This window comes from Lathyrus oleraceus, chromosome 1, assembly GCF_024323335.1.
Source record: "Lathyrus oleraceus cultivar Zhongwan6 chromosome 1, CAAS_Psat_ZW6_1.0, whole genome shotgun sequence".
NCBI classification, from domain to species: Eukaryota; Viridiplantae; Streptophyta; class Magnoliopsida; order Fabales; family Fabaceae; genus Lathyrus; species Lathyrus oleraceus.
In genome coordinates, this window is record NC_066579.1 from 165,902 (window position 1) to 310,080 (window position 144,179).

General features: G+C 33.4%; 11 protein-coding genes across 25 annotated transcripts; 4 read left to right on the forward strand and 7 right to left on the reverse strand.

Moving 5' to 3' along the window:
• The first annotated feature begins 2,817 nt into the window (after positions 1-2,817).
• On the forward strand, positions 2,818-5,576 carry LOC127116564 (uncharacterized). 2 transcript variants are annotated; one of them, XM_051047419.1, is made up of 4 exons: positions 2,818-3,235; positions 3,317-3,668; positions 3,830-4,009; positions 5,372-5,576. In XM_051047419.1, exons 1-4 carry the CDS (start codon positions 2,924-2,926, stop codon positions 5,458-5,460), a joined length of 933 nt encoding a protein of 310 aa, XP_050903376.1. In that variant the 5' UTR covers positions 2,818-2,923; the 3' UTR covers positions 5,461-5,576. The 2 variants fall into 2 exon arrangements, with proteins under 2 accessions (XP_050903376.1, XP_050903886.1); XM_051047929.1 differs by lacking the exon at positions 5,372-5,576 and adding an exon at positions 4,096-4,773.
• A 4,767-nt stretch (positions 5,577-10,343) lies between these two features.
• On the reverse strand, positions 10,344-13,226 carry LOC127118413 (pentatricopeptide repeat-containing protein At1g59720, chloroplastic/mitochondrial). 6 transcript variants are annotated; one of them, XM_051052078.1, is made up of 3 exons: positions 11,920-13,226; positions 11,427-11,840; positions 10,344-11,141 (listed from the first exon to the last, which is right to left on the reverse strand). In XM_051052078.1, exons 1-2 carry the CDS (start codon positions 13,141-13,143, stop codon positions 11,823-11,825), a joined length of 1,242 nt encoding a protein of 413 aa, XP_050908035.1. In that variant the 5' UTR covers positions 13,144-13,226; the 3' UTR covers positions 10,344-11,141; positions 11,427-11,822. The 6 variants fall into 6 exon arrangements, with proteins under 6 accessions (XP_050908035.1, XP_050907560.1, XP_050906798.1 ...); XM_051051603.1 differs by having other exon boundaries at positions 11,632-13,204; XM_051050841.1 differs by having other exon boundaries at positions 10,344-11,525; positions 11,615-13,204.
• A 7,251-nt stretch (positions 13,227-20,477) lies between these two features.
• LOC127122118 (O-fucosyltransferase 9) lies at positions 20,478-33,593 on the forward strand. Of its 4 annotated transcripts, none has more exons than XM_051054101.1 (11): positions 20,478-21,025; positions 21,326-21,398; positions 21,684-21,751; positions 22,499-22,587; positions 23,507-23,704; positions 30,446-30,650; positions 31,360-31,527; positions 31,976-32,143; positions 32,250-32,440; positions 32,941-33,085; positions 33,321-33,593. In XM_051054101.1, the coding sequence occupies exons 1-11, from the start codon at positions 20,645-20,647 to the stop codon at positions 33,402-33,404; spliced, it is 1,770 nt and encodes a 589-aa protein (XP_050910058.1). In that variant the 5' UTR covers positions 20,478-20,644; the 3' UTR covers positions 33,405-33,593. The 4 variants fall into 4 exon arrangements, with proteins under 4 accessions (XP_050910058.1, XP_050909149.1, XP_050908694.1 ...); XM_051053192.1 differs by having other exon boundaries at positions 20,479-21,025; positions 32,941-33,064; positions 33,361-33,593; XM_051052737.1 differs by having other exon boundaries at positions 20,479-21,025; positions 32,941-33,593.
• Positions 33,594-33,855: 262 nt separating this feature from the next.
• On the reverse strand, positions 33,856-37,515 carry LOC127124951 (uncharacterized). The gene is made up of 5 exons (XM_051054240.1): positions 36,730-37,515; positions 36,086-36,547; positions 35,469-35,846; positions 35,311-35,378; positions 33,856-34,243 (listed from the first exon to the last, which is right to left on the reverse strand). Exons 1-5 carry the CDS (start codon positions 37,270-37,272, stop codon positions 34,033-34,035), a joined length of 1,662 nt encoding a protein of 553 aa, XP_050910197.1. The 5' UTR covers positions 37,273-37,515; the 3' UTR covers positions 33,856-34,032.
• Positions 37,516-45,216: 7,701 nt separating this feature from the next.
• LOC127126050 (putative methylesterase 12, chloroplastic) lies at positions 45,217-48,938 on the forward strand. The gene is made up of 5 exons (XM_051055260.1): positions 45,217-45,757; positions 46,995-47,234; positions 47,325-47,468; positions 47,930-48,064; positions 48,403-48,938. Exons 1-5 carry the CDS (start codon positions 45,500-45,502, stop codon positions 48,673-48,675), a joined length of 1,050 nt encoding a protein of 349 aa, XP_050911217.1. The 5' UTR covers positions 45,217-45,499; the 3' UTR covers positions 48,676-48,938.
• A 5,282-nt stretch (positions 48,939-54,220) lies between these two features.
• On the reverse strand, positions 54,221-56,515 carry LOC127128837 (putative B3 domain-containing protein Os03g0621600). The gene is made up of 5 exons (XM_051058452.1): positions 55,885-56,515; positions 55,571-55,816; positions 55,311-55,415; positions 54,773-55,231; positions 54,221-54,678 (listed from the first exon to the last, which is right to left on the reverse strand). The coding sequence occupies exons 1-5, from the start codon at positions 56,302-56,304 to the stop codon at positions 54,418-54,420; spliced, it is 1,491 nt and encodes a 496-aa protein (XP_050914409.1). The 5' UTR covers positions 56,305-56,515; the 3' UTR covers positions 54,221-54,417.
• Positions 56,516-58,140: 1,625 nt separating this feature from the next.
• Positions 58,141-59,673, reverse strand: LOC127130504 (B3 domain-containing transcription factor VRN1). Its single transcript, XM_051059730.1, has 3 exons — positions 59,491-59,673; positions 58,765-59,199; positions 58,141-58,681 (listed from the first exon to the last, which is right to left on the reverse strand). The coding sequence occupies exons 1-3, from the start codon at positions 59,593-59,595 to the stop codon at positions 58,418-58,420; spliced, it is 804 nt and encodes a 267-aa protein (XP_050915687.1). The 5' UTR covers positions 59,596-59,673; the 3' UTR covers positions 58,141-58,417.
• An 8,968-nt stretch (positions 59,674-68,641) lies between these two features.
• On the reverse strand, positions 68,642-70,199 carry LOC127129741 (B3 domain-containing transcription factor VRN1). The gene is made up of 3 exons (XM_051059085.1): positions 69,932-70,199; positions 69,252-69,674; positions 68,642-69,182 (listed from the first exon to the last, which is right to left on the reverse strand). The coding sequence occupies exons 1-3, from the start codon at positions 70,067-70,069 to the stop codon at positions 68,934-68,936; spliced, it is 810 nt and encodes a 269-aa protein (XP_050915042.1). The 5' UTR covers positions 70,070-70,199; the 3' UTR covers positions 68,642-68,933.
• A 4,376-nt stretch (positions 70,200-74,575) lies between these two features.
• On the reverse strand, positions 74,576-87,444 carry LOC127126910 (regulator of nonsense transcripts UPF3). Of its 3 annotated transcripts, none has more exons than XM_051057547.1 (14): positions 87,121-87,444; positions 86,887-86,993; positions 85,998-86,093; positions 85,784-85,882; positions 85,537-85,616; positions 83,881-83,979; positions 80,294-80,426; positions 77,281-77,381; positions 76,515-76,941; positions 76,196-76,288; positions 75,969-76,087; positions 75,844-75,892; positions 75,034-75,169; positions 74,576-74,923 (listed from the first exon to the last, which is right to left on the reverse strand). In XM_051057547.1, the coding sequence occupies exons 1-12, from the start codon at positions 87,264-87,266 to the stop codon at positions 75,854-75,856; spliced, it is 1,539 nt and encodes a 512-aa protein (XP_050913504.1). In that variant the 5' UTR covers positions 87,267-87,444; the 3' UTR covers positions 74,576-74,923; positions 75,034-75,169; positions 75,844-75,853. The 3 variants fall into 3 exon arrangements, with proteins under 3 accessions (XP_050913504.1, XP_050912257.1, XP_050912943.1); XM_051056300.1 differs by having other exon boundaries at positions 76,452-76,941; positions 87,121-87,442; XM_051056986.1 differs by having other exon boundaries at positions 76,196-76,285; positions 76,452-76,941; positions 87,121-87,441.
• Positions 87,445-102,867: 15,423 nt separating this feature from the next.
• Positions 102,868-103,644, forward strand: LOC127131288 (eukaryotic translation initiation factor 1A). The gene has a single exon (XM_051060440.1). It carries the CDS (start codon positions 103,002-103,004, stop codon positions 103,437-103,439), a length of 438 nt encoding a protein of 145 aa, XP_050916397.1. The 5' UTR covers positions 102,868-103,001; the 3' UTR covers positions 103,440-103,644.
• An 18,831-nt stretch (positions 103,645-122,475) lies between these two features.
• On the reverse strand, positions 122,476-127,134 carry LOC127132001 (agamous-like MADS-box protein AGL11). 4 transcript variants are annotated; one of them, XM_051061776.1, is made up of 9 exons: positions 126,978-127,134; positions 126,016-126,210; positions 123,789-123,870; positions 123,628-123,689; positions 123,364-123,463; positions 123,193-123,234; positions 123,073-123,114; positions 122,746-122,912; positions 122,476-122,665 (listed from the first exon to the last, which is right to left on the reverse strand). In XM_051061776.1, the coding sequence occupies exons 2-9, from the start codon at positions 126,195-126,197 to the stop codon at positions 122,662-122,664; spliced, it is 681 nt and encodes a 226-aa protein (XP_050917733.1). In that variant the 5' UTR covers positions 126,198-126,210; positions 126,978-127,134; the 3' UTR covers positions 122,476-122,661. The 4 variants fall into 4 exon arrangements, with proteins under 4 accessions (XP_050917733.1, XP_050917833.1, XP_050917137.1 ...); XM_051061876.1 differs by lacking the exon at positions 126,978-127,134 and adding an exon at positions 126,499-126,721; XM_051061180.1 differs by lacking the exon at positions 126,978-127,134 and adding an exon at positions 126,421-126,721.
• Positions 127,135-144,179: the final 17,045 nt, after the last annotated feature.

A 144,179-nucleotide genomic window follows, 5' to 3' on the forward strand; every position in this document is an offset into this window, starting at 1 on the left:
CTATTCTGTTGAGTCGTCCCTCTGCTCACACCACTGTGTTGAAGCATTGGGACATTAACCCAAGATCTTGTACTTTGTACAGTTGTGTCAGAGTCTTGAGCGTAGAAGGGTCCCTCCATTCTGGACCCACGCTCCTTTGTCTGAAGCTCTCCCTGGACAGGGATAAGAGCTGTGAAGTCTAATCTTCACTCACCTCTCATCAGCTTCACCTTAGCCCCTCAATGGCAAGGTTAAGAGCTAACTCTACCCTTGTACAGATGACTTGCCTTGGCAGTCCACCCTTGTTTGAGCCTCACTTGACTGGATATAGTGTGTGCTATGTGAAATGTTTGTTTTATTTTGATTGACGCTTGCATGCTTGTTTTTCCTGGTTAGGATTAGCTTGCTGTTGTGCAAGTAGATAGAAACCACAACATAGGGCAACGATGTATGATAACACTAGGCTCGAGTCCAGCTCCCTAGTAGTGTGTCTCTCCTTGGTTTCTGGCTAGAATTTCTTTCCCTTTCAGGGGAACTACGTCGCCCTGATCCTCGTTCCAGACGAGGTACGTAGGCAGGAGACCGTGCGAGGTCTCTCCGGGCACTTTTTTTTCTTTTTGTGAGTGTGCTTGACGGTTATAGGCTCGAGTTCCCGACTCCCTATTAACTTGTTTGGTTGTTGTGTGCTTGGAAGCTGATGTAAGTCCATCGAGTGGCATTCGGGTTCCAGTGTGCGTGTGTTCGGTTCGGATGCCGATGTAAGTCCAGTGATTGGCTTTCGGGCTCCACGTTTGCCTTCTTGTGTGTGTTTTGGTTCGGATGCTGATGTAAGTCCAGTGATTGGCATTCAGGCTCCCAGTTTGCCTGTGTTTGTGTTTGCTTGTTTGGCGTGCGTGAGCCGAACTACGACAACTCTGATTCTCGTTCCGGACGAGATACGTAGGCATAGGATGCGATGTCCTAGCGAGCCCTTCCTCTTAACCCCACCTGTGTTTCTTGTGTGTGTGATGTTCGTTTTAGCAACCTATTCTTTCTTTTAGAGCGTGGATCCCGTCGAGTACGACGGACGTGAGGGGTGCTAATACCTTCCCCTTGCGTAACCGACTCCCTTACCCTTTCTCTTTGGTCGCGAGACCATGCTTTTTCCAGGTTTCTCTGAGCGTTTCCTTTCCCTATTTTGGGATAAATAACGCGCAGTGGCGGCTCTGCTTGTTTTTGTTTTAGCCCGCTGGTTGTTTTTCGCGGATGCGACACCTTCCCCTTGGGCCTCAAGGTGTGCCTTCATTCTGATTTTCCAGAAATTGAAATATTCTCCGAAGAATAGTGGGGGCTTGTTGCTACTTCCACCATCTTTGAAAACCGGGTTTATGCTTGCGGAAGCCATGCTGGATCTCTAGGAACAAGTTACCTATAACTTGCTCTGATGCCAATTGTAACTTGAAAATGCGCCTAAGAGGGGGGGGGGTGAATTAGGTGGTTAAAAATTCTTTGAACTTGTTTCCGGTTTTTGGTTATTTTACGTTTAAGTGCGAAAATATAAATTGCGGAAAGTAAAAAGACACCGGAAATTATAGTGGTTCCCTTCACAATCCGAAGGTACATCCACTCCCGTTTCGACTCGAAAGAGATTTCACTATAGTTAGAATTATGGTACAGCCTACTCACACCAATGGTGATGCTTACTATCTAACCTATAGGTAAACAAGTGTATGAAGAAAAATCCTCTTCAACACAAACCCTTGTGTCCAACAATCCTGGATCACAAGTCAAAATAGAAATAAGTCTTTTTGATGATTTTAACAAAGTGTAGTATTATCAATCTTCTTTTGATTGATCTTCTCCTTAGATAAATAATTCACTCAATGAATAATATACAAGTGTTCAAAAATTTGGAATGAGATGAAAATTTGGTTATGAACACTTTTATGAAATATTGAAGGAAATATGAAAGAGTGATTATCTTAAGTTTGTATGAAAATTCTTAGAGGTGAAAATTCATTTTGAAAATTCAAGAATTTATATTGCCAAAACACCTTTTCAAAGAGGTATAAATTTCTCATAAAAAGTGATGAAAAGGTACAATTTTCTGGAAATAATTTTTCACTGAAACGAACAGTGTTAACCGGTTAACCAAATGGGTTAACCGGTTAACGCATATAACGTTAACAGAGGATTTCAAAAAACTGGGCCGTTAACCGGTTAACCCATATGGTTAACCGGTTAACACTGTTGAAATGCAGAAAAATACTTTAAGAAAAATGTGTATATTATTTCAACATGTTAACAAATGGTTATGTTAAAAATGCAAATGCAGATCATGATTGTTGAACACTTGTATACTAGTCTAAGAGTGAATTAGATATACCTTAGAAGTGAATCAACAATCTTGCAAACGGTTGACTTGAAAAAGAAGCTTGATCAAAATGTTTCTCATGCATATGTCTTGATAACTTTGATGCTTGAATTATCTTTGAAGCTCTCCTCTTTTTGCATTGATACATGTTGTCTTCATCAAAATACTTTTTGGATTGAAGCTTGCTTCTACACACACTAACGCATACACTTACATTTTACATACATGTGCACTGACGCATGCCCTTACATTTTAAATGTATGCGTCACTCCCACATTTTACATGCATACGTCATAAAGGGTTGACGTCTCCTCCTGAAACATTGTTAGTTCGGTAATAAATTGAAAACATTGTTATTTTGCTATATAATTTGAAAAAATTGATTATTTAAAAAAAAAAAATTAAAAATGTAAAATAATAAATAAGTTTAAAATAAAAATAAAATAGAGAAGAGAAATAAATAAATAAAAGTATTAACTATTTGTGTGAACCATAGATATGCAATTAAGTTAACATTTCAGAGGATAGAGATTGTTGTTGAAAATTGAAATTTGTCTCAAAAACAAGGATAACAAGAGTTGGATTTCTGCAATGATTACCGGTTCCATTGTTAGGGTTCCTCTTCTTCCCCCTTTATCATTTCCGAAAACCTTGTCGAAATTGAAATGCCGCAGCAAAAACTCAGATGATAACGATTTCAAAGACGCACTTTCCGGGATGATGGGCGACCAAGTTGAACAACTCTTGAGCAGACAAGAGAATAAGGGTTTGATGGATAATTTACAGAAAGCTTCACAGAGAGTCGAGATTGCCAAGACACAACTTGCTTTCATTCAAAAACAAGAACTTGCGCTCAAACAGTTCAAAGATTACACTCAACAGCTTGAAGGAAATGCTTCTCAGGTACTTTCTCTCATTCAATTCAATTCAATTAACCTAGATTGGTTGCAAAATAGTGATCAATAAAATTGTTTGAGTTGGAAGATTGCAGAAAGTCAGAGAGAAATTTCAGAGGCAAAAGCCATGCTTGAGGAAGCAGAACGCTCTCTGTTGCTAAATGTGGGAGATGCTGAAGAAGGAAGTGAAGAAATTTATCGGGACGAAGAAAGACGGGAGTCTGTTAAAGCAGCATCTATCTCGGCTCTCGTTGGCACTTTGTCCGGCCTCCCCATATGTTTCGTTCAGGCAACCGATACAACTCAGTTGCTTCTCTCTTTGGGAATCAATTTCATATGTTGTGCGTTGTTTGGAGTCACTTTTCGATATACTGTAAGGAGAAACTTGGATGATTTTCAGCTTAAGACTGGGGCTGCAGCAGCCTTTGGTGTTGTTAAAGGTAATCATTCAACTCGCCGTGATATAGTATTAAATAAGCTGAAATTTTACAAATAAGTCAATTTTGATCGAATTGCATGTTCTTTTCTTTTGTGGTTGAATGCTTTGTTGTAATGTCACAGTCTAAGTTAATGGTAATACTGAAATGAAATCATCATGCAGGTCTTGCAATCCTCAGTGCTGGACCATTTCTTGAACTCAACTTCGAAAGCTTATTATCGTATGCTTGGGACGGAACAATTTATGTGTCTGAGAATCTTATCATTTTTCTTTCTGCTGCTATTAGTCTAGATTATTGTTTAAAGACAAGACTTTTGAGCCCTTTTCCAATTGATAGAACAGGTTAGTGGCAATTCGAATTAACTTTCCAATTATTATAGCCGAAATGGACATTGATAAATTTGTTGCTTTGATTTCAAATTTTCTAGTTAGTGCCTTCATACACCAAAGAAATGATAAACATTGAAGACATTTCTCACCGCACAGAAAAGTTGCATGCCGTTCTATTTTTTTAAAAACAACTAACATGTTAAGATTAGAAGTGTTTGAAAAGGGAAAGGGATGTTATGTTGCCCGAGAACAATAGGTAATGCCTGAGCTGAACTTTCATGGGAGGGGAGGGTGAATATATTTTCATGGGATTTCAACAAGTAGAACTCTAGCATTAGCAAAGTATTTGGAGAGAATGGAAGAGAGGAGGAATGCTGTTTCCATACTTTTGACTTTGAGTTATATGCAACCTGAAAATAGTTGCAATAGCTTGATAGCAATTAGAATTGAATTGTCGCATGTCCTCAAATTACTTCATGCTGGAAATGGTTGTGAGTGGAATCGGTGTGAAGTTTTTCTTAGAACTGTTTCGTTGACAGTGGGAGAGTATCAGAGTAAGTTTGTGCTCTGATCTGTCGAAGCCTCTGTCAGGAGTACAGGGGAGCTAAATCATTGCTTAATGGACTCCTCTTCTTCTTTCTTCTTAAATGATAGTGTGATGTTATTTCCTTCATTTATTGCCCGCACTTTGTAAAATGCCCTATTTTGAATCCAATAATGTTGTTAGGGGCCACCATTTGAAGTAATTTCATAAATTATATTACTATTTTATGACATTTTTGGGGTTATGTACTTCCTCACTTATGGCTCTCTTCTGTGATGCTACTGGAATATGTCTAAATCGACTTATCCGATCTTGGATCAGTTATTGTGGAGCACTTCTTTGTGTGCTGCATGGATTCTACTAGTAGTTAATTAATAAACACAATAAGCATAACTTTAGCACAATAGTGGCTTCCATGTGCTGCTTAAAGAGATCAGCTTATGTTTTTCATGTTGAATTATGATCGGTGAAAATTTTGTTCCACCTTGTCCATATCTTTCGAAGAACATTGATGTCCTCAAAGTCAAACTACCTTTTCCTGTGAGTGTGCCTTGCAGCAAATTAATTCTGGCATCATTCACACTCCTAGTTGATTAGGGGGTGAAGATTTCAGTTCAAGGTTAAATTGTACACTTACAAAATGGAAGCTTGAGTCTGACTTTTATTCTGGCCAAGAATGTTGCTTGGCTAGGAAAGTCTAAATGGATACTGATATTGAAGTTGTTGAAGTTGAAGTCATGAATATTATTGTATCTTTTAAGGGACCTTTTCAATTTAGTATTTTTAAATTTTAATGGATGCACTAGGGTAGGTTTTGTTCTTCTGTGCAGTATGTTTGGATGCTCTTTGTGCACAAGCTTCTAAGGATGAATATATTGTTTTCAATTTAAGTTATCAACGGGTATATATGCATGTTTAGGCATTGTAATTTGTGATCTGACTGTTGGGAAAATGTATGCTTTACATTATTTTTGGAATCACAACTGTTATGTATAGTGACTTATTGAGGATAGTGAAATGATTCAAATTTCTCTCCATCGTGACCCTATTCTATTTCAATATGAGTAAATAATGTGTAATTTTTGTTAATTAGAATAGAGTCAACCTGCACAAGTCCAAATAAGGGAGAAACAGTCATAATGAAAATCATATGATGATTCTGTTTTATTTGCCATTACTTTGTTCTGGATAGCATATTTTCAGAAAACCATGCAGAAGCAGCCTTACCTTTTACAAAGCACAATGGAACAAAAATAAGAAAAGTTGTGAATGCTAATTGCTTCACTTGAGAGTTTAAACTATTTGTAGTATGAGATTTAAGCCTTGAGTGAAATGCACACCTAGAATGAGATAGTAATGTATAACAAACACCAAGTTATAAATATGACTCAAGATCTAAAGCTTATATACTGCTCTCTTTTAAAATAAGTGTATTTTCATACGGATTAAGAAAATGTAATTAATGATTTCACACAAATTAAAAAATATAATAAATAAAAAAGAGAATAGTAATTTTATCAAATTATCATTATCAATAGTTAGTGTATTTAAATTAACATTAATGTAAAGTGAGAAAATAATAAATTATAAGTATTTATTAGAAGACACAATTGAAAGATAAAAATTAAAATTACATTAGTCAAATATTTTGAGACAAATAATGTTTTAAACATAATATTATTATGGAAATACAGATATTAATATGCTTTGATAAATATCTTTGATAAATGGCCAAGTCTAACCATAGGATTTGACATATGCTTTTTATGTTGACAAGCATCGAGTATCTTGAAACTTTCTTCAAAATAAAGTTGAGTATTTTGAAACTTATGAACACTTTCCAACAAAGTTTTGATATATATGGTAAGAGGTTTGCTATCCCACAAGCATTTGAAGATTGAATCCTTAACCGGAAAATAAAGAAGCATTTGAAGATTGAATCCTTAGCCGGAAAATAAAGAGATTATGATAGGAGTGACAAAATAGACGTGGCATGTCAGACTGACCCGCACATCCGTTAAAAAAATCAGGTTGGATTGACGTTTTGTGTTCATCTATTCGTTCAGTCTGTCTCGCTTTAAGTATGTTCCGCCTTAAACCCGTTTAAAAAGGGGTGAGTTAAGCTCTCAAAATATTTATTTTAATTGGTTGGAGGTTAATATTTGAACTATAGTTTTGAAATTTTGGTTAATGGTTATATTTTAGGTGAAATTTCTTGATGGTTTAGTACTTTTACTTGCCATTTTGTGTTTTCTAATGATTGATTTGATGTTTTCTAATTAAAAAAAGACGGGCAACCCTGCCGCCCACCAATCTGTCACCATGGCGGGGCCGCTTAGATTTTTAAGTCCAATTTCACTTGGCGAGCTTATCAATCCCGCTCTTTTTTTGACAGGCTAAAGGCGGGACGAGGCGGGACTGACGATCTGTTTTGTCATCCCTAGTCTTGATTTTGTCACATAACTTTGTAAGTATCACATAATCAAAGATGTGAGAAGTCGAGTAAAACATGTGGCTGACACAAAGCAAGTCAAAGATGAAGATGAAAAAATTGTCAAACCTGGTGTGGTGGTGGAATATATAATGGATGCATGGAATTCTATAAAAATTCTTCCACAGAAGCATTATTTATCGAATTTGTTCACATTTTAAGAGTGTGTGTGCAATATATCCAGATTTGCTGAAATATGTTGAGGGCACGATTCTAGATCAGGTTAAAGAGAAGATTGTTTGTGCATGGACCGATCAGGTTCCACACTTTAGCAATATAACAACTAACAAAGTTGAATCGACACATGCTAGACTGAAGACATGGTTGGAAAACAGTAAAGGTGATTTTTATCGAGATTGGGACACCGCTAATCGATTTCTCCAAAACCAACATAATAAGATAGGAACATCTTTTGGTCGGAGCATCATTCTGTTAGAATACCGATTCAAAGACAACGTCCTTTATTCACAGTTGGTTGGCAACGTATCTCGGACGATATTGAATTTTATTTTTCACGAAGTCAAGTGAGTCGATAAAACAGATTCAAATAGCTCAAAATGTGGATGCACACTTGGGAAAGCATACAGTCTTTCATGTACCCGTTTAATTTCAACGAAGATGAAGCTCGAGAAATCAATATGCATGGATGAAGTTTGCAATCATTGGAAAAGACTCTGTTTTGATGATGATGGTATGATGAAGAATGATAAATCCAACATATTTATCATGATCGAGTGAGAAGTGATCCAAGAGAGATTCATGAAAATTGATGACATAATGAAATTGCACATCAAAGAGCAACTACAAAAGATTTCCTATCCAGAAACAACGAAGTTGAACCCACCGTCGAAATCGATTAAAACAAAGGGTGTCCCTAAAAAGGTTAAATCGACACAGTGATAACTCCACAAGACAGTCTCCTTCACATTTTGAACATGCTGACTCATATTTTCAAGGGTGCTCGAATTAGCAAACCATCTCCTCCACCGTTGTTACAAAAAATCACCCACATTGAAGAGATTTCGCTTTTTATGCACAAATACATTAAGAGGATTATAAATGTCGGAGGTGACGACAACTAAGGTTTTTGAGCTTTTTCGGGTTTGCTCGGTAAAAGAGAAGACGACTACCAACTTGTTTATCATCATCTTATACAATAGATGAAGACACATATGGAACCATACACAAAGCTGTATGGGAACAAAGCAAATTACAATGTAAGTCTCAATTCTCTAGTTCCTTGTCTTACGGGTCCGACTCCGTTTGAAAAATGGATGCGCTTCCCGAAAATTGAATACCTTATAACAAATGCTTATGATATGGTGTGTATTGCTTTAACACGATATAGTTTCTCAAAAACATTATTTTCACTAAGGAGTAAGTCACCTCAAAATCCATCTGAACGCATCATGTGTATTGGTTGGCTATAAAAAAATAAATTTTTGTTAAGGTATATTTGAAACCAGGATGTCCTATACCAAAGACATCACTGGAGTGGAATTCACATTTCACACAAGATGTTGAAACTTGGTCTGATCACTTTTTAGAAATGATGGATGAATTCACCAAGTTGAGCGACATTGAAAGAGAAGCAAATAAGGAAAGATCGAAGAATGAACCCCCGATAGATTTGGACAGTGACATATATTTTGATGCTTTTTAGTTGTAATCTAACAATGTAACACGTATTTTATATGAAACGCGCATTGCATAATGTTATAAAATTGAGTGGTATTTTTTGGACAAATTCTATGTTTGAAATTCTACTTTGCATAATATTTTGGTTATGTTTTGCATAACTTTTGGATGGTTTCAGAGATGCATATCCGGACACACATCCTAATTATTAAAAATAAACACATGTGATTATCTAGAGATGCATCGCTGAATTGACCCTTATTTTTTTGAAAAAAAAAGGACGGATCTGTATGTGTATCTCCAAAGTCTATCCTAATTATATGATAGGATTTGTAAGGTCCTTGTTGGTATACAATTTCTTTATATAGTATCACTAATTCCATTTTCTATATAAAAATCAGCATGAATCCCTATCTCCATCTTGCATTTGTGTATTTTAATGGCGCAAATCCCTCGCTTTAGTTTTGGATCTCCGAGGATATTTTTCTCGTTGATCTGAAATCCAAACTAAATATTCTCCTACAATATCCAAAAAATCTAAGAGTTGTTAAGCTCGAGTATCGTTCACCCTTGATTGGCAACAAAGGGAAGATACAGTTCATTAGAGTGATGATGATTTGAAGGTTATGTGGAGTACCTTTTTATCGTTACTCGAGGATCAATTGAAGTGGATGCGACGATTCAAAGATCAATCAAACATATTATAAGGATGTTACGACGTCGTGAACCACCTATTTTTATGACATGTAATGTTAAATTTATGTAATGTTTATCTATGTGATATTTATTTTGATGTTAATTTATGTTGGTTTTCCATTCTCCATTGTTGTTTCTGTCTATTCCTATTTTAAAGTAACAGAGTATATTTCGGAGATGCATTTTGAAAAACTCACATATTAATAAACCAAATACGGTTACAAAGATGTATCTCTAAATAAATCTTTTGGACATACGAGATGCATCTTCATATCAAATTTTAATAGAATAAAGATTTTTCAACAATTTCATCGGAAGTGTATGTAAAAAAATATGTCAGAATATGCATCTTTAAATACTAAGAATATTTGAAACTTCACATTGATGGATAAAACGTGAAAAAAAAATCCTAATAATATAATATTGTCAAATATGATTTTTACACCTATTCATATTAGCTTTATTAAAGGAAGATGGCTTCTAATCTATCCTTCCTAAGGGATACTTTTTAATAACTACTACTTTTCATTAAAAAAAATTGTTCAAAATCAAATGCAATATTAATTATAATTTTATCAATGATACTTCTAACTATATATTATTTAAAATAAATAAATAAAAGATTTAAACTTTTTTTACGTTAAAATTAAAGTAAATTAGACTATAAAAATACTTACAAATTAATCAGTAAAAAATTTCTCATTAATAAGCAAAATTAGACTATCAAAAGAAGATTTAAACATATGATTAATCCTTATAAATTTGACTGAGTTATAATTTTAGTCAAGTAAAAAAATATTTTTGGTTTTTACAAAATCAGATTGAACTAGTTTTAGTCTGTAGCATATCACAAAAATCTTGACTTTGCTAACAGAGGTACAAGTAGTACATATGACATGAGGAATTTGTCATGAGTTCTGAATCAGGTGTCATTCACCCTCATCTTTATTCATATTTTATAATAAAACAATAAAAAAAAACTAATTATAAAATGTCATATATTTATACTAGTATATGTCATTAAAATACATGTTATTTTCTTGAATTTTTTCTGTCTATTTTTTGAATAGACCAAACAGTCCAATAAGATCGACCTAATTCGAAGGCGTAATCAAACAATCTTGCTCATTCGCGAATAAGTGTGTTCTCGTTGGAGAGTCCCGCACTGAAGCAAGACACTGCTCCAACGCAACTGTTTCTATTAACTGATCCTGTCACAATTAACCTTTACAACTGTCATCGATAGTAGCTTTCAAATCAACTCGACCCACTATTCATCTCAACGCTATTCCTACACGTAACGCCTGATCATCCTTCCAGGCACTCCACAACATCATCGCATCGGTCTTCACCCTCACATTTGAAGAGCCTCCTTCGCCGAAAGTAGGAGTTCTAGTTCAGGTAACTTCTACATTTGTTGCATCTCACAAGATCCCGACTTCTCAACTGGCTTTGCAAGATACTTTTCAAGTCCCATCGTCATTCCAAGTGTTTCAACAAGAATTCCAAGCTCACACGTTGAAGCAACCTCCGCCACAATTGCAATCGTCAGAGCCAAATGTGTCTCAGAATCTCCGACTCCAAGCTGCACTCGAGATGCAAGGTGCAAATGAACTTGTTACCAACATCTATAATCTGGTCGTGGCTCAGCGCTAGGGGCACCCCAACACAGTTATCACGAAACCACTCCGGAGATTCCTACCTTGCGTCTTAGGAGCCCATTGCTGCAGGCTGGTATTTCATTCTTCCATGTAAATGAAGTTCAAGAAAGAATCCTGAATCAAAAAAACATAACAATCAATTTTCAAATATGTATGTACTTAGTATAGACTTCACTAAGTTTTACACTACTTTTAATTCTAATAAGTTCCAATATATCCAAATGATATCAAAAAGTTGATGCTTCATAATTTTAATAAGATTCTACTTATAAAGACTAAATGTATTGAGGCTGAAATATTCCTGTTCTAGATTTTGATCACATTCTATTTATTTTAGGTAATACTTGAAAGGAGAAAAAAGATAAATACAGTGAGTAGTAGCAGATATATTTTTCTTACTGTTTTCCGCTTAGTCAAAAATTGTTTCCTTGTATTTTTTCAAGTTGCATCATGAGGATACAGGTCTTGAATGAAACACAGTAGAGATGACATACAACTCTGAGTCAAAGAATATAATAAGATAAAGTAAAAGTATAGTAGTATAAGGATCCAGATACAGACAACAGTTCAAAAAATATTGCTGAAACCTGACAAGTTACCAGACCGGCCAAGTCAGTTGAAACCTTCAAACCAAGAAGCCGACAGCTGTTTAAGCATAAACGAAAACTTCTGGGTGGCGTTACAACAATCTTTCAACAGACTCTTTCTCCAACTTCATTCCAGGAATGCCAATAAAGCTATTACCAGGCTCTGTTTTCCGAACTCTCCTTTCATGCATTGATCTTCTCTGTTTGCTCATTTCATTCCATTGACCTGTGCTTGCATACATGTTAGCAAGAAGAACATAATCACTGCTATGGTCTGGTTCCAATTCCAATAGATGTCTTCTTACCTTCTCACCAAGTTCAACATTTCCATAATTTCGACATGCAGCTAACAATGTCCTCCATACAATAGCATTGCAGTCTACTGGCATGTTCTTTATCAAATCGTATGCTTCCATGACTAAACCAGCACGACCCAAAAGGTCCACCATGCACCCATAATGCTTTATTGTAGGTTGGATGGTGTAGTCTCGATTCATAATATCAAAATACCATCTTCCTTCATCAACCAATCCTCCGTGACTACAAGCACACAATACTCCCAAGAAAGTAACGTCATTCGGTCTCTCAACATTTTCTTGTAACATTCTTGTAAAAAGTGATAAAGCCTCTTCTCCATTACCATGGGAAGCAAAGCCGAGAATCATGATATTCCATGAAACTAAGTTCTTCCTTTTCATGTTGCTAAATGTCTCATAGGCTTCTTCCACAGCACCACACTTTGCATACATGTCGACAAGGGCATTAAAGACCGATATGCTTTCCCCAAAATTAATAATACTGTCTCGTATAAACAAATGAACCTTCCTCCCAAAATCAAGTGCTCCTATTGCACCACAAGCTGAAAGGGTCACTACCAAAGTTGCATCATCAGGTTGCAATTGCATACCACCGTGCCGCAGCATTCTCGTGAACAAATCAAGAGCTTCATTGTAATTTCCACAATACACATGACAGTCGATGATAGAATTCCATGCAACTAAATCCGGTTTACGCATTTCCTCGAACAAGTGGTGTGCAACTTGTATATCCTTCAACATACCATACATATGCATGAGAGAATTCCTAACATAAGTATGAGATTGAAGACCAAACTTAAAGACAGTAGAATGCAGTTGCTTCCCCAAGGTAAGTAATTGTAATCTAGCAATAATTTTAAGCAAGAAAGAAAAGGTAAAATTATCAGGAATGACATATTCTGTTGCAAGTTGCATTCTTTTGTAGAAATGAATAGCATTTAGAGGTTGGGTGGAATTACCAAAACCCCTAATGATGGTATTCCAGAGAAATGCATCTGGTTTATGAATAGTGTGGAATACAGAAAGTGCGTAATTGATATTGGATAGAGCAGAAAACATGATAATCTTTCCGGCGAGAATAAGGTTGTGATGAAAACCAGTTAGGATTATTCTAGCATGTATTTGTTTCAAATGGTTGGGAGTGGAACAATGCTTGAAAAGATTCATCAGACTTTGCTCAGCTTTCCAAAAGGCTGTGGATTTTGGACTCATAATTTCGATCTTTTTAAATATGTTTTTATCGCATCACCTATATACTATATATCAGATGATATAATGTCATAAGCTACCCTTTTTATTGATAAAATTTACACAATTCAATAATCAACTAAAGTGTCAATTAATCTCATTTTGAGTAAAATCACATTTAATTTTTTTTCTTTCTTTTTTAACATAATTAATGTGTGTCTAAAATCATATCAGTGAAGCGTTAAAATTTTGGTATTGAGTACATATAAAAGCTAAAGATGACATAATAAAATCGTATACAACGCAATTTATAGTTAAAATGTATACATCATATATGTCTACAAAGAATATATGTCTACAAAGAATGCACAACGAAGAAAATAAGGCTCTGGTACGGTCTTCAAGCCATCAGCTCATCCAAGTCTTTGATCTTGGCTTTCTCACAAATTTTTCACTTTAACCGGTAACCTGAAAAATAATAATATGATTGGAGTGCGATTACTAAATCGCTGTGAGTCCTCCTTCATATGGGTCCACTTGGCTCTACAGGATGTATGCTCATATACAGATCCACCATCAATCTGGGGTTTCCTTACTCACCGTTTCAAAAATGCGCAAGTATCACATGGTATCAAATTGAAAGTTTCTCGACTACCCAATCCCAAATCACTAACACAACATCGAATTGGAAGTCCCTTGACTACCCAATTACAAATATCACTAACACACAATAAAGTTAGCACAACCACATATGCATACTCGTACCTGAGTACGAGAGAATCTCGAAGTAGTGTACGCCTTCTACTAGGCCATGCAAGCACACCCTCAATGAGTAACCAAATGCCTAGCATTAAGTAACTTGCACGAGCCCACCGCACGATGAGTCAGATGAGTAACAAGGGATTTACGCCTAAGTGGTTACACAACCCCATATGTGATGAGTAAAAAAATGTCATTGCCTATGTGGCGACACGATCTCATCAATCATCAATACACGTGTGAGTTAACTACGGGTGGAAAAACGCCTACATGACTGCACAAGCCCACTGGGCGATAACGCTGATAAGTAACGAAGGATTTACGCCTACGTGGCTACACAACCCCCGTCAGTGGTGAGTGACGAAGTGTCATTGCATATGTGGCGACACGACCCCTCCATACCGATCCTTCCAGTGTGTATCCAAGTAAGTGTAAGCCATGTCGGGCCCCACAAGCATACCTCAGGTGAATCAACAAGTGAGTGTATGCCCCGTGGGGCCCCACGAGTACTCCAATCGATAGCTCAGGTGTGTTAACAACAAGCGATTTACCACCTAGAAATAAAAGGCACATTGCGTATTCTAGCATACCCAACCAAACATTTATGAACGTTCAAACAGAACGAACAGACAAAGGGTAAAGAAGTGGACGACACCATAGTCTCCACTAAGTCATAACACTTTCAGTTAGTTTTATAACACAAAATATTGCATAAGCCAACCATGTTAAGTGAGCAAAGATCATGCATCCAACAATTCATCTCATAAGGATATTATTCTAACATCAATGGATGATCCTATCACATGAAACATTATCACATTGACATGTAAGTATAACAACTCAACTTAGTGTATAAACATATAACCAACGCAGACTAATCACACTTCACCAATTGACATAAAAACATAATATTCATTGCTCATAATATAAATCATTTGAATATCTTCCCAACACAAAAGATGACACTCTATTTCAAGCTATAGAACGTAAGTTATGAAGAAAACATAAAACAACATTTTGAGAAAAATCATAAAATGATCAGAATCAAGTGTAAACTTTGATTCAAATTAATTCAGTTAGAATTGAAAAATATGAAAATGATCATAATCAAGTGTAAATTATGATTCAAATCAATTTTGTCAGAATTAAAAAATCAGAATCATCTATAAAGTTTGATTCGAATCAATTCAGTCAGAATTGGAAAATCAAAAAACGATCAAAATCAATCTAGCTTGTACAAATCTCTGAATCAAATCATTTCAACCAGAATCCAACAAAAAGGTTTTTGATTCGAATAAGAACTTCTCTTATTCGAATCAAACTTGAAATATTCCATATTTTCACATTTTCCCATAGTTTTCTCAACCTAATTTAAGGGGAAACATTTACCAATCATGTTCTAATAACATTAGCATGTTATAACAAGTTATAGATCAGACATGCATAAGCATTTCATGCATTTTTCAAGGAAATGTTTTCATAGCCATTTATCATATTCGTGGAGTTTTAAGAGCATATATTCCAGCCATAATGTGTTCTACAATCAATTCAGAGTTTACATGCAACAACATATCATGGATAAAGATCATATTTCCAACATGCATGTACAATCTACCACACATTAACCTAGAAGAAATTAGTGGCATGCTTACGAACATCTCACAACCCTTACCCAACATATAAATCCCAATACTTTCCCCAAGGTCATATCTAAGGAGTCACCTTGAATGGAGATTTTGGCCTTGAGAGGTGAAAAAGATCATGATGTTGATGATCAAACTAAACTTGCTATTGCTTTCCCTTCTTTAAGAATCTTTGAACCATTCCGATATGCAAGGATGTTGCTTCACAAGATCAAGCCAAGTTCTCTCTCTCTCTATATATATTTGATGTGAAGAGAAAAAATGGATAAGAATTGAGTTGGCATTCCATTTATAAAAGGGATGTGAGAAAAGACTAACATGTCCTTGGTGTAAGTTCCTCCACTAATCAAGCCACTGATTCAATTTATTTTCGAACTGCAAATGCTTAACATTAATCCTCATCAAAAAGAATATTAGTACCTTGGCAATTAAGTTTTGGGCATTACATTTTGTACCTGTTTGTTTTGGCTTTTTTTAAAAATGATTTTTATAATGTTACATATTTTAGTGTAAAAAAAAATTACAAAGAAACTTTTCATAAAAGTTTCAAATGAAAATTTTGTTTGAATAGTTATTCTTAAAAGGTTATTTTAAGTATTTCATCATTTTATCGAAACTTTTTTTGGATATCAATTTTTTAAAAAATCACTTAATTTTGAAACTATTTCAAATAGCTTTTCATAAAAATCATTTTTAAGATACAACTTTTTAAAAAAATTGTGATTTTGACTATGTTTTGATCTTCAATAATGTATACTTATGTTATAGAATGAACAATTCAATCTTTTAATTTATAAAAAACAAATTTAAAAAAACTTATAATGTTTTGAAAAACATTTTGGTAGAATCCATTTTCAAAAATATAAAGAAAAAATCCATTTTTTAAAGAAAAAACAAACTGGCCCTTTAACTTCAACTTTTTCACCTTTTATTTTATTTTTCTTATTTACATTTTAAACTTCACTTACTTTCTCACTTTTATTTTTTCTCTTTATTTTTTCTTTCCCTTTTTATTTTTCTAAACATAAAAAAAAATTGAATCAAGTAAAAATATTGAATTTTCAATACACAAACTTTAAGTAGAAAACATAATTGTTTTATAGTTATTAAAAAATAATTCATAATTATAAATTTGACAAATTATTTTACCAAATTGTTCAAACAATTGACGAGTTATTATCAATAAAATATCTATTATATTTTAATCAATAACTATTTTAATCTGAAAAACAAAAAATTTATTTTCAAATATCATTTTTTTTCTTTTTATATCTCACGATTTTTTTTGTATGGTTATTTAATATAATTGAGTTTATGTCATCGTTGCTCATTTTACAATTAAGTAATTCATTTCAAATTTACATGTATAACTAAATACATTTTATACTTATCAAATTGAATAATACTCAATAGATAGACAACTAATATTTCATCTCACATGTCAATGTCAAAACAATAGCTATTTTATTTTTAATCAATAATTATATTTATTTGAAAGATAACATATTTATTTTCAAATGTCAATTTTTTTCTCCATCTCACGGGTTCTTTTTATTAGATATTTTCGTATGTTTATTTAATACAATTGAGTTTATATGATCGTTCATTTTATAATTAAGTAACTCATTTCAAATTTAGATTTATAACTAAATACATTTTATACCGTATCAAATTGAATAATACTCTATTTTTTGTAAAGACAACCAACTTTACATTTCACGAATCACTATCAACACAATACATATTTTATTTTTAATCAATATTTATTTAGTTTATATGATCAATGCTCACTTTATAATTAAGTAATTAATTTCAAATTTACATGTTGTATTTATATATATTTTATACCTTATCATATTGGATAATACTTAATAGATTGTAAATAACCAATTTCATCTCACAAGTCAATATCAACGCAACACTTATTTAATACAATTAAATTTATACTATCATTGTTCATTTTAAAATTAAGTAACTAATTTCAATATATATATATATATATATATATATATATATATATATATATATATATATATATATATATATATATATATATATATATATATATATAATATATATATTTGTTTATATCGTACTAGTGTTGTTCAAAATTGTTTATGCAATTATCAGTAACCATTAATATTTAATTTAGAATTGACTTGCTATTTGAAAATGACTTGACGTAATAATACAATCTCAAAAAAAATACTATTATCTATCTTTTTCAACATTTCATCTTTATATTCATCATCATATTTCACTTTTTTTCTCTATTAAAATTTATCTATCTAAAAGTTTAGAAATTTAGAAATTTAGAAATTTATCTATTAAAAATATACTATAATTTAAAAATTTAGAAATTTAAAAGTTTAGAAATTTATCTATTAAAAATATATTATAATTTGAAATTGGAATTAACTAGAAGTTTAGAAATTTGAAAAAAAGTTAGAGGGAGAAGGGGGTGGAAAGAAAGTCTAGTAATAATAACAATCTAAATTTTTCATAAAAATGGAATGCAATAAGAAGCTAGGAAAATTAGAAAAAAATAATAAAATTAAAAGAGAAAAATCTAAATTTTTATTGAAGACAAATAAATAATGGAAAATTAGAGAATAAAAAAGAGAGTTAATGAGAGAGAAGAGAAAGATAGGAAAAAAACATATTTTACTGAAAAGTTTCGTGAAATTTCTGCACAAAATGTAAGGGGGAATTATTTTATAATTTGGTATCCTATGTTTAGAATAGGGTTTTCCTTGAACCCCTAATTTGGTATGAAATGTTATGTGAATTCCCCCCGAGATGATGATTCATAGACCTTAGGTCACAAATCTCTCTCTTATCACCTTGGGTTATATTGAATTGGACTTGCACTGTGTGAATTGGATAGAAAAATTGGTAAATTTTAGATCCTAAGTGTGAAAAATCGTACATTGAGAGAAACCCTTTTTTCGGGCTCTGCTACGACCCGTAATGGCTACTATGGAAGGGGCGTACCAGCTCTTTGGTTTTTATATGGAAGATGGTCATTCCCTGCTACGACCAAAGTGGCTACTACGGGAACCCGTAGTGGCCTTTTGATTTCAAACATCTTGTGTGATTTTGAGACCCTAACTTGAGTTTCGTAACTCATATTGAGACGCGATTAGAGACGTTGGAAAGCTAAGATATAGATCTTTTCTAGGGAAATAAATTCATGATGCATATATGTGTAAATGTTGTTGTGAATGAATAATCATGATATAAAGTTATGTGATGTCTTAGTACATAAGTTCGATGTTTGATGAGATAATTATATGATGTTTTAGGACGTAAGTACAAAGTTGTTTGATATTGTTATGTGAATAAAATGGTGTATGCTCTAAAACACAAGTCCAATGTTTGAGAAGATATAAATTATGAACGATGAAAGATTGTGTGAATAACCTTAGAGTGTAAGACCCGTGTTGATAAATAAGTATCTGTGAAACCCTAATGCGGAAATTGTGTTGAAGGTTTGATGAGAATCAATGTTTAATTATGTCGGAGGTTCGCTAAGAAACAATGTTGATTATGATATAGGTTCGATAAGAACCATTATTTATTATGTTATCGGTCCAATAGGATGCAACGTTCCACTATGTTATATGTTCGACAAGAACCAATGTTTTAAATTTGTTTTTGAGGTTCAGATGAAAATTGTATTGCATTTGTTTGATCATCATGCATCATATATGGATCAAAGTAGGTATTGTCTAGCAAGAGTGTGTAGTATGATTGTAGCTCACATGTACTCCTAAGAGTAGAGTTTAATGAAAGGTGTGATAATGAGTTTTTAACTCGCATGTACTTCTAGACAGTGCATGTCTACGAACATCTAGTAAAGTGTTGTAGTACGAGACATAGTTCATCTATCCTCTTAAACTATTAGGACTTAGGAAAATAAGCTATGAGACTACTGATGGTACCGCATGTATTGGGGTAGAGGACAAATACATCTCATAAGCATCCATTTATATGTTATATGTACACATATGAAATGTGAATTGATCTTACATGTGAGTCTTAAAATATTAATAGATAAATATCTATATACGTGAAAGTGAATCGATGTTATATATATATATATATATATATATATATATATGAAATATAGCTTGAGGTAATATGTTCATTGTAAAATGTTTAATGATGTCATATGTATATTGTGAAATATGAATCGGATCTTATATGTATATGGTGAATAGTGTGAATGCTTATTGTTAAATTTGATTTCAATTTTACAATTCCGCTGTTTAAGATGGTAGATGTTTGATGATAAATTGATAATCTTACTGGTTCAAAGAAAGATACTAGTCTACTAGACACTACATTCATCAACAATGGTTTGGGAGTAAATATTTTTATTGTAAGCCTACATGCATTAAATTCACGTGTTTGTAAAAAAATATAATAAATTTTTATGTTATTATGTTTCGAGAATTAATAAAAACGACCAATTTCCGTGTTTTTTCCATTCACAATTTCAAAGATTAAATCAAAAACCAAAACAGGAAACATCTTTAAGGCGTTATGACTTTTAGTTTTTAAAAACAATAAAATTGAAAACAGTTTCTAAAACGTTACAATTCAATACCTATAAAATAATCAATTAAATTGATTTAATGGAATAATTAAATTAAATATTATTTTATTAAATTATGTAGAATTATTAATATTTGAATAGAATCCATTTTATTTAATCTCTTAATAAAATACATAATTTATTTTGAAGGAAAATTGTATTATATAGAATTATAACGATCCATTAAATTATACCAATATTTTAAAACTAAAAACATAATTTAGTATTTCTATTAATTAACCGTGTAAAAATATATTTTTTTGATGATTGAAAATAGTTGATTTATGAAAGAGGAAGTAATTAGGAGAAAAAAGCAGTAACGATATATATAAATATAGAATTTCAACGCACGCTCTCACGGACTTACTTTGTCTTTGTTTTCCATTATCACATTCATTGATTCATTTCTTCACTTTATTTATTATTATTATTATAAATAAATAAATTGAAGCATTCGTTTGTTTCTGATCTGAGCTCTGAACCACAGATTGGTTGAATTGAATTGCATGCAAATGTGCAATGAATGAAAATCAAATTAAATTCAACTCTTTTCGATCTATCTAACCGTTTCTGGATCTCAATTCAAATGCATGGCTACACCCGCCTTGGGAGGCCCAAAACCGCCGGCGTCGCTCCCTCCTCCTCCTCCTCCTCCTCCTCCTGGTCCAAATTCGTATTCCTTCTCATGTCCGCCATTTTCAGAAGACGCGGCTTGCTTCTTTTTGCTCCTCTTTTGTATATTTCTGGAATGTTGTTGTATATGGGTTCTTTAAGCTTCGATGTTGTTCTTGTACACAAACACCCCCCTCGTCCTCATCCTGGCTCTCTTTATACAAGTCCTCAACTCTTTCATAATCTATGGCCTTTCATGGAAGCTGACAATGCTACTTCTTCTCCCAATATTGTAAGCTTTCTTTCAACTTAATTCAACTAGCGTTTATACATAAGCTGTTTCAATATAACCTATAACTTATTTTCATATACTTTCATGGAGAACTTGATAAAATTAGCTCAGAATAGCTTATCAACATAGTGTCAAGCTTTTATGTCTGTAGATAAGTTCAAATAAATGTATATATCTCGCTTCTCGGCTTTTCGAAGTGGGATTTAAACTCATTCGCTTGTGTTATGTTGATTCAATCATGCAAATATTTAGTGTTTTTGACTGAAACCGTGTGGTTGGTTCATTGATTGATTGATGCAGTTGATGAAAGCTTGGAGTTTGAATGAGGATAGACAATGGAAGCCTTGTGCGAATAAAACTCTTTCACAAATAGGTCTTTTTTCTTTTCTTCTCTTTACTCCTTTTCTGGAAACCATTTTCTCCAATTCTAAACATTTCCTTTACTTGTTTGGTTCTTGCGTTTTACCATTGCTTAGCTTTTCCTCCTTTCTAACTCTAGTTTCTTTCTTTGCTATTTTTAATTTCCCATTCAACTTCACCTATTTATAGATTAGGAATCTTCTGTTTCATTATTATTTTATCTCCTCTTTCCGTGTGTGTTTTCGTTGAAACAACTTGCTAACTTTTTCTTGTCCTTTCTCTTTTTCTTTATGCTTAGAGTTGCCCAAGTCAAACGGTTACCTTATAATTGAAGCAAATGGTGGACTGAATCAGCAACGCCTGTCGGTATGCCTATTCATCACACCAGAGATTTTATTTTTATTAATTATTTAGGATTGGGAATTTTACATAGTACCTAGGAATGCTGGTTCCATTTTATGCCTCCCATCCCATTTTTGGTAGTCGGAAAAAAAGATATTATCATAGCATTGTTCTTCTCTATTCTTCTGTTTCTGTTATCAACTTGTAAAAAAAATCAAATATAAATTAATTTTACCATTGCTATCTAAAATTTTCATCCATATACATTTATAAGATAGATACGGTTACCTTTCTCTTTGTTTTGTCTTAAGGGGCATTTATGTTTCTTCAGTTAAATTTAAGTTCCTAATGCAACCAAAGTTGACTGAAAATGACCATTTCATTCCATTCTCAATATACGGATCCACCATTCTGTTTATGTAACATGCCATTTAAGATTCGAGTCCCTTGTGAATGGGTGTAAGAAAGCTTGAAATCATGTTTGTGGGTAGGAGGAATTGAAATGCTGCTAATGGTGATTTTCTACAGAGATAATTTGTTTTTGAAAATGGATTTCCAATGAGTTATATTATATCTATTGTTTGCTTTATGAAGTTAATGAATAGTTTACTTCTGGTGTCTGTTCTTTGTGTCATTTTTTTCCAAATGAAGTATGGTGGTAAACTGCTGGGCATACATGTCTTATTTGATGAACATTGATGGTCTGGTTTGCTGTCCGCCTTAAATCATGTCCATATTGTTCTGGCACTTATTATACTACTTACTGCGCAGATATGTGATGCAGTTGCTGTGGCTGGATTACTAAATGCAACTCTTGTTATTCCAATATTCCATTTAAATAGTGTATGGAGAGATTCAAGGTATTTGCTTTTGTTATGCTTAGTTTTAATCTGCTTAATGGCTTATCAAATCTCATTGCTATAGCTCAAACTATTTGAGTTTCTTTTCAACCGTGTCATTCGCATGTGTTTGAATTTGAAAAATGAATTGGTTTTCAACATTCTACTTCCTCTAGGTCCACCATTCTTATGAGTCACGTGCAAGATATATCTGATAGGATCTCATGTTAAAAAGATTATACAGTTTGGGGACAGAAGATCACCTTGAATTTTTTGGAGTAAATTTTTGGAGCTGACTCCACTTGATGGAAACTAATAAGGTTGTTGCATTAAATCTTTGGAATCAACTTCAAATTTAAGGATTGTAGTGTATGAGTAGGATATAACTAATCAACTAATATAGAGCATACTTTAGCCGGGGAAAATAAGTGAGGCTAGGTACTATATAGAGCATACTTCTGTTTTTCTACTGTGACCGTTTTCTTAATTCTTATTTATCATCTCTGTTCTCTGGAATTGATCTCTTACAGAAAATTGATAAGTTTTCTAAATGAAAACAGATAGCTCTGCATACCTCATCAGTTTGAGTATTGGTCTTTTGCTTTTTTGACATATCTAGCCCTATTCACCTAGAACAGAAGGCCACTTAAGTATCCAGAACGTCAGAATCATCTTAAACTTACTCATGGATGCAAGATTCATAAGTAACAGTCACCAATGTTGAACTGAGAGTCCATTAACAATAGTTGCCACAGCATGGGCTTCTAGTACGTCATTCAAATGAACTACTTTTTTAAAGAATGATGTTCTCCATTATGTGCTTAACTGAGACATCTGATATGTAATCTTGTTAAGTTTTGTATATATCAAGCATAGAGCTCTTTAGGTTTGGTAGTCCTCTTGTTTAAGTTAGAAAGTTTACAAATTCTTCATCTTGCAGCCACTTCGGTGACATTTTCGACGAAAATTTCTTCATACAATCACTCGAGAAACATGTGCATGTGGTAAGAGAACTTCCAGTTGACATACTTGAACGGTTTGGCAATAACGTAAGTAACATTGTCAATCTCAGAGTAAAAGCCTGGTCCAGTCCATCTTACTATATTAAGAAGGTTCTTCCTCATCTTTTGGAAATGAGGTGCGCTCTTTTCTCTCTTCTTTTGTTTCCCCCTCACTGCTTGCTTCCAGTTCTTCTGGCCTGAAAGTAGTTTCAGCAGTATTTTTAAAGTTTATTCTCCTTTTAATGAAGTTCAATTAGCCTCAGTAGCAATTACAAATTGTCCAATTGCTGAAAATGTAAAATGGTATGCCAAATACATTTTATAATTAGTATGGAAGTAATTTAGTATCCACATTGAGTTATACGCGGAAACTTTTAACGAAGTTTCCGTGTATATAATCACTTCATTCACTTATACTACTGCACCTGAATACACGACACTTTGAATGAGATTAGTTATAGCTCATGGAACAAGGAGTCTTCAACCACTGGAGACAAATTTGACAACCAAGCTCTACCAATATTTTTTAACTTTTTATAATGTTTAATGTATTATTTAGTATATTTAATTTAATTGATTTGTATATTCTTGATATATTGATAAATTTATAGTATCTTATTCCAGCTCTTGATGGAAATTCTTATCTCAATCATCTCTTTCTCCCAAAAGTAAAAATTGTGATTCAAATTCTGACAAATTTGGAATTGAAATTTAGATTATGAACTACAATGCGAATTCTAAAAGTTGCCCTTAAAGTATGCATTAAAAAACAATTTGATTTGAATGGCATTAAAAAAAACTTAGCTTTTGGCAGAATGCAATGGTGTCAACTAATCCTGAGTGTCTAATTCTCTGTTTGGCGGGTAAAGTTTTTGTTATTGCTACAGTATCTTGTGCTAAAGACAGATAGACTATTGGGTTAGATTTTGCTGGTTGTGTTGAGTTAAAGTTGACATTGGCTCATTAAACAAAGCATCAGAATGTGAAAGTGGAAATGCCCTTGGATGTTTTATACCTCTTCCGGTCCCATATATAAGAAGAAAAATAAAAAATTATCAAGACCAAGGAGGCTCATTTATCGTTTAGTTTTGAAAACTTATTTCAAATATAACCTTGACATTTGTTGAGAATGTAATTCATAGTGTCGAAGTATGTTGTTGTCGAAACACCTATGTATCGAAGTGTCGGAAAGTTAGCCTCGACATAGATTTTTACTTAGACTCAATTTTGTAATGTTAGCAAATTAGGTATTTGGGATTTGCTTGAGGGGCAAGCAAGTTCAAAATCTATAAATAGGGAGTAACCCTTATTGATTGTAAAACACAACAGAAGTGCATCATAAAATCTCAGTTTGAGAGCAGAGAGTTACTCTGCAGAAATTTCTTCGTCCTTTTCCTTATTCGAAAACTCTAATCTCTCTTTCTTCCCTAATTCAATTTTGTTTCTTTTCATTACCATTGTGCACCGAAATCTTGCAACCAAGGTTGATTGATTCATTCGAGTGAAGAGTGAAGAACAAGAGGAGTAATCAATCAGAAAGATTGATTCTTGTTCATCAAGATTTGGTTCGGAATTCTTCATAGATTTTGGTGAATTTCTTGAAGGGAAATTGGTGAATTTCCAACAACATTAAATATTTTAACACCCACTCATGTGAAAAATGCATGCATTTTTTGTAAACATGGGAAGGGTATAAAAGTCATTTGAGCAATAAATAAATTCCACTTAAAGTTTGTAATTTTTTATTTATAATTGGCGGTAAAAAAACCTCCCAAAGTTTTCTTTTGTATGGAACCAGAGGTAAATTGAAAGCTTGTGTATGTGGTTTAAATCGGAAAATTTGAATGCATGAAGAGAAGAGAAGAGTCTAGTCGTAAATTTTTTGTTGGTTTCATGTCCTTTATCTTTTTTTCATGTCAAGTTAGTCCTTTATCTTTAAAAATGTCAACAATGCTGTACCAAACTTCACTTTTCATTCATACATGTGACCAAAAGTCTTGGCCATCCAAAAAGGTAAATTACTTCTTCAATTAATCCAAATTACATTTAAATCACATTAAAATGATTGTTACAATATCCAATCCATTTAAAATACCAAAATCAACATGATTTTTTTTCAAGCTTTTATCTATCGTTGTTGTCAACTCGGTTCTAATTCTGGTTGTGTCGTGAAACATTCTTTTATAGTATAGGAGTATCATTTTGTGATCATGCACTCAAATCTGTAGCAAAAGTGGACAGAGAATGAAGGTCTGTCCAGTGATTTAAACAAAGGAGATAAAGGACTACTCTTAGGAAGAATAATAATAATAATAATAATAATAATAATAATAATAATAATAATAATAATAATAATAATAATAATAATAATAATAATAATAATGGTTGGAAAATATATTATTTCCGATTTTATTATTGTCTTTAATATTATCTTTATTTTTCTTTATTCTCCATTAAGGAGAAAATCAATTGTAACAATTGTATCTTCACTATATAAACCAGCATAACGCTGACGAATAAAATATTACAACTTTTATCTCTTTTTTCCAATATGGTATCAAGAGCACTGGGTTAGGGATTACCGTAAAGCTTTTCTCAACCTATTGTTGTTGGGTTAGGGATTACCGCAAAACTTCCATCAACCTATTGTTGTTGGGTTAGGGCTTACCATAAAGCTTTCCTCAACATATTTTTGTTGGGTTAGGGGTTACTATAAAATTTTCCTCAACATATTTTTGTTCGACCCGATTCACATACCCGCTTAGCCTCTTATGACGAATAACAACAACAAGCGGTCTTCCTCATCACAGGCCTACACTAGATCCAACCATGGCGACCAACCACGATCTGAATCTGAAGGCTCAGTTCTGCCTACTAGGAACCTTGACGAGGGAAGAATGTCAAACAAAGTTCCTTGGTGTGATCACTGCAAACGTGAATGGCATACACGTGAAACTTGTTGGAAGCTCAAAGACAAACCTCCTAACTGGAAGAAGAAAAGTGGTTGTGCATTTCAGGCTAGTAATTCTGATCAAGCGCAGCAACCTCCTCCGTCTCAGTTTCCACTCACTACGGAACAACTAGGCAGACTGCACAAACTCCTCGAGTATCCAACCCCTTCTTGCTCTATAGTAACAAAAGGTAATTCTGCATTTCTTAGTGTCAGTTCCAGTCATACTTGGATAGTAGATTCAGGAGCATCCGATCACATGACAGGTGAATCTACTATGTTCTCTTCATATGGTCCATGTGCAAGTAATCAAAAAATAAAAATCGCAGATGGCTCTTTTTCAGTCATTGCAGGTAAAGGGTCAGTTGTGTTGTCTCCAATGTTAACTCTTAAAAATGTCCTTCATGTTCCAAATTTATCTTGTAATTTAATATCCGTCAGTAAATTAGCCCAAGATATAAATTGTAAAACTAATTTTTTCCGATCTCACTGTGTCTTTCAAGATTTGAACTCAGGGAAGATGATTGGCAGTGCTAAGGAGAGTGGAGGACTCTACTACCTTGACATTGGATCTGCATCACAACTACCTTCAAAAACAATAAGTTCCTGCTTTGAGTCTTTTTCTGTTTTGAATAATAAAGATGACAACATTATGGTATGACATTTAAGATTAAGTCATCCTAGTTTTCGTTACTTAAAACACTTGTTTCCTAAGATATTTCACAATAAGAACTTTTCTTCGTTTAAATGTGAAGCATGTGAATTTGCAAAGCATCATCGTTCCCAGTTTTCAATACAGTCTTATAAACCATCAAAACCTTTTTCTATTATACACAGTGATGTTTGGGACCCTAACCTTACAAGTACACTTTCTTTCAAAAAATGGTTTATCACATTTATAGATGACCATACAAGAGTATGTTGGGTGTACTTGTTAAAGGGGAAAACAGATGTTTGTCAGGCTGTAAAGAATTTTGTTTTAATGGTGCAGAACCAATTTCAAACAAATATTCAAGTCATTAGAAGTGATAATGGCAAAGAATATTTTAACACTATCTAGGTGATTTTTTTCTAAAAAATGGGATTGTACATCAAAGTTCATGTCCTAATACTCCTCAACAAAATGGAGTGGCCGAAAGGAAAAATAGACATTTACTAGAGGTTGCTAGAACTCTACTTTTTTCAAATAAAGTATCAAATTATTTATGGGGCGAATCGGTTTTAGCAGCTGCGTATTTAATTAACAGAATGCCCTCCAAAATTCTCAGTTTTCAAACTCCTATTAATGTCTTCAAAGAATGTTTTCCTAGTACTCGTGTTTTAACTGATTTGACTTTAAAAATCTTTGGTTGCACAGCCTTTGTTCATGAACATAAAAATGTTGGAAAATTTGAGCCACGTGCTATAAAATGTGTCTTTGTTGGATACTCCCCAACCCAAAAAGGATATAAATGTTTTGATCCAAAAAATAAGAAAATGTTTGTCACTATGGATGTTACATTCTTTGAAAATAAATCTTTTTTTGATGACACTCATCTTCAAGGGGGGGAGATAAACGAAGACTCGTTTCAAATTAAGGACACGAGTACACCCAACATACTCTTGTATGGTCATCTATAAATGTGATAAACCATTTTTTGAGAGAGTGTACTTGTACGGTTAGGGCCCCAAACATCATTGTGTATAATAGAAAAAGGTTTTGATGGTTTATAAGGCTGTATTGAAAACTGGGAACGATGATGCTTTGCAAATTCACATGCTTCACATTTAAACGAAGAAAAGTTCTTATTGTGAAATATCTTAGGAAACAAGTGTTTTAAGTAACGAAAACTAGGATGACCTAATCTTAAATGCCATACCATAATGTTGTCATCTTTATTATTCAAAACAGAAAAAGACTCAAAGCAGGAACTTATTGTTTTTGAAGGTAGTTGTGATGCAGATTCAATGTCAAGGTAGTAGAGTCCTCCACTCTCCTTAGCACTGCCAATCATCTTCCCTGAGTTCAAATCCTAAAAACAATGATAGTGATGATCTAATTGAAATGCCACAAAATAATGAGTCACTTCAACAAAACATATTTGAATTAGGAAACGGAACTTGGAAAGGGAAGGTTTTTGTGAAAAAGCACCATAAAGGAAAGGACAAGTCCACATCTCAACACTGGCAGGAATCTGAACTGGGGAATGATCAATTTCCTAACAAAAGAAAAGGTAAGTCTATCTCTGTTTCTGAGAGTCGTATTTTGTATCCTGATATAGATGATCCTGTTGCCATTAGAAAACCTGTCAGATCTTGCACTGAACATCCCATGTCCAATTTTATATCATATTCAAATTTGTCTTCATCTATGTCTGCCTTCACTTCAAAATTGTCTAGTATAGAAATTCCAAAAAATGTACAGGTTGCTCTAGAAATTCCAAAGTGGAGGGAAGCTGTACTTGAGGAGATGAAAGCTCTTGAAAAGAACAAAACTTGGAGTGTTACGTCACTACCAGATGGTAAGAAAACAGTTGGATGCAAATGAGTGTTTACTATAAAGTATAATTCAGATGGGTCAATTGAAAGGTACAAGGCCCGCTTGGTGGCTAAAGGCTTTACTCAGACCTATGGTATAGATTACTCAGAGACATTTGCTCCTGTTGCAAAAATGAACTATGTCAGAATTCTTTTGTCTCTTGCTGCTAACATGGACTGACCTTTGCATCAGTTAGATGTTAAGAATGCCTTTCTTAATGGCGATATAGAAGAAGAAGTATATATGGACATTCCTCCTGGCTTTGAAAACAAATTTGGCTCAAATGTGTGCAAACTAAATAAGTCTTTGTATGGTTTAAAGCAGTCTCGTAGAGCTTGGTTTGAAAAATTCACTCAGTCCATGAAGAAACAAGGATACATCCAAGGACAGGCTGACCACACCTTGTTCACAAAATTCTCTCACGATGGGAAAGTTGCTGTCCTGATTGTTTATGTTGATGATATTGTCCTTACTAGAGATGATACAGTGGAAATGGCAAGAGTAAAAGAGAAATTGGCAGTAGACTTTGAAATCAAGGACTTGGGATTCATGAGATATCTTCTAGGTATGGAGGTTGCTCGGTCAAAAAATGGTATTGTGGTTTCACAGCAGAAATACATTATAGACTTGTTGAAAGAAACAGGAATGAGTGGATGTCGTCCTGTAGATACCCCTATGGATCCTGACCAAAAGTTTGGCAAGGTGCCTACTTTTGAGTATTTGATAGACAAGTTGGGCATGATAAATATCTATGCACCAACTTGAGGGGATATTGGAAAATATATTATTTCCGGTTTTATTATTGTCTTTAATATTATCTTTATTTTTCTTTGTTCTCCATTAAAGAGAAAATCAATTGTAATAATTGTATCTTCACTATATAAACCAGCCTAAGACTGACGAATAAAATATTACAGCTTTTATCTCTTTTTTTCAATAATAATAATAATAATAATAATAATAATGAAAAACCCTAATTAGTCAATTATAGGAGGAATAATAGGGATAACCGGATAAGGATAATTAGGATTTATGTTAGCAGTTATTCTTGTCAGTTAGTTAGTTGTTTTGGCTGTTAGCTAGTGGTCTATATATAAGGCTACCCTTTCTATCTTAGAGGTATCTTTGAACATTTTAGCTTTGATTGGAACGTTTCTAGTGTTAGGGCAGTATCTTCCTCTATGTATGTTCTTTTTCTCAATATATAAAACTATTACGGACGAATAAACTCCCTTTCTACTTGTGTTCTTTCAACAGAACTCCAACAACTACACCGACACAAAATTATGATAAACGATCCTTGATGTAGTTTTACATTTTTATTAGTATTACTATTTTTCTCTTACAAGTATATCCTTGCCAATGTTTTGTTTTTGGCTTCTAAGAGGTCTTTGTTCATGCTTATTACAGGGCTGTTCGTATTGCACCTTTCTCCAACAGATTAGCTCCGTCAGTACCCTCAAAAATCCAAGGGCTAAGGTGCTTTGCCAACTATGAAGCTCTTAGATTTTCTGAACCTATTAGAACCCTTGCAGAAACCATGGTTGATCGGATGATTAAACATAGTTCCCAAAGTGGTGGGAAATATGTTTCAGTGCACCTTCGCTTTGAGGAGGTATTATAAAATATCTTTGAACTTATGTTGTACATTATTTATTATGCAGAATGGATATGCAAAATTCAAGATAATGTTAATTTTGCTTATGATAATATAGAGGTTTTACCTTTCTGTCTATACTTACTGGATAAATCATTTCATTTTAGCTTTAGTATAATTTATTGGAGATTGACTAGATGCCTGCTATATGATTATAACATACAAATACACAATTGATTGCTATGTATTGATGTCTTTTGCATAGACTATTCTCAATTTTTATTTTCTAGATATGTTTAGGTTCCATTGTTCTACATCAATTTATACACAGTAACTAGTTAGTTCTACAAGTTGGGCAAGCACTTTAATTTCAGAATTGGGCGGGAAGCCTTTTCTCTGCCAGTTTGCACTGAATTGAGCAACGCAGCAGTTTCTGTGTACCATGAATTCATACAACCAGTGTTATCTAACTGCGGCGACATGGCCGCTATGGCGGATATACATGGCGATTTTTGGGCTTTTCCGCCATAATCCGATTTTTGTAATTTTTAATGATTTTACGATATATCTAAAAAAATTTTTTGAAGTGTTTGATTATTTGATGGGAGTAGACTACAAGTCTAATATATGATATGAATATGCTATTTTCAATTTTCGTATGAGTTCTTTGTGTGTTCGGTTAGCTCTGCATCAATTATATATTATAATACTATTTCTGTATGTGAAGGATATGGTTGCATTTTCATGTTGTGTGTATGACGGTGGGGCAGAGGAGAAACGTGAAATGGATATTGCTCGGGAAAGGAGTTGGCGAGGTAAATTCCGAAGAAAGCATAGGATGATAAAGCCTGGTGTACATCGGGTGGAGGGTAGATGTCCTTTGACTCCATTAGAGGTATGCACTTAAAAAAATTCCTTCCCTTCTTGGGTTTCTTCTCTCCTTCGTATTTGCAAATAGAATCTGAATTAAATGTTCTGTTTTTCTTTTCAAAGAAGCTTATGCTATCTGCAACTGGGACAGTAGACATAACTTCAGTAGGACACAACTATTTGAATGGAAATTTGTTTCCCTACTTTTTGTTCCTTGTTAATTTAGCTTCCTAAAGATCCAATTTGAAATCTTATATAATGTATAGCAATCATAAATTTCAGCGATAGGGTTGCATAAATATCTTAATAAAAAATTGAGCTTGAGAAATATTCAAATGATAATTTAGAAGGATAATATATTCTTTAAAAAATGGCACAACTCTGATTCTACAGATGATAATTTAGAAGGATAATATATTCTTTAAAAAATGGCACAACTCTGATTCTACAGATCATTTTATTTGACGCTGCAGGTAGGAATAATGCTTAGAGGCATGGGATTTGATAATACCACTCTAGTGTACGTTGCTGCAGGAAAAATTTATAAAGAACAAAAGTACATGGCGCCACTTAAACAGATGTTTCCACGATTACTAACAAAATATACCTTGGCAACGCCAGAAGAGCTTGCTCAATTTAAGGTATTCGAGAAGTTATTTATGCATATTTAACACAAGAACAATCCATGTTATTCCGTAAGGGAATTCCAGGAGAAAGGAATTTGTGACACACGTGTTTATGATGCAGCGCCACTCATCTAGGTTGGCTGCTCTTGATTATACTATTTGCCTCCATAGTGAAGCATTTGTTACAACTCAGGGTGGAAATTTTCCTCACTTCTTGATGGGTCACAGGAGATATATGTATGGTGGGCATGCAAAGACAATTAAACCCGAAAAGAGAAAATTGGTTGTATTATTTGATAACTCTGATGTAAGGTACGGCTTTGACTATCTTTACTGGTTAGCGTTTATTTTTGAAGTTGTACCTTGCACCAGACATTAAAATATTCGTGTAGATGACGAAGAATGTGTGTGCTTGTGTGTGTGTGACATATATAACCATCCTACTAATTTTCGAAATTTTATGATTGATTTTTCTTCATGGTAGTTTCTATAGATGGGAAGAGATTAGGCGGACTTGTTCGGTCGTTATATTACAATACCTAAAGTCTTTGTTTTAGTGATGTTCTCCCTAATTATACATTCCTCTTTTCTCTTGATAAAATTGATTTTCCTTTAGAAAAAACATGGTATGGTTGCATTTGACGTATCTGATTTTTTTATCCTTCTTAGGCTGATTAGAACATCCGTTTATCATCTCATCATCACTAGTAAATGTATCCTTCAGAAATCTATTCCCCTGAACCCGGGAAGAAAAAGCTGTAAAACATAAAAGGGAGGGGGAGAAAATAACTAACTTTCTGATTTGTTTGCAGATGGGAAGTATTTAAGCAACAAATGAAAGACATGCTTAACCATAGTGATCAAAGGGGAACCGAAGTAAAAAAGACTGGTGAATCCCTATATACTTTTCCCATGCCAGATTGCATGTCTAAACAGGTAGAACCCAAATATGAAAATGCTAACACTGGGAAAAATATGATATTATAACTGTAAAACAGTTAATTGTCTTTAGGAAATCAAATTGTTCAATAGATGTAATTTATATATATATATCATTAAGTTTGAATTCAAAAAGGATAGTTTGATTCAAACTTGAAGAAAAGCCATATACTAAGGCTTCAATTTCTTCTTTATTTTCTGATTTGTTAGTAATAGTTAGTTAGGTGTGAAATTATAATTCTTTGTACATGAGATTGTTGTAACCCAAGATAGACTTCCACTTGATTATGAAGATTCAATTTTGGAGGAGTGGCAGCTGCTGATTAACCAACGATAAAAGAATAATAACAATTGGTTGATATTGTTGCTCAGATGATTCATTTTCCTCATGTCATGTGCAGAAATAGTTTAGAAATATTATTTTTGTGTTGTACAATAACTAGTCATTGTAGAAACCATTGGATGAGGCATTTTATTATTCATAATTTTGTATAAATAAAAAAGCTGAAATTGTTGTACCGTGTAATCTTTTTTATCATTTGGAGTATATTATTATTCTCAGTTTTTGTTGTTAACTCCAATAATACATTATAACTTTAGTGTAGCATGTGTTTTAGAAGTAAATGAAGAAATGTTGGAATTAAAAAATATAACAAAAAGACTTGATCTTGTAATAAATAATCAAAAACCCAACCCCAATGAGTACCTTGTTTGGGTCAAGGAGAAGAGAGGAACACCCTAATCAAGGACACATTAGTAGAAAGAGCAACTTTGTAACTCAACAAATATAATAAACCAAGTAGTCTAGTAGATTAGTAGCAACTACCAAAGGGTTTGAAAACCATAAATAACTACCAACTTTACATCAGTCAAAGTCCTAGTTCCAATCTTTTTACATGCAAAAAAAAACATTAACACATAAACTAATGACTATTAGTATTATCTTGATCCCAATCATTTCGTTATCAGCCACTACCAGACATAATTGACATTGCCCGTCTGAAATCCAAGGCTGTTCGGGGGAAAGGCTTTCCACCTGGTAGCCACAAGTCACCTTCATGAGGCAGCAGCACTTGTGGATGGCCCTGGTTATTTTTACCACCTGCAACAGCTTCCTCAGATAGAACTTGCTGTTTCTTGACAAATTCAAAAAACTCTGCAACTTGGCGTGCATATCTGCACCACAGACAACAACAAAAAAACAGTAGTGTATTTAGGAATCCTGGACTAGTAGTTTAGTATATTGTAGACAAAACATCACTCACCAATAGAATTCGAAAATAATAGCACAACAGCATCCAAGATAAAGGACCAATATAACACAATGACTTGGAAATCAATAATGAGAATAACTCGGGACATACAACATTGTAAAGAAACAATTACATGAATATACCATCGATGTCCATTAGCCTTGTGCTAATAGTAACTAAATTATTTGATATCATGACTACTGAACAAAATTCATGTGTACGCTTCACTCCAGTTTGCAAGTTTAACTTTATGGAACACATTGAACAGATAGACAAGTCATAAAGTTATGTTTTGATGAGAGAAAAAAAGTATTAGTGTAGTAATAGTTTTAACCTTAAATATTTACAAAGCACTGTAATACTTTCTATCATGCAAACAATCCGAGTCCATTACCAGTTTAGTATAATAATAAAAGTTTGGTGAGTGCGAAACAGACCACCAAAGCGAGCCGCTGTGGCAGGAGAGACTAAATTGAAACAAATAACTGTGTCGAAGTCCCATATTTTCACTAAAGGACACAAGTCCTATTCCTTGCAATCTAAATCTGATCCCACCAGGTTACACACTCCCAGAACCCGCACAGGCTAGCTGTGCAACAGTCTAGTTTCTTAAGTAGTCCTAGGAATAAAAACTGCATATGTTGGCATTACCAACTGAGAGATACAATGGATATTACAAAGACCAGTTGAAACAAGCCTTGGGAGAAACACACCATAAAAGCTAGCCCTTGTGGAAGGAGATCTCAAGTCCTTACATATAAACCCCACATTGAGTTTCCTTACTTAAGGTATGGGATTTAAGTTCCATACTTCACACTTGGAACCTACGACTCGACCAGTAAGAGCCCAGCTCAACAACAAACGTATAATAATAAGACTCCAATGACAACAAGAATCATATCTATCACGCAAACAAGCATCGGATGAAACATAAGTTGGGTCCATATTACAGAAATTTAAACAAATATGAGTAAGAGATAGTTATCTTACTCCCTCTTGGCTTCAATATCCTTGGTGAAATCAATATTGGGTTCACAGTCCAGAATCAATGCAGGAACCTGCTCGTAATTAAAGTGATTAAGCCAGACTATTACGAAATTAATAAAAAAAATCATAAAATCAGACATAGGAATTCCAAACTTGGCCACCTTCTGAATGCTGGAATGCATGTGGTCACCCTCTAGATAAAATACACGGTCTCTTATATCAGGGTGTAAGGAGTTGTCGACATGACGGGGCAGCTTATTGATAGATAACACTCCATGATTACCACTTTGGGAGGGGAATAACCAGCTCTCATGCTTTTCGTGGAGGTCGCGCAGATACTCTAGGCTGACTCCGCCTTCTTCTTCTCTCTTCCTTGATTTCATTCTTTGATGGCAAGTATCAGGACTTGCTCTGAGATAGATAAAACCATCAGGAATGAGGCCGGGCAAGGTAGACACAACAGGATCAAACCAAGAATCATAAATACTGATCTCCATCTCATTCATCCACTTGGCTTCATGAACTGCTCGTACAAAAACCTGTATTGACCAGTGGGATGATAAAACATTTAAGCCTTTAATAAACTCTCAAAACAAGACTCTTTTCATTGTAATCAAATCAAACGAAACAGGAAATGAAAAAGCTTCTCAGTTTTAAATCCATGAAATTCCATAATTTTCTAACTGAAAAGACATTCGAAGAAGGAAAAAAATTGTATCGACAAGAGAAAAGACAGCAAACAACACCCTCTCAAGATTGGAGGGATGAAAACACTGACCATCCTGTCACTGAAAACACTCCTCTCCATCAATCGAAGAGGCTTGATTCCAGCAGAAGACTCTCTCTCTTGCATCACCCTAGTAACAAAAACGTAGTTCTGAAAGGTGTATGCATACCTCTCTGGCTCAGCATAAAAAGCATCTAGGATATTGAAGTGGTCGGGTCCAATATCTTGCCACTTACCAATGGGTTCAGGAACCACCTCGACGAGATCCCTCAGTTCAATAGTTTCATTGGCTATTCTCTGAAGAAAAGTAGTCTTACCAACACTGATATTACCCTCGACACAGAACGTAAGTCGCTTCTTCTGCGAAGACTGCTTCCCAGAGGAATTATCATCAATTTCTTCATCAACACTCTTTTTAATGAAAGTAGTTATACTCTCAGCATGGTTCTTGTGGATAATTCCAACAGAACTCTGTAGATACTCCACCATCTGGTCACTAGATTTCCCAAAGAACTGCACCCAACAAAAACGGTCAAAAAGTTTGTCAATCTTATCCCCTTAATAACAGAAAATAAACTAGACATAACATTGACATTAGTGTAACATAGTAAACAGTAAAGAGAGGTAAATATTGAAAAACCCTAAAACAGAAGACAGTATAGTAAAGCAAGAGAGATAGAATAAAAAATAAAAACCTTATCTTTGTAGAGTTGTTTGAGCTGAGCAACACCTTGGATGCCTTTTTGAACTAGTTTTCTGAAATTTCTGGGACCCACACCGGGAATAGCCAACAAATCAGGATTTGACGATGGAGAAGAAGAAGAAGAAACCTTTTGCCTCCTATTTAGTCTGACGTCGGCGGTAGATGATGAAGAAGAAGAAGTTGTATCCTGGTGTTGTTGTTCAGAGGATGAATGATGTAGAGAGGAATTTGAATATAGAGAGCGGTTAAGAAGAAGCCATGGAAGGGTTTTGGTGGGGGTTAGGGTTAGAGTGGGAGAGAAAGATGTACGGAGATAGGAGTAACGAGGAGAAGAATGTTTGAGAAGGAGAGTGTTATTGTTGTTTGGGAATGAAATTCTAATGGATGACGGCGTTGTTGTTGCTGCTGCTGTAGACATTGTTGTTGGGAGATGGAGAAAGAGAGGGTTGGAGGAAGAAGAAGAAGAAGAAGAAGAAGAAGAAGATAGAATAGGGATTGGGAGTGAACAAGTTGGACGCTGAAGAAGTTTCTGCATTATTATTATTATTCGTTACTACTTGTTCTTCTTCTTCTAAGCGGAAGCATTTGTGGTTACTTGTTACTACAACAACGTTGTTCCGTTGGGTCTAAGAACAAGTATTCATTGTTGTTATCTTCAAAACCTTTGAAAGGGTTTTGTTCTCTCTCCTGGCTGCGCTCTTTTCAGTGGATATACTCAAACAGAGAAAACGTTTTTAAATTCGCAGCCTTTTCTTTTCTTCTCTTCACCCTACCATGTCAAAACTAAACTAGTAGTATTTATGTTAGGAATAATAAATAGAATCAAGTTTTATTCTAGAAAAAATTTAAAAAATTATTGTTAATTATTACTTCATCACAAATTATTAAATATAATTAATTGGCAAATATATCACACTTTTACTAAATTAAATTTATTAATAATATTAGATATTTTTTTATCAATAGAAAAAAAAAAGTAATCAACCGAATTTCTTTTAGAAATTGAGAAACAAAGGGTCATGATTGGAGACCCTATTAATTTTTATCCAATTATATATATATCATCCTCGTAAAAATGATTGTGAGATAGAAAATTGAAACTGATTCAATCTTATCATGACCTTGGGGCAATCTCTAAGAGTGATTAAAATGGGTTTATTAATTACATCACATTTATAACAAGAGGCATATATATTAACATGTGATAGAGTGACTCGTGTATAGTTGGTAGGTAATTCCACATGCATGATGATACAAATAAAATGATGAATATTTTCGAGTCACTTGAGTTTCTAAATCCAAAACCAAATCATTGTCTGAATATGAGGTGGATTGGACATCAAAGTTAATCAATAATAAGTTGCTTTGGTAGAATAAGTAATTGATATTGAGGGTTCCAAAATAACAATAGCATCTAAGTCGTCATTAGTAAAGACATCAGTCATCTCCATTTGTACGACCTAATGAAAATGGGTGGAGATGATGTCAAAAATCCAAGTACCATAACTTCAGACATTCATGATATGTAGGTGCATATCATGCCCATCAACCAAAGAAATTTTGTCACAAATTCTACCATTTATGAGTCATTTATCATACTAAATAGAAATGACTCATTTCTCTAATCTAGTGATTGAAACCCAAACTAAGAGTCTCAACTTCTTTAGCAATAGAACGACATGTGTACGATGCTCCGTGGTAATTATTCGCCTTTAGGATGCATACTACATGATTATATCTAGCTGATAATAATGGAAGCCCAGACTTATCAAAATTATGAAGAAACTCTTAAACATGTTTACCCAACATGGTAATATTAACAAGTTTAGCTCTCTTGATGTTAATATCAACTCTAGTAAAAGGTTGAGTTATGGTATCTCATTTAACTCGGTGACTAAATTTGCCTCCCCAAATGAATTGTCTTATATAAGAATCAATCTTATTACAAATGCCTTATGGAAGTCAAATTATGCATGATATAAACAGGCATATAACTAAGTACATACGTAGCAAGAGTCACCCTCTCATGCATACTAAGAAGCCTACATTTTCATCCACCTAAACGAGAATTAATTTTATCAAAGATAAAGGAGAAATTCACATTTGTGACCCTACCATATAGCGAATGCAATCCAAGATATTTACCAATATTAGAGGTATGTTCACTAATATAAATAATATATTTCATGACAAATTTTCACATCCCTACCAAAAACCGAGGTAAAAGGTCAAAGCGCGTCATGTTTTATATTATTTTTTAATAAATACAACATATTCCCTCGGTTTCTAATTGAAATCGAGAGAAAAAATATTCCAGGACATGTTTCGAATCCCAACATCAGCATTTTATGTTTTTATTTCCTTAAAATTGGTGTCTTTCTTTTTATTTTATTTTTAATTTTTAAATTAATGATATATTCTTTCGGTTATATTTAATAACCGAGGTGTCATACCCTAATTTTATCCCTAAGATTTCACCTATCATATCATTTTCATTTCAACCAAGATCACAAGCATGGTATTGAAGGAGAATAGCGATCCAAAACGCAACGGAAATTAAAAGTTTCTCCTTTAGTGATCCTTACGAATAGGCATGATCAGTGATAAAATCATTACCTCTTGTGGCAATTGAAACCTTTGATGCAGATCTAAGGAGTGATCACGAACGTTGAATGGTGACAACGTCTCTACTCAGTCCACACGAACGGATTCCTTCAGTCTCAATGCTAGATGTTACGAATGAAGGTTTTGAGTGTGCGTATGTGTGTGTGTGTGTGTGTGAGAGAGAGAGAGAGTGAGAGAGAGAGAGAGAGAGAGAGAGAAATGAAATTTCATCTAGTCAAATGCTTCTACACAAGGGTTTTATTTATAGAACCACTTGTGTGGGCTGTAATCTAAAAAGCCCACTTAAGTGTATGTGACCCATATCTTATGATATACCAAAATCACTTAAGTGCGTGGTACCTTACCATATTTCGTATTCTACTTAAGTGCACCGTACCTTACGATGTTCCTTATTTACTCTATCTCTCATCAATCCGTCCTTTTGTGTGTGACCCTGTAGGTTTTCGTGGCATTGACAATTATATTAAATCACGTATTTAACATAATAAATAGTGAGCGGTATCTAGCAACACATCACTGCTACCCAAGACACGAAAATGTCATGTGATTTGACAAATCCTTTTGTGATAATACTTATGTGTATAATTCCCTTTTTGCCCTTATGTATATATTGAACACAAGGCATATAACGTGTCATCCTTGTCCAGTTCAATATTGGGCCCTTAGACATTCATCATGTTACGCAGGATGGGCAAATTCCATCTAGGTCACTCATGTCCCTCAACATGCTTCGTTGAGTACCCATCAACTGTCTTTATGGTCATACATTTACGGACAATGTTTGATCAGCAATAAAGCACTCGACTCTACATCTAGGGTCCATAGTGGTTTCAGGTCGAAGGGTGGTATACACCACTATCACCATGAGAATAACTTATGACACTTTGCATAACATTATATATAGTATTCTCATAGCAGGCCAATCCAGTATAAATATTACTCCTAATATTCATACCTATGTTTAAGACTTGATAACTCCTTATCCATGATCCATGAGATGTGATCATCAGTCTATATACATAATAGTCTTAATGCTTTAATGTTATCCCACTTCACAATAAAGCTCGACTACGGATACTTTAAGAATAGTGTCCTTATGTTTAATGGGATCTCATGATTAAGTCACACTTGATACATTAAACGGACTAGCTATTCTAGGGACTTTATTAAATAAACATAATAAAGAAAAGCCTTTTATTATTAATAAATAATTCGATACAAGTACCAAAAATATTGGCCTTTAGGGCTTACACCAACAGGTATCCTCTTGACCTTCACTTCTTTTGCATTCTAACTTTGCTAACCTTATTCAAAATACAAAAATATGTATTGTTTCCTTTTTCTTATTGTAGAAGGTAGAGACCTGCAATCAAAAGATCAAGTTTGGTTTCTAAATTAGGGTTTTGACTCGCAAGGTCAAAGTTTGGTCAACAGGTGGTCCATAAAAGCTTTTACTTCAAAGTAATGACCTATAATCTTAGGTCACATTCATACCAAGCTTTATTCAACATCATTTGATCAAGAGAAGTTCAAGTTTGGTTCCTAATTTCAAAGTTGATTCAAGTATGGTTCATGTGTTTATTTCCATGTCATCTCCATCCAATTTTTAAGCAATTATCAAGATTATTCAATGGACAATCAAGTTTCCTTCATTTAGTATTCAAGTGTTCATCATTGGGCCTTCGGATGCAAGAAATGGCAAGAAATCACAAGTTGTTATATGTTTGGTTGACCTAAAATCAAGTATGGCATGTCATTTGGTCCAAACACCATAACTCTCTCATTTCCCAACATTTTTGGATTCTACTTTGAGTTAAATGTCACATTTGAACTCCTCTACAACTTTGCTTCAAGGGTAAAACATCAATTTTTCCTCTAAGTCCATCAATTTTGGAATTTGCCAATATGCCAATGTGTGCACAAAAGTAGGCCCAAGACCTGTCGACCTAATGCTTGACCTAGAATTTCAGGTCACGACCCCAACTTTCCATCCATGCCATTTTCAACTCAAGCATCCTTTTGATTTGATTCTTTTTGCATTTGATTCATCACCATGAAGAGATCACTTGATGCAAAGAATATCTCTAAATGCACGAGTGGATTTCATTTGGGCTAAACTCAAACATGGTGTCATGGACTCTGCTTCTTGCACAACTTTCAGGTCACGAATTTCATGCCATTTTCAAAACGGGACAACCTGCACTTGTGCAACCTTTTTGGCAAAGCAAAACGCATGTGAACAAGTGCAAAACAACTCGGTTTCATCATTAACTCACGCATTTCATGTTTCATTTCATACGCTTTTCAACTCACCAAAATTCAAACTCCATTCACACGAATTCAGATTTATTTCACATGTGTGAGCTCAACGACACTTTCCCTATAAATAGAGGAAGCATTTTCCTTCATTTTCAAGCTTTGATAGCCAAAGAAACCCTGAAAAGATCTTTTACATTCGAATCTTCGCCCAAAACCACTCATCGACACCTTCTGAAGCTGACTGAACCATTGACATGCTCTGAAGCTTCTTGAATGAAGCTCCCCATATCCACCATTGTTGACCTGTGAAAATTCAATAAAAAAGGTAGATACGAGTTATATTTCTGAGCAAACAAGTTACCAGTGTGTTCGTCGTGATTCAATGATTAAAAGCCCTAAACTCCCTTGAATTTATATTGTGTATTAATCATTTAATTTTACTTTGAAGAACTAGGGTTCTTCATGTTCTTTAGAAAATTTTCTTTGCTCAAGAATCAATCAATGACTCTGAAACAAAAAGACATGAACGATGATGGATGTTGATGCTTAAACGCGTGTTGTTTGAGCTTAAAACTCCAAGTTCATGAAGCTTGCAAAATAAACTCAAGGTTGAAGATGAAGCTAATCCACGCGTTTTTGTGTCAAACATTTAAACATGGGCAATCACAACCTGACACATGCCTTTTTTCAAATACTAGTCGTTGGCGCCTATTTTTTTTTATTTTTTTCCTTTGATTTTCTGATTTAATTTTTAATGATTTTTGTTTCATTTTGATCCAATTTTTTTTTTACAGAAAATCCATACAAATATTTTGCATCACATATATTTTTTGCATTATTTTATAAAATCATTTTTCATTTAATTGATATTTTCCTTTATTTTTAATTAATTTTCATTTTCCATTTTATTTTTGATCATTTAAAAAAAAATTGCATCCAACTTTTGAGGTCCTTTTATTTGTAATATTTTTGACTTCTCATAATTTTCTCAACCATTTCTTTTATGTTTTGGTGCTTGATTTGAATTTTCTCTTTATTTCCCATTAATAATCATTTTAATTTGCCTTTTAATTCACTTTTGTTTGATTTTTGGTTGACTTTTGTTTGACCTAAGTTGTTGATTTGGTTTATGAATGCTTTTATATTTCAAGTCATTCATAGATGGTCTCTTAGGTTGATTCAATCTTCTCTAATTCAATATGTTGATAGGTGATCATTTATCATATTTTTAACACTTTGAGTTAATGATGGGTCATCCCTAGGTTGTGCCATATGTTTGGGTCTCTCACCTTGTTTGATAGTGGATTCTAAGTCAAACACTTAAGTTTGCTTTCATTTGGAATTTTTCTTTCTTCTTTCTTCTTTGAGTTTCGAACGGTTGTCCTTCATGCCTTGAGAGTTTGATTTTATATCAACACTCTAACATGATTGACACATACACTGCTTGCCTCATGATCACTAACTTGTTGCATCTAATCTCATAACATTTACATTTTATGTCATTTGCATTCTTGCCCTATATTTTTTTTGTTGCTTTTTTTGCTTTCTTATTTCAAACGAACACAAACATTATAAAATGGATAAAATCCGAAAAAACTTTAATCTAATCTTATGGACTTTGTGTTAATATCCCTTGTTTGAGGAATATTTTGGACTGTGGACCTTAAGACTTAGTGATTTTTCCATTGTTTGCAGTACATCTGATACTTTGTGATTCATCTGAGACCTATTGAGCCCTCTGGACCATTTGATCTTCAATTCAAGACCTGAATGTTTCTTTTTGGCTTTGTGGTTTGGTTGTTCATCTGGATTTTTTGATATTCATCTATTTATGTGCTTTTATCTCGTGGTTCAATCCAAAGGGAAAGGAATGCTTATTTTGACAAATGTCAAATGCTTGCTCTATCTTATGGTTAATACACTTGCACATACAAAAGCTTTCTCTTATGCTACCTTACAATGAAACCTTTTATTTCATGTCATTTACTTTATGCTTTTGGATAGTCTCTTCCTTTCCTTCCCATTTCTTCAATTTTCAAAACTTCTCCCTATTTCAAAAACCTCTTGTTTTCAAACTTGACACCTTTTTTTAACAAACCTTGACTTTGTCAAGTCATCTAGAAAATCTTTTTCTCAATAAATGCTAAAACAATTAAGCATACTCAAACTCTTTTCTCAAACTTCTAAAAAATACAAACCAATCAAATTTCTCTTTTTGTGCCTTTGTGCACTTTCCTTTAAGAGCCATTTTTTTAAAGGATTGAATATTAGTCTATTCTTGTAGTGATGCTAACCACTATACTTTACAATATTTTGAGAAATTATTGACATTTTCCACTTGAATGTTGAGATGTGCTTGTGAGAAAGTCCAAGTAAAAGTTCTCCATATCAAGATGAAGCAAACGTTGAGACGTGATTGTGAGAAAGTCCAAGTAAGCCGAGTTTTCCACTCGAATACGACAAAATGTATTTTCAAATAAAAATCATGATTCATCATGATTTTCTTTTCATCCCCATCAGAAGAGATTCAAAGAACCATAAGAAACTCTATAAATCAGAAGATCACATACCCGTAAATTTTCATCGATTTCAATAACAAACTTAGGTATGCTCTTGCTTTCATTCTCTAATTGAATTCTTATACGAGTTTAAGAGATACAAGTTGATTGGTTATTGACTCATTGAGATTAGTTAAGTTATGTTCTTGATTTCTATATCGATAGAAATCATAATATTATGAACAAATCTATCAAACTAATTTTAGATTGTTTGAGCTATTTTGTGTGGGATCAATTATCGTATTGTATTTAAGCAACATGTAAGTAGTCTAAACCAATTTTGATCTAACGGTGATTTTAATAAACAATCTATACGTGACCCAATCAAGATTAATACTACATCCATCCCAAAATCCCAAAATAAGTGTGATAGTAGATACTTTCAGACATATTAAGTAATTTGCTAAGTGAAAGGCATAAAATAATAATTTTACTAAATTATCCTTATTAATAATTAGTGTATTTTAATTATTATTAATAAAGTATGAAATAAATAGTAAATTATGAATATTAATTAGATATTTAAATGAAAGATCAAATCCAACCATTTTTATAGACGTAACTTTTATTTTAAGACCAAGTATTATTTAATGATAAACAACACACTTGTTGTATTGTTTTGTGAAATAACTTACACAAAAATTTAAGCAACATAAATGCTACATTTATTTTCTCAAATAGTAAATATACTAAGCTCCAAAATTTAAAATCCACCTATAACATTAAACAACTTCCATTAAATATATATATATATATATATATATATATTTGAAAGTTGAATAGTTTAGAATAAATTGAAAAAAAAAAGATATTTAGAATTTCAAAGGAAAAAAAAAGAGAAGAAAAATAGAGTTAAAAATTGTGAGTTGTGACGTGTTTGTAAATTTTATTTGGCGTAATTAAAGAAATGAGTCTATCTTGTCTATAGTCTAACCTAGTAAAAGAAAAAAATTGCCCTTTAGAAAAAGTTGCCCCTCAATGCACGTTGAAAATCGCTTACACAAAATCCGCTTATTTTCAGGACACTATTACACTTATTCACTTTTTCGCTTCAAAATCTTATAATAATAAGATTAATTGAAAAAAAAATAAGTATTTAATAGAAAAAAGCTTTGAAATTATGAAATGATGAAGAAGTAGGAGAACTATGATACATCGTTGAAATTGAAATAAACAAACATTTAATATAATTTTGCATTTATTTATTTCCAACAACTCACTACTCCGAAACCTCCAAAACCAAACAAAAACACAATCAATTCTTCAACCGATTCATTCATTCATCTTCTTCCTTTTCTCACAACCAAGACAGAAAAATCAATGGGTAATCGTTTCATTTGTATGTCGAAAAAGGATTCCAAAGAGGTTGGATCAAGAAGCAAGAGAATCGCTAGATCACAGAGGAAGCTTGTTACCGAAGAAGAATTGCATCTTCAAGCATTATCCATGGCACTTCAACAGCATCAATTGTCTCAGAGGTTTGAAGGCTCTATGTCTAGGAGAATTGGTTCAACTAGCTCTAGAAGACGCAATTTACCCGATTCTGTTCAACTCAACAACAACAACAACAGCAAACAGGTTCTGTTCTGTTCTGCTCTTTTTCTACTTTTTGATTTCTAAAGTTTTGATTTTTGAATCATTTCGTAAGTTCTAGAAAGTGGGTTCTCATGATTTGTTTAAGATCTAACATGTGTCTGAAAAGTCTAGTTTAAAAACAAATCAAGGGTTACTTTTTATTTTTTTATAAGCTCAAAAAGGTAAAGCAGACCAATTCACTGTGTTTTTGAAATTAGTTTATGATTATTTGCATGTATTTTGTTCTCCTTTTTACAATACATACATACCCCACTTCCCTGACTTGTGAAAGAGGAACATGATCTGTGTTGACTCCACTAAATACTCATGTATTTTTACCCTACTTTTTACTAGTATTTTTCTTAGGCATTATAGGGAACATGTTTTTCTTATTTCTTTTTTTACTCAATCTATAGCCAAGTATCTAAGGGGACTTATTAGGGATGTTTCATGTTTGGACTCACATTTTGTTCAACTTGACTACTTTTCTTCAACTCAATCACCATCTATTCTTATACACTTGGATTGTTTCTCATTTTATCTAAATTAAGTGTAAATGGATTCACTTTTTGGAGATTTAAAGGGTGGTTTTGAATACTTTAAATTGATTACAGTATGTGTTAAAGACCACTCGGACAATATATGATATGAACATGTGCTTATATAGTTGGGCAATCCTCACCTACACCTACAAGCCGGTTTTGTAGGATTGAATTAGGCCCAGCCACATTTCTCAAAAGAATGTTTCGGGTCCATGATTAGAGCTGATGATAACTTATAGCTAGAAAATATAAATTTTGTCTTTGAACATGATTTTTAGTATCAAATTCATTCCTCAATTCACTTTCACGTGAACATATTCAAACATAAATTATTTTACGTTACACAACATTTTAATTAAAATCGATTTTACTAGATTATTTCATCTAAGTCAAATTTTGACACCGTAGAACCAAACACACGCTAACTTTTTCCTTCTTTGGAGGCTCTTTGAAATGTTGTTTGAGTTTATGCATCATTTTCTTGGTAGCTGGATGGATGCAAATGTTTGGTTGGACCTAGAATGAAAATGATTTGACTCTGACTGTTCAATACATATGCTCTTCACAATCTTGTTTTGAACAATAGATTTTGTTCACAAACTTTGCTAGCCACGGGTCAGAAATTATTGGGTAATACTACAGTACTGTTTTAATCTTTTTGATTGTGCATTATTAACCTGCTGCTATGTTCTGTCCAGGATCCAGAACTTCTGGTGAACATTAAAACAAAGAAGTTTGTATTAATCCATGGAGAAGGTTTTGGAGCGTGGTGTTGGTACAAGACTGTTGCGCTTTTAGAAGAAGTAGGATTGCAGCCTGTTGCCTTAGATCTTACAGGATCTGGAATTGATCTCACAGACAGCAACGATGTGACTACATTGGCAGAATATTCAAAACCTTTAACTGTTTATCTTGAAAACCTTCCCGAGGATGAAAAGGTTCGGACATGCGACGTGACTTTGAAATTAAAGCAGTTATTGTCCTGCATTCTGTTATGAATATATTTCATGAAAATTGAAATTTTGTAGGTTGTTCTTGTTGGTCATAGCATTGGCGGTGCTTGCATTTCTTATGCATTGGAACATTATCCACAAAAGATCTCAAAAGCGATTTTTCTCTGTGCTACAATGGTGACCGATGGTCAAAGACCGTTTGATGTTTTCGCTGATCAGGTATCTAGTACTTTCATTTACTTATTGGCTGTGCAACCTCAACTAATTGGGGTAATTTCTTCATCTATCATTACAAATTTACTGTCGCACGGCTCTTTCAGTTTCAATAACTCAGGATCTATGGTTATGACTTGATGTCTTAGCCTAACATTCCGGTGAATCTTTTATGTTCTAATATGCTGTTCGTGACTTTTCTTCCCTGGTAAAAAAATGAATTTTAACCACAAAAATATATGTCATCATAGCCAAAACAAAATGTCTTGTTTTATGTACGTATCAATGAAACATTAATGTCTCTTTTCCTACTATACCATTTGTTATTTGTTTCTCTCTATTTTCAAGTTAGTCACGATTTCTCTTTCTCATACAAAGTTAATTATTATTTCTTAATTCGTGTGCAATATTCTATAAAGTGACATATTTTGAGACGGGTGGAGTATAACAAATCATCTATACTGCAGCTAGGATCAGCTGAACAGTTTATGCAAGAATCAAAGTTTCTGATCCATGGTAATGGTAAAGAAAAGCCTCCAACAGGATTTATGTTTGAGAAAGAGCAGATGAAAGGCTTGTATTTTAATCAATCCCCATCAAAGGTATGTAGGACTTGAGTCTATTTCTAACTTTTTTCTTTCTAGATTTTTAGCTGCTTATGCTTGAGACCTGGTTATGCACAACAAGATCTCTAATTGTGTAGCAGTGTTGTAGATGGCGAAGAGCCAAAATCCCGCCATACAGCTACTTTGCGGCGCGGTTATAGCTGAAAAACCTGAAATATCAGTCGATATTTACCATGACTGAGATATAAATCAGTGGATACTATTTCTATTCTATATTATTAGTATTACCTTCATTTCCAGCCGAATTTTATGGATTCTAATTATACAAGTATCTGATGATCTGGTAAAATTTGAAATGCGGTGTTACATCACAGGACGTTGCTTTAGCCATGGTTTCGATGAGACAAAGTCCTATTGGTCCAATCATGGAGAAGCTGTGTTTATCTCCTAACAAATACGGTACTGCTCGCCGTTTTTACATTCAAACATTGGATGATCGCGCTCTTTCACCGGATGTCCAAGAGAAGCTTGTGGGGGAAAATCCACCAGAAGGAGTTTTCAAAATCAAAGGCAGTGATCACTGTCCATTCTTCTCCAGGCCACAATCTCTTCACAAGATTTTAGTGGAAATAGCTCAAATTCAGTAGTTTAATCATCATCAATACATGATTTGTTACTTTATCTATCTCACCAAGTTAAAGAATAGAGTTCATATGGCCCAATTGAAAGATGAATTTTATTATATTTTTTATAATCATGAAATATAATAGAGGAAGAACATGATTTTATTGGCATTGAGACAATGTAGAATTCAATTAGTGAAAGACTACTACTATAAACTTGTATTTTATTTTTGGTTCATATGTACAGTAAATAGTAATAGTAATATTAACTTTTGTTCTTTTGGTTTTGGCTTTTTGACAACCAATAATTATAATAACCTACAACATCCATTAATCCATTGAAATTTGTTGATTCATATTCCAAAAAAATGAGAATTTCTAACTGTCATCTAAGTTTGTAATAGAGTAGTTTACTAATATGCCCTTCATTTTATTTTTCTATTCTGTTTTGCTGAGCTGTCAGCTTTGTTAGTGGTGTGCTGTTAGCTTGTTATGCGCCTCACACCTTTCTGTTTTGGATTACATGGATATATATTGTAGCCTCTTGTATTACTGTTCATCACAATAATACAATGAGAGTTTCTTTTCATTCTCTCTCTTTACCTAATTCTATCATGGTATTCAGAGCTTAAATTTTTTTTTCCGATCCATGGAATCTTTATTCCCTTCCTCTCAGGTGAAACTTTCTCACCTAATTTCTGTTAAGCTTGACGACAAGAACTTCAAACAGTGGAAGCAGCAGATTGATGGCGTCGTCCGTGGTCATCGTCTTCAACGCTTTGTCACTGTTCCGGTGATTCCGTCACCGTCTCCCTCAGATCCTGCATCTCACAGTGCGTTTCTTGAGTGGGAACAGCAGGATGCTCTCATCTGCACCTGGCTTCTCTCTACTATCTCCGATGCTCTCCTTCCTAAGCTCGTTGACTGCAAGCATGCGTGGCAGGTGTGGACAGAAGTTCATCGCTACTTTGATGTTCTTCTCTCCACCAAGGCTCGTCAACTTCGTTCAGAACTCCGGCGTCTTACGAAGGGTTCACTAACGATTACTGAGCTTATGACGCGTTCTCGTGACATCAGCGAGTCGCTAACCTCCATCGGTGATCCCGTTCCTCTTCGTAACCTAATTGAGATTGTTCTCGATTCGTTACCTGAGGATTATGATTCTATTGTCGCCGCCGTCAACAGCAAAGATGACGTTAGCTCCTTGGAAGAGTTGGAGTCTTCCTTGCTTGCTCATGAGTCGCGATTGGAGAAGCATCGCAAAGCTGCGATTACAGAACCTGCGACGGCGACGGTCAATCTCACTCAAGCAACACCTTCTCCTACTCCAGGCGCTTCTGATCAAGTCGTCTCCGAGGCGTTTCCTCAAGGAACGAGTCACGTCACCGCTAATGCTGAAAATCATTCCTATGGTGCACGTGGTGGTCGTTCTGGTCGCGGTGGTGGTCGTTTTGGTCGTGGAGGAGGTCGTTTTGGGAAATCACCGTGTCAGATTTGTCACAAACCTGGTCATGATGCTTCTGTATGCTACTATCGTTATGCCAATTCCAGTGGTGCTAGTTATCCACATCATCGAGCTCCCTTCAATCCTTTTTTCACGTGGCTCCTCGTGCTGTTTATCCTGTGCCGCTTGCTTATGCTTCTCCCAGAGCTGCACCTCCCAGATCTTCTGCACCACAAGCCTTTTATGCAGGTACTGAAGCTAGCAGTGCAAACCAGTGGTGGTATCCTGACTCAGGAGCTTCTCATCATGTTACTCCTGATGCCTCTAATGTGTCTGACTCTGCCTCCGTGCCTGGAACTGAACAAGTTTTCATAGGTAACGGCCAAGGTTTGTCCATCAACTCTGTAGGTTCTATGTCTTTTCCCTTACCTCACAAACCTCATCTATCTCTCACTCTTAACAATCTCTTACATGTCCCTCACATCACCAAAAACCTTATGAGTGTGAGCAAATTTGCTCAAGATAATTCTGTATTTTTTGAATTTCATCCTAAGTTCTGTGTTGTCAAATCTCAGGCTACTTCTGAAGTCTTACTCAGTGGTCTTGTTGGTGCTGATGGCCTCTATAAATTCTCCAATCCAGCTGCTCCTCCGTTGTCCAAGTCTTCTTCCTCTTATAGTTCTAGTCATAGTTATCCTGCAGCATACAATTGTAATGGTTCCTATAGGACAGATGTTATAGATTCTATATCTCAGTGTACTGAATCTGTTGCAAATCATCCTATAAATCCTTTGTCTTCTTGTAATGAATCTTGCAATTATAATGTTACAAGTACCTTTTTCAATCCTTCTCTAAACTCTGTCAGTACTGTTTTACCTTCCTCTCACTTTAATGCTGCAAATTCTATTGCATCCAATAAATATGTGCTTTGGCATACTAGGCTGGGACACCCCAATCATCATGCCCTCACTGAAATCTTCAAACTGTGTAATCAGTCCTTTCCATCTAAACCCCCTGCTGAGTTATGTCATGCTTGCTGCATTGGCAAGTCTCATAGACTTCCTTCTTCTTTATCTACCACAGTTTACTCTCATCCTTTTGAGCTGGTTGTATGTGATCTCTGGGGTCCTGCCCCTATGCAATCTTCCAGTGGTTATACCTATTTCCTAACCTGTATTGATGCCTTCTCTAGGTTTGTTTGGGTTTTTCCTCTCAAACTTAAGTCTGACACCATGGTTCAGTTTCTTCAGTTTAAGAAAATGGTTGAACTTCAGTTCAATTGTCCCATTAAATGTGTCCAAACTGATGGGGGAGGTGAGTTTAGGCCTCTTACCAAATATCTCACAGATTTAGGGATTGTTCCCAGATTCACTTGTCCCCATACACATCACCAAAATGGCCTTGTTGAACGTAAGCACAGGCACATTGTTGAGACTGGCCTCACACTCCTTGCTGAGTCCACCCTTCCCTTAAAATTCTGGGATCATGCATTTGTCACAGCTGCATATCTCATTAACAGACTTCCTACACCTATACTTGACAATGTCTCACCTTATTTTAAATTACTTCACAAAAACCCTGACTATACTACCCTTAAAGTCTTTGGCTGTGCTTGTTATCCTTTCCTTCGTCCCTATAATTCTCATAAACTTGATTTTAGATCTCAACTGTGCATTTTCCTTGGATACTCTACCTCTCACAAAGGCTATAAATGCCTTGCTTCAGATGGTCGCATTTTTATTTCCAAGGATGTTGTTTTTAATGAAGCAAATTTTCCTTATTCCACCTTGGTTTCTTCTTCAAAATCTGTCTCTCTTCCTAACACTCCATCCTCTTCCTCTCCCTCTCTCAGTTTTCCTCCTGTTCCCTCTACTCCCTCTACTTCTAATCTGTCTTCTATGCCTTCTTCTTCCTCAAATTCTGCTTTTCCTCAACTTAGCAGTCCCACTATTCCTAATATTTCTCCAATCTCTTCTTCCTCTTCCTCTGCTGCTCCCTCTAACTACTCTTATTCTTCCGGTCAGCAACCTATCCCTCAACCTCTCACTGCCATTCCCATTACCTCTTCTCCTTCTTCCTCTCCTGCCCTCATTCTCTCTGATCCAGCTGAAGCTAGCACTCTTTCTCCCTCCTCTTCATATTCCTCTCCTTCAGTTGGTCCCTCCCCTGGCCCTAGTCCTATTTCCCACCCTGCTGCCACAGCTTTACCTTCCATTCACCCTCAAAACATTCACCCTATGCAAACTAGAGCCAAAAGAGGAATCACCCTTCCTAGACTTCACCCTACTCTATTAATAGCCCACCTTGAACCTACATCTGTTGAACAAGCCTTGGCTGCTCCTAACTGGTTTCAGGCCATGAAGGAAGAACATCAGGCACTGCTGAGAAATCAGACCTGGACTTTGGTGAAAGCTCCTGCTGGAAGGAAGCCTATTGGATGTAAGTGGGTGTTCAGGACTAAGGAGAATCCTGATGGTTCCATAAACAGGTATAAAGCCAGATTAGTGGCTAAAGGGTTCCATCAAAAGGCTGGTAATGATTTTCAAGAGACTTTCTCTCCTGTCATTAAACCTGTCACTGTGAGAATTGTTCTTTCTATTGCTGTTACAAACAGGTGGCCATTGCAGCAGATTGATGTTAACAATGCCTTCCTCAATGGCACTCTTGAAGAAGAAGTCTTTATGCATCGCTGGCTTTGAAGTTGCTGACAGCACTCTTGTTTGCAAGTTAAATAAGGCTATTTATGGTTTAAAACAGGCTCCTAGGGCCTGGTTTGATAAGCTAAAGTGTGCCTTGGTTCAACTCGGGTTTAAGGCTAGTAGATGTGATCCTAGCTTGTTTTTGTTACATCAAGGTAAACTTCAGATTCTAATTCTGGTCTATGTAGATGATATAATCATCACGGGTAGTTCTGCTCCTTTTATAGCTTCCTTGATCAAGCATCTCAATAATTCTTTCTCTCTCAAACAGCTGGGACACCTTGATTATTTTCTAGGGATTCAAGTGACTCATCTCCCTAATGGTTCTCTTCTCTTATCTCAGACTAAGTACATCACAGATTTGCTTTCAAGGCTTAATATGTTGAATGCCAATGGCATGCCTACTCCCATGATCTCTAGCAGCAAATTGTCCAAGGTTGGGTCTGCTGCGGTTGATGACCCTACTCAGTTTCGGTCTGTGGTTGGTGCCCTTCAATATGCTACCTTAACTAGGCCAGAGATCTCTTTTTCAGTCAACAAAGTCTGTCAGTTTTTGTCCAATCCTTTAGAGGATCATTGGAAGGCTGTTAAAAGAATCTTAAGGTACCTAAGTGGTACTCTGCACCATGGTCTTCTCCTTCAGCCTGCTCCTATTCAGCAACCAATGCAGTTGCTAGGGTTCTGTGATGCAGACTGGGCATCAGACCCTGATGACCGGAGATCTACTTCAGGGGCCTGCATATATCTTGGGCCTAATGTTGTTTCCTGGTGGTCCAAAAAGCAACAGGTTGTTGCAAGGTCCAGTGCTGAGGCGGAATATCGCAGTATGGCTCAGCTAGCTGCTGAACTCATTTGGATTCAGTCCTTGCTTAAGGAACTCCATTATTCCTCTCAAGTTCCCAAGATCTTGTGTGATAACTTGAGCACTGTTACTTTGGCTCACAATCCTATTCTTCACAACAGGACTAAGCATATGGAGCTTGATATTTTCTTTCTGCGAGAGAAAGTACTCAGCAAAAGTCTGACTGTTGTTCATGTACCAGCTCAAGATCAATGGGCTGACATTCTCACTAAGCCCCTCTCTGCTGCCAAGTTTGTTCCTCTTCGTTCCAAGTTGCGTGTGTATGATAAGGCTACTTTGACCAGTCTGCCATCAGCTTCTAAGGGGGACTAATAGAGTAGTTTACTAATATGCCCTTCATTTTATTTTTCTATTCTGTTTTGCTGAGCTGTCAGCTTTGTTAGTGGTGTGCTGTTAGCTTGTTATGCGCCTCACACCTTTCTGTTTTGGATTACATGGATATATATTGTAGCCTCTTGTATTACTGTTCATCACAATAATACAATGAGAGTTTCTTTTCATTCTCTCTCTTTACCTAATTCTATCAGTTTGAAAACACTACTAGTCCAACAAAAAATCAAGCTGCTGATAGGGTTCTAATCTTTTACAATGCTTCATGATCCAAAAAGCAAAATCACCATTAAAGCAATCAAACATAGAAGAATACATTAAGTGCCTATTACAAGTTGGTGCAATCCATTTAAACTATCAAATACCAAAACCACATGTAGCATGCAACATCTCATGCCTCATTCATCACAGTAAAGAGCATAAACAAGTTGTTAATCAGCAAAGTCAACCGTGCGAAATATTGTGACTTTTAGCACAACCGGCATCTCCTTGATCACCTCAAACACACAATGATCTCCCTCTGACAGGTTGTTGTTTGTATGAAACTCACAATATCCCTTCACTATTCGCATTGCCATTGAGTTTGACATATTGAATGCACAACAAACTTCCCATTGCTCACCATCAGCATTTTGAAGCTTGATAGGAACATCTGGCTTCAGATACTTTTTAGCAAAATCAGAAGGAGCGTACTGCACAATGGATGACAGATCAATTTCAGCGGAACCATAGATATATAACTCAAACATTTACTTTAAACCAGAAACTACAAAGTAAAATCGTCACCGGATATCTTCCTTTACAGACTTTTGATCGAAAAAAAGGGTTTTTTGGATTGTATTCATTGGCAGCAACCTCAGCTCTTTCGTAAGCATGTTCATACATGCTTTTGACATGTTTCCCATGACTCTCAATTGTTTCAGCCTCAGACATTTTCCTATCAGTAACACACCTTTTGTTCTGTTCTTCATTAGTACATGGAGTTTTGAGTGGATAGCATATCTCAACAGAAGTTGCATCAAATATAACAACACTAAACTTAGAATCCCCTTCATATTTGAATGACAGGTAGCAACCATATTCTATAGAATAGTATTCTGCAAACTCTTGCCATTTGGTGGTTAAGAAAATGTTTTCGTTCCGTTTCTTAAGTTTCATTTCCCAAACAGAACCATCTGGCACAGTAATTTCAGCAACGTTCCCCAATTCTTTCCCAAATCTTGTTACAAATTCATTCGGAATTCTCTGCAGTGATAATAGCTCATCACGAATTTATTCACCATTTAGCAGAAACAAAACAAAACAAAGAGAAACTGAAGTTTACTATTTGTTTGGCATGAATGGGCGAGGGAAGTATGGCCTTCTTAAAATGCTTCAATTCCATAACTTCCGCTTCCTTCGCCGATAGTACACGCCTTCCTCGGCGAGTCTGCATTGCAATAAGCAATAACCATTCACACTCTATGCATTCAGTTCAGTAGCACTTCACCAATACACTTATAACAAACAACTAAACAAACTATACATAATAGAATGTAACTAGCACTAACTATGATTGAATAGAATTGATGAAAGATTTTTAACCTTGTGAAATGCTGTAACTAGTAGCACAAGAACAGGCTCTTTTTTGATCAGCTCAAATACATAAGTAACTCCTTCTGATAAATTATTTTCCTTTGCAAATTTACTGAATCCAGCAGATAATCGCATGGCTGTTGAATTCACTACCTGTGTTGAACAAGAAACTTGCCATTGCTTTCCTTGAGAATTTTGGAGTTTGATAGGAACATTTAGCTTGAGATATTTTGCAGCAAAATCAGCACTAATATACTGCAGAATAGACTAAAGATCAATTCAAATGGTAGCATAAGAATAAAAAAACAAAAAACAGTACTGACCGCATAGCGTCCCTTGATGGATTTAGAGCAAAAAGAAGGGTTGCCTTCATTGGAAGCAGTGAGTGGATATGAAATCTCAAGGGAAGTTGTATCATATATAACAACATTGAAGTTAGAGTTTCCTTGATAGTTGAAATCTAAATAGTAACCATAACGAAGAGAATAGTGTTGAGAGAACTGTTTCCATTTGTTGGTAAGGAAAACGCCATTGTTGTGGCATTTGTTGAGTTGTATATTCCATTGGCGACCATCTGGAACAGTAAGAGTAACAACATTCTGGAGTTGATTGCCGAATGTTGATATGAATTCATCTGGAATTCTGAGTTGTTTGGAATGAATGGGAGAGGGAAGTATGGCTTTCATGAAGTGGTGAGAGTGCATTGCATTTGCCATGAAAAAGTTGTAAGTGTTACTACACATTTGAGATTAAAATATACTAGTACTACTAAAGAATAAGAAAGTGAAAGTGAGAGTGACATTGAGGTGATGAGTGACTGTGATGCTGAATTTAGAAAACAAGACACGCAAAACATATCATATTCTCCTTTATCATTACTTTTTTGTGCTTTCTACAAACTAAATCTTTGCAAATTAATTTTCCAACTTTTTGTCAAATCTCTCTCTCTCTCTCTCTCTCTCTCTCTCTCTCTACGCTCTTCGCTCTATCTCTCTCTCTCTCTCTCTCTCTCTCGTCTCTCTCTCTCTCCTCAGCTCTATCTCTCTCTCTTCTCCTCTCTCTCTCTCTCTCTCTCTCTCTCTCTCTCTCTCTCGACTCTCTCTCTCTATCTCTAGCTCCTAGCTCTCTCTTCGATCGCTCTCTATCTCTCTCTCTCTCTCTCTCCTCTCGGTCTCTCTCTCTCTATCTCCCTCTCTCTCTCTCTCTTTCGATCTCTCTCTCTCTCTCTCTCCTCTCTCTCTCGTGCTCTCTCTCTCTCTCTTCTCTCTCTCTCTCTCTCTCTCTCTTCTCTTTCGACCTCTCCTTCTTCCATCTCTTCTCTCTCTCTCTTCTTCTCTTCTCTCGCTCTCTCTCTCTCTCTATCTCTCTCTCTCTTCTCTCTCTCTCTCTCTCTCTCTCCTTCTCTCTCTCTCTCTCTCTCCTCTCTCTCTCTCTCTCTCTCTTCTCTCTCTCTCTCTCTCTCTCTCTCTCTCTCTCTCTCTCTCTCTCTCTCTCTCTCCTCTCTCTCTCTCTCGTCTCCTCTCTCTCTCTCTCTTCTCTCTCTCTCTCTCTCTCTCTCTCTCTCTCTTCTCTCTCTCTCTCTCTCTCTCTTCTCTCTCTCTCTCTCTCTCTCTCTTCTCTTCTCTCTCTCTCTCTCTCTCTCTCTCTCTCTCTCTATCTCTCTCTCTCTATCTCTCTCTCCTCTTCATCTCTCTCTCTCTCTCTCTCTCTTCTCTCTCTCTCTCTCTCTCTCTCTCTCTCTCTCTCTCTCTCTCTCTCTTCTCTCTCTCTCTCTCTTCTCTCTCTCTCTCTCTCTCTCTCTCTCTCTCTCTCTCTCTCTCTCTCTCTCTCTCTCTCTCTCTCTCTCTCTCTCTCTCTCTTCTCTCTCTCTCTCTCTCTCTCTCTCTCTCTCATTTTCTTTTTAATCTCTTATGATTCAACTCTTTTAATGACAAATTTTTTCTTTTAAAATGCAATTCTCATGAGCGAACAAAGCACATCGATATGAGACTGCATTTCGTCAGAGAGATAAGGGTTTTGTGGTTCGGATTTTGTTCCAAGGTGTAGAGTAGCTTATGGATTATTATAGCACACTCTGTCGAAGTCGAAACATTAAACATTAATGTTGCTTTTGAAATATGTTAGTTTGTGGTTTAAGTTAACCTGTCAAATTGAACCAGTGTGTTGGGTTAATGTTGCTTTTGAAATATGTTAGTCTGTGGTTTAAGTTAACCTGTCAAATTGAACCAGTGTGTTGGGTTAGCATTACTAGTCATCACTTCATGCATCGCTTTCCTAACAAGAATCAATGACGGTAGCACAGAAGAGGCATACTGGTATAGAAGGCAGTTTGATTTAGCTCATTATTTTTAGGTCTGTCATCATAGTTTTCATCAACAAACTCATTCATTCTATTAGGATGCCATTCCCTATTCACTACATTTTTTAGTAGCTCAATTCTACACAAGAGGGAGTTATTTTCCTTGTTCACCCTTCTACTAAACTCGCAAAGGAACTTGTCTTGATCCAATAACTTTATGATATCAAATTCAACTGCCTTTCTACTATGGTGGTCTATGATAATAAGCTAGCCAATGAAATATCCAAACACACTCAACATTCATTGCATTTCATCAGGCATTAGTAACATCAAGCAACATGTAACATGTAAAATGTAACCTGTCTAACTAATAATGGTCAGTCGTCTAAGTTTTAAGACACTCCTTTAAATCTTCTACACTGCTTCATGAAACAAAAGCAATAACATCCCTTTAAATACACAATACCCAAGTGGTTATTACTAGTTGCTGCCAAAATCACATATAGCATGCAACATCATGCCTCATTCATCACAGTGGAGCATACATATATAACTTGTTAATCACCATAGTCAACTGCGCGAAACATTGCGACATTTAGCACAACGGGCTTCTCGTTGATAAGCTCAAACACACAAATATCTCCCTCTGACAGACTGTTATCCCTTTGAAATTTAGAAAATCCTCTCCTTATTTGCAAAGCTAAAGATAATCTGACATCATGCAACATGCCAAAAACTTCCCACTGCTCTCCATGACAATTTTGGAGCTTCATAGGAACATTTGGCTTCAGATACTTTGCAGCAAAATCAGCAGCAACATACTGCGCGATAAATGATATATAAACTTAAGTTGCAACATGAATAAATAAATAAATCAGCATTTACTTGAAAGTAAAATCATTACCACATTTTTTCCCTTATTGATTTTGGATAGAAAATGAGGCCTGCTTGAGTTGAATTCATTGGCAGCATGTTCTGCTCTCTTAGAAGCAGTGTTAGACATGCTTTGAACTCCAATTGTTTCAACCTTGGAACTTTTCCTATGACTAGGACACTTAATGGTTATTTCTCCATGAGTACTTGGAGGGTATGAAATCTCAACAGAAGTGATATCAAATATAACAACACTAAACTTTGATTTTCCCTCATATTTGAAACACAGATAGCAACCATATCCTATACAATAGTATTCTGCAAACTCTTGCCATTTTTTGCAAAAGTAAACCTCTTTACCACATTTCTTGAGTTCCATTTCCCAAACACGACCATCTGGAACAGTAATTGTAGCAACATTGTTGAGTTCATTCCCAAATCTTGTTATAAACTCTTCTGGAATTCTCTACAAAAATAAAAGTTCATCTGTTATATAATACTAAAGACCAAATTTTAGAGAAGGGTATGTTTATGAGATCTTCACCATGGAATATTATTACAAGATTGATAATAAGTATTTTAAGATAGAAGCGAAATGAATGACATGCAAAAGAGTCATTAAATATGATTGACATGCATGCATAATAAAAGTATTCCCAAACAAGCTACACTCAGATTACAGCAGCAAGACATGATTTGATCCAAGTGAAAGAGTGATAAAGTAGTGAAGCAGAGAGAGCGAGAGAGAGAAACATACAATTTGTTTGGCATGAATGGGTGAAGGAAGTATGGCTTTCATAAAATGCTTTGATTCCATCTCCGGCGCCGATGGCCGAAAAGTCTTTCTCCGGCAACGGTGCATTGTTGCAGATACCAATAATGACTGAAAATATATAGGATAGAAAAATCAAAAAGCATAATGTGATAGTGATGGGACAGACACGCTACAAGATTCTCTCTCATCCACTTTATAGAATCTACTATTCACTATTTGTCATAAAATAAAACTCATTTCATTTTTTTTAAATAATCACATTTTTTCAATTAAAATACTATAATATACGCCGCTCAATGGTCTAAAAAATGAACATAAATATGTTAATAGGTCTGACGCATGTGTTGAAGCGAATAGTTATTGTATTTATTATTGCATTTTCCTTAGTAGCCAAACTAACTATTACGTTAATTCTCCTCTCCATTTTTTTGTTCAAAGAGATTGTTCCATCATCCGTTGCTCCATTTCTTGAATGGTGATTAATTTGTTTGAAGAAGTATACATGCATATATCTTTGGATCGGTGAACATGGTTTGTAAACTAAAAAAATAATCTTGTATGATCTTTCAAGTTATAGATTCAAGCAATCCATAGATGATATATGACCTCTTTCTTTAAACTATGGGATAGAGTTCTACCTTGTTTGTTTATGTATATAAATCCGACTTTTTTCTTAAAATACCCCAAACCTGAAATTAATATCCCATAATATTCCAGTTTGAATTTTTTTTTCTCAATCTACCCCCTTTTCTTTATTGGGCTCGTCCATTCATTGGGCGAGTTTGTGTAGCCCATTTTTGCGCTGGGTAGGCTCAGCCATTCATTGGCCGAGCTAGTGAAGGAAGTAATTTTTTTTATTTTTTATTATTTTAAAAACTATTATATAATTAAATAACTTTATTAAAATTAATATTAAATAGTTTTTTAATTAATTCTATATTTAATTAATATAATTGATTTTTTTAAAAATAACAATAATAATTTTATAAAAATATTTAAAATAAAATGTTAATAATAATAGTTTTTTATAATAATAATAGTTTTCTAATATTGTTTTTTTAAAATATTAATAATAAAATGATTTTTTTAAAATATTAATAATAGAAATGATTTTTTTAAATATTAATAATAGAAATGATTTTTTTTAAAGAATTACAATGGAAGAAATACATTTTATTGATATAATGCAAGCAATACATTTTATTTATAGTGATCGCCTGTTCCACATCTTTTGCCAACTTTTTTGCGTTTTCCCTTGCCCAAGTCTTCTTGTCTTTGTCTTGCGGGAGACGGAGATGAGTCGGAAGACAATTCATCATGGACGTCTTGTTGTTGATGTTGTTGTGATGTGTTTGGAGGCATATCCATACCGTCGAGTTCTTGAATGCGAAAAAAAGGCATATTCATTAGATGGTCATCAGTGAGGTCAAAGTTGGGTAGTAAATGTGTGGTTTGTGTGTAGGTGTTGGGTTGGGTGTGTTGGATAGGAGGATAATAGACATCACCAGGATTATATGTGGGAGTGGGATGTGCGAATGTGGTGTTAGATGTTTGGGGTTGAGAATGAGGGTTTGAGTATTCAAAGTTGGGTTGAGGAATTGGAGTGTATTGTATGGGTGGGCGTATGTTGGTTTGTTGTTGATATTGTTGGTTGTAATAGTAGTTTGTTTGAGGGAATGAAGTGTGGGGATTATGGTGTTGGGTTGAGGTGGAATAAATTGTGTGTTGTTGTGTGGTCTGGGTGTGTTGGTAAGTTTGTTGAGCTGAGGATGATGGTTGGTTATGTTGTTGTGGGGGTGATGTTGTTTGTTGGGTTGAAGAAGCTACACGTTGACGGGGATCATTCAAAAATTGTGTCGGAGCAACGTGCATAAAAGGAATTGATAAAAACCAATTCATGTATTCTCTACCCGGCTTAGACTCACCAATTACCGAGTTTCCTTGTAACACCAAATACCTTCTTCTTTTCCATTCTTTTAGCTCTTATTTATTTAAATCTTGCCAATGTGTGTCCCAAGCTTGGACCATAGTCATGTTATGGTGTTCACTTAGACATCTTGGCTGAGACGGTATTTGTTGTTCAAATCCAAATTGGCTGTCATTATAATCAGGCACTGGATATTGTATGTACGGCCTCTAAATTAACTGTTAAAAGAAATATAACTATTAGAATGTATAAAATAAATTTAAATAAGTTGAATATTATAATTAATCATTCTTACATCGTTTTCTACCATGTGTTCTATTGCAACACGGTACCCTCGTAGATGATGACGAGGATTATTTCCATAACTCATACCTCGTTTGCACCATCTTGCATATTAAAAAAAATACCTTAAAGCGACGTATAAATAATTTTGAGAAATATAAATTGCATTTAAATGAAAATCGTTACCTTAATGCATAAGGATGTGATGGAACCTCGTTACTAACCGGGGCTAACAAGGGTATGCGTGTGAATGCCCATACAGTTAGTAATACAACACATCCTCCTATGCTCTTGACTCCTTTATGGGCTGCCTTGCACATATGTTTATAGTGTCGCCAGACAAGCAGAACCCCAACTGTATGTATTACATTTTTCAAGGTCTCCTACTAAAGGTAACCAAGAAGAATGCAACAAATTGTGACTCTTATCTGGCATTAAAAAAGTAGCAATTAAAAGTAAAATATAAATTTTTGCATGAAGAATATTTTTTGCCTCAGTCGGGTTAGGGTTATTTTTCAGTTGTGTTAATACTGCTTCTAACCAAACTATTTTGACAGAAGCCCCATTTTTATCCGAAGTTGTTGGTTCAATGCCCAAATTCTCCATGTAAACATCATTTGTTACGTTTGTTAGGCCATTAACAGCTTTACCATGGATCCGGAGACCGAGTAACATACTCACATCCTCTAGTGTGATAGTACATTCACCTGTTGGTAAATGAAATGTATGTGTCTCCGGTCTCCATCTCTCTAATAATGCAACAATTAGTTTAGAGTCTACTTTTAGACTTGCAATCTTGGCCACATTTACAAAACCGGCTAGTTCCAAATACGGTATTATAACCGCACTTGGTTGAATGTATGTATGCGAATGGATCCGAAACCTACCGTCTTGCTGAAATTAAAATAAAAATGGTAATGAATATTTGATGTGATATTTACATATTGAATTTGTGAAATAGATTTGAAAGAGACTTACGTATTCAACAATGTTTGTCGCCGTTCCACGGTGTGATTCGCCCATCCATAACAAAGACATTTTGGATTTGAAGATAATGAATATTTGTAGAGAGTAAATGTTTGAAGAGAGTAAGTATTTGTGAAATAGAAATTGTAGGAAGATGATGAGAAGGAATTGTAGAGGTAAGGATTATTTATAGTAGTAAAATATAATAAATATATAGGTTAGAATTTTAATGGGTGATTGGATAATTCATGGAATGCATGCAAAATGTTTTGGCAAGGAATCCTGCAAAGAAGAGATTCCCACGCTGATGAGAAATTTCACTGCCCAAAAGCCTGCTTTCAGACTTGTCACTTTGATGGACGAGTTAAGCTTTGGTATGTATGAGCTCGTCCAATGGAATGACGAGATAATTCATTTGTCGTATGGGCTCGTCCAATGGAATGGCGAGTTTATTCTTTTAGGGTTATGGCTCGCCCAATGAATGGACGAGCTAGTACAGCCTAGGGATTACGCTTTCTATCTCTTCCTATTGAATGAATATCTGCATGTGATTTGTATAGGGTTTGGTTTACTATAAATACCATTAACATCTTCATTCATTCTCACCAAACCAAATCTACTACATTTATATCTTTACTTCTTTTCATCAAACAAAATATTCTACATTCATATCTCCTAAATCAAATCAAATATTCCACATCCATGGCTCAAAGAAATTTAATTGTGTCTATCCATTCCAAAGGGTCCCTTTTCACAGATCCAAGTGAGGGATTCTCATTTTGCAATACGAATTTGCATATGTTCAAAATCCACATCAACTCCGACTTCCATCATTTAAAAGACCGTATTGAAAAAAAGTTACAACGTTATGTTGAAGACATCATTTATCGCCATCCATTATTTAATAGAGATGATAATACCGTCTTTTACATAATGACACCCATTGAGACCGACGAAGATGTCAAGTCGATGTTTCAATGTCATGTAACATTATCTCAATTACCCACCATTGAGATATATGTTCGTCTAGTCGAAAATCTTGAAGAACAACCGAGTCACACTGAAAATGTTGAAGAACAACCGACTCACAACGAAAATCTCTGTTATCCAACGCAATCTGTACAGTTAGACGACTATGGAATGAGTCAAGCCATTGACGAAGAACCGACTCAAAATAACGAACCTTTCATACCAAATGAAAAGGTAGACGAGAATAGTGAGGATGATCTTGAGGAGGTTCGATTTGAAGATCTATTTGGTGTTAGCGATGACGATGGCAATGAAGACATATTCGACACATCAATCGTTGCACTAAAAGCGCAACCAATTAGTTTGTACAACCCACCTGTGCACATGCAAAACATAAGTTTGGATGATGCTGAACCAATCTCCGTTTTCGGAAGTTTCATACCAACTCACAATTCTGACAAAATAGAGGAGGGCATCGAGTACGAAAATAAGGAAGAGTGTGTTCTAGCGTTGCAACAATGGCATATAAAACGTAGTCTAGATTTTTCTGTGGTTAAATCTGACAATGTACGTTTTATCATCAAATGTAGAAATTCAACATGCAATTTCAAATGCAGGGTCTCTTTGCGTAAGGGCAACTCAAGGTGAAGAGTTGGTAAGTCTGGTGGGCCTCATACGTGCACAACCACTTCCATGTCACAAGACCATACAAAACTCAGTTCATAAATGATTAGTAAGAGCATAATGGAGCTTGTAAATCGAGACGCTTCTCTTAAGGTGAAGGTTATCATCGCTCATGTTGTTGAGAAATACAGGTATATCATATCCTACAAAAAGGCATGGATTGCAAAGTGTAAGGCAATTGAGTCGCTGTATGGAAATTGGGAGACATCTTACAACGATCTGCCGTAGTGGATACTGGTAATGAAAACATATCTACCAGGTACCATTATAGAATTACATTCCTTACCTTTGATTTCAAATGATGGTTCATACTTGGGTGACCAAAGGATATTTCATCGTCTGTTTTGGGCGTTTCGACCATGTATACGTGGTTTCGCGTATTGTAAACCAATTGTGCAGGTTGATGGAACATGGTTGTATGGCAAGTACAAAGGGACTCTGTTGATGGCTGTGGCACAGGATGGGAACGGGAACATATTTCCGATAGCGTTCGCATTGGTTGAAAGTGAGACAAAGGAAGCTTGGAGTTTCTTTCTTAAGAATTTAAGAATACACGTTACCCCCAAGCAAATCTATGCCTAATATCAGACAGGCATGAATCGATAAAGAGTGCATACAACAATCCGGATAATGGATGACAGTATCCTCCATCATCACACGTCTATTGCATTAGACACATCGCGCAAAACTTCATGCGCGAGATTAAAGACAAGGATCTGCGCAAAATAGTTGTTAACATGGGTTATGCGTTAACAGAGGAAAAATTTAACTACTATCGAGGGGAAATCCGAAGAACAAACAACGATGCTTTATCATGGATAGACAACATCCCTCGGGAGAAGTGGGCAAGGGCATTTGACGGAGGGCAACGCTGGGGTCACATGACAACTAACCTAGCAGAAGCAATGAACTCGATGCTAAAAGAAACCTGAAACCTTCCAATCACTGCATTGGTCAAATCTACGTACTATCGTTTATGATCACTATTTGGTAGAAGAGGCCATAAATGGATAAAAATATTAGCCTCTGGGCAGGTTTTCACTGATAACTGCAACAAGGGGATGGCTGAGGAAGTCATCAAAGCTAACACGCACAACATCATGCAGTTCGATCGAGAGAGATTTTATTTCATGGTCCAAGAGAAGATTAATCATAACGACGGTCGACCAACCGGAAAATTCAGCGTTGATCTGAGGAAACAACATTGTGACTGTGGGAAATTTCAGGCATTTCACTTACCTTGCTCCCATGTAATCGCAGCATGTTCGAGCATACGCCAGGACTACTCCATTCACATTCCAAACGTCTTCAAAATTCTTAACGTCTTCAAAGTCTATAAGGAGAGTTTCCTAGGACTTCCCCATGAGGAGAATTGGCCATAATATGAAGGATTTACTCTTTGCAACGACGACTCTATGAGAAGGAGGAAGAAAGGGCGCCCAAACAGCACCAGGATTAGAACCGAGATGGACGACGTTGAGAAGGAAAAGAAAAGGTGTGGAATTTGCCGTGAAATAGGACACATGCGTAGGAAATGTCCTAATGTTGCAGGACCGTCCCAGCGACCATCCAGATGATTATGTTGTTATTTTAAATATCCGTCCAGATGATTATTTTTTTTATAATTATTAACTACTATGCACGTAATATATATAAACCATTGTGTATTTCTAATGTCTTTTGGGAACAAACAATTATGAAATACATTTGATAATCAAAGGCTTCTGGTTACAAAGTACGACCACATTAACTAAGCAATAACAACAACAACCAACACAAGTGGTAATTAAAAAACTAATCAACAACAACAACCAACACAAGTGGACCTTCAACTCATCTATTAACTTCACCATTATGTGCCGAAAACATACACTGAACATCTTCATCATTTTCTATATGATCCAGGTAATACATGTACGTACCATCGGGGCTTGCATCAGTCAACGTTATATATGGACAACGATACTCTACTTTCCTCACCTTCATACGACGCCCGCCCAACTGTCGAAAGCCAGTGTGGATGGCTGAAATCAGTGTTCTGAAATTCCATTGCGGATCAAGGCAAACACTGATTTTTTCACCTTGTCCATAAAATACAAGACCCCAAACAGACATTCTGACCAAAAGAAAGGATTTTGTGATCTGAGTTACATTTTTACAAGTTCTGCTATTATTTTCACTTCAATACTCGGCCAATCATTGGCCGAGACAGTACAAACACAAAACAATTGCTCGGCCATTGAAATTTTGGAGGGAAACATATCATTCCCAAAAAATTAATGAAATTTTGGAGGGAAACATATCATTTTTATTATTAATATATAAGAAAAAAAATATTTTTATTATTAATATTATAAAAAATAATCATTTTTATTATTAATATTTTAATAAAACAATATTAGAAGACTATTATTTGTATTTTATAAAAATATTATTATTATTTTAAAAATAAATAAATTATATTAATTAAATATAGAATTAATTAGAAAACTATTTAATAATAATTTTAATAAAGTTACTTAATTATATAATAGTTTTTAAAAAAAAAAAAAAAAAAAATTACTTCCTTCACTAGCTCGGCCAATGAATGGCCGAGCCTACCCAGCATAAAATGGGCTTCACAAACTCGCCCAATGAATGAATGAGCCCAATAAAGAAAAGGGGGTAGATTGGGAAAAAAAATTCAACCTGGAGTATTATGGGATATTAATTTCAGGTTTGGGGCATTTTGAGAAAAAAGTCATATAAATCCTAATCCATTCGTTAGTGATTATGAGGGAATCAAAAAGCATAATGTGATAGTGATGGGACAGACACGCTACAACATTCTCTCTCATCCACTTTACAGAATCTACTATTCACTATTTGTTATAAAATAAAACTCATTTGATTTTTTTTTTAAATAATCACATTTTTTCAATTAAAATACTATAATATACGCAGCTCAATGGTCTAAAAAATGAACATAAACGTCACTTATTAACACATGCATCACCAGGGGCGTTAACAGGCCTGACGCATGTGTCGAAGCAAATACAGTTATTGTATTTATTATTGCATTTTCCTTAGTAGCCAAACTAACTATCATTTTTTTTGTTCAAAGAGATTGTTCCATCATCCGTTGCTCCATTTCTTGAATGGTGATTAATTTGTTTGAAGAAGTATACATGCATATATCTTTGGATTGGTGAACATGGTTTGTAAACTAAAAAAATAATCTTGTATGGTCTTTCAAGTTATAGATTCAAGCAATCCATAGATGATATATGACCTCTTTCTTTAAACTATGGGATAGAGTTCTACCTTGTTTGTTTATGTATATAAATGACATCATTATATAGCTAATCATAATCCATTCGTTAGTGATTATGAGAGAAACAAGTATGATGAATCTTACTGTAAAAAAAACCTCAACCTTATGGGTCAATTTACTTTTATCCTTTGAAATTCAATTATTTTATAGGAGTATTATTGTGTTCGCACGCATGCACACACACATTTCATACTACGGTTATTTAATCAATTCATATATTAAAAATACTTATGGGTCATTTCCTTTTTTTAGTCAATTATTTTCCTATACATAGAAGGTTTCTTCTCATTCTATTTCACACCAAATTTTCTACTCTCCTTTTCTCTATTTTCTTTTTCATCACCAAAGTTGTCTTAGTGACAAGGGAATGAAAAAATAATTGTGAGAGTTTCGTTGTATTTGTGTTGTGTTGCATTTGTTCTTGTTTAAGGGTGAGATTCTCTTGAGAAATATATTTCTTTGGTTCTTGAGAGTAGTATGTGAAAATCTATGTTTGATTATTGAGATTAGGCAATTAAAATATTTGATTTTTTAGTGAGCTTAGCTTGTTAAAAGCTCCATTTGATTTGAGGATCAACCTGTGTAAAATCTCTCATTTGTTGTAAGAAGGTTCGTGAGCATATCCTTAAAAGCTCAAGACTTATTATTAATGGAACTCTTGAGGACATGAATAGACAAAGTTGTAGATTGAACTTTTATATGTCTCTAGTGCAATATATCTATAACTCTATCTCTTTACTTCTATCATTTATTTAGTTTTCCTCTCTAATTTCTTCTATCTCTTTAAAACTCATTAACTCAACAATTCTAGAAGCTTTCTTCAAAAACAATCTCTCAATAAAACCTACCTCTCAACTACTACCTCTTCAAGCAATTCCGATTTCTAAAGGGAACATCCTCTAACCACCTCCACTAAAATAATAATAGAATGTGTTGTAAAGATAAGAATCTATTTCAAGATTTACCATAAATTTAATGGATTAGTTTGTCAATTGCATAAAATTGCTAGCCCCTTTCATTTTTATTAGAGATATGAGTTACATGATCTCCTTATCACTCCAATTTCTATTTTTCTCCTTCAAACCACTTCATAATTTCCTTGCCACAGACATTTATGTTTATAACTAGTTGAAATTGTAAGAAACAAAATTGAATCCTTGCTCACTCTTGTGGTAAACCCACAAAAAGGAACTTGTCTTGACCCAATAACTTGATGATACAAAAGCAAAAACATGTGATTACACAAGTGATTATTACTAGTTGGTGCCAAAACCACATAAATTGTTAATCACCATAGTGAAGTGGTGGAAACACTGTGACTTTTAGCACAACCGGATTCTCCTTGATCAGCTCAAACACACAAATATCTCCCTCTGATATATTATTGTCCCTTTTAAACTTAGAAAACCCTCTCGATATTTGCATTTTTCCCCATGATTTGGCATAAACTTCCCACTGCTCTCCATGACAATTTTGCAGCTTCATAGGAACATTTGACTTGAGATACTTTGAAGCAAAATCAGCACTAACATACTGCACAATAAAACAGATATAAATAAATAAATAAATAACTCAACATTTAGTTTAGAGTAAAATCCTCACCGCATTATTTCCCTTATTCATTTTGGAACGAAAATAAGGCTTCTTTGGGTTGAATTCATTCGCACCATCCTCTGATCTCTCCGAATCAGAATTAGACATGATCTTCACCTGTTTACCACCATTCTCATTTTTTTCAACCTTGAATCTTTTCTTTGTGTTTGTTTTGAATGAGTAGGAAATCTCAACAGAAGTTGCATCAAATATAACAACACTAAACTTTGAATTCCCTTCATATTTGAAACTCAAGTAGCAACCATATCCTATACAATAGTATTCTGCAAACTCTTGCCATTTGTTGCAAAAGTAAACCTCGTTACCACATTTCTTGAGTTCCATTTCCCAAACACGACCGTCGGGAACAGTAATTGTAGCAGCATCGTTGAGTTCATTCCCAAATCTTGTTATAAACTCATCTGGAATTCTCTACAAAAATAAAAGTTCATCTACAAAAAATCAATTTTACTTGAGCACATGCAAACATGTCAAAATCAATTTTGCGAAAAAGAGATCATCAAGATGCATGCACACACACAAAAGAGTCAGAAAGCATCTGAAAGAGAGAATTCATATATGATTATTGACATGCATGCATGCATAAAACTACAAAACAAGATATTACCCACACTTCAGTATACACTGTGTGTACATAGAGAGAGGGAGGGAGAGAGACAGAAACATACAATTTGTTTGGAATGAATGGGGGAGGGAAGTATGGCTTTCATAAAATGCTTTGATTCCTTTTCCGGCGACGTTGGCCGGACACACCTTCTCCGGTGAAGCTTCATTGTTGCAAAAAGTGTTGAAACTTTACTTGACATTCTATTTATATATTAATTTAATAAAGATGAATGTTATATAATGTTGGACTCACAATTTGGTTTGAGGATTTATAATTTAGTTAGATAGATATTTTTAATTCAATAGCAGGAATGGCTACCGCCTCTTTTGGATTTGTTTTTGTTTTCAGATCGGAGAGATTTAACTTTGGCCTGTTTTTTTTTTTTTTAAATGATTTTTATAGTGTAAATAATTTTGTGTAAAATATTTTTTTTATAAAAAACTTAATTAAAAATTTAGTTTGAATAATTATTTTTAGAATTTTATTTTATATTTTTATTATATTGTTGAAAAAAAATTAAATATTTTTTTTTAAAATTATTTAATTTTAAAACTATTTCAAATAATTTTTCATAAAAAATTATTTTTGAGATGCAGTATTTTCTTAAAAATTATAATTTTGATTATATTTTATTCTTCAATAATGAATATTTATGTTATAAGATGTTAAAATTAGTTTTTTATATTTTGAAAAATAGGTTTATAAAAATCATTTTTTAAAATATAAAGAAAAAAAATTCATTTTTTTGAAAACTAAAACTCGTTATTTAATTTTGTTTGTATGTTTTTTCTGGTTAGATTTTTGTGGATTGTGCTTTTCTTTTTTAGTGTTTGGGGTTGTTGTTGTAATTCTTTATTTTTTCTTACTTTGCCCATTAATGTCTTCCTTTTTCTTTTAAATATGTTTTTTTTAATTCAATCAATCAATATTATTTAATATCACGTCACTTTTTATTTTATTTTATTTTAAAATAGATTAAATTTTAAATTAATTTTTATTAAAATTTGTAAATTTTGCATGTTATATTTATATTTGTTGAGTATGGTTCATATTGTTGAGATAATTATGGAATTTGAGATAATTATTGGTTGGTTGTTGAGAGTGTAGTCCATATTATTGAAATAATTATAGGTAGAGATAATTGTTTCTTGAGTAAAACTGGGGATTAGATCTTAGATAAATTGAACCCTAGTATTTATATATATGATTTGTAACACTATAATCCAATCAATTCATAAGATAGAAATAAATGGAACAATAGCTAATCTATAGTCGTAAAGGTAGTCATCTTTGGTCAAACTGCATTAACAAAAATCAATCGCGACCATTATCTTTTACTTTCATGTATATTTTATCTCATATAATAGTTGTTGTTTTAACAATTGCTATCAAATGGCAACTAATCCTAGTGTGAAATTTGAAGTAACAAGGTTCAATGGGACAAATAATTTCAAATTATGGCAAATGAGGTTTAAGGATCTGTTAGTTCAGCAAAGTTTACAGAAGGCGTAGCGTGAGATGAAACCAAATGACATGGTGGATATCCATTAGGCAGAGATGAAGGAGAATGATGCATGATTGATTTGTCAGACATACTTCTATCAAGGCAGTATTAGCCAGAGACATGCATTTAGAGCATATGGATGTGAAGAGAACATTTCAACACAACAATCTATATGAGCAACTTACATGGAGGAACCAAAGGGGTTCAGTGTCACTATACATGGCAGACTAATTTTGTAAATTGAAAAGGTCTTTATATAGTTTAAAGTAGTCTCCAAGGCAATGGTACAAGCACTTTGAATCATACAATGCTTAAGATTGGATACATAATGTGTGAGTATGATTGTTTTATTTATGTTAGAAGCCTTGATGATGACTCTTTTTTTTCTGTTATTGTATGTTAATGATATGTTGATTGTTGTTAATCATTTAAATTATGTAAATGAACTAAAATTCATGTTAGGAAAGGAGTTTGACATGAAAGACTTAGGTGATACTAAGAAGATTCTTGGCATGAAATTCACATGGATGTGAGTACTAGAAAATTATGGCTCTCTCGAAAAAGCTACGTTAAAAGGGTGTTAGACAAATTTGGCATAAGTAATTTGAAAGTTGTGAGTACTCCACTGACGAATCAAGTTAAGCTCTCACTGGATCAGTGTTGAAAGATAGATGTAAAAGTTAAGAATATGTCAAAGTCTCTTATGTCAGTGTTGTTGATTGCTTAATGTATGTTATGGTATACACTAGACCATATTTGACACAAGTTGTAAATCAAGTTTGTAAGTTTATGTCCAAACTAGGAAATCATCATTAGGAAGCAGTCAAGTGGATCTTCAAGTAATTGAAGCATACTATGAGTTATGGTATCATGTTTAGCAGTGAACAGGGTGATCCTTTAATTGTAGGATATGTTGATTCTGACTATGCTGGTGATATTGATGATAGATGGTCTATAATATGGTGTGTTTTTACTTTAGTAGGAAATCATCAGTTCAATCCATAGTGGTCATGTCGACAGCTGAAGCAGAGTACATGGCGGCAGGCGAAGCTCCGAAAGCCTTATAATAGGATTGGTGAGAGAATTCGGTGTTGAATAAGGTGGAGTTTAGATATTACTTTAAAAAGTTCATACTTCAGAGAATACAACTGATATGTTGAACAAATCAGTCATCAGTGGCAAGTTCAGACATTTCTTGGACTTGTTATATGTTTCTCAGTGTTAAGTAGGAGGTAGTGTTAAGTAGGAGGTGTACTTCCCCAATTTCTAGGATGAATCGTCATGCAGAAAATCTTCATAGAGGTTTGATATTCTCTAAGGTGAAGATTGTTGAGTGGCTCATATTGTTGAGGTAATTATGGGTTGTTGAGAGTATAACTCATATTATTGAAATAATTATGGATAAAGGGAAATTGGATATTAGGGTTTTAGATAAATGGAACCTAATATATATATATATATATATATATATATATATATATATATATATATATATATATATATATATATATATATATATATTCAATCAACTCATATGACAAAAATAAAGGAAATTATAATTGTGAAGACAAACTTCTAACATTGTTTTATGTTTTGATGAAGTCAAAGTATCAATACCAAATGCATTACCAAAGAAGGAAAAAGTTTCAAAGTTCAAAGGAATCTATGGTGACAAGATTTGGAAATCAAGCAATCATCAAAATGAAATTGGACTTTGATGGATTGATCTTAAGAATAAGGTACAAGTTACAATTGAGATTTGTATATTACCATAATACTCAGAACAATCTTGCATCTCTCATCTCTAAGCATACAAACTTGTTTTGAAATTAATTAACTTAATAGCATATGATTACAAATTGGTTTTTAGATTTTCAAAAATATGTAATCGGTTACATTAATGTGTTAATCGGTTACATGAACAAAAAACTGTATTTTTGAAAAACATAGTAGTTGTAACCGATTAACCAAACCCTCTAACCGGTTATAAACCCGAATTTTAAAAAAAAATATTTTTTCAGATATAACTGTAACTGGTTAGGATAATGTGTTAACCGATTACAACTGAACTAGTGACACTTTCTCATTTTCAATCTAATTCCAACTAACTTAAAACTTCATCTATCAATCATGACAATGATTCATGATATTACACTCTTTTCAAAAGGTATTATTTAAGTATAAATAGCTATGAATTTAGATTTTTAATTACACATCTTTCTAACAATTCAAATTCATGTATTTCTCAATTTTTATCTAAATGCCTTAAACGAAAAACTTAGCAAAACTTCTGCATTAAATTAAAGTGCTCATAATTGATACAAATATAAAATCTTTATTAATTATTCAAAATTATGTATTATTCATCGAGTGGTGTGCTTTCTCTTATTGCTTTCTGTTAAGTATAAAATCTTCATTACTTATTACTTATTACTTATTCATTTCTCATAATTATGTATTATACATTGTGAATTAGTAACCATTACATATAAGTAAAAGTGGTGAGTTGTGTGCTTTCTCTTATTTCTTTCTGTTAAGTATAAAATCTTCATTACTTATTACTTATTCATTTCTCATAAGTATGTATTATACATTGTGAATTAGTAACCATTACCTATAAGTAAAAGTGGTGTGCTTTTGTGAATTAGTAACCATTACCTATAAGTAAAAGTGGTGTGCTTTCTCTTATTGTTGTAAAATCAAAAAATAGTGTGCCATTGTGATTTTGAATATAGACTAGAAAAATGGCTGCAGTAGACTCTAATATACTACCACCTTCCCTTTATAAACTCTTTGAAGGAGGACCATCTAAATCTTAAGTGATGTAAAATTTCAAAGATAAAAAAAATAATTTTTAAAATGGAAAAACTAAGGCACATTTAAACCTTTAATTTTTAAATTAAACAAATTCTAAATTGTTTTTATTTTATTTTAAATCTCAACCTTAAAATGTTTTTAGCCACATGTCTTATATATCTATGATTCTAAATAGAGAAATGTCTTGTATCCATAATTTTAAATGGAACAATCTTCTAAATGGAGAATACCCAAACTATTTTTTTATAAGTCCAAGTATTCTTCACTAAGAAATTTGTGCACCCTTAATCATAAAAGACTTCAAAAGGCCAATCTTAAGTAAAACTGCATGTTTCTAGAACGAAAGTAAAATTATTAAAATTGAGACAAACTGATAGACACGGGTTGAAAATCAATTTGTAAAACATGTACATCATGTGCATGTTAAAATCAAGTAATAAGTCATTCGTACACAATTCAACTATATATATGTCCAATGAAATGGACTAAATGATTCACTCTTCCCAGCATACCATCCCATGGCAAATACCAAGACTATACAGTTAAACACACAAACATTTGCCAAAACCAAAATATTCAACAATTAAGAAAGACAAACCATTCAAGGGTCTAACCCATCAACATGGTTAACAATGTCGGTCTGTTTTCGGTAAATAATCATGTCAACGAGATCTGTGATTTTGCATTCCTTCAATTCTGCAAGCTCCGTCAGGCAACAACTGGATCATCTTTCTGTAAAAAAACGTTTGAAATTAATTATAGGACAAAGAAATTTCAAAAATCTAAAATGAACCCCACATTCAAGTAATCCTGTATTAACAAAAAATTGAACTTGCACAGACCTTACAAGGCGCTTAGGCTCATGTTGACCTGAATTGGTTGAGGATGATATATCCTAAACGGATCCCTAGCTCAATGTAGCAGGAATAATCCCCTCAATTTTTCAAGGAATTGTTGCGCTGACTGAGTATCCATTATCTGTTTGCAAAATTGGAAGTAGATAATACCCTTAAACCACGGACTAAAACAACGTCTGTAATTACAAAGCACATCTGTTCAACTATAATGTTGATTATCAAGACGCCAAAAAGTCTAAATAAACACATGTTAAAGCTCACTAGCTTGTCTGTAAAACATCCAATTTAAACATTTTGACGTCGTGATAATCAAAGAATTTAGTTATATACTGCTATAACTTAACAGTTCAGCATTCACTTCTAAACACAAACGCTCATGTGATGTATACTTACTTGCCCACAGGGATTTAAAAGCTTTTAGTTTCATGTAAGTTCATATTTCAAGGGTAACCCACTTCAGACATTTTTCCGGTTTCCAACAACAGTTATATAGCCATTTTAATATTGAAAATTGCTACAAATTGACATGATTGTTTTAGAAGAATTAGGAACAATAGATCAAGGTTTTGTGAATGAACAATAGTAATCCATTCAACAGCAACTTAGAGTTCAACAACAGTTCAAAAAAATCACAAACATATCACAACTAACCACAAGTTTCACATAACATCATTAAAGAGATCAATCTTTATGTCACAGAATGAGTTACTGATCCCCATTGATACAATAAGCTCTGAATTTTATTTAGAAGAGACAAAAGACAATAAAACTAGATGCAAACAACCAATGGCTTACCACAACTATTTTAAGACCCTGAAGATGATTTCTGAACCCAAACTTGTTTCTGCAGACAGAAAAGCATTTTAAAGGGTGATTCAAGCAAAGAGGTGGGACAGAATACATCAATATAACATGTATACCTCATGAGTACTAGGTCCAACAACACCTTTCTTTGAAAGTTTCCCTTCACTCAAAATGACTGTACCATCATCCTTCACTATATAGGGAGCCCCACGGCGAGTAAAAATTCTTTGTGAACCTACAGAGCTCAAAAAATTGGTTGAAGCATTTATCCATTAGAATCCAGATAAATACATTCTATTGTTTATATCATGATTTTTTTTCCATAATGAGTAGAGACACCAACCATTCTCAACAGATGGACCACTACGTCCAACTGCAGAAGCTGAGAATTCCCCACTCCTGTTTCCCGAATAAACATTTTCTTTTACTTCCCCTGCTAAAAATTGAAAATAACCACCATACAAAAGATTTCAACCACTCAGCTTTGTTTTGAAATTTCAAGCGGGGAAAAGAAGATGTCATGGTCCTGATTTATACTAAACGGAAATACATCATCTATTTTGTGTGTGAACAGCTTGTTGTCAAGTCCTTGATCATACCTTCAACTGATTCAGGATTTGACAGTGTAGGCTGTGCCACTGAGGATGATGAGAGCTCATTACCAGAATGTGAAGAATCGGAACGGCGAAGAGGTGCCCAAACACCACGATCAGGCCTTCTAGTACGTTTTTCTGTTTTATCACCAGAAATACTCAAGCCATGCAAATCTCTTCTTACGAACTTCTCACTCAAATCCCTTTTAGAATCCCCTTCAGAAGTAACTTGCCCAGCATCATGACTATAGACTTGATCACTTAATCCAGACCTTGAACCAAAAGGACGAGGTAGTCGCTTCCCATTCTCAGAAGTTAAGATTTGAATCTTATGTTGTCCAGCAGATGTGGATTGACTTTGACGAGAATCATTATTTAGAAGTATGTTCCTAATCAATCTTCCACCAGCTTCACGCCTTTGGTTCTGTTTTGAAGTAGTTGAAATGGCCGAATTTGCAGATTGTGCAATTTGCTGTTTAACCACACCTTCAGTGGCCTGAAAGTTCCACAAAAAGTTCATAATAAAATTTAATAAGGCGAGCTTATTCATGTTTGAGTGACTCTACTGCTCCAAATTAACTTTCAAGGAAGGGCAGCACTCAATATTTCTGACCAGAAAAGAAAAATAAGATGTCTACCTAAACAAAGAATAACTAAAATCTAGCATAGAACTGGAGAAAGTAAATTTCATTTTTCTTTGCTTATATGGAATAAGAACATTATTTTCTTTTAGGAAATACAAGACTTTAAGATGATTAATAAAAGTAAGTGAATTGGAGATTAGCCAGATACTGATGAAGAGAGGAGAAAATTTAACGGGTAAAATTAAACCTACTTTAGGAACTTCCCGTTGTTTTCCTTTCAGAAGGAGGATTTTTTTCTTTCCAGAGTCAGAAGTCAGTGGTATTCCAGAGACAGGACCTTCAATGCCATGCACTGCATATTCATTAACCAAAAATAATACAACCATAATATTTATCAGCTAAAATACATGAGACTTGGACTTAAAAGCACAATTGCAATTGCTGAATCTTCAAAAAAAATATAATTTGGATGCTGTTTTTGTTTCTTCAAAAGTAAGTGAATTCCCGTATGTTTTCAAAATATTATATCCACCAACTTTTTGAGAAGGGGAAAAGGAGAATGATAGCAGGGAACCCAGATACTTCAAAAAAATAAATATATTGACACGCATCTATAAGGATGCTAGTTGCCATGTGTGCAAATGCTTTGTCCAACCAAGTCCAACAATAACTTAATTATCAAAATGAAAGTTGTGTGGCTCAGATTTTTTCATTAATATATTAACTATCAGCTCAAATTCTCATCTCTTACATTTCTAAGGCTGGATACGATGAGCCCTCATTTAGTTCCATTTAGAGTGATAGTAGAGATCCTTCTTATATGGGAACCCAGCTACTAGTAATATTCTTAAGCATTTGGACACTTGAAAAATGCTTACCACATCTGTGGTTCATGGATTACTTACAAAAACTTGCTTGTGCAGCATTCCCCTCAATTATTTATCATTCTGTTATACTTCAAACAGATATGATTCTTACTGTGACCCCCTCATTTAATTTTTTAGTGTAATCTAAGGATAGTTCTTATAATGGAACCCAGCCATTAGTAATAATTTTAAGCATTTGGACACTTGGAAAGATACACACTCCTGCTTTGGTTGATGGATTACTGTTATGGAAACTTCTTTATGAAGTATTCTCTTCCATTATTTATCATTCTTTTATACTCCATACAGAGTCTCAAATGATTATAAACAATTACATGGAGTTTCTGGCGGACGATCTGAAAATAGATCATCTTGTTCGAAAGAGTTTGGGAAAATGACCCAAATAAGAATGGGTTTGTGTCCTGGAAAAGTTCTCTCTAAAATTTTTGCTATAGTGTTAGCGTTTTAAAGCAATCAATTGATTCAGATAAGTATGGTTTTATTTGAGTAACAACAATTCAGTGATTACCACTTCTTGTGCAAGTTGCTTATATTTAATAAAGGAAGCCAGAGTCTGTTTGTTTCAGATTTCTTAATAAAATTATCATATTTAGGAGGAATAGAGGAACACTGGTTGCACCCTAATGAGCGATGGACGAACAGGGAATTGAGTGAATTATCATTAAGTTTTTTTAGAAGTTTTTAATTGTTATTTGCTACTATTTTGAATGCTTTATGTTGTTTTGATTTGTCCCAGTATTGCAATATTTATGAATTCATAAATTTGGTAGGATCTTACGATCCGTGTTACGATCCCCCGATTCACAATCTTGTTACCCCTACCCGGTCTTGCGTAAGATCACGAGTCTGACTACCTTGAGTGTACTAGATGAAAGAAGACATTTAAAAAGTGGTTTTTATTATTGTAAGCAAATAATTAGTTTTTTCTTTATCTTAAATAATAACAAAGATTAGTTTACATGAAAACTGTTCTTAATCTTTAAATATGCGAGTCCTCAATCATTTAAGAGGAATGCTACATTCAGACCACTAGTTATTATTAGTTTGGGAGACAACTGCCAAAACAAGTTTTAGGAGGTCATTTGGATGGATGGAAGATATCTCTTTCTCTTCTAATCAGCTGATCCCTATAATATGTATACCCTATACAATTCCTGTTGAAAAAAATTCTATACTTCTCAAGAATTGAGAATCTAGACTCAAGATTCTAATTTAAATTGGAATTTTCATTTTTATCAAAATGTGGGGGCTGTAGGTCAGTAGTAGTCACAAATCTTCATCGCTTCTATTACAGTATGAAGATTGTTAGCCGGTTTGACATTCAAAGCTCGCTCTAAAGTTATATTCGTAGTTTTGCCAAGCAATTCATACAAGGAACAAATACAGAATTACAGCCATTAGGTTGCTCTTTTCTCAAAGGAAGGTTGTTAGCCGGTTTGACATTCAAAGCTAGCTCTAAAGTTATATTCATAGTTTTGCCAAGCAATTCATACAAGGATCAAATACAGAATTACAGCCATTATGTTGCTCTTTTCTCAAAGGAAGCCATCTAAACATATAACTGGAAAGCTGGGGCAAAGAAAAGAAACAAAAGGAAACTAAATAGATAACCTCTGCAAATGAATGACTCCCCATCCCAACCCCCAGTTTCTCCTTGTCATATAATTATGATTGTTAGGTCTAGTTTTTTTGAAAAACTTTCACTTTAGTATCTTAATTTTATGATTTTATGTATGATATGGTCATTAATGTAGCATGATATTATCTGGTGCTGATGTACTTGCACTCTTTATTAGTGTGGTTTGCTACTTTGCTTTATTACGGAGTTGGAAGTTGGAACAATGAATTTTTGATGTGTTAAAACTGTTTTATATTATGTATATATCCCATTTATAGGTTCCTCTAAATTTGGGTGAACTGTTACTAGTTTATGAGTCGAGTCTACTAGTTTATGAGTCGAGTCTACGAAAGCTCCACCAATAACCTGCTTTTGTAGACTCCGAGATCATGCCAATAATAACCATAGGTAACGAACAGATGTCACTAGGAGTTGGTTGGTACAATAAAATCGCAGAGACAAAAGCTAAAGTCATTGAAATTTCGTTTTGCATGGGATTTGGATGTCTAAAGAAAAGATTTTTGTTTTGGTTTAAAATTGCATGCCATAAATTTTGCAATGAAATGTGCAAGCAATTAAAAGCAAATTACACATATTAAGTTATTGACAGAGAAAACAGAAGACAAGGAACTAGGCATATGCAATGTGAAAGTAGATTACAAAACATTGGATGCTGATGAAAAATAACTATACCACACTAGAGATATTCACAAGACAAAGCTTATCTAACAAAATCTAAAGGCAGATCAGATGACTTACAAGATTCAATTTCATAAATTCCTTTTATACTTGATTCAGCAGACTGATCTTCATGCCTGGGGACCACAGTAAAGGCTGATTTGTCTTTCGAGTCTTTCCGATTAACATTCTTGACATTGTCCTTCTGAACATACTGAAAACCAAAACTAATTTTCATTAGGTGGCACAAATCGATGGGGCTTTTGCAAGCACAAATAGAAACATCAATACATAACAACAATACAAGAGTCAGGCTATCCCAAGACATGTAGAAATGATAAACTTCCCTTTACTACCCTAACTTAATTGATCCCTTTCAATTCACATCTATCTGGGTCAATACATCCAACTCGCATGCGGGTCACGTCGCCACAAAAATAAAAAGGAAATAAATCAAAATATAAATAGAGAAATATTGACTCACTGTTTGGCTTTGCTTGGTTTTGGTAAAAGAAACAAAAGCGTGAGATAGAAGAGAAGGGAATAGTTTAATAAGTTCCTTCTTAATTTATTGTTTTTTCCAAGGAAATTAATCGATTGTTTATTTGAAGGGAAGGAAGAAAAAAAAGAATTGAAAAAGATGGGTTTAGATCAAAGCCCAACCCATTTGGCCCCAAACTTAGCCCAATTAAATAGAAAATTCAAGTATTAATAAGACAAAATATACATTGAAAAATAAAAACATAGAGTTTGAGATCTTCAGTTTAAGAAGATTCACAAAGTTTACATAATTAATAAATCACTTCAATAGTATTACTATGCATGAGTATGCCTCTGTGTGTTTCTTACTACGCCTTATGTCAATATAGTCAATAGCAGCCGTGGCAAACGTTGTAACACTGTTGTGTAGCGTAGCAGCTCCTAGACACTATCCGAAACATTGTGTTGTGTTTGGGGCCAGATAGTGGTCAAGTAGCAGGCAAATAACAAACAAATACCTGCAGTGGCGGCCACTACAGTGAAGCTCCTGTAAAAACCTAATATTTATGGCCTCAACTTATTATGATTGTTCCCACTGTTCTTTTGGACTTTTGGTCATTTCATCCTAAAACTTACTTGCTTAATATTGAGTTTGAATATCAATAACAATGAACTTCAATTATTAGTGCCGAATATGTCTTCAATATTGTGTTTTTTTTTAGCTTTTATTATGGTAAGATGGTATGAATTTCTTGTATTGCTCCCTTAAACTCGACATAGTGACTATACTGTTCCTCTATCCCTATCTGACATTGATTACATAGCTAAATGCTATTAAAGAGATTTTATAAAAAAATCTTAAACACAACTAAATAAATGAAAAATATTAATTAGAATTGATTTCGAATCTCAAGAAACTACATCACAAAGTGATAAAGATATATGAATACATCAAACAAAAATACATGCAAGAGATATTTCTTTCTCGAAAATAAACACTAAAGATTTTATCAAAAATAAGTTAAATTATATTAAATGAGATCATTCTTGTGTAACATAATTATTTTATGATCAAAATATGATAATTTCATTTGTTGATTAATTTAAACTAATTTAACTTACATACATTTTCTATCATAGTGATATTTTATTTGACATTTTTTTATGCTAATTAACAATCCAACTGTCCAAAAACATATTAAACAGAAGGAGCTATGAGTTTGAGATTTAAAAAACATAGATGAAGGTCAAATGCTTCTAAGGACCCATAAACTCAATTAATAGTTGAAACGGGACTTGCAGCTTGTTAGTGTGTGGGGATGGAGGTCTGGGATTGCAATGCAACCTACATAAAAAATAATCGATTTATCCTCCCAAGTTTGTTCTTTGTGATGTCACATGTTAATGTTCAATCGGCTAGTCAGTAACCCCCAAAGAATATGACATTTTGTTTGTTTTGGCTCAGGAAAATTTCCATGGTACTTTCCTACAAAAGATAGGTTGCTATCTATTATTTCAATCACTTGTGTTCATACAAAGATAAGAAATTTAATAATGTCCAAGAATATTGGTTGACACTAGAGTAGATATTATCAAGGTGTGTGCGTGCGCGCGCCTTTGTGAAAGTAATATGAAACATTCAGTTTAACGAATAAAAAAACAAGTTGTTTTCCTAGATTTTACATCAAAGGTATTGATGATTGAAAGAAGAGATTTGCTACCTAAACACAAATCCGTACACCAACACTGTATAACTATAAGGTTGGTGCTACTTCTTTTCATTAATTATTATGTTTCCTACTCTTTTATTTGAGGACAATAACCATTCGAGCTGTATTTTGAAAGATGTCCAATACGATGTCATAAAATTTGTGTTTACCTAGCAAATCTTAAAAGAATAAAGTCACTGCTTAAATCGGTTATGATGAAATATGTGTTTTGAAGAGAGAAGAGAGAGCTTTTGGAGTGGGCCCTAAAATCAGAGTGGGCTGGCCCATAGAATGAGCAAGGGCAAACTGTTTAATATAAAAAATACTAAAAACATTAGGGCTTCTCCTCCTAAGCCATCACTAGCCCACAGGATTTATGAGGCTTTTTGGTCATGTGAGCTTTTATGATGTGAGCTTTTTAGCATTATGGACTATATTACCCTAACACATGCAGGTCATGATTGAGCTCAGCGGGCTGGCTAAATTGACAGCTTCGGATGCAGCGGAGCAGCCACAATCCCCAACACCAAAGATCATTGATACAATATGATCAGTTCTGTATATATATATAGTTATAGAACTACTCAAAGAGTAGTCAAATTGTAGCTGGAGAGAAGCTGTGATATAAGCGGGCTTGGCTAGAAAAGAATGAAAGATAAGCTGAAACCCAGCAAGAAGCTGGACAAAACATGTGTTTGGCTGTTAAGAAATGCCAATACATAGTGCAAGCAAAGCGAATATAGATTGCATGTTGCTGAATGAGAGGTGGACTACTGGAATATGCTGTATCTTGGGTGGGCCATGTGATCTTTCTGTTTGGGAAGACAGAAGCTTGTAAAATCCCCATCTCTATATTGATGAGCTGTGCAATGAAGAACATAGGCTGCTAAACCTAAAATACCTCACTGCATGCTATAGGTCTAGGAGACCAAAAACTCCTTCAAAAAATAATAACAAAAGTAAATTTGAGCACAGGCGGAGATTTCATTGGCCCTATCAATCATAGTCCATATTGATGTATTACTGATTTCCACACTATTGATAACTATAAATGTAGAAAAAGTAACAGAGTAAATAGTTATGTATGAAATTATATCCATGTGACAAAATATTGAACAACTACTATAAAAGCTTATTGATAAAACTATGTGTATGCTTGTATACATGTCTAACCATTTCACAGTTCACAAACAGTATGGTTTCCAAACAACAACAAGATGGCAAAATATTATTTCTCAGTCACTTGGTAGATAAATACTAATTGAATATTAAAATGCTACACACAGAATTAAGATTATGAGGCTACAAAGGGGGCAATAACAGCATGGTTTCTCTTGCATTTATTGCATTAATAGAAAAGTTGCAATTCTTATGACAACAAAGTCATCGCATTCAAAATGAGTCTAGTGATTACACATTACCTCCAGCAGTATAAAAATATATACAATTATAAATGCACTTGATTATAAAAAGGCTTACCCTTTTCTTTTCGGATCCTCGTCTGGTATTAACTGGGCCAGGCTTGCCATGCAAAGCAGCTCTTGCTCTTCTGCCGACTTTTGTTGCTGCTGATGAAACCTAAGACAGGAATGTGTATTGCATGTCAGGCATTTACCCAAGGAGGAGACCATCTTAAATTGTATTTATTTGTAATTTAATAAATTTCGTATATATGAAACCAGAATAATTTCACCCAACAGGAGAAGAAAACTAAAGCCATAAAGATGTGAAGGCACGATAACATAAGTGAACAATGCATATCAACAGAAAATTGTAGCGCACTTTCCACATTATAAACAATGAAAATTCATCAGACCTATTGAAGAATCAAAAATCTAGACAGCTAACAGGGGTGAGTGGGTGGGTGGGTGGGGGACTAACTACATATGAATATGAAAATGCTTCCAAATAGTTCTGCTATATGTTGAAAATAAGATTAAGATCTGAGTATTTATTGCATAGGCTGTGTTATGGTTTACGGGTGGAGAACCATAGAGGAAGGCAGGAATTCTGCTATATTATGTTGCTGTTTCTACCATAAAATGTCATGGCACCGCTCCTTCACAAATTGTCCATAGCGTTTGGCAAAAAAATCCCCTCGCGCACTTTGCCATGGCTGCTACTTGATAGTACTGAATAGGATAGGCATACCATGTTGCATCAATAGGGGTAGAATATTATATATCTCTATTGCACTAATTGTTTTTAAGCCTATATAAAAAAGACTGTTAAGTAGTTAAAACACGCAGTTTCACAATATTTTGCCTCCATTGATCACTATGCATTCCAACTTCCTCGAGAATTTAAAAAAAGGGGCAAATGAGACACTTAGCATGAATCATAGATAAAAATATGTTCTAGCTTCATAGCAGTTAGTAGTAACTTTTAGAATAAAAAGAATAAGGAGGAAAAATCCATAATCCACAATGTATTATGAAATGTCATTCTTACTCAAATTCAAGCTCAATCTCTAAAGCTCTTTCTTAAAAAGGGAGGAAAATGACACACTTAAAGCATGAATCATAGATACAATATGTTCTAGCTTCAGAGCAGTTAGTAGTAACTTTTAGAATTTAAAGGAACAAGTAGGGAAAATCCACAATCCACAATATATTGTGAAATGTCCTTCTTACTCGAATTCAAGCTCAATCTCCAAAGCTCTTTCTTATCAATAACATGTATAGCTATAAGCATACACAAAATCTTGCTACTACACCCTTTTATAATGTGCAGATTTTTTTTGGCAGTTCCTTACAAACATTTCTGTCATTGGAATGTTAAGAGAGCTTCACATATTTCTTAAAACATTTTAGAAATAACAGTTCTAAATCTTCAGTTTTTAAGACTGTTGATTGAAATGAAACTCACCTAAGGAAGAAATCTAGTAAGAAGACATGCCAAACATGAAATATGAAAATTTATCTACAATCAAGCATGCGGATAACAAAATATAACATCTTATTCACTATACTTCTAATGGCTGACTCAAAACAAATAAAACATAAAGGAGATGAATACTACAGAGCCTTCTTATCATAAATAAAGCTAAAAGCTCTTAACTAAATGTTCCTGGAGCACATAAACATGAGAGAAAAGGAAAAACAAAAAGCCCTCAGAAGACCCAGAATCATTTACCAGCGGACCACTGTCAACAGCACGTCTCTGACGAACATATTCCATCAGGGGTGTTACAATAGGTGCTTCCTTGCTAGCCCCTAGAAAGGAGAAAAATATGAGACAGGAATGGTACTGAAATTTGCCTAGAGATACATTTAACCTAAAACCTTATTTTGGGATCCTTCAAAACACATTTACTGTAGAGTAGTGATTAGACTGCTTTCATAAGTGTAAATCAAATAAAGCTGGTGAACAAATAACTAACCAGCTTGCTCAGCTTCCTTTCTTTCCAGTTGTATTTCTGCACTAGGAAGATGTTCCTGAGGCTTCGCAATGAGTTTGAGGAACTCAAGATAGTCTGGATCTGTCCTTATTAAAAAAATATCATAAACAAGTAGAGTGCATGCCATTAACCTAGACAGGTTGCTTTAGAACACTAATATATCTCGATGGCACAAAAATTAAAACTACATTGATACCTTTATATATAGTCCCGTCACGGCCATCCTTTTTGGTACTCAGCTTTGGAACACGCAGAGATGGTGCATACTCAACTACTGCTTTATGTTGGACACCTGAGTGAGTATCAAGCATTAATATTTTGCATAGCCCAAAAAACATTCAAAATTGTAGAGAAAAAACAAAATACAATAAGCACTAACCCATTTAACAAGGGTTTAAGTAGAAAACATAATAACTCGGGTCTAAACAATTAAAGTTCTATTTGGATAAAAAGGTAAATTAAGAACTTATAATGCAATCGCTTATCAAATAAGAGCTTATATATAAACTATATCTATAACAAAAGATAAAATAAGGTCAAATTGTTTTCATATAACCTATAAGGCCTTGTTTGGATAAACAACTTATTTGCAGCTTATAGCACAAACACTTATCATGATAAACACTTATGTATAAACTATTTTTATAGCAAAAGATAAAATAAAGTTAAATTATTTAAACCACAAGCTATAAGTTGTTTTTTATAAGCTATCTTAAAGAACTTATGAAAATAAGCTCAAAACAGCTTATGAAAAATGTCATATGTTGTTTTCATAAGTTCTCCCATACATTCTCAAAAAATTATGTCGGTAGATAACCTCAAATAAACCAATCCAAACAACCCTATGTTGCTTTCAAAAGTTATCCTAAAGAGTTTATGGATATGTCATAAATTGTTTCCATAAACTCTTCCAAACAATCTTACAAGTTCTTATTTCTTATGCTACTATATAAGCTCAAAAAATCCAACCCAAGCAAACCCTAAAAACTATGTTCCATTCAATATTGCAGAAGAAAAACAAAACACTAGAAAAATCAAAGAAACAAACACCAGAAGAAATAAAAGAGAAGAACAGTAAAATGAACCTTTCTCGTTAACAAAAACATGTCCATTGAAGAACTCAGCAAAGTCGAAAACATCATCTGGAGAATTGAAGTCTATATATGCTCTAGAATACCTTTGATTCCTGTGACTGCAGACATTAATTTTCAACTAATCACGCATATCAATGAATTACACAAAGGTAAGCTTAAGAAGTTGAGCATTAGAAATGAAATTGGAAGAGAATTGTTAGGGTTTTGTGAGGGATGAAAAAGTACCTGGTGTTACCGGGACGGAAAACGAACCAGCGGTAGCGAGAAGCGAAGCGGTTATGGATGTGTTGGATGAGATCAGATTCAGTGAGGGAAGGAGGCAAATGGCGAATAACTACTTTCGTTTTTCCCCTTTCTGAACGCACCTTCATCTTCTTCGATCACCAAATTTTCTGTTTCCTTACTTCTTCTCTATTACTAGTATTTTTCAACACAACACAAACTGGGCCCATCAACAAATCTTTAAGACCGGTCGGGATTGTCTGCGGCGATGCTGCTGTGGCCGCCTCCGTCTAATTTGCGGGATAAGAATCCGACGGTTTAAATTTTAAGTTTGATATTTTAAATTTTATAAAATAAAACCTTCTTAAAATATAGATCATTCGATATTAATTGATGGCCGACATGTGTCAGAATACTGTTTGTATCTAATCTGAATTTTCCAATGTGTCCAACTCCCCCACACTCCAAATTATACATAGGGTTAATCCTTCTTAGGTCATGTAGTATTTTTTTTATTAAATGGTGTTTAAGTCTAAAAAAGATTACACCGAAATTAATATAACTGCAACAACACGGATGCTTGATAAATCACCTTTAAACAAATAATAAGTGAAAGTTGAATAAGAATCGATAATACATGCAGTATTTGCAGTATTAGAACGATGAATTCCTTGATATGCAAATACGCAAGATTTGATGAGTTTTCTTCCCATGCAGTTGTTAGTATTACTAGTAATTATATCGCTAGTCGATACAAATATCAATTTTGTTGAATCCAATTGGTCGCAAGTTATAGACCTAGAAAAAAAACGTCATGCATCACAAACTACAATATGATTTACGAATCCCCAAAGATGTTTTCCCTAGTTTCCTCTACTAATACATTTGCATCTCGCATTCTCTCTCTTATCTCTTGTCTCATATGTGATTATGTAGTATTGAAAAAATCTAGTTTTAGTTCTATAATATTAAAAGTTTATATTATATCTCTGTAATATAATATTTTTTTATTTTTAGTTCTCATTAAATATTTTTTTCATTTAAATTGACATGGCATTACTTATTATTTTAATTGCATGTGACAAAAAAATTATTTTTTTAATTTGTATCAGGTATTTTTTTTTCTTTATTTTATCGTTTCTTCAAATTCCTCAATTATAACAACTTGTAATTTTTTGTATATCTTAATCTAACCAACTTTCAATATTTTTTATCATCCAAACCGAACCATCAACCAATTTGGATATTCAAATGAAGAAGCACTAAATTTGTTCTTCACTATCCTCCATTACGAACATAGTGAATCGTTACATCGCCGAGTTTGTTTCGGGTTCTTCTTCATCAAGTTCATCCTTCTTCAGTTTGTTGTCTATTTCATCATGTTAGTTATATTGTTCCCTCTCCATCCTTCTTCACTTATTTTACATAGGAAGAGTTGAAACAATTATGGGCCCGTTTGTTTTGCCTTTTTTTAAAAATGATTTTTATAGTGTTACATATTTTAGTGTAAAAAAAATTACAAAAAAGCTTCAAATGAAAATTTTGTTTGAACAGTTATTCTTAAAATGTTATTTTAGGTATTTCATCATTTTATCGAAACTTTTTTTGGATATCAAATTTTAAAAAAATCACTTAATTTTGAAACTATTTCAAATAATTTTTCATAAAAATCATTTTTAAGATACAATTTTTTGAAAAAATTGTGATTTTGACTATGTTTTGATCTTCTATAATGTATACTTATGTTATAGAATGAACAATTCAATCTTTTAATTTATAAAAAACAAATTTAGAAAAACTTATAATATTTTGAAAAACATTTTTGTAGAATCCATTTTCAAAAATACAATGAAAAAATCCATTTTTTTAAAGCTAAAACAAACTGGCCCTATATTTAATCAAGACTATGATAGATAAAGTTTTTATGAAGTTGTTAGTTTGATGAAGGAATGGGGCTATAATGAAGTAATTTTTTTGTTATGGAGAAAATTGAGAGAGTTTATGAATATTTTAAGCCAATGTTGGAGAATTCATGTGCCATGGATATTGCATGCATTAATGATGACGAGTATGTTAGTGATGATTTGAGAAGTTCAGACCCAGGTGACTCTGATAAGGAGACAATACCTAAATATGATAAATTTAGAAAAGAGTAGTTGACTAAAAATTATGAGTTTAAATTGGGCATGGAATTTAATGCATTGATTGAATTTTAAAATGCAATTAGAGAGTGGTCGATTTAGAATGGTAAAGAAATCAAGTTTGTGAAAATGATAAAGTTGGGGTTAAGGTGGAATCTATGAGCAAATATGATTTTTTAGCTCATATGAGTAAAGTTGGTGACTGACACGCTTATCAATAGGTGGATACTCATACATGTGTTAGGTGTTAAATATCAAATGTTCCAATTTACAGTGGGTGACTAAGGTTGCGATTGAGAAGCTTCATTCAATTAAAAAGGTAAAAGCGTCTAAAATCATGAGTGACATGAGAAGGAACCACTCAGTTAGTATTACTAAGGTAAAATCTTGGAAGGCAACATAAATTGCATAGCAAATAGTTGAAGGATATATGGCTAGACAATATGTTATGTTATGGAGCCATGTTGCTGAGCTCAAAAGAGTTAGTGATGGAAATACATGTAAGATAAATGTGGAGAGACCAAACCCTACACTTCAATCTCGGTTTGGAAAATTTACTTTTGTTTTGATGGATGTAAAAAGGGGTGCTTAATGACATGTAGGCATTTTATTAGGGTGGATGGTTATCACCTTAAAACAAAGTATGGGGGACAACTTTTAGTTGCAATAGGAATGGACCCTAATGACCAATACTTTCCCTTGGCTTTTGGAGTTGTTGAAGCAAATACAAAAGATTCATGGAGATGGTTTCTCCAATTACTACTTGAAGACATCAACCAAGATAAAGGATATGTTTTCATTTAAGATTAACAAAAGGTAAAAATGCATATCATCTTCTTTATTTTGTTTGTATACACTACAAAAAACAGTCATTAGCCACGTAAAATAATGTCATAAACTCAAATACCACGTCATAAAATGCAATTAGCGACGTGATTGAAACACGTCGCATGAGCACTTATGGAAACTAGTTGCCACGTGAAAAACATGTCATAATTTGTGGCAGGATAATCACATCGCAACCACAAAATTATTTGGACCACATTGCCACATGAAAAACACGTCATTAATTTATGGCAAGCTAATCACGATGTATCCCATAAAATTATTTGGATCACATTGCCACATGAAAAACACACCACTAATTTGTGGCAGGCTAATCATGTCGCAACCCACAAAATAAATAAACAAGGAGTAGTTGGGTAAGTGTTACTAGGTAGTGACGTGAATTTCATGCCACTAATTTGTGGCAAACTAATCACGTCGCAATCCGCAAAATGAAAGAAGCATGTAAGGTCCGTGTTACTAGGTAGTGACGTGAAGTTCATGCCACCAATGATTTTTTTTCCATAATTTTATCACGTAATTTCCATTTCGTATGATATTTATTTAATAAAAACAATAAAATAATAAATATTTCATAAAATACAAAAATTAATAATTAATAAAAATATTTTCAAATAATAATTATTACTAAAAAAAACTAATTGATAATTAATCAAATACAAAAATTTAAATTATATTCGATTAAAAAAACCCGTTGTCTAATAATAATTATCATTAAAAAATATTAAAATTATAGTCATTTGATATTCACACCGCAAACATAAATAACAATAAAAAAATCAATCATCATTAATTATTTCGTCTTCTTCATCTTCATCTTCTTAACCACCAACTCCTTTATTTCCACCCATTGAACCATGGTTCGATTGTGAGACAAAAAATTATCGCATTTATGCCTACATCTCAGATTGTCTCTTCTTCATTTTCTCAATTTCGGCATTTGGCGTTGCCTCACGTGTCGTCGTCTCGCATCTCGCCTCAGTTAGTGCTAGTCGTTTCACTGTTTCCATCATTTCGAATGTCAATTTCGGTGGACGAGATGTTTCTTTCCCATATTTGAGTCTTTGAAATAAATTTCTATCCCCCCTTTTGTAGTCGGCGGTTAAAGGTTCAACAAAAAAAAACACATTAGCTCCCTTCCCAACAGTTGTTAAACTTCGAATATAAAGATTCATATGTGAATCAATTGGATATGAACCGGTCGGAGTATACTGAGGATTTTCAACTAGAAATTGTGTGAGAAATTTGTGATACAACTCATACACATACATAAAAAATTAAATTAAATATGGTTTAAATAATTTATTTATATACAATAATTAAATAAAATAATAAAATATAAACAACTTACTAAAGTTGTTCTGGAACGGGCGTCAATAAACTTCCCCGGTTTTCTCTAACTAACTTTAAAAAAATTAGTTATAATTATCATCCGCCGTGTATATTCGCTGATACTAATAATTCCTACTGAACTAAGGCAGCCCCCAGATTCAGATGCTCTTAGCTTCTTTGCATGTTCAGATTTTTCGTAAAATTCTCTATCTTCCAATAGACAAAAAGTTCCTCAAATATTTCCTTGTCTATCCAGTTAGGATGAATTTGTTGCTCTTTCTAACATATTCTAGCATACCTAAGCATGAAGATAATCGGTTTGATGTTCTGCAAAAGTTAATCTTATATTCGTCCATGACGTTCCATATACACCTTTCCTACAATGTTGTATGATATTCAAATAAATTGTTAGATAATTATAACAACGAAATAATTATAAAATAACATAATTTAAATAAAAATTTATTATACCTTAAATTTATTAAACCATTCATCCTCTACCGAGGTAAGCTCTCCAAAAGACTTCCAAGCTTTTTTATACATTAGTTGAATGATTTGATTTATAGCTTTGGTAGCAGGCCAACTCGACGCGAAACTAAACAACAATAACAATTTGAATAAGTATTAAATTCAAAAATGGCAATATATATAGTTAAATAAAAATTATAAATTAGAAAGTTACTTTGATCCATCAAGCCAAATAAGATGTCATCCATCAACCACCAAATGTTCATTGGGATCTGCAACATGATTTACGTGCTCCTCATGATCCTCATCATCCTCCAAAATATAGATGTGGAAAACTAGCTCCCCACAGGCTGTTGCATGGAGGATGATGGCACCTACATGGGATATGGAAAATTAGATCCCCCGGGTTGATGTGCGATGTGAAGGATGACGGTACATGTGAAAAACTAGATCTTATAGGTTGCTACTGGTATGATGATGGAGAATTCCCAAATGAGCTAATAAAAGTTAGACTCTCATATGTGAACATATTATAGTCATGGGAGGAAGAATGTGGTGTCTTAAATGTCTGAGAAGTGTCCATAGACCTGAGATTTGTCTGACTTTGTGGGTGAGAAGCATACATGGATGAGGGACATGCCTCATGTACCCTTACCCTTGGGTGGTGTTCGGTTGTACCCTTACACCTCTTAGGTAGGGGTGACATTTTATCTATTTCGAGAGAATTGAAAACTAATAAATCAACACAATATATACAAACAATAAGTAAAAAATATTTTCATCATCTGATTTGAGTATACACATATAATACATAAAGTAAAATTACAAAAACGGTCTATTCAAACTCTCCATGCTCTTCATCCATATTATTTTCATCATCTGATTTGATATTGTCCTCAGGTTCAAACTCTTCACGCTCTTCATCCATATTATTTTCTACCAATAATATAGATGCATCATTTTGATGACCATCAACCACTGTATCACACAAATTTGTAATTTGTTTAACTTCAATCACATCATTAATTTGAGAAATTTCATCATCTTAGTAAGCAACGTCTTCCACTAGATCTTCAGTTTTAATATGGCCCAATGGTTTTATTTTGATTACAACACATCATCCTCGTTTACGTGGATGAATGGAAGAGCAAGGAACGTAATAAACTTGCCTAACATATGTGACATTATGAAAGGGTCATACTTTTTGTACCTTCTGTCAATTCGAATCTCAATATTGTTATATTTCTTATATATTTTTGTGCCTCTGGCAGATGGATCATACCAATCACAATAAAAAAAGACAAATTTATTTTCCTAGTCCAAGTAATTATATACCAACTTGTAAATATGCATAATAACGCCATAAAAGTCGTTTTCACCATCATTTGTAGCTTCTTTTACAAATACACCATTGTTTATGATTTTTTTTCCTTCTGTCCATGCTTGAGTGTGAAATTCATATCCATTCACAAAGTATGTGTGACATTCAATTGGACTTTGAATGAACTTTATATAGGTTTCTCAAATGGAATATTTCTTGAGTCGGTGCAATAATGCATGACAATTGCTCCTTGAACCATGCTGAAAAAGAACCATGTATGTGATCGGTAATTGCTTGTTCATCGGTGCTTTGAAAATATGAGGTGTTAAATGCACTGTAAAGAGACACACTATAAATTTGAAGGTAATAATTTAATATGTAAATACAAATAGTTAGTTAGGGTATACTTACTCAAGATATGGTTTAACTTCAACGTAATTAATCAAGACATGAACATGCATAAATTGCAATTCTTTTTGGGTCAACCAATGCACATTCTCCTTTATAGAGGGATAATCGCGAAGACCGAAGACTGATAAGGTAAATTTACTTCTTTTATTAACATTACATTCTTTATGGTTCTTGGAGTTAACATCAAGTGATTGAAATAATAACTGGAAAAATGTAATATTTCTCGATGCAAGTAATGTACACATATTGATCCTTCAACTTTAGCTTTATTTTTCACTGATCGCTTTGAATCACCAATAAATCCTTCAAAGGGATGCATCCATCTATATTGAACAGGGCCGCCAAGATAAGCTTTATATGCAATATGCAAATGTAGATGTTCCATATAGTCGAAAAAATCAGGCGGAAAAACTCGTTCCAACTTACATAGAATGACCAAAATATTTTGGTCAAACTTAATGATGTTATCCACTCTTAAAGTTGACGCATAAATATCTCTAAGTAACTTGGCTAATTTCAGTTAGTGGATTAAGCACATATCTGGGTAGTGAACTGAACGCAATTGGAAGCAATCGTTTCATGAAAGCATGGCAATCATGACTTTTCACTCCATGCAACTTCCCAGTTTTAGCATCGGCGCACCTTGTTATGTTTGGAGCATAACCATCAAATATTCTCAATTCATTTAACCATCGACAAACCACTTTAGCTTCTTTGGAAGTTAGATTGTAAATAGCCTTGAATTTTAATAATTTTTTATTAGGTTGAGGCTTCAACTCCAAGTCTTTTCAATTACACAAAATTTTCATGTCATTTCTAGCTTTTTTATTAATACTAAATGCATTGCAAAATATTAAAAATGACAATATGTAGCTTCATCACTACTAGTTGCACACCCTTACCACTATCATTTCCTAAATTCTTTATTTCTTTCAACTCATGTAGGTTATTCCTTATCATCAACTGAAATCTAAACACCAGTTAACCAACAACTATATACACTTTTTATAAGTGATAACAATAAGTTTTCCAAATTATCACACATCCGACTAATTTATGATTACAACGAATTTCAAACACCAATGTACGTCAAACATGCATATTTTTTAAGCCAATGCATTCTCAATTTCTATTTCTCTCCCCAACCTTCCTAGTATATCCAATCCTCATAACTACTTAATGTTGTCCTGTTAACTCTGCATTTGAACCAACTATGATATAATACTTTGATGTTCTTCATCATTCTTGATGTGTCAAACTTTATGTTTCTAAAAATAATAGTATTTATCATGAGCCATATATTCTATGTTGTTGTGAAACATAGAAGTCCTTTTACCTTCTTCTTTATTTCCCCTTTAAGACTATTTAGACCTAACTAAATGACTAAAATTCAAGAAATTCCATCTTGAAGACTTTAGATGAAATAATTTATTTTCCTCTCCTATGGTGAATTGCATTTCACCTTATCTTACATTTCTTCATTTTCTCATCCAAATCTCCTAAGATTTACTTTTATTTTTCACTTGTACTTACTTTATGATTAAATGTTTGTTCTCTTGAAATGATAACAGAAGTGAGGGATGAAACTTGTATGCAAGTGAGTGACACTTACACACAAGTTTGTCTATTCCTTTTTCCCATTTAAAATGTCAAAAGAGGAAGAAGAATAGAAATGATGAATTTCTTCCATCACAAATCCTTTTATATGTCTTGCATGAAAAATAATAAAATGCCATATACCACGGAAAATGATCAAATTGTCTCTATTCCTTAATTTGATTTAATTAGGGGAAATATCAAAATTTCATTAAATACTAAGTATATTGAGATATCACACCAAGTGTGTAATCACACTTAGGAGTTGACCTCCATATTTATAGTGTTCTTCCATAGTGATAAATTTACGATGTTTGATATCTTTATGTGTGGTGTGTTTTGGTATAAAAAATGTTTGTAATAAATACAGTGTGGGGACGAGAAAAGAATTCATTAATTATATTTTTGTATTTGACAAGACCTTCGGACTTGTGCCTACTTACCAACATAAAAATGAGGGATCCAAACCTCGTAGTTCGTGGTATCAATTTCAAAATGCGTGGATTGGTTTTAATCAAAATTTGAGTTTAAAAGAGGCCCAAAGAGCCCAAAGAGTTTGAATGAGTGTTAGTTCTTTTTGTCTTTGGAAATGTTAAGTCGATATGATTAGATTCATTTACAAGTTTGATTTAAGAAAAAAGTTTAAAAAAATGCAATGACATAAGACCAAAGTTTCTAATTTGCAATAAGGTTTAAGTTTTGAAATCACAAGTAAAGAAAGTTTTTGAAAAGGAGGGAGAGATTTTGAAATTTAAGAAGTGGGGGGAGATGAAGAGACTAATCCTAAGCATAAAATTAAAAGTTAAGAGTTGAAAAGATCTGACCAATGGGATGCAATCCAACAAACAAGAATCTCATATAGAAAACCCATTTTCCCTTTGGACTTTGAATCAAGCAATAATCAGCAAGTAAATAGCAATATGAAGAGCAAGGCATCAAATAAAGATGGCCACATTCAGGCAAGCAAATTCCACAACTAGTAGTCTTCTTTGTCTTCTCATGTATCAGATGTCACACTCCTTGATTAGTTCAAAATAAGGCATTAGACACAGGTTCAAAGTAACGGTTGCATCAAGACCATGTAGCAGATAAATTCATGTGGATCCCAATACTTGCATCAGATGACAGCTCAAATCATAATAACTTGGTCTCAGAAATGTTGGCATTTGGCCAAGTCCTTTTGCATAGGAAATGTTGCCTAATTCTAAGTCCAAAAGCTCAGATCAAATCCAACAGGCCACGCAGACATTTTTTAGGGTTTTTGTTGTTTATTAAGTATTTTAAGATCCTAAGACCACAAACACAAATCAAATACACAAACAAATATATACAATCACAATATATGGCTCAAATGAGCAAAGTGAAAATGACATAAACATAAACAAGTTAAATGATATGTAAATGACAAATGAAATGATAAATGACTTGAATTTAAATTGCATAAAGTAAATGACTTGAAAATAAAAGCAAGAATAATAAAAGTTAGTCAAATGTTACTTGATTAGATGTCAGTGGAGTTTTGCTTTTCAATTGATTAAGTCATTCTTCGGAGAACACTCAACCCTATATTCACAAGCATGGATCCTTGAACCAAGACATCTTCCAAAGGAAGGGAAAAATTCTAAGTTTCTACACAATACCATGAAAGGGGGGAGACTTACAATCTCACTTACTAGAATGTATGCCTTTGGGTCAAAATATAGCTCTATGTTAAGCAATCGTAATTGGAATTATGTAGAAGTCACAACTATCTGAGGCGGGGCAATGTAAATTTTGGTGTTAATGTATGTTAGAGATATGGTATAATGAACCATAATCTTAAATCATACCACACACAAAAAGAAAAAGATTAAAGGATGGATCTATCTCATCCATACTTGTATTGGTTCATCTATAACAAAGTTATTAACGAACTAATTAGCCTTAGGATATTGAGACTTCATTGGTCAATGGAAAGAATGAGGGAGAATGGGATTGAAAATGAAGAGGGAGGGGAGATGAGAGAAACACAAATTGGTAATGGGAGGAATTTTATCAAATTAAAATCATTCATTCATTTTGGGAGATGAAATGTACATTTCATCAATCCCCTAAATCCAATGATTTTAACTTAACAAAAGTCAAATCAACCTTGACCAAGGTCTAAACACATAGTCAAACATCACAAGTCAATAAAAATGGCTCAACATAATTTCAACACAATTAATCAATTAAAAAATCAAATTAAAAAATGCATTTAAATTAAATTTAGTTTGGTCAAAACCTAAAACCTCTTCAAAACACCAAATAAATGACCAAGAGATTTATCCTAGGTCAAACAAGGTCAAAGGACCTTAGACAAAAAATTTCATAGTTTTTGAAAAGTCAAAAGTATTTTTAAACAATTTAAAATATGCACACAAATAATTAATTCCTGAAAAATATCAAAATTAATCCAAAAAACAATTTTAATTCAGAAAATGAAAGAGGAAAATATTTAAAGATTTTTGGTGAAAGTACCCTATTTTTTGGATTAAAAATGAAATTGATATGAATTCATTACAATAAATAGATTAAACATAAAAAAAGGCCATCAGATCTCCCTCATTAGTTGAGATGGCAGATCTGATGGTCAAACGTGCGCTTACACCAAACACTGCAGTCAATGCGTGCATACACATGGTAATCACTTTGGACACGTGAAATTAGAACATGAGAACCAGATCAGATGACCTGGATTGATCCAGCGCACCACCGGAGCCATAGCTCCAGTCATCTTCTCCGGTGATCACCACCAGTCTGGTTCAGGCTCAACTTCATGGAAAATGAAAAGTGAATATGCTAATCTGAAGGAAAAATGCTCAGGAGCACGAATGTGGCCTCAATTTTCTCCAATTCCAAGTATATAAAAAGATACAGGGATTTGAATTTTGAGGATCATGAACTGAGTTGCTTCGATTTGACCTCAAAACAACTTAATCTTCTTACCTACATTGATAGGACTTCAGACAACCAAAAATCACAAAGAATGGTGAAGAATTGAGGGAGAATCAAAGAGATGAAGTTTCTGAAAGTTCACCTTCAATGGAGCTTCAAACTTGTTCGATCTTGATTCCAATCGTGCTTGGTCTTGCTTCAAAATCTTGTTGGAAGTGATTAGGATCAAGAAATGGTTTGGACTCTTGGAGTTTCAATCTCAAAACAGATGGAGATTTGAAACTTGATTTTCAAAATAAAACCTTCAAGATTATCCTTTAATGGAGAGGGTTTGGATTGCAGGTTCAAAGCTTGGGCATGATGTCCTTAATTCTGAGCAATGAGGGTCTTATTTATAGCCAAGGAGATTTATTTCCACACACTTCCAAATTTGGCAAAAATGAGTAATTCTCTTTGCGTGCTTGCATGGGCGTGTGATAGGGCCACCAAGTGATGTATTCAGGTCCAAAAACTGAGTGAGAATCATGCTGAAATTATGTTGTGAGGCCATGCAATCGTGTATGAAATGTGGAAGTGAAAATCATCCAAATGGTATCTCACATTGCACCCATGCGCAAGTCCTTCATCCTTTATCCAAATGAGACGATATTGGACTTTTTGGAAAGGTGAGATCAAGGGGAACAACTTTCATGTTGAACACTTTTTCATTTGAAACTTGGATCATGATGAATTTTGAGGTGGAAGTTTGGGAAATCACACATATTTGAAATTTTTCTAAGTCCCAAGTCAAATATTCACTTCTTTCACCCTGAATAACTTTTTCTATGGACTTCAAATGAAAAAGGTTCCTTCATAAAAATTGTAACTATTTCAAGCCTATTTATTTTAGTCACAATTTGGACCTTATTTGGATTTGACATGAAGGATTTATGCATTTTAGAAGTTGAGGAAAATCACTTGTTCAATGGTATTGGCCCAAAACGACCTATAATGTTTCCTCTTGGAACATGCATTTGAAAGTTGAATTTTAACTTCCTCCAAACATAAAAGTTTAAGTAGACATATTGAATTTAATCATGGAATTTGAATGGATTTCATATCATAAGAATTGAGCAAGTTATGGTCTTGGGGAGTTGACCTCCAAACTAGGATTCAGACAAAATGACCTATAATATTTCACCATATAAAATGATTTTACAAGAAAAATTAGCTCTTGACCTCAACATGAAAGTCGTTTGGAATATCATTTTGAGTAACGTTTCTCTTGAAATAATTTTCATATGACAAAAATTGTAGGAGATAGGGTTTAGGAAACCTCAGTTTTGACCAGTTGACTTTCTCTGGTCAACCACCATGAACCAACTTGCTAGCTTGACATTCTCTTGACTTTTGGGACTCATGGAGGATCATATATGTGTAAGATGATGTAATGTGAAGTATCCTTTGAAATATTTAATCAATTATGGAAGAAACTTGTTCAAGAAGTCACACAAGATACCCAGATGAATTAGGGTTTCGAAGGGAAACAAACCCCAAACTTTTGATGATTTTTTGATCAAAATAATATGTGAAGATCATGGGGATTCATATATGATGCCTAGAGCTAATGTGAACCATTTATTGATTGAACTCCTTGCATTGAGGGTCTTAAACCCTAAATATGAGCTTGATAGAGCATATGTGAGCATGCACACTTCCTACGAAAGCAACAAACTATACACTGACATATTTTTGGTATTTTGGTTAGCAAATAATGAAAAATAAAATATGATACAATTAAAAGTGTTTGTTGATCTCTTCCAATGCAAAACCAGTGAATGAGGGGTAAGGAGGATGCCAAGGTGTGATCTCAATGCTAATGTATATGATGAGATAACATGAGGGGCCTTAGGGTCAAAATTTGGGGTCTTACACCGACATTATAAATTAATTTTACAATGTCAATCAATAACGACCATATATTCTTCCAAATTATACTAAAAATTTCCAATTACTTATATGATATAATATAGTGATATATTTTCATTAGATGACCGTGCTTCTTCATTAAACTCATTAGAGCATCTTTAATAGGGTGAATTATAAGAAACTAAATTGAATCAATTAAGAAACTAAAGTTACTTTTTATTCCAATAGTGGTTGTTAATAAATAATTCAAACTTGACCCCACATATTTATATATATTTATTTGTAATTAATTTTAATTCAAATTTAATATTAATTTAACTATTTTAATTAAAATGCATAAACTATTTCAACACCCTTCATTAACAAAACAAACCCAAAATAAATCACATATCTTAACAAAACAAACCCAAAATACATCACATATCTTAACCGTTCAATATGTTGCAAATTCTTCCTTAACATTGCAAACTAAGAAAAAAACATAACAAATTCAACAATTACATTTCAAAATCAAATACATATTAATTAAAAGACACTATAAAACACAACATCTTCAAATTTCCATTGAATTTTTCTTTTTTCAACTTGATCTTCAAATTTTTGTTCTTAATCCTGGACTCTTCATTCAAGGTCTTCATATAGTCCATAGATGTCATAACTTCCAGCTCTGAGTTCATAATGTTTCCATCTTCATTTTTAAATTTTGCTCTAAGATCTTCATCTCATATGAACAAATTATACGTATCAACACTCATCCGATATGGACATCTCCAAAACAACCTTCCTTTATTAGGTCAATTCTTGCATTGATACAGAACTATACGAATCCGACACCCTCAAAACTTCTGAACTCACGATTTTACATAGACATACGATATTAGATTAGGTTAAAAAGAAACTTTTATTGTAATATGAAGCTTTTAGGTTATAAAAATTGAGTAAGAATAATTTGGTATTACACAAATGAATCAATTTAAACATATTTATAATAAAATTATACAAAATCTATCCGTTAACATTTTATTTTCGTTGCTATATTTTTTAATGTCAAATAATCTTTGCCCGTTGATGTTGCAATTTCAAAGTGGCAGCTAAACAATTTCTTACCAATTACTGTTGTAATATTAAAGTGGTCGTTAAACAATTTTTTAATGCTAAATATTGGTGCAAACAGTGATAGTTAACGTTGGCTATGGAAAGCATGATATCAAGTTGCTACTGCCACATATATTTACTTTAGTGGTAGTAGACTATAAATTTTGTATTTATAACCAACCAAACCTTTAGTTTACCCACGTTAAAGGTGTTAGTTAATATTTTAAAATTTATAAAAATATTTAAAAGACATTTTTAATTTTATGTACCTAATTTGTTCTTAATCTTTGGTTAGTTTGGACACATGTCTAACTGAATGAATATGTAGATGGAAATTATCATCATTCGACTCTTTATTGCGCCATGTCAACACACAATGTTGTCGTCCACATATCTCTTCACGTCAAACCTTAATTAATTAAAGAATAATATATATTTGCCTATGAAGAATGTAATATATATATATATATATATATATATATATATATATATATATATATATATATATATATATACACACGTGTGTGTGCGTGTGCATATGCGCGTGTGCATGTGCGCATGTGCGCGCTCGTGTGTGTTAAGGAATGATCTTTGATCATTGTCATTAGTTGAAGAAGAAGAAGGGAGATAAGAAAGAAGAGTAAAAAGAGAAGTTGTTATTTCATAATTAGCTTCAATACATAGATGTTGCTACTTTTATAGTTGTAACTAACTCTATAACAACTCTAACTGCATAACTGTTTTTTAACCGTTTTTAACCTCTAACAAACTCTGCTAAGCTCATCTCTAATACCCCCGCCCCACCCCACAAAATCATAGTGGTGTCTTAGACATCATTTTGAGTTTTAGACAAAATTCAAGGAACAAAGTTGTCGTGAGGGGCTTTGTGAGCATGTATGCAAGTTGAGCATGGGACGAGACATATTGAATCTGAAACTGCTTGGCCACAACTTTTCTATGAATAAATTGGATATCTAGTTCAATGTGCTTTGTTCTTGCACGTAGAACCGAATTATGTGATAACATAATTGTCGTACCCCAAAATTTTCCCTACCCTTTTCATCTTTCCACTCGATCTATGACTTAAGATTCATCTGTACACATCCATCTGAATTCATGTGCATCGTGCATTCATTCTAACAAATTCAAAGTTTGTGAATAACAATTTGGTTTTGCTTGATCTTAAGGGATTACATCTTGACATATTATTCATGCAAACCCTAGTTGGCTTGGCTGGACCTTGATGAACCATCTGATCCTTGAAACCCTAACATTATGGGCCACTTTGGTTTAGGTATCTTTGGTTGCTTTAGGTGATCATGAAAACCTTAATGGTTTGTGAATCATTTGTTTGAAGCATTTTGTCTATCTTCTCAAGCTCTGAATCATATAGCTTGTAACCCCAATTTTGTTTGGTTCATATCATTTATGATCCATTGACTTGCATAATGATGTATTTAAAAAATAAAATATAAATGAAAAAAATATTATTTTAAAAACTATACATTAATTTTAATAAAAATATAGAATTAACATTTTTATTATTATTTTCAAATAAATAAATTTCTTAAAATGTGCTTATAAAACACAAATTAACATTAGTCAATCTCTTTTATATTATCTATATATAAAAGTTAAATTGAATTATAATAATTATTTTTGACCTAAACAATACTCCTAATAATAATAATAATATTTTAGTCTATTATATATATTTTATAGATTACCCTATAGCTTGGTTCACACAAATAAGAATAAGAACGAAGTTGCGAAACTAGGGTTTCCTTCTCCACACACACCAAATCGAATTCCATCCAGAGACCAAAACCAGTCGAATTTGAAGCGCAATCATGCCGAAGAACAAGGGAAAGGGAGGAAAGAATCGAAAGAGGGGTAAGAACGAAGCCGACGATGAGAAACGCGAGCTTGTTTTCAAAGAAGATGGCCAAGAATACGCTCAAGTTCTCCGCATGTTAGGTAACGGTAGATGCGAAGCTATGTGCATCGACGGTACAAAGCGTCTCTGTCACATCCGTGGGAAGATGCACAAAAAGGTCTGGATTGCCGCCGGCGATATCATACTCGTTGGTCTCCGTGATTATCAGGATGATAAGGCTGATGTTATTCTCAAATACATGCCGGATGAGGCTCGTCTTCTTAAGGCATATGGTGAGCTTCCTGATAATACTAGGCTTAATGAAGGTATTGGTGCTGGTCTTGATGAGGAAGATGATGGTGATGCTAATGATTATATCGAGTTTGAGGATGAGGATATTGATAAAATTTGAAAAAAAAAGTTTTTTTTTGTTTGTTTGAAGTTAAAAAGTTGAATTCTAATTATTATTACTATCGTTATATGTGATGATGATGAACATGATGATATGTAATGTTTGGGGTTTTATGCTGTACTCTATTATGGGATATCACAGTGATGTTGATATCGTGAATTGAATTTCAATGCACAAGAATAATTAATAGCTTGGTATTAGCTTAGTTGATTTGTTGTTCTGTTTAGAGTTTGTTGGGTGATACTCTTATAATTGTTATTGTTTGTTTTGTAGTTTTGGCTTTGGTGTTCTGTTTGATTTAGTTGTGTTGTTATTTTTGCTGTTGGTGTGGTGATGAGTGATTATGGATTGGGGTTTTGATGTGGTGGTTGTTTCATTGATGTGGTTGTGTTTCATGGGTGAGTTGAATTGGTTGGATGGATATACTTGATTGTGGTTTTGCTTTTGGGATGTTCTTGCAATGAGAATGAAGCTATAGAATTTTGTTTGATTTTTATTGAACTGAGTTAAGTGATGTTTCACTTTCTGTCCTGTGAATTGTTTTTGTTTTCTTCACTACAACTAGTGATTAAGCTTGTTATTGTTGTTGCTGTTGTGGTGTTCTGTTTGTTTTCATTGTGTTTTAGTTTTTCTGTGGATTGCTTTGGGGGAAGTAGAACTTCATGAATTACTTGATTGCGGCTTGGCTTTTAGGGTGTTGTTGTAATGAGAATGAAGGTATATAATTTCCTTTGGTATTTATTGTACTGATGTGATGTTTCATTGTCCTAAGGATTGTTTTTGTTTTCTTCATCTGAACAAGTCATTAAGCTTGTTGGCTAGTTTGTTTCAAGTCAGTTGTTTGTTTTGCTCCATTTCCCCCAAAATCTCATTTTTGGCTTTGTCGGTTGTTTTTCAACCACTTGTTGCTTCAAAGTTTTGGACTAAAAAATACTCAAGTTAGGCAGCAACATAATGTGGCATGTGTTGGATGATGCTCTTATTATTGGTATTGTTGTTTTTGTAGTTTTTGTTGTGGTGTTCTGTGTTTTAATTCTCTTGTATTTCTGTTGGTGTGGTGATGAGGTGTTATGCACTGGGGTTTTGCTTTTTGGGGTGTTGATGCAATGAGAGTGATGGTATATCATTTTGTTTGATTTTCATTTGAACTATTTTGGTTTTCCCCAAAATCTGATATTTTGGTTTTTCATTTTAACTATTAGTAATTTATATATTTGGTTTTCAATTACCATTTCTTGCAATTTCAATTTTTTTTCAAAGTGGATGAATCAAAATACTCAATTCAAGCAGCAGCATTTGTTGCAGAATTTTAGTTTATGCATAACAGTAATGTTTCTATGAATATAACCATTGACGAGGCCCTTGAACCCAATAATTGTTTGACGAGAATGCTATTTAAGGGAACCATAATGTTGTGGGACTGTTCATAGTTCACACTCAAAGAATATAACTTTTATCACTTCGAAATATGCAGATATTATAATGTGTTTCAAAAAGTATTGTTGGATAGAAAACACTATCTTGCAGGGTGTGATGCATAAACAGATCCTATATTTGCAGAGTGTGCCTTTTAAAATTATTTACTATTATTTTGGCATACAAACATCTGCTTAAGAGCAATAATCGTTCTCCATTTTTTAGTTAATATTCCTTGATGAGGTTTTTGCGTTGACCTTTCCTTCTCTATTTGTATTTTAACAGTTCTTTTATTTTTCATTTTTATATTGTTTGTGTGTTGTGTTCTACCAATAATCTATTTCTTATGTTGCTTACATTCTTGGTTCAGTGTTGCGTTTTGCCTTTTACAATAGTGAGACTTTGTAATTTGAAGGTTTTTTCAACACCTCTAGTGCTGGTGCGATTTAGATGGCTTCTGTTTTTATTTTTGTTTATTCTGATTACTAACAGGGAGTTTTGCATAAGGCTGCGTTTTGTTAAACTTCATAGAGATGCCTTTGTTTTTTTTAACTTTTTAGTCTTTTAGAGGGTTATTGTTATCTTTTAACATCGGTTTGTTTTCTGTGGAGTATACTAGTTTTTGTTTTCTGTGGAGTATTCTAGTTTCACGTGGTTTAACAAAATAGTTCACGATTCAGAATCTAATTTGACATGCAGTTCTTACTTTGACATGCAGTTCTATTAGAAGTAATTCATATTTATTAATTATATTATTTTCTTAGCCCCTAAGTTTGTTAGAGGGTATTTTAGTATTTTATCCTATTCTAGTAACCCTAGTTTTAGCTTATAAATAGGGTGACAATCATTGTAACTTTTATCATGTTTGTAGCCGTCATTCTCTTAATAGAATATTCATCTTTCATTCTACCTTTGCACAAACAATTGGTATCTAGAGCTCCGGTTCGGATTCATAGGGAAACACGGGAAACACGAGTGAACGTGAGGTCTTGTGTGTTTGATTTTGATTCTTAGATTCGTGTTGAATCTTGAACAAAATCTGATCAGAATTTTAATTCTGTGGGTTGGGAAACACTGTGTGAGAAATCTGAGTGTACTGTGCAAGGTAGAAAGATGAACGGAAACGGCAACATGAACACCAAACTTCCAGTATTTGACGGTAAAAACTGGAATCGTTGGATGATCCAAATGCGTGTACTGTTCGCTGCTCAAGATGTTCTAGATCTTGTCACTGATGGTTATGTTCCGATAGCAGCAGATGCGACGGATGAACAGAAAAACGCGCAGAAGGAAGTAAGGAAGAAGGATCAGAAAGCATTGTTCTTCATTCATCAATGTGTTGATGTAAATGTGTTTGAGAAGATTGCAGATTCAACGACAGGAAAGGCTGCGTGGGACACACTGGTTAGATGTTATGGTGGTGACGCGTCAGTGAAGAAGGTGAAGCTTCAGTCCTTGAGAAAGCAATATGAGAATCTCAACATGAAGAATAATGAGAAAGTTTCTGAATACATCTCTAGAGTGATTCTGATCACTAATGAGATGAAAGCGTGTGGAGAAACTCTTTCTGAAGAAACAATCATGGAGAAGGTATTGAGATCCCTTACCTGTCAATTTGATTACATTGTGGTAGCAATAGAACATTCCAAAGATCTGAGCACCATGAGAATTGAAGAGCTGCAGAGCAGTCTAGAAGCGCAAGAGTTGCGTCTAACTGAGAGAACTTCTGAAAGGGAAGTAGAGCAGCAGGCTCTGAAAGCAACTTCTGATAGGAGGTATCAGAAGCAGTCAGAAGCCAGGAGAAGATCTGATGGTGGTCAGAAGTCAGAAAGCTCAACCTCTGATAGACAAAAGAATGCTCAGAAGGGAAAAGAGAAGTATGACAAGAAGAAAATCCAATGTTACTGCTGTAAGAAGTTTGGTCATTTTGCTAGAGATTGTTGGTCAAACAAGGAGAGAAAATCAGAAAAAGCAAATATAGCCAGAAGTTCTGATGACGAATCTGTGCTATTGATGGCCTCTGAATCTGATGATATGGATCTGATAGACTGGTGGTATATGGACACTGGCTGTTCAAATCATCTTACTGGAAACAAGAAATGGCTGGTTGACTTTGACTCTGAAAAGAGGACAAAGATCAGATGTGCTGATGACAAATATCTTAATGCAGAAGGTATGGGAAATGTCAGAGTGATTCTGAACAATGGGAAAACAGCATTGATTCAGAACGTGTGGTATGTACCTAGCATCAGAAGCAATCTGATGAGTGTGGGACAATTAATTGAGAAAGGCTTTTCAGTTACCATGAAGGACAATCTTTTGAAGCTGTATGACTGCAATCAGAAGTTGATTATGGAGTCAGAACAGGGAAGGAATAGAACATTCAAGGTGAATGTCAGAACTGCAGACTCAGAATGTCTTAGTGCAACAAGTGCTGAGAAGGAGAGTGAGCTGTGGCACAGAAGATTTGGTCATTTGAATTTCAGAAGCTTAAAACATCTGAATTCAAAGAAGTTGGTACATGGAATGCCTGCAATTAAGAAGCCTGAAAAATCATGCAAAGTTTGCATGGAAGGAAAACAACCACGATTGCCATTTGCGTCAGAAACTGCTCTAAGAGCAAAACATGCCTTGGGAGTTATACATTCTGATGTGTGTGGTCCATTTCCAGTAGCATCGATTGGAGGGAATAAATACTTTGTGTTATTTGTTGATGAATTCACAAGAATGACATGGGTATCCCTTATTAAGTTTAAACACGAGGTGTTTGATGAATTCAAGAAGTTCAGAATGAAGGCTGAGAATCAGAGTGGTCAGAAGTTGAAGATTCTTAGAACTGACGGTGGAGGTGAGTATAACTCCAAAGAGTTCCAGAAGTTCTGTGAGGAGAATGGAATTGAGCATGAGGTTACTGCTCCTTATACCCCTCAACACAATGGTCTTGCTGAAAGAGAAAACCGCACTTTGCTTGATATGGTGAGAAGCATGCTAAAGGAGAAGAAGCTTCCTCAGAAGCTCTGGGGAGAAGCTGTTGCCACCGCAACGTATGTACTCAACCGATGTCCTACGAAGAAGTTGAAGGAAATAGTTCCAATACAGAAGTGGACTGGAGATAAGCAAAGTGTTAGTCATCTGAAGGTGTTTGGTTCTGTTTGCTATAAACATGTTCCAGAAGCCAGAAGACAGAAGCTGGATGATAGAAGCAAAGTGATGATTCTGATAGGGTACCACAGTACAGGTGCATACAAGCTCTATTGTCCAGAAACCAACAAAATTGAATTCAGCAGAGATGTGATTGTGAAGGAATCAGAAGTTTGGAATTGGGATAAGTCTCAATCTGATTCTGATGTTAGAACTTCTGAAGAAAGGTCAGAATTAAGAATTTTTGAAGTTGGAGTAAACTCTGACGTTGATTCTGATAGTGATTCTGACTCTGGAGAAGACTCAGAAGATGAAGGTGACTCTGATGATCCAAACTCTGATGATCCAGACTCTGATGACCCAGACTCTGATGGTAATCCAGATTCTGGTGGCAATTCAGACTCTGGAAATATGCCAGCCTCTGAAGATGGTCAAAGCTCTGGAGGAAGTCAACCATCTGAAGCTAGAAACTCTGAAGCTCAAGACTCTGAACAAGTTCAGAGACCACAAAGAATCAGAAGCATCCCCAGAAGATATGCAGAATTTGACATGCTGCAAGACACTGAAGTAGACTCTGAAGGAGAAGTTATTCAGTGTGCCATGTTAGTAGACTCAGAACCCATAAGTACAGAAGAGGCTCTTAAGCAGAAGCTCTGGCTGAAGGCCATGAAAGAAGAACTTGATGCTATAGAGAGAAACAAGACTTGGAAGCTGACAGAACTTCCAAAAGACAAGAAAGCCATCAGCGTCAGATGGGTTTTCAAGCAGAAACTAAAGCAAGGTTGGTAGCCAGAGGATTTCTACAGAAACCTGGGCTGGATTACTCTGAAGTGTTTGCACCTGTAGTAAGACATGAAACAATCAGAATGGTGATTGCAATAGCTGCTAACAGGAATTGGCCTCGGATGCATTTAGATGTAAAATCTGCATTTCTGAACGGTCCATTAGAAGAAGAAGTTTACATGTCACAACCTCCTGGATTTGTGAAAAAGAATCAGGAAGAGATGGTGTACAGATTATACAAAGCTCTATATGGATTGAAACAAGCGCCCAGAGCTTGGAATCAGAAGATTGATTCATTTTTCAAGAAGCAAGGCTTTCAGAAATGTGAGATGGAGTACGGTGTCTATGTTCAGCATACTTCTGAAGGAAATATGACTCTGGTATGTTTATATGTTGATGATATACTGCTGACTGGAAGTTCTGAACAGGAGATAGCCAAGTTCAAGAAAGTTCTGATGAATGAATTCGAAATGACTGATCTAGGCAAAATGACATATTTTTTAGGGATGGAATTCAGATACTCTGAGAAAGGTATTATTTTGCATCAGCTCAAGTATGAATTAGAACTTCTGAAGAGATTTGAACTGAAGAATTGTAAGATTGCTGTCACACCTTCTGATACAAATCAGAAACTGGATTCTGACTCTGATGGAAAGGATGTGGACGCTACAACCTTCAAACAGTTGGTTGGTTCTCTGAGGTATTTGTGCAATACCAGACCTGATATTTGCTATTCAGTTGGGATGGTTAGTAGGTTCATGAGTAAACCTAAGTGGTCCCATTACCAAGCTGCTGTCAGGATTCTGAGGTATATCAAGGGAACTCTGAAGTATGGAGTATTATTTCCTTCTGGAAGAAAGGATGAGTCAGAACTTCTGAGTTATTCAGATTCTGATTGGTGTGGAGACAGAGTTGACAGAAGAAGTACGTCTGGGTACTTATTCAAATTTCTGGGAGGTCCCATTTCTTGGTGTTCCAAGAAGCAACCTGTTGTGGCGTTGTCAACTTGTGAAGCTGAATACATTGCAGGTGCTGTTACTGCATGCCAAGCTGTGTGGATTCTGAATCTATTGCAGGATCTGAAGATTAAAGTAAACAAACCTCTGAAGCTGATGATTGACAACACGTCTGCAATCAATCTTGCCAGAAACCCAGTGTTGCATGGGAGAAGCAAGCACATTGAGACCAAATATCATTTTCTGAGACATCAAGTTCAGAGGGGAGTGTTAGAAGTTGTACACTGCAACACTCAGAAACAGTTGGCAGATGTTCTGACGAAAGCTATCAAGACTGATCAATTTCTCAGATTAAGGGATGAAATTGGTGTTACAAGTTTTGATGGAATATGAATTAAGGGATGGTATTAGAAGTAATTCATATTTATTAATTATATTATTTTCTTAGCCCCTAAGTTTGTTAGAGGGTATTTTAGTATTTTATCCTATTCTAGTAACCCTAGTTTTAGCTTATAAATAGGGTGACAATCATTGTAACTTTTATCATGTTTGTAGCCGTCATTCTCTTAATAGAATATTCATCTTTCATTCTACCTTTGCACAAACAATAATTTTAAGCTTGTTCATACTACATGGTTCCCATATACGGTTTCGCTCATTCTTGCTAGCAAAACATGGGAAGAATGCTAAGAGGGCCATTATGATATCCACTGCTTTTATTTTTCCGTTAAACTACATCTTTAACATAAAAAAAATAAAATTCCATGAAGTCATATACTTTTAAAAATCTCGATATAAAAAGTCATAAAATAAAAACATTTTTTTCTTCTCTTCTGTCCTCATCAACGGTTTTATTACCTATTATTAGTGAAAGTTTTACTCCATTCCTTTACAATTATCCCTATCAATACAATTTATTTGATTTGATTTGACAAAAATATAGGTATGACAACATAATCCGTATCCGTAGGTATCCACCCGAATCCGTCCTGAAATTGACGGGGAAAACCCGCTTTGACTGAGTTTGGATTCGGGTTTGGACCCTGCTTTGACTGAGTTTGGGTTCGGGTTTGGGTTTTTCTCGATTATAAAATATGGGGACGGGTAGGGTAATGGGGACACTAGTATCCATCCGAATCCGTCATGTTTATTTTTTTGATAATTTAGAATATTAAATATGTGATTAAAGTTTTGATCATATTATTTAAAATATTTAAAATATATGTATGAAATTTTTTTAGATTGTTTTATTTTATTATTTGTAATATAATTTTATTTTGGAAAAAATAAATATTTTTATTACAAAAATTGATTTTATTAAATGATTGGTGGCGGGACGGGGATACCCGAACCCAACTCGAATCCTTTTGCGACGGGTTTGAGTTTTGATTCTCCATCCCCGTTTGGGTTTGGGGCGGGGAACGAGGATTGTTTTGGGATTTGAGTTTGGGAAGGTAAAAACCGTCCCCGTTCCGCTCCGTTGCCATGCCTAAACATATCTATATATAAACAGTGTTAAAAGTTTTATTTTCTCTCTCTTTCAAATCTTACTCTATACCCTTGCAACTTTCTCATTCAAATCTTACTCTATACCCTTACGGTTATCCTACCTAACAATGTTAAATTTTTTATTTTTTCTCTCATTCAAAATGTACGTATCGAAATTTTTACTCTAAGTTCTCCAAGCCACAAAATATAGTTGGAACTCTTACCCAAAAGTTTTCCAAGCCACGAAATAGAACCAAAAGTCTTACTTTCAGTCATAAAATAGGATTGAAACTCTTACCCATAAGTTCTTTGAACAACAAAACAACATCAAAGTCTTATTTTCAAGTTTCCTGTTTGACAAACAAACTATTTGGGAATTTTTTGAGTAAATTCTATGGTCCTGTTTTTGTGAATGTCTTGAGCGAAAGTACTCTAATTTTATTTTTTTTTAAATTTCTTTTCAAATTTGATAAAATTGTTTTTTTAGAGTAGTGCCGACGCGTCAAGGACGCGACTGTAGAATTATTTTTCGTAGAGGCGTAGGATGAGGATTGCAACCGGCGTCAATTGTACAAGAAGAACACACTTGAGGAGCAATTACTTTAGTACCTTGGTAGTTCGCACAACACGTCTTTTCTCGTACGGTATAAGTATCATGTTTCTCGTTATTTATGGTACGATGAGTTAAGTGAAACTCAAATATTTTATGTTGAGTAATTTTTAATTTTAATTATTATTTATAATTTATATTTTATGTTTTTAAAATTACTTTTTATGAATGAGGTGTGAAGGAAGAATTAAAGGTGGTTGCACATGAAAGTAAGTTGATAAATTAAATTTCAGTATATCTCCCACTAGTGATCTAGGGTTGGTTGGATGATTCTGGTTTATCTCCACTTTAGAGAATCAGTTCGAGTATAATTGACCAAAATATAGTATCGACATTCTTGAAGAGATGACATCCAAAGACATCATTCTTTCATATGCCATTCAGTGAGATGACAATGTGTTTATTGCCTACTTCACCTTTTTGATCAAGGTGATTTATGAGACCCTTCATTGAGTATGACTAAAGAAGGTCTTGTTGCTTATGTTGTTGAGCTGTTGATAATGATTATAGAGGAGGCAACACAAGAGGTTTGTGCTTGTAGGGATCCATATTATAAGTTGAAGTGGATGCACACTTTATTCGTACCTCATCGAGCCGATGATCAATTCGAATGTGCTTCCATAACCTATATGATATGCTGGTTGATTGTTCTATGTTTGTCGGCAATATTTTTACTGTTGCAGAGGCAAGATATCTGTGACTATTTTAGGAATCTGTCATAATGTGGTAGATATAGCTAGGGCACAACAATATTGGTGATATTATACATATATTTGGGAAGATGCTTCAAGTATTTATATTTTTAGCGAGTTAATTTCTTTCTTTATTATTATCATTATTATTGGTATTAATATTATTTAGTTATATTTATTTATATTTATTTTAATTGAATTTTCATGTTGTAATAATGTTGGATTTATGGTTATTTTTCGATTGTTGGCAAGAAAGCAGAGTCCCAAATCGAAACCAGTGGTAATGGACTTTCATGAGTAATGAGATGGACGCATAAGCGAGGGAAAATAAGGTTGATGAGCTTAGGAGCGTGTTGGACGATTTGATACCCATTGATATCACATGATGTCCATTTGAGAGTCATACACATGACAAAGTATTTGATGATATATGTTTGTACAAGGGGATTTGAAATGGGGTGGCACATTGGATCCATACTTGCCAAAAAAAATATGTCTTTTCCAGTTTAGATTCAGGCAATATATACCAACTCCACCTCTGATTGCAACACACTTGATGTTGACATTAAGTGTATTGGGTACCATTCTGTGCTTGGCGTGGTTCGTCCGATAGGTATGGCTAGAACTCCACATGATGTTAACGTTGGATATTTGGAGTGATATTATAGAATGTTACATCCTCAGATAAGTAAAGATTAATGTCGATTCCCGTCTATGATGAAAGACCGTCAAATTTGAGGCTATCATCTATTACAAACAAGCTTTTTCGTTATATATGTGGAACCTTATTTTGCAGGTGATATTCTCTTAACAATGACAAGTTTTTTTTATGATGACAACTAATCTCTAATGGTGATAACTAGTCCTTAATGACAAGTCAAATATAAATGGTTAAACGGTTAAAGATGCAAACCAAAGAATTATGGTTTATTGGACTTGAATATCCGATGATGGCAACCAAGTAGAATATAATTCAAGCCTCATCTCAAGTAAACTCAAGCAAGTGTTTACAAGAAAGAAAGTATTGACAAAGTCTTGAAGTACTAGAAAGTCCCGCCTCAATTAATCTGAGTGAATACTTTGTAAAGCATAAGGGTATTCTCGTAAAAGTGCACGACTAACACACACAAATACTTTTCAAACTGATTTTTCTTAAGAAAACATTAAAAAAATGTCTCGAAGTCGTACCAGATGAGTTGGAAGCTGTCTGAAAAGCTTTGAGATTTTTTTTGTCTTTGCCGTTTGACACCTTATCCCAATCGAATAGGAGAGTTCAAAAATACGTCATAAACGATTAGGACAACATATTAATGATGGACAATGACTATATAATTTTCTTACCATTTATAACTCATTAATCAATTATTTCTTAGGTCACCAATCGATTGGGACATGTTGCAAATCGATTGGTAAGTCATAAAATATATTAAAAACCATTTCATTTTAAAGCCAACCTCTAGTCTATAAATAGAGGCATCTTCCCTCATTTCAAATCATCCATAATCGTGTTTCATTTCACACTTCTCACTCTATTTCTATACTATATTTTTGTTTACTTTCTCTCACTAATAATTTTGCAGAAGTGCTTTTTGAGAAAGTCTTTTTGCAAATGAGGAAACTGTAATTCTGAAAGGATAAATTTGTAAGTTCACCAAGGAACTTTTGTTTATACCTTGGTTGGACATTTTATTCTATTAGGTAATGCTTGTTTGAGTTAGAAGCTAACCTTGTAAAAAGATTTGGTTTGGGGATTGTGTGATCAAACATTTTTTTGGGTTCAAAGGCTTAATCTGTGATAAAAACTTTCATAGGTTCTTGGTTATCCAGTGGTAGAACCAAGTTAAGGTTAAAAATTAGTCTGATATTAAAAGCTTGTTTAGGTTCAAGATAAGTCCGATATTAAAATATCACAAGTTATTAGTTAGCCCGATATAAAACCAATGTTTAAGGTTCATGAGCTCAGCCCAATATTAGAAACTCTCAAGGTTTGTTTAGAAGTTTGAAGACTAACTGCTCCAAGATTCTTGTGGAAAGAAAAGTAACCGCTTAAATCCACCTTTTGGAAGGAAGTCTCGCTGCTTCACTCTATAGTTTGATGTTTGGTTGAAAGTTAACCTTAAACTTCATTTTTCCTCGTATAAGAGGGTTCACGAGTATAACCTACTAAAAACTTTCAAGTTTATTGGATACTCTAAAGATCAATTATTGGGGGGATGAGTAGGTATTTGTCTTGGTTTGACCGTACCTTTATAACTTCCGTTGTTCTCTCATTTTCCTTAACTCTTTATTTTCCGCACTTTACATTTTGCAGTTTTATTTTTCCACTACTTATATTAAAACAATTTTCAAAATACTTTTAAACATTGATTTTAATTCCAAAAGTTTTTCAAAACCATTTTTTTGAAAACACATAATTAATCTCCCTATTATATGTGAAGTCACACATCCAACAATATCTAGCGATTAAGGGTTGTTGAGGACGAACATGGTTTTGCAGAGATATTTCGAGCATTAGGCTATGCTCACAAAGGTCCCTTACCATGATTGATGCATTATTATTTTGAGATTGATGTCTTATTATTTGGATATTTATATGATTTATAACTCTTAGTCAATGACATCTAATATGATTTTTAGTCAATAACATCTAATATAATACAATGTACTATTTTAAGCTAACAATATTTGGTAGTACATGTGAAAGTTGTTGCCAATGTTGTAAACACTCTGACAGTCCTGACATCCAAGACGGTTTTTTTTCTGGAAACACCATTACTTCCAATCCAATGTGACTTATAGAAATGAAAATCCTTATTTCATTTTTACGTGATTATAAAAATTATGTCAAAAATTAATAAACATATAAAAAATTACATCAAAATTAACTAACATAAATATAGAATTACCTTAACCCAATGATTTTGATTTACACAACCAGTGCAAGAAATAGAGACGATAGGTGAATGTGATGTCATGATAGAAAACAAAGTCAGACTAAAATGCCCTAAACATACTATAACACCGTTATACCAATTTTCTATCACATAATCCATATTTGGTAATGTCATCCATTTCTCCTACGACCGAGGTCCTAAACATGAACTTATCAAAGATTCTATCACTTTTGATAATTGATACCTGAATAACTTCTCATAGAGACTTGGTATCTTTCTCAAATAATAATCCAATTCTAGACAAATAATTAACCAACCATCCTCACCATATTCATGCAATGAGGCAATGCCTATATACCCATAATTTCCATCTCTTTCAACATCAACTATATCATTATATATGTCATAATATGTTCAGGAAATTGAGTAATGGATTTATTATGAGTTGATTACTTCTTAGATGATTTCTTTTGAGATGATTGATCATCAGAAGATTTTGATAGTTGTGTACATAGCCTCTTTGACGATATCTGAGAATCAGAGTATGGTTGGTCAACATGCTCATGATATAAAGGATCCTGATAAACATCACACTCCATTGGTTTCTTCTCTTTCTTCTTCACTGTTCCTTAGGTTTTTATTCTCTGAGGTGGTGGGCACATTAAAGTCATATCGAGGTAAGACATTTCACACATCCTACTTTTTAATTCTCTTTTTCCTATAACATCCAATGACACAAACCTTCTCCAAATGCTTCTATTGTACTTGTCATGTCCATCTTTGATCCATCATCCGTGTCAACCTCTTGTTGACCTTCCATGCTCAATTTCCTCAAATAGATATGAACAACATCTATAGATATAAGGTCATCATCCAATATGTATCTTCCTAACTCACAAGAATAAGGAAACCCACACGATGTTCTAAGAGTACACCCACAAATTTGGGTGTTGGTTCCCACATAATTAACCATTAAGAATGCTTCATTAATGCATCTCAAAGTAACTCTTGATATTGATCCAAATTGCAATAACCCCATCTCTTTTAATCCTCCATGGTTTCTTTCATGTCTCTAAACTTTTTAAGTATAATCCTGATTCGTCGCATGTGATTTTGTCAGATGATGTGCAAGTAAGAGATAACTTAACTCATAAAACATGACCCTTGAAAATTGAAGATCGAAAGGTAAAACACTTGAGAGAAAAATAAATTTCATTGATCAAGGTGGTATAGGGAAGAACGGTTGACGGTAGCGTGACTTAGGAGCTAGAAATCCAAATGAAAGAGTCTTATCTAGACTTGTTCGTTTCATGTAAATTTTTGAGGACGAAAATTCAATAAGCAAGGGATAGTTGTAACATCCCAAAACTAATTAAGATATTATTACTATTAATATTTCAATTTTATTATATTTTTATGATTTATTAGTTTTACTATTATTATCATTATTATTATTATTTATTGGGAATTTATTTGTAAATTAGAAATTTTAGAGATATTGGGAAAAGAGAAAAGGAGAGAAATATAGATAAAATGGTGAGAAAGAGAGAAGGAATATATATATATATATATATATATATATATATATATATATATATATATATATATATATATATATATATATAATATGATATAGAGATAGCGAGAGAGAGAGAGAGAGAGAGAGAGAGAGAGATCGAAGAGAGAGAGACGAGAGATAGAGAGAGAGAGAGAGAGAAGAGAGAGAGAGAGAGAGAGAGAGAGAGAGAGAGCGAAGAGAGAGAGAGAGAGAGAGAGAGAGAGAGAGAGAGAGATGAGAGAGACGAGAGAGAGAGAGAGAGAGAGAGAGAGAGAGAGAGAGAGAGAGAGAGAGATTAGAGAGAGAGAGAGAGAGACAGAGAGATAGAGAGAGACGAGAGAGACCGAGAGATTCAGAGATCAAGATTTAGAGAGACGTATTAGGGGAGAAAATCCTATCCGTCACAAAATTTACAAATAAACACCTTCTTATAATCCAAAAATCTAAGATAAAAACTACCAAATCCGTCAAGAAGGTTGTAGAAGAGTTGTGTAAGGGAAACATTTCACCATAGTTAAGAGCTTCGCGAAGAAATTCAATAATAACAAGGTAAAATGCTGTTTACTGGTGAATTTGGTAAACAAAACAAGTTTCTATTAATACTTAAAGGATCAAATTCGAAAATATCCTGGAACATATTTGTGTGAATTATGGTTTTTGAACATGTTGCTATCAGAATCGAAGAGCAGTGTTTGAAGGATAATGATCTAAGCTTGAGTAAAATCGAAATGTAAAAGCTTTGCAAATAAAGTGACTGGAATCAAAATGTAAATATTTAAAGGTAAAATGACAGAAATTAACTTGAATCCAGGAATAACTTGAACGTAAAATGTTCGAAATTCATAAATGTGGAACGCATACGTACATATTTCCTCACTCGTTTCTCAATACGCAAATACTTTGAGTTTACATGATTTTTAGTATAATTGCGAACCCCTACAACATAAGAAAACATCTTCTTATATACTAGTCTAAAAATAACTACCCACAACGATCGACTAGACATATTGCACCACGTTTCGTCTCCATTCAACCATTATCTTCGACAGTCTTCCACGTGTCCCTGAATAACCAGATAAAAGAATAATGCATGGATACACTCATAAAGAAAGAAAAGTGAACAATGGAAATATCTGGCTCAAACCTTACTAGATGAGGTATCTGTAAGTTGAGTACAAGTCTGTTGATTCTTTTCTCATCCTTCGCCCCCAAGTTGCTAGTTGCTATTGTGATGATCAATTTTCTTTTGGATTATCTATTCAATACTAAAGTGTTAACATGGTAATTTGAAAGAAACAAAACAACTTCAAACTTGTTTATTAAAGCAAACATAGATCGTCATGGAAGTGTTATGCTTGAGTAACTGATTCCTCTTTTGGATGGTCTTGAATAAAAATAAAGTAAAATCTATAAAACAAAAACTGGTTATAAATGATGAGTTGTCTCCCATCCAACGCTTCTTTAAGGTCCTAAGCTTGACCTTTCGATTTTTGTGTTAGGGCGACATATATGACAAGAAAAATACATCATCCTTCTTCTTCGTTTTGTTTGGTAGGAATTCCATTACTTTCAGAAATTGAAGGTTTTTCTTCCATAATCTCTTTATCTTGATAGTATTGAACAAGACATAAATCTTATCTGATACTTCATCTATTTCTCCTCTTTTATCATCCTTGTTGTTGGATGCAAAAGAATCCTCCCAGTCAGCAACACGCTCCCCACTTCCTTCATCTGAGTCGTAGAAAAAGATCCTTCTTGACACTCTTTTTTTCCTCTTCTTCAGCTTCTTCTTATTCTTTTTCTCAAGCTTCCTTACTTTCAGGGCATCCCTTACAACACCTGACCTAGATGGATGGGCCTCCTTAATGGACTGCTGAAGGCGTTGTTCCTTAGTAACGAATTTGTCCTCAACCTTGTCCTCTGTTGAGACATTGCTCTTGGCCTTCTCTGATGCAAAACTCATGTTTCTATTAAGATAAAAATAGTTTTTGAAAAGATGAGAAGTATGTCTATAAAGGTATGCTTTTAATAGAGAAGGTTGAGTGACTTGTACGTTACAATTGGATGTTGGAACTTCTGATGATTTAATGCCTGCAATGGTTACTTCTGATGATTGATATTCTTGAATGATGTGTGACTGTCTTGAGAAATGCAGAAATATTTCAACAATTATAGTAGTTTCTCTTTATTGGGAGGAGCAAAGGTTGTTCTTGCTATGTGTTATCAGAATTCAATTTTCCCACATATTTTTTTTCCATTCCTAAAATATTTTTTTTGTCTTCTTCTATTCAGACTTGTCCAATCTCAATTTTTATTGATGACAAAAGGGGGAGAAATTTATGGAAATATTTAAGAGGACTAAAAGAATATTTTGAATGTTTTAATTTACCCGAACCCTAATTATTTTGATATTGCTTTCATCTGACCATTATTTTATCAAAATAAGTTTAAATTAACTTGGATAGGACTTAGGGTAAGTTTGCAAAACTCAACCTATGAACTATTAGACTCAGGGGAAACTTACAAACCTCAGACTTTGATGTCGTCAAGTTAGTTAAACTAACCAACCATTGTTCTTAAATACATTTATTTGTCATCATAAAAAATTGGGAGATTATTGGAACAAGATTGTTCATATCCCTTGGGTTTTTATGATAACAAAGTACTTAAAAAAAGAAAAAAAGAAAAAAAGAAAGGAAAAAAAGAGAAAAAGAGAATGCAAAGAGAAGAGAAAATAGTTGCTGCAGAGTTGTTGTTTGAAAGTGAATGAAATTTTATTTAGTCCAATTTCTGCAATCTCTTTCAAATTTATTTTGTCCATTTGAATTTTTGTCTAGTACCCTTAGGATGTACCTTCTCTTTACCTTGGCCAAGCTACAACCTGAATAAAAATCATTTTGATCTTTGTGTGCATGTATTTAAATTGTGGATATTAGAATCTTTTCAAGCTTATGATAGTATTTTTTTTATGATGTGATCTGAGTGTAAACCGTCAATTTAAACACTTGAGAGTTGAGTGAATTTTATCTTGTGAGAATCTTGCTGCTTAAGATGCACTCTTTAATAAACTATCTGCTTATTTGCTATGACTATCACGAAAACTTACTCACTACCACCATATTCCTAAAGCTTGGAATTATGATTTTGCTTGTCCTTTATCATCTTGAAAATCTTTGAAATTACATGTTCTGTTTTGTTCTTGTTTTTGTGTTTTGAATTTTGAACTTAGAGTTTTACTCGGAGTGCAAAAGTTTAAGTATGTGGGAATTGACAATTTGATCCAATGTCGCACACGAGTCAAAAACGAGTTAAAAAAACGTAGTATAATGAAAGCGACACTCAAGTCGTATCTTAAGGAATCTCGAAATAATTTAACCAACCAAATGAAAGATGTGCGTTTAGGTTTCGATTAAGATCACAATTAAAAGAATTTGATTACGAATAATATTGACAAATTAATCTACTGTTCGGTTTCCAACGTATCATCGATCAATATAATTCAAAGCCCTAATGATTTTGATTCTCTTTTGAATAGTAAAAATAACAAGCGCATTGAAACTAATATATGATATGTGTTCCTAATTTCTGAATTAAAAAAACAAATTATGAATTAAGCAAACGAACTAGGCATACACGAGTTAAGCAAACACAGTTACATAACATACATCAATCAAAATAAATCAATTCTAATCTATAAGTAGCAATTGAATTAAGCAAACAATGGTAAAAGCAATCTGATTTACAGAAATAGTTGAAAAAGAATTTAAATTTCTTTGGAAATTATAAGAAAAACCTCAAAGTGGATGGAGACCATTTACAGCAGATTAATTATTGGGAATTAGCTCTCCACGGAGTTCGTATGCCCTATTCCCTATTTCATGAATGCTGAATAATTGAATCCTAAAAAAATTACTAATTTGTTTAAATAGAGCAAGGGAATTCGGGCCTAATAGCAACCACCCCCCCAAAAAAAATCGGACAAAAACTAAGTATTTTCTTAAGTCTGAATTGAAAACGAATTATGCGACTCTTCTGCACTCCCAATTTGCTTATGACTGCAACGCAAAACTTGTACTTATCCTCTCAGCTTTCCAACGCATATCAAAACACGTCAACCCGATTCTCGTAGCTTAAGTTATGACCTGCTCGACGACAAGGTGTAAATAAATATTTATTAAGAAAATAAGCACTTATTTAGAAAATAAGCAGAACTCAACTTAACTTTTAAAAACTTATTAAAAACAATTAAAATAATGTGAGAAATCATATATAAGTCTTAGCACAAAGTAAAAGATAGTGTATTAAAATACACTGATCAAAAATCTATGAAGTGATATTGAGATATTTGAATGAATTGTTAAAAGGCTGTTTGAAGTACCCAAGAGAAGCTCAATGGAAGTATCTTTTGGAAAGATATAGAGATGCGAATTGTGTAAAAATTTGGACACTTGAAAATTATTGTTGTGTTTGGAGTTTACATTATAACATCTATTTATTTAAAAAGATATAAACTACCCATAGTCGCTCCATCTAGAACCCAATTGAAGTATATTATCCCAATTGAAGGGATCAAGGAAACCCCGTGATTAATATGTATAATTGGAGAGTTAGAAATTACTTAAGAACGTGTTGAGCTACATTTTATTAATTAAAGTGAAATTTATTTGAATAACTATCATTTTTCTTATTAGAGAACGAAGCAAATTGACATCCATTTGCATTTTATTAGATATGTGATTGTGGTTTATAAGGTTACTTCATAAGACAATTCTCCGATGTGTTCACTAAATCATAGCTTAGATCAAAGTTTATATATTGTTTCGATTTGATAAATTTTGTTTAAAAAGTTTGGAAAAAATGATAAAGTGGTTGATAGATAAATTGGTATTACAATCAATTTGTTGTGTGTGTCTTAAAATTGTTTTTCTTATAAAATATGAAAATTCATTTTTTTTCATCATGCGCGAGGCACGTGACCTCGAAATCTAAATCAAATCTAAGTGTTTTTGGTTGTAATCTAAGATTGAAAAATATTTTCGAACACTTTAAGATTAAATAATTCTTATATTGAGAGGAGAAGAAATTGCGTCATAAAATAATAAAAATTAAAAATGTTTTTATGAGGTTGTTGAACTAATTTTTTTATAATTCATTTTTAATATTTTATAAAAACTCTTGATTGATAGTTAATCAAACACCTGTTATCTCTTTTAGAATATATTAATTTTGATTGAACTTGATAAATAAATTTTTGTACTTTTAATTAATTGTCATTGATTTGTTTTCTTCACAAAAACAGTGAGTTATATATATATATATTCCTGTAAAAACTATATATGATTTTTCTTATATAATATGAAAGAGGTTCCACACAGTATACCATAGTACAAACTAGCTCACCACCACTTTTCATGCATATATATAATTGTTTTTAGAATATACTTATTATTATTTATTCTAACATAAACTGTCATATTATATATCACACAATCACAACATACATAAACTCCATAATATACTCTCACAAAAAGAATCCATATCCATAATAAATATTGAAGAAAAAGTTAATTAGGACTTGATTGGTCACTTAGCCAAATAAGCATAAATAGAAATAGTAGTAATTAATAATGCATTAACTTAGCCAAAAGCAAATTGGATAGATAATCATATAGCCAATACCATAATCACCTGGAACATAGGAAAATCCAGACATTAGAATGCAACAATATTCCTATAATTTAGTGTATAAGATTGAGTCATATATTTACCCAAGATGAAGAATCTTCTTATCTGATGATTGATTGTAAGAAGTTCCATCTTCCATCATGTTTGGATTGAAGAAATTACGAGATGCTAATGCTTGAATTGCATTCAGTTCTTGTCCAGAAACCATGTTTACTTGAGGAAGCCTTTCAACCTCACTTATCTGCATTTGCTTACATACATTGTTTCAAGGAAAAATAATTAATCAAATTTCTTATATTAATTACCACTATCAAATATTGCATATATATATAATTTAAAAGACAAATTAATCAAATTTTTTGATTCTTTATTGAATGAGTTTGCGAAAGAAAGCATTTTTGTACACTAACCTTAGTCCGAAGGCAAAGATTTTCATTTTCCAGCTCAATCTCCTAATCAAATCATAGACATAATTAATTAATGATATAATAAGAAATTAAAGTAATTAATGAAAAAAATATACAAATTACCCTTTTCTGAAAGTATTCAATTTCTGCCAGTAGCATCTCATGCTGTTACATTTAGAAGGAAAAAAAACATGGCAAATATTAGAGAGAGCCAAAATAACTAATCATTAAGTTATAATTACTTAGCTGATTAACAAATTATTTAATTAATTAATTAAATTAATTTAATCTTACTTTCTTAGATCTAATTCTAGTGATTCCTCTTTCAAGTCTGTTCTCAAGCTGCTTAAGCTCTTTCACAGTCAATGTGCTTAAAGCATCACCCATCAAATGCCTACAATTCAAATTTTCATTAACAAACAAATTAATACTTAATCAAGTTACATCGAAAACTTCAATGATGATAATAATAACAAAAGTCTCTAAAACCATTATATTGCGACAACAATCGAATTCAACATTCAAAAAGTCGATTATCATTATTGTTATCGATTTTACCTGTTAGAATTTTGCAGCATCTGTATCTGTTGTCGCAGTTTTGCAGATTCTTGCTGATAATACTGCAATAATAATATTGGATTCATTCAATGTTAAACAATTTGATTACTTAAAGTCAGAAAAAAGATTGTGATTAAGATTAATTATAGATTAATTATTACCTGAGCGTTAATTTCAGTGGTAGTTGTGGTATTTGAATGATCTGAACATGCTTTCTTGTACCTATCAATTGTTGACCTAATGCTGCAAACAAGAATCAATCAATCAGAAATTCATAATCACTTTTTTTTTTCAGAATCTGTGCATGCAATATTTAATTGTTGCAAAAGGAACTATCAATAATATAGGACAAAGTTTCTGAACACTGAAAATTGATTTTTTAAATAATTCGTTGAAACTTCAAAGTACAATGAAGAGCTTATTCTGATAATTTCGGCTGAGACTGGTCAAAATAAAGTGATGAAAGTACAAAGGTTGGAGATGAAGTTTGAAAAGATAAAAGATTTTGTGTCAACAAGTGAATCGGATTTGAAATCAGAAACTTGAATTGATAATCACTTTTTCTTGCTTCTCTCTCTTTCTCTATGTATATGCACAGATTCTCATATTTCTTATCACAAAAATGGAAACACATATCATAGACTCTGCATGGTTCCATTTTAGTGCAATAGATCTAAACTCATTATGGTTTTTCATACTCAAATTTCTTTACTTAATTAATTTCGGATAAAAATCTTAAATTCAGGTCGAGGTTTTAGAAAAGTCTGAATAAAACAAAGGGATCCAAGTTAAGATTTAGTTCTGCATATCATCTGTAGACAGACAGTCAGATGAAAAGAACTATCACATCACATCACAATTGCAGTCGGATTGCTAATCTCAGAAACGGTTGCACCATATCCGCATCAAAAGAACCTTTCTTACCAAAAAAATTATAATTTTAAAATTCAAATTCCAATCTATTTAGATATAATGAAAAACCCTAATTTAAAAATCTTACTTTAAATCTAATTTATACAGGGTGAGACAAGTGAGAACCAATAAAATAATGAGATATTTATATGAATGAAGTGAAGCATAGAATCTTAGTATAGTATAGACTTTTATTAAATGTTGAATGTACTCTTTGTTGAGTCTTGTGTAGTACTAGAAATTTCAATCCTAGAAAGTCCAATGTTTCACCCTTTTTATGCAAATATTTGTAAAGGAAAAAGGTAACATATAAAACCCAAACTATAGGACAATGTGCTTATAACATAAAATCATCATACTCTATCTGTCTCTTCAACATGAAACAGAATTCAATAGCCGAAAGTGGAAGGCAAAAAGACAAGTTTTCATTCATTTGTACTTGAACAAAACAAAACAAAAACAAATTCTTGTGCATTCTTCTTCTTTCATCATCTCAGTTTTTTCTTACAATATAGGTCAACTTCATCATAATATCATTACATTTGATTTTTCTTTCTTTCAATCATTTTTAATTATTATTTTGATGTTGTAACTTGATTATAATTAATAATCTAAGCGCGGTTTATACGATAGAAAATGCATAAATCTTTGATATGATAAGACTGATACGTCGATTCGATTTATAATAGTTTTTTTCTCTGCATATGAGAGTTTTCTTTTAAAAATCATTTATAATTAATTCTCATAAAAAGTTTTGCCGTGGTTCTTTCTGACATAAAAGATTAGTCTATAGAATTATATATAAAAAATATTTAATTTATAATTTTTATTTCGGATTGTGTATGATTGGCTTAATGGTTCAGCCATACTGTAATATTTTTCTCTTGAGTTAGGGTTTAAAAATTAAAGTAGATTCACTCAACAACAAAGACAAATTTAGAAGGAATAATATAAACCAAAACAACTTATTTATTTTAAAAAATATATAAAGCAAAAATATTATTTTTTAAAAAATATAAAAATATAAAATTTACAATGTAAAATAAATCAAGACATTATTTTAAGTAAATAATGGTGAGAAAAAAATAGTACTAGTACTTTTTAACCATAGCTAAGGATAAGCAAAAACTCTTGCAAACTGAAGCAATTGATTCCAATTCCAATTAAGGATATAGAAAACTAAGTTATAGCTGTATTTATTTTTCTATATATATATTAAGGGTACTGTCCTATTTATTTTCCTATGTATATTCATTTTTTAAGGGTACTGTCCTATAGTTGAGCCTAAATTTTCAATAGATCTATACAGAATGACCAACAATTAATGGTAAATAATGTAATATAATCATCAACTAACAATTTTGTAACAGATTCCAATTATAACTAGGTCATCTCAAAAAAAAGTTTCAAAGAAAAATAAAAATAAAATGTCATGCAAAATATATATATAATTAAAATAAATAAAATGAAACATACTTGTTGTTTGAATACTCATAAAGTCTTCCACGGCTCGAGAAGACAATCAGAGCAACTTCTGCATCACACAAAACTGATAATTCATAAGCTTTTTTCAAAAGCCCGTTTCTTCTCTTGCAGAAAGTCACTTGCCTATTTGTTGTATTCTCAATTCTTTTTATCTCAATCTTTCCTCTCCCCATTTTTTGATCAACCCTAAAGTTAAAATAAAATTTATTAATAGTATGTAAAAAAAGGAAATAAATTATAAATTATATTATTTACATAAAAAAAAATCAAAATTTGTCATAAAAAACTAGATCTAAGAAAATCCATTCATTTTATGCATTATTAATTAGCATAAAAAAATCAAGAATTATATATGTATATATGCATCATGAATAACTAGCTAGGGTAAGAGCTAACATAATCTTTAATTTTGTGAATGATGAATAATTGAGATGAAAATCATGTGACTTTGTGAGCAAGATCTAAGAAAATAACCATGATTTGAAGATGATGTGTTTTCGTAAGAAATTAAACAACAAAATTTAGAATCAGAAACCCTCATCTTCTAAAACAAAACTTGTTGAACTCAAGAGTAATCAATTAGGTTAAAAAAGATTCTTTTGTTTTAACACAAAAATAATAATATATATTTTTTAAAATAAAATATTTATATAAAAATTAACTAAATCCTTGTTTAAGGTGTACTAATAATCTCCAATAAAATACAGAAAAATACTAGTGATCAAACCTAATTTTTTAATAAAAATTATCTATTTATTTACTCTTGTTTTGGAAACCATCTCATAGAAGAAAAGAAAAGCATAAAAGTTTTATTAAATAGAAAAAATAAAAAAAAATTGATGAGAAAATTGGAAAAAGAAAGATGGAGCAAGTAAGGAAAAAAAGAAAGTGATAAATAGGTTAGTGATGGTTCCATAAGAGTTTATAGGAAGAAGAAAAGAACAAATACAGACCTGGGTGATGGTTTGAAGTTTCAGGTTTTGGAAAAATTTGTAATCCCAAAGAAATGAAACTTCACTATATACTTTGTTCTACTTCTATCTCTCCCTATTTATAGCCCTTTCTTTCTTTGTATATTTCTTTCTTTCTTTCAAACCAATCACAATTATTTATTATAATGCATGAGAGAGAGAGAAAATGGTTTTTTGCTGAAAATAAGTGGTGGAAGTAGATGTATGAATGTTTTCCAGTTGTGAAATTGCACCATAAACAGAAACATTTTCTTTTGAATTTTTACTATGCTTGTCCTTAAGTAATTGCATGGTAAAAACATAGGATTAGTTAATTCTCGGATATAATTATACGGTGCTCATTTAAACCATTTACAGCTATATAGATCTTTTTATACTCAAAGTGTAATGTATACAATGTCTCATCAAGTTTTACTATATATATTTCTCAAAAAAAGTTTTACTATATATTTGGCAAATCAATTAAATTACTCAAGGGAATGAAACATGATTAAGTATTTACATGAAAAAATTAAATTCATTTCAGGAGGCAACAAGTTATTCGAGTGGTGTTACTTATTTGTTCTTATAGTCATTTTCATAGTTCTTGTGGTTAGGGACTATTTTCATTATATTTTGCTCATTTTCACACTTTATTAATATATTATTTTACTATCATCAAAGGATTAATTACTAAAAAGTATATATTTGTGTTAATTTCATTTTTTTTCTTCTTATATTTTATTTTGAAGAGAGTCCTAACTAATGTTTATTGTTAAAACAATATTCTTGGGAAATTTGATATAGATGTTACTTACTTTTTTTTATATGTTCTACTCATTAACATGTTAGGTTATAATATTTGTTTGATAAAAACAGTACCTTCACAAATATATATGCATGAAATAATAAAAACGAGAAAATATTGAATTTGTATGATAACATCTATAATAAAAAAGATGGTGAAAAATAGATTTAAGTGATATAGAGAAGATTCTTAAATTCTGCTATAAGAAAAATATATCAGATAAAAAGAAATCAAAAGATAAGAATCTAAAAAGTTATAAGATAACTTATTAAAAAAATTTAGAAATTAATAATTTGGATAGAAACATCTAAACTTTATGACAAAAATTAATCTCTCCATTTAGAGGGATAAAACTTGATTGATTGTTGTTTTTGTTTTTGACCGAATAAATTTAATTTGAACAGTCACTTTTAATTGATTCGATTATCAATTGGCCAAGTCACTTGGAGTTAATTAAAATAAATTTATTTTTTATTATTTATTTCTATTTATAAATTATAATTTATGTTTAAGTTTCTACTTGATAAAAAAAATATTTAATATAATTATTTTCTAAAATTAAAAGTTATCACTCGAGTAAGTCTTGATCTCTCCATAAATTTTTTTTTGGGTAATATTGACTTTGTATTTTTTTTTAATTCCACCAATGAGTTTTGAAATTGGGATGACTAATTTACCCTTGAAGAGAATCTATCACTTTCAGTCTCATAAATTGCTACAACTGCAAAAATATTTGGGCCATTCATATAATTAATGGAATTTCAAAATTTAGCAAATAATAGTCTTATACAAGACGATTCCAATTCTTGTAATTTGTCAAAATATCTATGAAAGTAGTTAGGGTTTTATTTTAATTGGAGTTTTGGTGATTTCCACGTAATGTACGCACTAAACCAATTACATTGACAAGAATTAAAAAGTAAAATGAGCAAGAAATAACAGGGTTAGAATTGAGTTGAGTCATTCTATTTTATCTTGTCTTATTAATGGAGGCATTGAGTGACATAGCAATAAAATACTACTAGTTTATGCACACTGATTTTATTTGCTACCTAGTGTGGTACACATGTTTTTTAAACACTGCGATACCGATTTCAAGCTGTAATACGTACCACGTGAAAGGGGCAGTTACAAGTTTGAAATCCGATACCGTAAACGCGAAAGTGATCAATGTCTTTAACTTAATCTTTTCCCGAAAAAAATATTTTCTTGTTATAATTATAAAACACGATTTATGGAGTATCAACGACCAACGATAATTACATTCTAATCTCTTATTATTAGAATTAATTTTAAAACCACTTATTTTCCAAATTACGCGAACAAACCCAATCACACCGTCTTAGATAAACAACGTGATAACAAATAACGTACTTGTTAATTGGTCTTTGTGGGATTCGACATTTTTGGAAGGTCTTCAATTGCATGGTCAACAATCTTAGCCAAGTGTGCATGTCTTTCTCTCCAATATTGCGAATCATTGAGGAGATTGTGCAATAAAGTGAGGTTAGGTCCATGTAAGAGGCTTTGTAGAAATGCTTCTTTTTGATCAAGGAGAACTTCAAGGTGACAACATTGTTGCTTCCATTGAGAAGTTACTTTGTTGAGTTAATTATCAATTTCTTGATTATGATGTGTTTGCCCTTTCAACTCTTTGATTTCTTCATAAAACTTTTCAAGATCACATTGACGCTGGGAGAAAAAAAACCTCAAGCTGAATACGTTGCTGGTGCATTGTCAGCTTATCAAACTGTGTGGCTGATGAATTTGTTGTAGGAACTGAAGTTCAAGGTGAGCAAACCAGTCAAGATTATGATAGACAACAAATCTTCCATAAGCCTTGCAAAGAATCCAGTGCTACATGGGAGAGGGAAGAATATTGACACAAAGTTTCATTTTCTGAGGAACCAAGTGCAGAATGAGGTGCTTGAAGTTGTGCATTGTAGTACTCAGAAGCAGCTGACATATGTTATGACCAAATCAATCAAGACTGAACATTTTATTCATTTGAGGGATAAAATTGGTTTTGTAGACTTTGATTAGCTTAATATGAATTAAGGAATGATATTAGATTGTAATTCATTTCAACTTCATTTAGATGTAATTTAGCTTGCATTTGCATTTATATTTACTTTGATTAATATATAAGTAGATCCTACCTTCATTTGTAAGTATATATTTTCATAACAGAATTTTCAATTCCAATAAAAGTCTTTTAAAAAGTTTTTTTTCTCTCTCTCTCTCCTCTCTCTTCCATCTTCATCATCTTCATCTTCTTCCTCCCGTGCACCAACAAAAAAGATATTAAAAAAAAACGATTACATTCTCATGCTCTTTAAATACTTATTAGGGGTAACGGGTTCATCTTTGATGAATAATTTTTTCCATATTTAATAAATAAAACAAAAATAAATATTCGAGATGAGGACACATGATTTAAACACATTACAAAAAGATTCTGGCATTAGACTCGGTCACTCAACTACACATAACGTTTGTAATATGTATAAAATTAATATTATTTCGTCAATATATCTTTAAAGTTTATATTATTCTTTTAAAAATCAGCAATTATGAAACCTTCGTATTTTTGAGACTTTATATTAAGAGTTTGTTTATTTTTATATATGATAAGATATATTAGTTATTTAATAAATTTAAGGATTTAATTGAAATATATTGACAGTTTAAAATGATTTTACACCGTCAGTTGATCATAGCCGTTGGATGTTGAAACAAATTTGACATTTATTTTAAAAGTCTATAAAGTATTGCAAACGGATGATGGTGATGAATCGATTGTGTAAAACTTTTTCCATTGATATAGTATAATAATTAATCTCTAAATTTAAATAATAAAATTTGCATGCATGTCACTTTGTAATTAGTGGTCCACTAAAAATGAATGTGGCCCTCCCATGTTTGATCGAATCTAATGAGGACCACTTTAGTTATCATATTGGTTGTTCAAATCAACCGACCAAGTGTGTTCTTTTTTTCACAAATTGTCTACATACACATCTCATAATGAATTTTGTTGCTATTTTATTTAAATTCAAAAATGATTTTTTAAAATAAAGTTGATTACTTGTTGTCAATCGCTATCTAAGTTTATTTATGCTAACAATAAATCTGCTTACACGATGGAATTCATCATTCAAGACCTCCACTCTACCTGTACATAAATCTGTTCTAAGGTCTTTGTACTTTGCAACAATGGTGCATAAGTAGGCCATGTCCCAAACTTCCAAATTTTCCATTTATGGTGGTTACCCCTTCAAATATTTACTTACATTTCAACCCAATGTAAATTACATTTTACTGCATTTTTTGGCCTCTGTACTTTCTTATAGAGATGTCCAAACATTTGGGGTGCCATGTGAAAGTTGAGGAAACTTTATCTTCTTAATTAATTGAATTTAGCTTTCTTATATATTTAACTATAATTTATTAGTTGTTGGAAAAATATTCGATTTCAAAATTTAAATCCGACACAAATCACACTTTTATTTTAAGGTCCGATTTCGATCAATAAAATTTCGATTTTCGACGGATTCGATTAAATTGATTTGACAAATAAATCAGATTGATTTATTCGATTTAATATTTATTAAAGTAAATCTATAAAACTGACTCATTTTTATAAAATTGACTAATATTTTTTTTTTTTAAATTTTAATATATATATATATATATATATATATATATATATAATATATATATATATATATATATATATATATATATATATATATATAATATTATTAGAATGTGATAATATTTTAAATATTTTTTTATATTAATTTAATTATTATCATACTTTAAACTATAAATTAAATTATACTCAAAATTTTATATTACATGTGTTGCATTTTTGTTATCATTAGATTATAAAACTAAAATCTCATTTTTATACTAAATTAGGACTATAGTAATTAATTAGATTTGATCGGTTTCGATTTTCAACGAATCTAAAATAATTATTTGAGCTCGACCGAATCAAAATTAAACAATTATATACTATTAAAATTAAATAACCAAATCAATCTGACAGCCGATTCAGTCCATTTACATAAAAAAATAAAATAATAGATTGGTTAGTTTTAATCTGACTGCTCAAATAATAGATTGGTTGGTTTTAATCCGTCTGCTCAAATGTTTATTAAAGTAAATCTATAAAACTGACTCATTTTTATAAAATTCACTAATATATATTTTTTAATCATAATCGGTAAACCCTGTGAGGCTGAAGATTAGAACTGCTGCAAAAATATAGGTCGAGGGTCGGTGCAACTTTGATGTAGCAAAGAACATGGTGAGCAGCTTGCAGATGTGTGTGCGTTGGCTTGGAAATGAATCAACTTAACTTGTAAACAAAAAAGCTAATGTCAGGACGAGAGTGAGTTAAATATAAAACATAACGATAAGACGTATGTATTGAGTTATGTCGAGCATAATGGGATCATCTTCATTGTCAAGCTTGATGTCGGGATCCATGGGAGTAGATGTCGGTTTGGCAGCGAGTAATCATGGAGATTCAAGCAAATCAAGACCTTATTTTCGTTGGCAAAGTGCAATGCCTTTGTTAGAACAAGCAATCTCAATCTCGAGGAAATATTTCAGATTTACTAAGTCTTTAATGCTGGATTTCTCATCTAAAACAGTCTCAACATTGTTAATTTCATCAATTGAATTTCCTTAAAGTAGAAGATCATCAACATAGACGAGAATACAAGTAAACTAAATACCAGATTTTTTTTGTAAATAATGAATAGTCTGATTTACATTGGGCGAATCCAAGATCTAAAATCGTGTTGGTAAGTTTATGGTTCCATTGTCGGTTGACTTGCTTAAGCCCATAAATGGACATATTAAGTTTACAAACAAGGTTTTTGTTATGAACTTTTAGGCCCGAAGGACATTTCATATAAAACTCCTCATCTAAGTCGCCATGTAAAAAGACTGTGTTAATATCTAACTGTTGTAAATGTCAGTTTTTAGATGAGGCAATAGATAGAAGAATTCTAATGGTGGCGATCTTTATGACTGGGCTAAAGGTATCTAAATAATTAATACCTTCGGTTTGGTTAAAGTCTTTGACAACAAGGTGAGCTTTGTAATGCTCAATGTTACCATTCACATGGAATTTAAGCTTAAAAATTCATTTACACCCTATAGCTTACTTATTGTGGGGTGGTGGGTGGGGGGAGGGGGAGTTAAGATTCAGATATTGGTTTTAATTAAAGATTGAATGGCAGTAGTGTATGAGTTGAGTTCAACTATAGAGGATATGGTTAAGTTAATTTTTTTGCGAGAATGAGATAAATTAGAATAAGAGACGAAGTCAGAGAGAGGATAAGGAATCCTACTTGAATTGGTAGAGGAAATATGAGGAGTACTTTGTATAAGGAAATAGTGATCTTTTAGATAAGAAGGTGGTCTATGAATTCTACTAGATGTTCTAGTGGTGGGATTTGTATTGAGAGGGGCTATGATAGTAGGATTAGGTGTGATATTGTTGTGGGGAGGAGTGGTGGTAATTTTATGCGAGTATGTGTTTCTTTACTTATCATAGATAAATTGGGGATTTTGTAATGATTTCTTATGAAATAAGCCAAAGAGTGTCATTTTTTGAACGTAAATCTGACACTTATCAACTATTTACAACTTATCTTTTAGTTTCTCCACAAACAAAATTATCAGATGATTTAAAAAATATTGCACATTTCTTTTGACATGTTGACTGACTTTGAATCAAGAGTTTAATATCATGATTATCCATGGACCATAACATACAGATGAATATTTTTCTTGACCAAAATAAGATTTTTAAAACAAGTCTAAATTAATAGTTAATCATTCATGAGGACCGTGATCTCACTGAGTATCTCTCAATAGTCAGTGTTCCGCTAAAAAATTCACACAATGCATATATTATAGTAATACTTCATATTTGGTCTCAACGTTGTCATAAGATATATCATCGTTCATGGATCACTAAGGTATTTTCTTTAGGTTGTAATGTGGTTGGGCTTACAAAAAAATATTGGTTTTTGTTTGAATTCAAAAGTCTAAAGATAAGAGAGTATACGATATTTATTTTTCACGTATTTCTCCTTCTTTATTTTCATGTTTTTACAACCATTTTGTTTTGGTGCCTTTTTTTTTTATAAATATTTTGTATGCTTAACTTTTTTATTTTTGACATTGGTTTTTGTCAAAGCATTTTTCTTTCTTTCCATTCACCAGTACTAATTGAGATTTTGTTTGAAACTTTTCCTTTTTCATTTTATCCCCAACTTCCATTTTTACAATACCCTTTCTTTTTGTTTGCTCTTCTATCCTTAAGATAAGGTATTGATAATTGTTTTTATTTTCAAAGTTTGACAAGGGCTGCAACTTTAAAAGAAAAATATAATTTTTCATTGTACAAATCAAATCAAATGGATTTGTCAAATTATTCTCACCCTCATAAGGTAGGCTTTTTAGGTCAAGTAGCTTTTTTACTCAATAAAAACAATGTCTTGATCATATCCATGACTTTCAAACATATCAAGTAATTAATAAAAACTAATGCAAAGTCTAATTAGTTACTAAGAATGTTTACTCTCAGTATTTAGTAAAACACGAGGTTACACACTTCTCACTTGGGTAGGCTTTTCGATTCTGACTTATTTCAATGTGTGTTCTTTAGACAGTAGAAAAAATGAACTTTGAAAACATCAAAGAGTTCATAATCATGATGTTTTCATAGATAGCCAAGTATCAATTATGAATGAAGAATTTAAAGATTACAAAACCTTTTTTTCATGCCTTTTGATCTCTCACCTTTTGTAGTTAACCTATTGTTGGCGATTCCATGCATTTTATTAGTTTTCAAGTCATTATCTGAATCATTTGCAGAAAAAATTCCTATGGAAGTAATTTTTCAAAAAAAATAGAAAAATTGACACTTAGTCATGAATATTATTTAAAACAAAAAGGTATAGGTTAGTATGGATGATTTTTTCATTACATTTCCAGCAGAAAACATTTGCTTATCCTCAAGCAATAAAATAATTGAGTGTTACAAAGATGTCTTCGCCCAACCCCAATTTCCTTGCATAGCCCACTTGTGAGACCAAATTATACTAAGTGCACTAGGTGGCACTTAGCCCGCCTCTTTATCAAATTGTGATGGACGCAGTGTGTGGTGTGCTTAGCGCGTCCTCTGTGACAACAATATGACGTGTTATTCTTTTGTCATTTTCCTTTTTTTTGTGAACATTTAGATTGGGAAGTAGATAAACCATATGTATCACAATATTCAAAATGTGTTATGAACTTGGGTGTGCTCACGTATTTAGTACAAAATGACCAATACGTCAAAGTCCAATGTGAATGGCTAAGGAAAATCATTCTACTACATATTCAAATAAACAAAAACAAATGAAATTTTTTCCACATGCAAATACTTCACAAAGATTTTTGTTGTGACATGCCGGTTAATCTTCCTCGATGGTGGTTTCTTCCTCCTCCCCTTGTATGCATTCCTAATTCTCCTCACCATCATCATTATCATAAGCACACACTTGTTCTCTAGTTCTACTTCCTCTATTGTCACCACTTCCCCACTCATAGTAGAATGACCTATTAGTAGGTCATTGTAAATAAATATTGAATTCCACTAGGGTTGGTACTAGCTTAAATTATGCTTGTGGGTCCTGCATTTGCAGTTGCAACCTATGCATATAAGTGTTAAGTGATAACCCATCCATAGGAAAAATAAGCCTTCATAGAAGGATCCATGCTATCAAAGTGTAACGCCTCTAGTTAAGGTTGTGTTACTGCAACAAGAGATGTGGTTGTGGTTGTGGTGGTGGTAATGGTGCCTGTCTTTCTCTCCGACCCATACAATATTTGGTGATGAAAGACTCAACGAGTTTAGAAATTTTCTTGATATGATGATGATCAGGAATGTATACTCCATAATGCTTGCACAAGCCCATTATTAGACTAGGAGACCAAGTGCTTGCTTCTTTAAAATTGGTCCAACTGGTCACAGTGTGCCACATGATTACTCTCGTTGTATGCATGGATGACATCCCTATCATATGTGACTTCTCTGCCTCATACCCAATAAACTGATAAGTATTGAACAGAATATGCAAAAGATACTTTGTTATTAATAGCAGAATCAAGCATGGCTTTAAATAGCCTTACAAATAACAGAACGTGTAAAGAGAAAGAGATAACTCCTCCTTATAATTAGGAAGGACTGGGTTACAGCAAAAACTAATTCAAACTTAAAACAAACTTCTACTCCTAATATTTAGGAACTTTATTAGCAACTAGAAAGACCAATTCTAAAACACGTAACTCTCAACAAATCCCTCCCATAAACTAAACATGCGTGCGGCATATTAGTTTATGCCCAAACTACTTCTAACACCAAGAGCTTCTCTGAGCTTCTCAAATTGATCCAGCTTCAATGGTTTAGTCATGATATCCGCTACTTGCTCGTTTGTGCCACAGTATTCAATATCAATTGATCCATCACGTGTAAGATTTCTTAGAAAATGAAATCTTACACCAATGTGTTTAGTTCTCCCATGAAAAACTGGATTTTTTGCAAGCTTGATGGTGGAAGAATTGTCGCAACGGATTTTAATAGAATCAGTTTGAGTACCTCCAATATTCTTCAAAATTCGTTGCATCCAAATGCTTTGACAAGCACAAGAAGCAGCAGCAACATACTCGGCTTCGGTTGATGACAAAGTTACTATAGGTTGCTTTTTAGACGCCCAAGCCACAGCTCCACCACTTAGCTTAAATACATAGCCTGAGGTGCTCTTTCTATCGTCCAAATCACCGGCATAGTCACTATCCGTGTATGCCATTAATTCGTTTCTGCATTCTCTTTTATAAAAAATACCGAAGTCAACAGTAGCTTGAATGTATCTCAGTATTCGCTTAGCTGCTAGCATGTGCGTCTCCATTGGATTAGACATGAATCTACTTATGAGGCAAACACTGTACATTATATCTGGCCTTGTTACTGTCATGTACATTAAGCTTCCCACAATCTGCTTGAACAAAGTTTCATTCGCTTTTACTCCGTTCTCCTCTTTTGACAGTTTATTTCCAGGAACTATAGGATTTCTTACTCCATTACAGTTGCTCAACCCGAACTTCTTAAGTATTTCACCAGCATATCCTTTTTGGCTGATGTAGATGCCATTGACACCTTGATGCACTTCCACCCCAAAAAGTATTTCATCTCTCCAAGATCAGTCATCTCAAACTCGGTATGCATTGAGCTTTTAAAATCTTGCATCATGAATAAATCGTTACTTGTAAAAATAAGATCATCAACATAGAGACTTACAATCAGAATTTTGTTGTGTTCACGTTTCTTTACAAATAAAGTGTGATCATCGCAATTCTTTTCGAACCCTTCTTTGATGAAATAGCCTTCAATCTTACTAAACCATGCTCTTGGGGCTTGTTTCAAGCCGTAAAGAGCTTTGTTTAGTTTGTACACCTTGTTCTCCTCTCCTTTCACCTCAAAACCTTGTGGTTGAGCAACATAAACCTCTTCGGTGAGTTCCCCGTGCAGGAAGGCACTTTTAACATCAAATTGATACAACTTCCAGCCATTTCTTGCTGCCAATGCGACCACCATTCGAATAGTGTCCCATCTTGCTACAGGTGCAAATACTTCGTCGTAATCAATCCCTTTTTCTTGAGCATACCCTTTGGCCACCAACCGCGCCTTACACTTGTCAATCTCTCCATTTTCGTTCAATTTAGTTCGATACACCCATTTTACTCCTATTACTTTTGCTCCCACGGGAGCCTTTACGAGCTTCCAGGTACAATTCTTTTCTATTGCCTTAATTTCAAGGTCCATTGCTTCCCTCCATTTTTTTGATTTCACTGCTTGTTCATAAAACAAAGGATCAGCGGATATATGTAAAGCAAAATTTTGTACCTCATCTTCGGAGAGTCCTTCTCCACTTGTGTAATCATCTAGATATGCCGGAGCCTTTCGCTCTCGTACAAGTGGGGTTGCTGCATCAATACCATAAGTGGTATTTTCATCTGCTGTGTCTGAACTTGAAGAGGTTGTTGCATCACCAGAGGTGACATTCTCATCTATTGTACCTCCTTCATCTAAATTTGCTTTTTCTTCTTCTTCTTCACTTTCTTCATCTTGATTGAAGTTTTCCTCATAAGCTTCACCCCAATCAAGTATATCCCTTGTCTCTTCTTTTGTACTCTCCCAATCCCATCCTTCATTTTCTTCAAAAATCACATCTCTACTGATAGTGATTTTTTTCGTAAAAGGATTGATCATTTTGTAACCTTTGGACTCTTCACTATAGCCAATCAGAACCTGCTTTTGGCTTTTTGCATCTAATTTTAATCTCTTTGCATCTGGTATATGCACATTTCCAACACACCCAAACACTTTGAAATATTCAACATTCGGTTTTAGATCACTCCAACATTCTTCTGGAGTTTTGTTCTTCAAAGAAGCAGTTGGACTCCGATTGAGAACATGACACGTCCACTTCACAGCATCTGGCCAAAGCATTTTGGGCATGTTTTTCTCTTCAAGCAAACATCTCACCATATTGAGGATAGTACGGTTTTTGCGCTCCGCAACTCCGTTTTGCTGAGGCGTATATGCTGTAGTGAGCTGTCTTCTTATGCCTTGTGTTTTGCAAAATTCTGAGAATTCCTTAGAGTTGAATTCTCCTCCTCTATCTGTTCTCAGGCTGCACATTGATAAACCACACTCTTTCTCTACCATTATTTTGAAATTTTTGAAAGTCACAAAAGCTTCACTTTTCTCATTTAGAAAATAAACCCACAGTTTCCGACTATAATCATCTATGAATGTTAATATGTACCTCTTTTTACTGTACGAAGCAGGCGAAATAGGGCCGCATATGTCGGAGTGTATGAGTTGCAACTTCTTTGTGGCTCTCCAATTGCTCTTCTTTGGCATAGCTTCTCTTTGTTGTTTTCCTAACATGCATTTTGTACACCTTTTTGTTGGAATTTTGATGTCTGGCAGCCCTCGAACCATCCCTTTATTGTGCAGCAAAGCTAGATTTTTATAGCTCAAGTGCCCATATCTTCTGTGCCAAATTTCACTTGGCTCTTCAATTTGTGTGTTGAAGCAGGAAGGTGATTTTAAAATGTTTGCAATAACAACAAACATTTTATTTGCTGTCATTATGCTTTCCATTATAACACCATGAATAGGATGATACAATTTGCAAACTCCATGTTTGATAGTAATGGTGATGCCTCGCTCTTGTAACTGACCTATACTGAGCAGGTTATTACGCAATTCAGGTACATAGAAAACATCACTTACAGTACGAGTTTGACCTGCAACTTCTAGCTTGATTCTTCCTTTCCCCATCACCATTAGCTTGGAATCATTTCCAAGTTTTACAGAATGCTTAAATGTTTCATCAAGCTGTGTGAACCACTCTTTGTTTCCTGACATGTGGTTTGAACATCCGGAATCAAGAAACCAGATCCCTTCCCTTTTGCCTTCGTTGAGATCAGCCTGCGCCATTAACAACATTTCATCTTCATCATTGATCTCGGCATAGTGAGCCCGCTTCTCTGAACTACGACATTCATACTGAAAATGTCCCAAATTGTGACATTTATAGCATTCAACAGCAGATTTGTCAAAGAATTGTCTGCCCCTGCCTCTTCCTCGACCCCTAAACGTGCCTCTGCCTCGTCCAACTCGCTCATCATGTGTAACTTTCAATGCTTGATCTTCTTCTACAGATGATTTCATCCTTTGTTCATGAATTAAAAGGCTACTTTGGAGTTCATCCACAGTTAAGATATCAACATTATTTGATTCTTCAATCGAACATACCACGTAGTTGAATTTTGTAACTAAGGATCGAAGAATTTTCGATGTGATATCAGCTTCTTTGAGACTCTCACCGCATGCTTTCATCCTCTTGGCAATTGATAGTGTTCTTCCAAAATAGGCATTGACAGTTTCCCCTTCTTTCATCTTCAGAATTTCGAATTCAGTTCGTAGGGTTTGGAGTTGTGCTCTCTTAACTCTTGATGACCCCTTAAACTTCTGCTTCATTGAATCCCAAATTTGTTTGGAAGTATCATCGTTCAGAATTGTTTCCATAATTTCTCGATCTATGGCTTGATAAAGGTAATTTTTCACCTTCTTGTCTTTCAATTGTTGTTCTGCGATAACCTTGTTTTCTGCTTCTGATGGCTCTCTTCCGGCTGGAATCTCAGTTATTCCATCTTCTACTAGGTTCCAGTATTCCTTTGAACGAAGGAAATTCTCCATTAATTTTGCCCAGTGTTCATAGAAGCCATCAAATTTTGGAATGGCTGGTTGCACAAAGCTACCATTGTTGGTACTTTCTGCCATCTCTCTTTACACTCTTCTCACGTGTTTCTCTCACACTCTTCTCACGTGTTTCTCTCTCAATCAAAACTTTTGATAAAGCTCTGATGCCAATTGATAAGTATTGAACAGAATATGCAAAAGATACTTTGTTATTAATAGCAGAATCAAGCATGGCTTTAAATAGCCTTACAAATAACAGAACGTGTAAAGAGAAAGAGATAACTCCTCCTTATAATTAGGAAGGACTGGGTTACAGCAAAAACTAATTCAAACTTAAAACAAACTTCTACTCCTAATATTTAGGAACTTTATTAGCAACTAGAAAGACCAATTCTAAAACACGTAACTCTCAACATAAACTCTAGCTAATGGTGCTTCATAATTTCGTTTGGCATTAAAGTAGAACTTCTTTATTTCCACATTCACACACTCAATAGGAGTAGCCAGAATATGCAACCATTTGAGTTAATTTCTCGCACGACATCTGAATATTTTCCGGAATTTTCCAATTCTGCAGTCTTTCTTGAATGGTATTTCTTTGTTCCAATTTAGTGTAAAACTACTTGTGTATTAAACTTTTGAATATGTGTGTATCATATGGTACAAAAGATGAACCAACTTTTGATCTTTGTCGTTTTCTTCTAGTGTTCGATCTTCTAGAAGCCATCTCAAACATTCAATAGACAACATAATATGGAATTTGGACATGTTAGCATAATATGACAGAATTTCCATACTTGCTGAAAAACATGATATCAACGTAATTCCATGGCTCTGTTGTATCAAATAGGCATTTTAGGTACATACATACATTACACCAATAATGGATACTTTCAAATTCATTTAAATTCATTGTATACCTATTTGTCTCTAACATGCAAAAAATTCCCTCTTTTGTCCATTCAAACTTTCAGGTACATCAATCCTACCATATCAGATTGTATCACTATGGAGCAAAATAGTTACCCTAAATTTAATTTAAATTAGGGCATTCATGGCAAGTGTAAAGCAAAGTCCATAACAAATGAAATTTTTAGAAAAATAAAGTAGAATGACATATACCTGAGTAATATATGTACTTTATTTTGTACCTTAGGTAGAATGACATACCTAAGAAATTTTTTAAGCAAAGTCCATGGTCAGCTTCCTTCCTTGCTAGTTCCTTTAACTTTTCCTGGCAGGCTTCATCTTGCACTTCTTTTATTTTGATTCTTCTGCTCCTTCTTGCTTGGCTTTACCAACAATTTTATCATCCATGACAACAAAATTGCATTTTCCCTTTGAATTATTCTTTGTATTTGTACTAAATATGTTACTTCGGTTGTTGCGGCAACTTTAACAGTTGTTTAGTTAGTTCGTCTACCGTCTGAGTTAACAACTTGTTTTGAGCATTATTGCTATTCATTTCTATGATACTATTCTTTCTTTGAACGGGGTTCCTATTGTGTTGTCTTTGATGATCATTGAGTTTCATTCACTCAATAATAACAGTTGCATCTTTATCACTTTTGTACATTGTAGAACCTACCTCCAATAGTAGCATCTAGTAATAACTTAGGATCTTGTTGAAGTCCATTTTTAAAAATGTGTATTTGCATGAGTTCGTCAAAATTGTGGTTTGGACACCGTCTCAGCGTTAGTACCTTTCCATGCATCTTTATCACTTGTGTCAAATTCATTATTTCTTATGTGAAATTATTCTTATATGATTAAAATTGTCGATAATGATGGATGGAATTTCATTTTCTATTTATGCATGTTATTAGCTAAGTCATGTTTGATCATTTGAAAAAGGTAAATAAATGCATAATAATATAATATTTATAATTAAGTTAGGAGAAAAAATAGTTAACCAAATTTTAAAAGATAGAGAAAAAAATTGCAAGTATAGAAGAAAATAAAAAGAAAGAAGCTACACATCCTATAAAATTTGCTTATCCTCTTTTAAAGAATTTTTTTTGCAAGAGAAAGAGAATTCAAAAACTTTCTTGAAATGAATAGCCTGGCGATAACCATTCTATTTGTAAAAGCATCACAACAAATTTTTACATATGTAAAGATTTTTGAAAGATCTTTTGAAACGAAAGAGAAGACTTATTAGATCCAAGTAATCTCCCACCACCAAAATTATCAGATACAAGTAGTTTCATTATTTATTTTTTACTATAACAAACCTATAAATTCTAAAAGCATTCCCAATGGTGCAACCTATTTTTGGATATTTTTTTGAATTCATTAAACCAAGTCATTTTGAAATAATTCATTTAATTTTTACTTGAATGATACAACTCTAAAGAATCGATATTAGGTCCTAAAACTTTACTTTATATTTTAATATTTTATTTAAAATAATAATGTAAATTAAAATTAACATAAAATCAATAGAATTCAAATTAAATTTAAAATTTAAAATGATAATTAAAATTAATCTCAAATACATGATTGATATATATATATATATATATATATATATATATATATATATATATATATAATATATATATATATATATATAATATATATATATATATATAATAATAATATATATATATTATATATTATATATATATAATTGAAAATAATAAAAATAAATAACATAACATAATTAACCAAATATAAATTTCATCATCTTCATTAGTGTTATCCATAAATTCTTCTTCAATCAATTTCCAAAAGAGTTTGTTGAGATCATTTAAATTGTTTGAATAACAACATAATATTTATTATAAATAATGACTAGTTTGAATAACAACATAATATTTATTATAAGTTAAAGTGGTATTAAAGTCCATATTTTTCTTTCAACTTATTACAGTATTTTCATGAACATTCAGTTTGTTGGTGCAAAGGTAGAATGAATGATGAACGGAAATATTCTATTAAGAGAATGACGGCTACAAAAACATGATAAAAGTTACAATGATTGTCACCCTATTTATAAGCTAAAACTAGGGTTACTAGAATAGGATAAAATACTAAAATATCCTCTAACAAACTTAGGGGCTAAGAAAATAGTACAACTAATAAATATGAATTACTTCTAATACCATCCCTTAATTCATATTCCATCAAAACTTGTAACACCAATTCCGTCCCTTAATCTGAGAAATTGATCAGTCTTGATAGCTTTCGTCAGAGCATCTGTCAACTGTTTCTGAGTGCTGCAGTGTACAACTTCTAACACTCCCCTCTGAACTTGATGTCTCAGAAAATAATACTTGGTCTCAATGTGCTTGCTTCTCCCATGCAACACTGGGTTTCTGGCAAGATTGATTGCAAACTTGTTGTCAATCATCAGCTTCAGAGGTTTGTTTACTTTAATCTTCAGATCCTGCAATAGATTCAGAATCCACACAGCTTGGCATGCAGTAACAGCACCTGCAATGTATTCAGCTTCACAAGTTGACAACGCCACAACAGGTTGCTTCTTGGAACACCAAGAAATGGGACCTCCCAGAAATTTGAATAAGTACCCAGACGTACTTCTTCTGTCAACTCTGTCTCCACACCAATCAGAATCTGAATAACTCAGAAGTTCTGACTCATCCTTTCTTCCAGAAGGAAATAATACTCCATACTTCAGAGTTCCCTTGATATACCTCAGAATCCTGACAGCAACTTGGTAATGGGACCACTTAGGTTTACTCATGAACCTACTAACCATCCCAACTGAATAGCAAATATCAGGTCTGGTATTGCACAAATACCTCAGAGAACCAACCAACTGTTTGAAGGTTGTAGCGTCCACATCCTTTCCATCAGAGTCAGAATCCAGTTTCTGATTTGTATCAGAAGGTGTGACAACAATCTTACAATTCTTTAGATTAAATCTCTTCAGAAGTTCTAATTCATACTTGAGTTGATGCGAAATAATACCTTTCTCAGAGTATCTGAACTCCATCCCTAGAAAGTATGTCATTTTGCCTAGATCAGTCATTTCGAAGTATGTTGTATATCAGAACTTCCAGTCAGCAGTATATCATCAACATATAAA

What these genes read in the sequence shown, in the direction of transcription:
- LOC127116564 (XM_051047419.1), top strand. Translation starts at nt 2,924, where the DNA reads ATGATTACCGGTTCCATTGTTAGGGTTCCTCTTCTTCCCCCTTTATCA. An exon ending in AGCCTTTGGTGTTGTTAAAG is followed by an intron (nt 3,669 to 3,829) that starts GTAATCATTCAA and finishes ATCATCATGCAG; the next exon opens with GTCTTGCAATCCTCAGTGCT. An exon ending in TTTTCCAATTGATAGAACAG is followed by an intron (nt 4,010 to 5,371) that starts GTTAGTGGCAAT and finishes TCTTCTGTGCAG; the next exon opens with TATGTTTGGATGCTCTTTGT.
- LOC127118413 (XM_051051603.1), bottom strand. Translation starts at nt 13,143, where the DNA reads ATGAGTCCAAAATCCACAGCCTTTTGGAAAGCTGAGCAAAGTCTGATG.
- LOC127122118 (XM_051054101.1), top strand. Translation starts at nt 20,645, where the DNA reads ATGAAAATCAAATTAAATTCAACTCTTTTCGATCTATCTAACCGTTTC. An exon ending in TGCACCTTCGCTTTGAGGAG is followed by an intron (nt 30,651 to 31,359) that starts GTATTATAAAAT and finishes CTGTATGTGAAG; the next exon opens with GATATGGTTGCATTTTCATG. An exon ending in GTCCTTTGACTCCATTAGAG is followed by an intron (nt 31,528 to 31,975) that starts GTATGCACTTAA and finishes TTGACGCTGCAG; the next exon opens with GTAGGAATAATGCTTAGAGG.
- LOC127124951 (XM_051054240.1), bottom strand. Translation starts at nt 37,272, where the DNA reads ATGCAGAAACTTCTTCAGCGTCCAACTTGTTCACTCCCAATCCCTATT. An exon ending in AACAACTCTACAAAGATAAG is followed by an intron (nt 36,548 to 36,729) that starts GTTTTTATTTTT and finishes TGTTGGGTGCAG; the next exon opens with TTCTTTGGGAAATCTAGTGA. An exon ending in GATATTGAAGCCAAGAGGGA is followed by an intron (nt 34,244 to 35,310) that starts GTAAGATAACTA and finishes TCTGTGGTGCAG; the next exon opens with ATATGCACGCCAAGTTGCAG.
- LOC127126050 (XM_051055260.1), top strand. Translation starts at nt 45,500, where the DNA reads ATGGGTAATCGTTTCATTTGTATGTCGAAAAAGGATTCCAAAGAGGTT. An exon ending in ACAACAACAACAGCAAACAG is followed by an intron (nt 45,758 to 46,994) that starts GTTCTGTTCTGT and finishes TGTTCTGTCCAG; the next exon opens with GATCCAGAACTTCTGGTGAA. An exon ending in TTGATGTTTTCGCTGATCAG is followed by an intron (nt 47,469 to 47,929) that starts GTATCTAGTACT and finishes TCTATACTGCAG; the next exon opens with CTAGGATCAGCTGAACAGTT.
- LOC127128837 (XM_051058452.1), bottom strand. Translation starts at nt 56,304, where the DNA reads ATGTGTAGTAACACTTACAACTTTTTCATGGCAAATGCAATGCACTCT. An exon ending in CCATCAAGGGACGCTATGCG is followed by an intron (nt 55,817 to 55,884) that starts GTCAGTACTGTT and finishes TCTATTCTGCAG; the next exon opens with TATATTAGTGCTGATTTTGC. An exon ending in TCTGTAAAGGAAGATATCCG is followed by an intron (nt 54,679 to 54,772) that starts GTGACGATTTTA and finishes TCCATTGTGCAG; the next exon opens with TACGCTCCTTCTGATTTTGC.
- LOC127130504 (XM_051059730.1), bottom strand. Translation starts at nt 59,595, where the DNA reads ATGCACCGTTGCCGGAGAAAGACTTTTCGGCCATCGGCGCCGGAGATG. An exon ending in CCATTCATGCCAAACAAATT is followed by an intron (nt 59,200 to 59,490) that starts GTATGTTTCTCT and finishes TTATTTTTGTAG; the next exon opens with AGAATTCCAGAAGAGTTTAT. An exon ending in TCAATAAGGGAAAAAATGTG is followed by an intron (nt 58,682 to 58,764) that starts GTAATGATTTTA and finishes TTTATCGCGCAG; the next exon opens with TATGTTGCTGCTGATTTTGC.
- LOC127129741 (XM_051059085.1), bottom strand. Translation starts at nt 70,069, where the DNA reads ATGTCAAGTAAAGTTTCAACACTTTTTGCAACAATGAAGCTTCACCGG. An exon ending in CCATTCATTCCAAACAAATT is followed by an intron (nt 69,675 to 69,931) that starts GTATGTTTCTGT and finishes TTATTTTTGTAG; the next exon opens with AGAATTCCAGATGAGTTTAT. An exon ending in TGAATAAGGGAAATAATGCG is followed by an intron (nt 69,183 to 69,251) that starts GTGAGGATTTTA and finishes TTTATTGTGCAG; the next exon opens with TATGTTAGTGCTGATTTTGC.
- LOC127126910 (XM_051056300.1), bottom strand. Translation starts at nt 87,266, where the DNA reads ATGAAGGTGCGTTCAGAAAGGGGAAAAACGAAAGTAGTTATTCGCCAT. An exon ending in TTCCGTCCCGGTAACACCAG is followed by an intron (nt 86,994 to 87,120) that starts GTACTTTTTCAT and finishes TAATGTCTGCAG; the next exon opens with TCACAGGAATCAAAGGTATT. An exon ending in AAAGGAAGCTGAGCAAGCTG is followed by an intron (nt 85,617 to 85,783) that starts GTTAGTTATTTG and finishes TCTCCTTTCTAG; the next exon opens with GGGCTAGCAAGGAAGCACCT.
- LOC127131288 (XM_051060440.1), top strand. Translation starts at nt 103,002, where the DNA reads ATGCCGAAGAACAAGGGAAAGGGAGGAAAGAATCGAAAGAGGGGTAAG.
- LOC127132001 (XM_051061180.1), bottom strand. An exon ending in CCACTGAAATTAACGCTCAG is followed by an intron (nt 123,690 to 123,788) that starts GTAATAATTAAT and finishes TTATTATTGCAG; the next exon opens with TATTATCAGCAAGAATCTGC. An exon ending in CTAGAATTAGATCTAAGAAA is followed by an intron (nt 123,235 to 123,363) that starts GTAAGATTAAAT and finishes TAAATGTAACAG; the next exon opens with CATGAGATGCTACTGGCAGA.